Here is a 135991-nt window from a genome sequence, read left to right on the forward strand (position 1 = left end):
AAAAAAGTTTATTTTAAAAGGAGATTCTGTTTTTGTGTCATTAATATCTGAAGTTGAAGTAAGTTTTAAATGCATCAGAAATAAGAAACAAACAGTAAAGTCTAAATTTTACAATGTAAATAAATGTTTTTGTACAAAAGTTTAATTTGTGATAAACATAATAAAGTTGTATTTGTACAATATTTAGTCCTGTTATTTGTATTTAAATCTGTTCATTTTATTTAAATATTTATGTGAAAATGTTTATGCCAAATTTATTTTTCAAAGTAAAATTACTAAATTTCGATGAGTAATGGAAATGTTATGGGGTTTTTTTTTTCCCCTTTTTAACACATCTTCAGTATGTAGTTATAAAATTGGTCAGTTTCCATATTGAAATTTACATTTTAATTACATGCATATGCAGGAAAAGTTTGATGCATCTGTGTAAAGCATAAAGTCCTTATAAGAATGACATGGACAAGAAAAATACTTTTGTAACAATGATATTCACTTGCAAAAGCTGCATGGAGGAAAATATCCTTAAGGCCGGTGTCACGTTTGCGATTGCCTCGCGTGTATCTCGAGCGAGTCTCGCAGTGCATCACCCTTCACGGGCTCGCACTTTCCTCACAGGAGTGTCTGAGCTGAATAGAGATACATGCAACCGATCCGCTCCTGTGAGGAGAGTGCGAGTCCGTGACGGGTGATGCACCGCGAGATACACGCGAGGCAATCGCAAGTGACACCGAGCTAAGGACTGTTTCACACGTCTGTGAAAAACAGACGTTTTTCACCGACGTGTAAAATAATGCATATGTCCCTCCGTGTGCCATGATTCACGGCACACATGGGTTGTTCATGTGAAATCCGTCATGCGTGCTTTGTTATACATGATTGTACATGGACATAAACTCACCTCTCCTGTTCCTGCTGTCCGTGGTGCTGAAGAGTCCTGCGATGCAGCATCCGGCCGCTGTCTCACCTCTATAGCCACTTTCACAGCATATTAAAAATGTTGTTCTTTAAAATTTTTTAAAGCAGATTAATTATATAGTACATTTTAAAATCTACATGGTCAAAATTGTTAGTACCCCTCATTTAAAGTAAAACCCACAATGGTCACAGAAATAACTTGAACCTAACAAAAATAATAATCTATGAAAGTGAGCAAATGACAGTCAGACATTGCTACTTTTCTGCTTCCACAGAATTATTTTAAAAAATGAAACTCTTGATACATGCCTGGACAGAAATGATGATCCCGTAACTTAATATTTTGTTGCACAACCTTTCGAGGCATCAAACGATTCCTGTAACTGTTAATGAGACTTCTGCGCCTCTCGACAGGTATTTTGGCCGCTCCTCAAGAGACCTCATAACAACCACCAGGTCACCAGCCTATGGAAATCCTCTCGGACCATGACAAGCATGGATTGAGAGGCTTTTCATTGAAGAACTCAGATATAATAATTTTCAAATCAGAAGCATTGCTATTAGGGATGATCGAATACCTAAAATATTTGGCTTCGCGAATATTTTCCGAATACCTCGCCACTATTCGATGCGCAATGTAAGTCTATGGGAAGCCCGAATAGTACTGAATAGTTGTTGTTCGGGTTTCCCATAGACTTACATTGTGCATCGAATATTCGCAAATGCTCGAATAGTGGCAAAGTATTTGGAAAATATTTGCAAAGCCGAGTAATCGAAGTATTCGATCATCCCTAATTGCTATACATTATATCAGCAATGAGCGTAATAAAAGTTAAAGTCCCACTTAGTTAAAAAAAAAGTGAAATCGTTTTATAAATAGTCACTAAATAGGTACATTTATGTAAATAAAATAAAGTAGATATATTTGTCCAGCAAACATCAGGAACAAGCAGACTATAGAACTGGAAAAATATTTAACCCCTTCTGCATTAAAAGGTATCCTAGAAATTGAATTGTCCTGCAAACATAAAGATGCCAAACAACTCTATCATGAGAAAAATATTAAATATACAGCTCATAGAATATAACAAAATAATTATTTTTATATTAGTATATTTTATTGTGCAAAATCACCAAAAACAATACAAATCCGGTATCCCTTTAATCATGAGAATAAAGCCATCTTCTCACTTGTAACACACGCGGAACGGTGTGAACGTCCTGAATTAATGTTTTGGGTTTTCTTTTTTTTGTTCATTCTGCCTACTAAAAAATCTTAATATAAAGCAATTAAAAATGGTATGTGCATGTAAATGTTAACAATAAAAATGTAAACTAGTGCTTCAGAATACAGCACTTGGATGACTCTTTTAATAGACAAAGAAAAATGAAAGCTCTCAAAATAGTTTGATGCAAAATGTTTTTTTTTCTTTTTTTCTTTAAGAAAAGGGGTTCTCACCCAAATCTAAAGACACACATTATAAATCTGAAACTGGTGTAATTGCAACGTCTAATCATGTATACCACACAGTGAACTGTGTAAAAACTAAAGAAATTATTGACCTACTGTGGATTTGTTCATTGTTCCTCCCGAAGATTGCAAAAGGGCTCGGCACACATTTATCCTGAACTCAGAGCTGAGCTCTTAAGCAGGAGAATCCGTGAAAATCTCTGAAACACGGGCTTCAGACAGAACCCCTGACTGAAAATTCACTATAATGAGGCAGATGGAGACTGAGCCGCCCCCACGTCAGCAGCCGGGCTGCTCGGATCCGCGGTGGCACGAGGGCGTCCGGACCTGGGGGTCGCGCGGCCGCTCGAATAAAGGGGGTGGTGTATTTAAAGTTCGTGACGCCACCTGTGGTGTGTGGTAAGGTGGAGTACCACCACTGCAGCTGGGAGTACCCGGTGGCAATGGAGTGGGCAGCCAGGTGTTTACACCCTCCACGGGTAGGGGGAATGCCCGGGACTCTGTGGTGGTGGGACGTGCCGTTGGGGAGGTAGGGGGCACTTGCGTACTCACTCAGGCCATAAAGCTGACACCGACAACTTAGTAGACTAAAGTTCTGGATGCCGCTGAGGGGGAGCACATTTGGGTCCTGTTTCTGCTGGTGTTGCCTGATAATCTGTGACCTTTCCCTTGGCACCTTGTTCTCTTCTAGTTGGCCCCTATAGCTTGAAACTAATCGGGTCCCGCTCCCCAGTGTGACTAACTGAGGGAGCTTGCTCTCAGGGTTCACGCTTGGGATTTCCTGCACCGTTTTAGTGGAAAGTCCTATCCCCCTCGTTGCGCTAGTACCCCAATTTTGGAGCGGATGGAGAGCGGATCTTGAAGGCTCCGTTCTCGTCGGGTGAATTGTCAGGTTGCCTGAAGTTACTCCCTGACCCAGGGTCCACGTACCCCGTTGTGCAGGGGTCCCAGCCCAGGAATGGTAAAAGACCGCCGACTGTCCTCCACGACAATACTGTGCCTCTTGTCATGCTGTCCACTGGTGGGTGTGGTGCAGAGTGTTCCTAGGATTTTGATTAGCTGGTTTTGGCAACACCATTGGTTAGGGACCCATAACCAAGGAGGAGGTGGATATTGCACAGAAGGGCAGATTGCACAATACCCTGTGACGACCTGATTGGCCAGGGCGTCACATTCCCCCTTGGTTAAACGTAGCTCGTCCCTGAGCTACAGTACATCAGAGATTTATTATTTATTTTTTTTAAACTGAAGTAGAAAAAAGAAACATTTTTATTTACACAATACATCCCTCATTAGGGAGGCTGGTTACTTAAACGTTACGGGAAACTGTGAGTTAATCTCTCCAACGGTGGAACGCTACCGGTTTCAGTAGTAGAGGAGGCTCAACCTGCCCTGTTGCAGCCTCTTCCTGCAACAGTCCAGGCCCAATGTCCAGAATCCCATTAACTCGCCAACCAAACAACCTGACCCCCTGCAAACCTATTGTGGGTCCGTGACCAGGTTAAGGTCACGGGCGTTGTAATAGACGACTCTGCTGGGCACAGGAGGTGCAACTATTTACAAATAAACACAAGTTCGTGTTGGTCACAACCAGTCCTGTGACCATGGTCCATTTTTACTATATATAATTAACGAAGTCCATGTACCGGTTGTACACATTATAGCCAATCTTCTCGCAAATCAGGTAACTTTCACTCTCTTCATTTAGACCCTGTTGATTAGACACACTCATTTTCTAAAAATCTCTACATGAAAAATAAAAAACTTAGTAAAATAACAAAACACCGATACCTAGCAATTTCTGTTACAACATTTAAACATTACTGGTACTTCTAGCATTCTTCACGATGCCTCCATGGGGGCTGACCAAAGTTAGCACGGGTTGACCTCCTCAATTCTAGACCCTCATCCCCCCCACCTGGTGGCACGACAATACTCCTCTACAGGTTCCTCGCCCTCAGTGTTGGGTGTAGCTAGTAGGACCCTACGTGTGCGTGGCAAGGGTACAGGCGCTACTCTAGGTGCTGGAGTGGGTGCAGTGTCAGTAAGCCTTTCCTGTTCTAGTTCTTCCACGGGTTGTGGGAATGTTAACACAGGGACTACTACTGCTCCATTCTGCATAGGCCAATCTTCCGGAAAGTCACCTAGGATGGTACGTATCATCCTCTTCTTTCCTTCCACCACTTGAGGCTGAGTTTCATCTGCCACCCTTAAGGGATCTGGGCACTTCTTCAGATGGTCTTGGGATACCGTAGATGTGGTCCTTCCTTGATCCTTGCTGATTAGGTAGGTCTTCTGGTTATCAAAGTTGGATGGCTCTACCACATATGGCTCCTTTTCCCACTGATCATCTAGTTTGTGCAGCTTTCTGTTCCTTTTTAATACAATCTCGCTACGGGCGAAGGTGGCTGCTTTTGCTTGCTTGTTAAAGTTTCTTTCTTGCCGTTCCCGGGTTTGATTCAAACTCTTGTCAACAGACTTCTGAATCTGTTTGTACTGGATCTGGCGACGCAAGTCCCAATCCGCTCCGGGCACGTGGGTTTCGGGCAATTCGACCTCCATCTCCAAGTCCACGGGAAGTCTTCCAGGTCTAGCTCTCATGAGATAAGCTGGGGTACTTTTGGTGGATCCCACCGGGATGTTGTTATAGATGTCCACAAGGTCTGGTAGTTTTTCAGGCCACTGGTTCTGCTGCTCAAGAGGAAGGGTTTTCAACAGATTGATCACTAGGTGGTTCTTCTTCTCACACATCCAGTTCGTCTGCGCATGATAGGGTGTGGTGCGTATCTTTTTGCACCCGTACAGACTGCAGAACTCCTGGAAGATTTCCGCCTTGAATGCAAGGCCTTGATCCTTAAGGACTCGATCGGGGTACCCATGCGGCCTACAGAAGTGTGCCTGGAACGCGGTGCTGGCAGTCAAATCTTTAACGGGTACCACCACCAAGAACCCCGTGAGCAATGGTCGACTATCGTGAGTGCATACGTTTATCCACTCCTGCTGGGGGTCAATTTGACATGGTCCAGAGCCACAATCTCCAGGGGCTGCTTGTTGACAATCGGCTAAAGTGGTGCTCGCTCCCAGTAGGGGGCGTCAGCGTCCGGCCTCTGCTCCCTAGCTGGCTCTGGCTTCAGGTGCACTCTTGCGGCCCCAACAGCCGTAGAGATGTCACGCGGCGGTGGAACCGGTAGCTCTCCAGGCTCCACTTCCGCCTTGTTAAACAGAAGAACCCACTGCTCTGCAGCCGGGGTTGCAGAGTCCGGGTGCTCCACCTCTGAACACGGTCCCGGTAATGCGGCCGGGTCTGGTCTGGCCGGTGTCAGGGTGACCGCTGTCGTGACTTGGTCAAGGGACAGAACCGTGTTTCCCGCAGCAGGAGTTTCGTATATAGGAGCTGATGATTCCGCTGCCGTGGTGGAAGTAAGTAGCTCAGCGTCCACAGAGGACGGGGATTGGGGGCAGTCCGGATACCACAGCTGCATTGGCCGGATTAGGGTAATCAACAGGGACTGGGTAACTGCTTACCCTCTCTTCACGTGGCATCTCAATCGCACGGGCTCGCACCGCCATCGCCAAGCTCCTCATCTCTTCCCTCAAGTGGTCCAGTATAAACAGGAACTGCATCCGCATTCTCCTGCACAGCTGCTCCATCTCTTCTTCGATCCAAGTCGCGGTCCCGGGAACAACACGTTCTGGTGACCAACTCTGCTCCGCCATCTTGCCTCAGCGCTGTCCAGGAACGTTATGGCAGAGTACTGGAGTCCCTGCTTCTCTTCCGCTGCTGCTACATGCCGTCACGCCCCCTTGGTTTTCACTCAGCACTCATCTCGATGTTGTGGCCCTCTGGAAACTTCCGGTTCCGGCCTCTCACTCAGGACGAAGGGCAGGGCTTCTGCTTTGCGCTCTTTCGAGGGGAAGATGGCGTTTTGGGGCAAAAAGATGGCGGAATTGGCAGGAAACGCGCGGTTTTCGGTTGTCAAGGCGCATATCACCCAGGTAAGTGGGTCCTGCTCATATCCTGTTTGTGACGCCAGGAATTTTGAGGTGTGCCACCCCTGCAAAGTCCCACTGTTAAAAAAAAAAAGACATATACTGAAGTGGATACAATTTGCCAAAGAGCACCTCAACTGGCATAAAGGGAAATGGAGAAACATCTTGTGGACTGATGAAAGTAAAATTGTTCTTTTTTGCTCCAAGGGCCACAGATAGTTTGTCAGACGACACCCAAACTCTAAAGGCCACTTTACACACAGAGATAAATCTGCGGCAGATCTGTGGTTGCAGTGAAATTGTGGACAATCAGTGCCAGGTTTGTGGCTGTGTACAAATGGAACAATATGTCCATGATTTCACTGCAACCACAGATCTGACAAAGCTTTATCTCTGCGTATAAAGGTCACGCTGAAGACAGTGAAGCATGGTGGTGCAAGCATCATGATATGGGCATGTTCCTCTTACTATGATACTGGCCTATTTACCGCATACCAGGGGTCATGGACCAGTTTACATATATCACAATACTTGAAGAGGTCATGTTGCCTTACACTGAAGAGCAAATTCCCTTGAAATGGGTGTTTCAACAAGACAACAACCCTAACCAAAATTTTGTATCCAGTCCAACAAAATGGAGGTTGTGGAGCAGCAAGTCCAATACCCGGACCTTAGGGTACTGTACATTCACACGACCGTCCCGTTTTTGCAGTCTGCAAACAACGGTCCTGTGTTTCAACGGATGCATCCATTGGAAAATCCATGTGACAAGCGCATTCCTTCCGTTCCATTCCATATACGGTCTGTGTGCCTTTTTTTTGCGGACCACAAAAACACGTAAGGGTTACATACAGTCTAAAACTAGAAAGATAGATAGAAGTTGGGCCTACCTGTCTCCACTGTTGGGAGCATCATCCGGAAGTGGAAGGCTTATGGAACTACTGTTAGCCTTCCACGGCCTGGACAGCCTTTGAAAGTTTCATCCCGTGCCGAGGCCAGGCTTGTCCGAAGAGTCAAGGCTAACCCAAGGACAACAAGGAAGGAGCTCCGGGAAGATCTCATGGCAGTGGGGACATTGGTTTCAGTCAATACCATAAGTAACGTACTCCACCGCAATGGTCTCTGTTCCAGACGAGCCCGTAAGGTACCTTTACTTTCAAAGCGTCATGTCAAGGCTCGTCTACAGTTTGCTCATGATCACTTGGAGGACTCTGAGACAGACTGATTCAAGGTTCTCTGGTCTGATGAGACCAAGATCGAGATCTTTGGTGCCAACCACACACGTGACGTTTGGAGACTGGATGGCACTGCATACGACTCCAAGAATACCATCCCTACAGTCAAGCATGGTTGTGGCAGCATCATGCTGTGGGGCTGTTTCTCAGCCAAGGGGCCTGGCCATCTGGTCCGCATCCATGGGAAGATGGATAGCACTGCCTACCTGGAGATTTTGGCCAAGAACCTCCGCTCCTCCATCAAGGATCTTAAGATGGGTTGTCATTTCATCTTCCAACAAGACAACGACCCAAAGCACACAGCCAAGAAAACCAAGGCCTGGTTCAAGAGGGAAAAAATCAAGGTGTTGCAGTGGCCTAGTCAGTCTCCTGACCTTAACCCAATTGAAAACTTGTGGAAGGAGCTCAAGATTAAAGTCCACATGAGACACCCAAAGAACCTAGATAACTTGGACAAGATCTGCATGGAGGAGTGGGCCAAGATAACTCCAGAGACCTGTGCCGGCCTGATCAGGTCTTATAAAAGACGATTATTAGCTGTAATTGCAAACAAGGGTTAATCCACAAAATATTAAACCTAGGGGTTGAATAATAATTGACCGCACTTTTATGTTGAAAATTTATTAAAATTTAACTGAGCAACATAACTTGTTGGTTTGTAAGATTTATGCATCTGTTAATAAATCCTGCTCTTGTTTGAAGTTTGAAGGCTCTAACTTATTTGCATCTTATCAAACCTGCTAAATCTGCAGGGGGTTGAATACTACTTGTAGGCACTGTATACATTCTAGTGTATTCAGTAGTGAATTAGCTGGAATGTACAGGAGGCTGCAGTCAGGACCTGGAAGGAGCCTATATATCTGAAATCCTCAGTAATATACACCTGGAAGAAGCCCGTACATTCTAGTGTCTTCAATAGTGAAACAGCTAGAATGTACAGGCTGCAGTCAGGCCCAGGAAGGAGCCCATATATCTGAAATTCTCAGTAATTAGACTGTGAACCCTCACAGGCAGGGTGCTCTCTCCTCCTGTACCAGTCTGTGTCTTGTAATGTTCATGATTATTGTTCTTGTTTTTATGTATACCCTTTCCACATGTAAATGGCCATGGAATAAATGGTGCTATAATAATAAATAATAATAATATACACCTGGAAGGAGCCTGTACACTTTAGTTTTTTCAGTAAAGAGTGTATTGCAATGTACGGGCTGCAGTAAGGTCAGGGAAGGAGCCTGTATATCTGAAATCCTCAGTAATATACACCTGGAAGGAGCCTGTACATTCTAGCGTCTTCAGTAGTGAAACAGCTAGAATGTACAGGCTGTAGTCAGGCCCAGGAAGAAGTCCGTACATTCTAGCTTCTTCAGTACTGAGTCAGCTAGAATGTACGGGCTGCAGTCAGGCCCTGGAAGGAGCCCATATATCTGAAATCCTCAGTAATTAGACTGTGAACCCTCGCAGGCAGGGTGCTCTCTCCTCCTGTACCAGTCTGTGTTTTGTAATGTTCATGATTATAGTGCTTGTTTTTATGTATACCCTTTCCACATGTAAATGGCCATGGAATAAATGGTGCTATAATAATAAATAATAATAATATACACCTGGAAGGAGCCTGTACATTTTAGTTTCTTCAGTAAAGATCGTATTATAATGTACGGGCTGCAGTAAGGTCCGGGAAGGAGCCTGTATATCTGAAATCCTCAGTAATATACACCTGGAAGGAGTCTGTACATTCTAGCGTCTTCAGTAGTGAAACAGCTAGAATTTACGGGCTGCAGTCAGGACCTGGAAGGAGTCCGTGCATTCTAGCTTCTTCAGTAGTGAGTCAGCTAGAATGTACGGGCTGCAGTCAGGCCCTGGAAGGAGCCCATATATCTGAAATTCTCAGTAATTAGACTGTGAACCCTCGCAGGCAGGGTGCTCTCTCCTCCTGTACCAGTCTGTGTCTTGTAATGTTCATGATTATAGTGCTTGTTTTTATGTATACCCTTTCCACGTGTAAATGGCCATGGAATAAATGGTGCTATAATAATAAATAATAATAATATACACCTGGAAGGAGCCTGTACACTTTAGTTTTTTCAGTAAAGAGTGTATTGCAATGTACGGGCTGCAGTAAGGTCAGGGAAGGAGCCTGTATATCTGAAATCCTCAGTAATATACACCTGGAAGGAGCCTGTACATTCTAGCGTCTTCAGTAGTGAAACAGCTAGAATGTACAGGCTGCAGTCAGGCCCAGGAAGGAGTCCGTACATTCTAGCTTCTTCAGTACTGAGTCAGCTAGAATGTACGGGCTGCAGTCAGGACCTGGAAGGAGCCCATATATCTGAAATCCTCAGTAATTAGACTGTGAACCCTCGCAGGCAGGGTGCTCTCTCCTCCTGTACCAGTCTGTGTCTTGTAATGTTCATGATTATAGTGCTTGTTTTTATGTATACCCTTTCCACATGTAAATGGCCATGGAATAAATGGTGCTATAATAATAAATAATAATAATATACACCTGGACGGAGCCTGTACATTTTAGTTTCTTCAGTAAAGATCGTATTATAATGTACGGGCTGCAGTAAGGTCCGGGAAGGAGCCTGTATATCTGAAATCCTCAGTAATATACACCTGAAAGGAGTCCGTGCATTCTAGCTTCTTCAGTAGTGAGTCAGCTAGAATGTACGGGCTGCAGTCAGGCCCTGGAAGGAGCCCATATATCTGAAATTCTCAGTAATTAGACTGTGAACCCTCGCAGGCAGGGTGCTCTCTCCTCCTGTACCAGTCTGTGTCTTGTAATGTTCATGATTATAGTGCTTGTTTTTATGTATACCCTTTCCACGTGTAAATGGCCATGGAATAAATGGTGCTATAATAATAAATAATAATAATATACACCTGGAAGGAGCCTGTACATTTTAGTTTCTTCAGTAAAGATCGTATTATAATGTACGGGCTGCAGTAAGGTCCGGGAAGGAGCCTGTATATCTGAAATCTCCAGTAATATACACCTGGAAGGAGCCTGTACATTCTAGCGTCTTCAGTAGTGAAACAGCTAGAATGTACAGGCTGCAGTCAGGCCCAGGAAGGAGTCCGTACATTCTAGCTTCTTCAGTAGTGAGTCAGCTAGAATGTACGGGCTGCAGTCAGGACCTGGAAGGAGTCCGTACATTCTAGCTTCTTCAGTAGTGAGTCAGCTAGAATGTACGGGCTGCAGTCAGGACCTGGAAGGAGCCCATATATCTGAAATTCTCAGTAATTAGACTGTGAGCCCTCGCAGGCAGGGTGCTCTCTCCTCCTGTACCAGTCTGTGTCTTGTAATGTTCATGATTATAGTGCTTGTTTTATGTATACCCTTTCCACGTGTAAATGGCCATGGAATAAATGGTGCTATAATAATAAATAATAATAATATACACCTGAAAGGAGCCTGTACATTCTAGTTTCTTCAGTAAAGAGTGTATTACAATGTACGGGATGCAGTAAGGTCCGGGAAGGAGCTGTATATCTGAAATCCTCAGTAATATACACCTGGAAGGAGCCCATATATTCTAGTTTCTTCAGTAAAGGGTGTATTACAATGTACGGGTTGCAGTCAGGTCCGGGAAGGAGCCTGTATATCTGAAATCCTCAGTAATATACACCTGGAAGGAGCCCGTACGTTCTAGTGTCTTCAGTAGTGAAACAGCTAGAATATACAGGCTACAGTCAGGCCCAGGAAGGAGCCCGTACATTCTAGCTTCTTCAGTAGTGAGCCAGCTAGAATGTACGGGCTCCTTCCAGATCATGACTGCAGCCTGTACATTCTAGCTGCTTCACTACTGAAGAAGCTAGAATGTACGGGCTCCTTCCTGGGCATGACTACAGCCTGTACATTCTAGGCTCAACCCACACTAGATATATGGCTGCTCTGTGCTTCCAGGACCTGTGATGATGTCACATGGAGGGGAGGAGTCAGGGGTCACATGATCAGCTCCTCAGTGTATGCAGGGCCCTTCTGTGCTGGGTGTCATGGTGCTGGATGAGGGGAAGTTTATGTGTGGGGTCAGGAGGGGTTTACAGTGTGGATGTAGCAGAGCCGTGTGTGTACGAGGTGTACGGAGCAGAGCCGTGTGTGTACGAGGTGTACAGAGCGGAGCCGTGCGTGTACGAGGCGTAAGGAGCGGAGCCGTGTGTGTACGAGGCGTAAGGAGCGGAGCCGTGCGTGTACGAGGTGTACGGAGCGGAGCCGCGTGTGTACGAGGTGTACGGAGCGGAGCTGTGTGTGTACGAGGCGTACGGAGCGGAGCCGTGTGTGTACGAGGTGTACGGAGCGGAGCTGTGTGTGTACGAGATGTACGGAGCGGAGCCATCTGTGTACGAGGCGTACGGAGCGGAGCCGTGTGTGTACGAGGCGTACGGAGCGGAGCTGTGTGTGGTAGGCTTTATATAGGCCTCGGAAGCTCCACACATGGAGCACGCTGGATACTAGCAAAACCCAGTGTGGAGCACAAGAAAGTTTAGCAGCCCGGGGTGTAGGGAGAAGAGGCCAGACCCAGGACAGGGGGGTGACAGGACGTCCTCAAAGGGACTCCCCCAAAAGACTTTGTAACTGCCCCATTGGGAGCCATGGTCTTGGATTCTGTCAGGGGTCACAGTGAGGTAATGGAGGCTGTAGGGAGACAGGAGACTGAAAGCTGTGGACGGACATGGAGCAGATATCCTGGAAAACCTGGGGCGAGTAGCAGAGGCACTGCCAGTCACAGGCATACAGCAGAAGTCCTGGAGACTGCAGACAGGCTGCAGAGGTACTGACACCCACAGGCAGACAGGTAACTGAGGTATTGGAAGCCGCAGACGTCCTGGAGACCTCAGACAGGGGCAGACATACTGGAAGCCACAGGCAGATTGGTAGCTGAGGTGCTGGAGGCCACAGATAGTCTGGAGATGTTCTGGAGACTGCAGACAGGTCGCTGTGCACAGACTAATAGTCCTAATACCAGGACACAGGGGTGTATCTTGGTAGCCTTATATAGGCCAGTTAAGCTCAGCACATGGAGCGTGTCCGGCTACTTACAAAGCCCAACATGGAGCACAGGAAAGTTCAGCAGAGCGGGGGAAGGAGCAGATCCCAGACACGGGACAGGCGTGTAACAAGTGGATGTGGTCAGCCAAATATCCAACAATGTTGGATAAAATTGTGACAACTCTGAATTTTCTTCCCCTTACATCTATTGATTAGTTCTCTATTGATCTCTTCTCCCCTTTATCAGTGAATACCATTTATTTTTATCCAGTAAAATAATAATTGCAGATAGTGAAAGTCATTCTTCTGTTACCCAAATCTCTGCTGAACATTACACAATGCACATATCACATTCCTCTAAATAATGGGGACAATCTAGTTATACCTTTATCAATCCATTCTGTGACATTCCCAAAGTGCTCACAATTCCTGTTCTTCCAGATGAGTTTAATGTGAGTTGTGTTCCTTTTTTGGACATTTATTTTTCTTCAGATGCTTCCACCAATAAAGTTGACTGCAGAATCTTCCAGAAAACAATCGCGGGTAACTCCCCTCTTCATGCGGGTAGTCGCCATCCCAGGCATGTCAACAACAACATTCCCACTGGGGAGTTCGTCAGGGCCAATAGATGCTTTACCACTGAAACGGCATATCCCTATGAATGCAGGATCATTGAGAACAGGTTTCCCAATAGAGGCTATTCAAGAAAGGTGGCTCTGGAGGCTAAAGATAAAATGTCAGATATTACCAGGGACCAACTGTTACTGAATAACCCTCCAGAACAGATGGATGTAATCATGCAGTTGTATTTTCTACGAAATAAAGCATTGATTATTATTCCATTGTCAATATTGTTAAAAAAACATCTACCTATTCTCAATACGGATGAAATCTCCAAAAACATTTTGCAAGAAGGAGTTAAATTTGTTTAAAAAAAAAAAATTGCACCATTGGATGTATTGTGTCTCCGAGTGACCATACCAGCCGGTGCATTGCTGTGGGGGCTGGAAGTCACGATAATTTGCTTCTACAGTAGGGTCATACAGGTGCGGCAAAAAGCTGCGCGGTTTATGTAAATTCATGAGTAATGGAAACCAATGTAGCTCCTGCGCTACTCATAAGGTTTATAATATTGATTCCTTTCTTAATTGTGGGTCGTGTGGTGTAATTTATGCTATTACCTGCACTTCTTGCCGACTTCGGTATGTGGGGAGCACGAATCGTGCCCTTAGGAGAAGAATCTCTGAACACGCGTACGATACTAATAATGTTAGTAGCAGGAGCCGCTCGGGGGCTTCTCAGCATTTCACCAATGTGCACGACGGCAAACTAGATGCCTTAGCGGTAAATGCTATTGAGAAGGTGTCTGTTTCCAAGAGAGGTGGGGTTTAAATAAAACACCCCACATTAGAGAAGCAAAATGGACTTTTATTCTTAATACTAGAGTTCCATTTGGACTGAACCTTAAGAATGAATTAAACAACATTTATTAAACCCTTTTTTTCCCTTCAGGCCACTGCCAGGTGTGAAATATGCCAATTTAATTATGTTAAACAACTGATCCACATGTAATTGTCTTATGTCAGTTCCGGTTCTTGTCTTTGTTAATCGTGTGCACTCAGTGGTGCTATGTGATCAAGGACGCTGCGACGTCTGAAACGCGTCTTGTGTATGGTACGCACCAAGCCATACTAATGGCTATTTAATGGAAATTCAATAAAGAGTGAAGTTTTATTCTACCTACTGGACTGGGGGCTGGATCTGTTTTTGTGATTGGATCTAGGAGTGGCTTTCCTTCCGTGCATCGTCCTCGATAATCTCCGCTGGGTGAGCTGGAATTCCCCTTGTCTTGGAAAGCATCCTAGTGCCGGTATGGCACTGCCTTTACTTCATACAGCAAAGTCCTGCTGGTTGGTTCTCTTTAAGATTCCTTTCTCAGAAGCTTTTATTATGAGGAGAGTATATTTAGTTTTACAATGGAAAGTATTCAGACCCATTTAAATTTTTCACTCTTCGTTTCATTGCAGCCATTTGGTAAATTCAAGAAAGCTGATTTTTTTTCTCATTAATGTACACTCTGCTCCCCATCCCCCATCTTAACAGAAAAAAAACCCAGAAATGTAAACATTTTTGCAAATTAAAAAAAAAACAAACAAAAAACAAAACTGAAATACCACATAGTCATAAGTATTCAGAACCCTTTGCTCAGTATTGCGTAAAAGCGCTCTCCCTTTTAAGGTAGTAAAGCCATGAGTCTTCTTGGGATCCTGGATTTGTTTATCCTCTGCCATTCTTCCTTGCTGATCCTCTCCAGTTCCGTCAGGTTGGATGGTGAACGTTGGTGGATGCCATTTTCAGGTCTCTCCAGAGATGCTCAATTGGGTTTAGGTCAGGGCTCTGTCTGGGCCGGTCAAGAATGGTCACAGAAAAAAACAAAAAGCCAGCACTAAATGTGCACTTCAGCACTAAAAATTCCAAACTGTACTTATTATAAAAATTTTGACATTTTTGGCAAAAAATTGCAATTTCTTGAGCTACCCCGCCACGTCACGGGAAATCTCATCTGGGGCAGTCCTACACTAAAATATTTTTATAAAATGTGCCATACGGCCTCACATATGAATAGTAGAACTGCTCTTAGCAGTACTCACCTGGACTATTTCAATCCTGTACCCATGACTGAGTCATGGCTGTGGGCGGGACAGGTCCAAGCAAATGCTGCATGAAGTAAATAGCCTGTGGACAGGGCCTGATGACTGAATGTGAACAGTCACCAACCACCAAAATCTAGACAGGTGGAATACATCCCAAATTGGGGTGCATAGCAAGGTGGGGGTCAGCCACCGACCAATTCAATGAAGAAAAAACAAAAAGCCAGCACTAAATGTGCACTTCAGCACTAAAAATTCCAAACTGTACTTATTATAAAAATTTTGAGATTTTTGGCAAAAAATGAGATTTGCCGTGACGTGGTAGGGTAGCTCAAGAAATTGCAATTTTTTGCCAAAAATCTCAAAATTTTTATAATAAGTACAGTTTGGAATTTTTGGTGCTGAAGTGCACATTTAGTGCTGGCTTTTTGTTTTTTTCTTCAAGAATGGTCACAGAGTTGTTCTGAAGCCACTCCTTTGTTATTTTAGCTGTGTGTTTAGGGTCATTGTCTTGTTGGAAGGTGAACCTTCGGCCAAGTCTGAGGTCCAGAGCACTCTGGAAGAGGTTTTCTTCCAGAATATCTCTATACTTGGCCACGTTCATTTTTCCTTCAATTTCAACACCACCATGTTTCACTGTTGGGATTGTATTGGGCAGGTGAGGAGCAGTACCTGGTTTTCTCCACACATACTGTTTAGCATTATCACCAATATGTTCTCTTCATTTCATCAGACCAGAGAATCTTATTTATCATAGTCTGGGAGACCTTCATGTGTTTTTTTGTAGAACCATCTCAAGGAGGATCACAAGGAAATCGACAGCATGTGACTTAAATATATGAGTGTCTGAACAAAGGGTCTGAATACTTATGACCATGTGATATTTGTTTTTCTTGTTTAAAAAATCTCCAAAAATGTTTATATTTCTGGTTTTTTTCTGTCAAGAAAAAAAGTCCATTTTTTGTCATTAATGTACACTCTGCATGAGTGTACATTTATGAGAAAAAATGAACTTTTTTGAATTTACCAAATGGCTGCAATGAAACAAAGAATGAAAAATTTAAAGGAGTCTGAATGCTTTCCGTACCCACTTTAAATGTAGAAAAAGGATCCATAGTTGTAATTCCTTAGTGTATGGGGTTGGAGAGAATATTCTGAGCTTCCTTATATAGTCACTGTAGTGCCCAGTCCTGGGCCCAGAGCAGCACCCACATAACCCCACTCCCAGGCCCCAGCAGAATCACTGCTCTCCTCACCTGTGCAGCGACTCCATGCGCTTCTTTCCTGGCCCGAGGTCTGCCGCAGCCTCTTCCTGGTTCCAGGCCATGCGCAGCCCTTCTGTGAGTGCCCATAGGGAGCGCGCGCGGTAACGCACCCTTTCTTAAAGGGCCGGCATCTCATTACCTAAAAGTGATACCTGAGGTCACCCATTACCCTAAAGGAATTTAAATCTGCCTCTCCTTTGGGGAGGCGCCTGAGCAACATTGCCTATTTGTTAGTATGTTGCTAGTTTTCAGGTCCCAATATGCTACTGTGTCTAGTTCAGCTTGCTGTGTCCTAGTTCCAGTTCTGTTTCTAACCCGTGTCTCTTCCTAGAGCCTGCTTACTACTGCCATCTCCTTGCTGCCACATCTGTGCTACCACTTCCGTGCCTGCCACGTCTGAGCTACCACCTCCATGCCTGCCACGTCTGAGCTACCACCTCCGTGCTACCACGTCTGAGCTATGACCTCTGTGCCAACAAGTCAGAGTTACAACCTTTGTGCTGCCATATCTGTACACATCAGCACCAGATATTGAGAGACTTATCCAGCCCGTAAGAGCCCACCTCCACTGGTCCTGTCAGTCATTCATTTAGGCCCTCTGGGGCTGCGCCTGACAGTCCCCGTATAGGGGTTCCTTACAGGTTAGCTCCTCTAGGGGAGTCCGGTGTACGGCCCAGTGGGTCCACTCCCAGACGCCTACTGTCCTTCGGGGACTGTAACAGTCATTCCTGTTTTGGATGACTATTCCATGCCCCTTGTCGGCTGATTAGAGTTAGTATATCTGAATCATTGCATAATGATTTTAGGGCAACATTTTCTTTTTTATTTAGATTATTTTCTGTAGATGGGAGTGTAAAATGTCTGATTTTATTGCACTCTTCAAGCAGCAAGTAGAGGAACGTATTCAAACAATGACCTTGGCATGTAAGGGGATAAAAGCTTCATTTTGGAAACAATGTCAATATGTAGTCCTGTGTCATATAAAAATTATAAAATCCATAAAGACTCAACAAGACCCCTATGAAGCTGACCCCCTCCTTTGGAAACAGGTAATTAAAGAGAATTCTCTAGCATATGTGACGCCAATCTCAGTGTTACGGTTGCTGCGAGCACTGGAGACTATGTCCAGATTTCTTGCTACTGCACATGTGCGAGCGCTGGAGACTAAGTCCAGATTTCTTGCTACTGCACATGTGCGAGCGCTGGAGACTAAGTCCAGATTTCTTGCTACTGCACATGTGCGAGCGCTGGAGACTAAGTCCTATCTTGGAGCCATTGCACATGTGCGGGTGACATCATCGCTGACACGAGGTCACATGTCTCTGACACCTTCTATGCCGATTGGTCGCTGGTCATGTGCTTGTGACGCCTTGCTCGGTGATAGGCCAGCATGATGTCACTCTTGTCGTTCTGGCAGCGGATTGGCTCTGGTGTCCTCCATCTTGGATGAGGCACAGAGTCTATATAAGACCCTGACACACGCCGCATGGCGCTCAGTCCTCTTGGTTCATGCATGAGGGTAGACGCCCTGTGCACGTTCCTCTAGGCATTCCTCTGTCTATGCTAGGTGAGCGCTACCGGCAGGGTAGCGTTCTTATACCTTACAGCTTCGGCTGCTGTCCGTATCCTTACCTCTTAGGGGAGCGGACATAGGCAGGTGCCTGAGGCACATGGTCTGGCTGGGCCTTGTGATTCGACTCGTAGGTGGACGTTGCCGCTAGGGTAACGTTCCTTATACTGCGTCTGGCAGTTGTTCGTATCCTCGCACACTAGGGGAGCGAACAGAGGTAGGAGCTTTGTGCGGCTTACGCTGCTGTTCGTCTCTTTTGCACCACTAGAAGAGCGGACCTAGGCAGGTGCCATATCTAGTGGTTCGTGTCCTCGCACACTAGTGGAGCGAACGCAGGTAGGAGCTTTGTGCGGCTTACGCTGCTGTTCGTCTCTTTTGCACCACTAGAAGAGCGGACCTAGGTAGGTGCCATTTCGCACACATCGCCTTTATCTCTGTGATTATTAACAGAGATCATTCCACACACCCTCCAAGTAAGGGAGGAATTGCTTTACTTATTATATCCTTCTGTGAGTTAACAGAGGTATTGCACTCTGCCATAGTCTGCAGCAGAGTCTTTGCACGGTGGACCCTGACTGTCTGATACTCCTTTAAGTTATTATCAGACAGCCCCCCGTAACATTAGGACTGAGCCAAGGGTCTGGCAGTTATGGCAGAATATCAGCAGTTACACCGTTACATACAAGTACTTGAGTCACGGCTCAAGAGTATAGAGGATAAACCTCAGACCATGGTGACATCTGCACATGATCCTCGACTTGCTCTGCCAAACAGATATTCTGGCGATGCCAGATCATGTCGTGGTTTCATTAGTCAGTGTCAGATACACCTAGAGGTCAACTCTTCTCGCTTCTCTACGGAGAGGTCCAGAGTAGGCTTTATCATCTCCTTACTTCAGGACAAAGCCTTAGAATGGGCGACTCCCCTATGGGAGCGCTCTGATGTGGTTACTCTGAGACATCAAGACTTTCTTGATGCTCTTAAGGCGGTATTCATGGGTCCACAGGTTACCCATGATGCGGCCCTGAGACTGTTAGATCTATCTCAGGGTTCGTTATCCACTAGTTCTTATGCCATTGCTTTTAGAACTCTGGTGGCAGAACTAGATTGGCCAGAGAAGGTGTTGATTCCTATCTTCTGGAGAGGGTTGGCAGGCTATGTCAAGGATGCTCTTGCTACTCGTGAGGTCCCTGCTTCTCTGGAGGACTTGATCACAGTAGCAACGAGGATCGATGTACGCCATAAGGAACGTAGACTCGAGGTCTCTTCCTCACGCCCTAAGCCTCGGGCTATTCCAGTTGTTGAGGGTCCACTACCATCTTCCTCAGCATCTGAAACATCTCCCACTTCTATGGAGTTAGGTCATACGTCCTCCAGACTACGCAAGTCTGGTCCTCCTATATGTTACGTATGTCGTCAGGCTGGGCACTATGCCAACAAGTGTCCTAGTCGTCAGGGAAACTTCCTGGCCTAGTAACCATTAGAGGGGGGTTACTAGAGACATCTTCTGCACCCTCTAAGTGTTGTATCCCAGGTCAGCTCTCGTTATCTGAGAATACATGGCCTATTATGGCTTTTGTGGATTCCGGAGCTGACGGGACTTTTGTGTCCTCAGGATTTGTAAAGGGACACAATATTCCCTCTATCATGTTAGAGGCGCCTATTCCTGTCCGTGTTGTTAATGGAACTATGTTGTCTGACTCCATTACATTGAGGACAGTTCCCTTGCGCCTTTCCCTGTCTCAGGGTCACATAGAGGAGATTTCTTTTCTTGTTTTGCCTGAGGGTATAGACGACGTCCTTCTGGGTCTTCCATGGCTTCGGACTCATGCTCCTCACATTGACTGGGAGTCTGACAGCATTATTAGTTGGGGTTCGAAATGTCAGTCCCGATGTCTTCCCTTACCACCTAAGGTCATTGCGGTTGCATCTACTGATCTCTCTCCCATACCTACACCCTATCTGGATTTCGCTGACGTGTAAACAGGGTGCTGAGGTTCTTCCACCCCATAGGCCGTATGACTGTGCCATAGACCTTATCCCAGGTTCGGTTCCACCTAAAGGCAGGGTTTACCCCCTGTCGATACCTGAGTCGGAGGCCATGTCGACCTATATAAGAGAGAGTTTAGAGAAGGGGTTCATTCGTAAGTCTGTCTCTCCCGCGGGAGCTGGGTTTTTCTTTGTTCGGAAGAAAGAGGGTGATTTGCGTCCCTGCATAGATTACAGGGGTCTCAACGCAATCACAATAAAGAACAAATACCCATTACCTTTAATTTCGGAGCTCTTTGACAGACTGAGAGGAGCTCAAGTTTTTACGAAGTTGGATCTGCGGGGTGCGTATAACTTGGTACGAATTCGAAAGGGTGACGAATGGAAGACCGCTTTTAACACCCGAGACGGTCACTATGAATACCTCGTCATGCCTTTTGGGTTATGTAATGCACCCGCAGTATTTCAGGACTTCGTAAACGATGTGTTCAGGGATTTACTGTTATCCTCAGTAGTGGTGTATCTGGACGACATCCTGATTTTTTCTCCTGATCTGGAGACTCATCGTCAGGATGTCGTTCGTGTCCTTTCCCGTTTAAGGGAGCACTCATTGTTTGCTAAACTCGAGAAATGTGTATTCGAGCAGTCCTCATTGCCTTTTTTGGGTTACATTATCTCACAAGAGGGCCTGGCTATGGATCCTGCAAAGCTCTCTGCTGTCCTGCAATGGTCCGAACCTCATTCCTTGAAGGCGGTGCAACGCTTCTTAGGATTCATAAATTATTACAGGCAGTTCATACCCCATTTTTCTACTTTGGTGGCCCCTTTGGTGGCCTTGACTAAGAAAGGTGCTAATCCCAAAGCCTGGTCTACTGAGACATCTCAGGCTTTTGAGGCAGTAAAAAGACACTTTTCAACTGCCCCCGTTCTTCAAAGACCCGATGAGAGTAAGCCCTTCCTCTTAGAGGTTGATGCCTCTTCAGTGGGTGCTGGTGCGGTCTTGTATCAAAAGAACAGTGCAGGTAGAAAAAGGCCGTGTTTCTTCTTTGCTAAAACCTTTTCACCGGCAGAGAGAAACTATACCATTGGGGATAGGGAACTGCTCGCCTTGAGATTAGCCTTGGAGGAGTGGCGTCACTTGCTGGAAGGAGCGAAACATCCTTTCCAGGTCTATACAGACCATAAGAATCTGACGTACTTACAAACCGCTCAGCGTCTGAATCCTCGCCAAGCCCGCTGGTCCTTGTTTTTCTCCCGCTTTCACTTCTCCATCAACTATCTGTCTGGGAGTAAGAATAACAAGGCAGACGCCCTGTCTCGCTCTATGCTTTCTACCCAGGAAGAGATTGACGAACCTCGTCTTATCCTTCCCTCCAGGGTTTTTCATACGCTCTCCCCTGTGACGTTAGACCAAATCCCACCGGGCAAGACCTTTGTTCCGCCTGATCGACAGAATGATATACTGTCATGGGCCCACACCTCAAAGGTGGGTGGGCATTTTGGTATTAGGCGGACACGAGAGTTACTGGAGAGGTGGTATTGGTGGCCACACTTAGCCAGCCACGTCAAGAAATATGTCGGTTCTTGCTACTCGTGTGCTCGCAACCGTCCATTACGGCAGAGACCGGCTGGGCTCTTGCATCCTTTACCAGTGCCAGATAGACCATGGGAGGTGGTAGGCATGGACTTTGTGGGTGATCTTCCATGTTCACAGGGACATAGATTTGTGTGGGTCATTACGGACCATTTCTCCCGGATGGTTCATCTCGTACCGTTATCGAGAATCCCATCTTCCAGGGTACTAGCCAAACTATTCCTCAAGCATGTCTTTAGGCTTCACGGGATGCCAGATCGTATCATTTGTGATAGAGGCCCGCAATTTGCTTCCCGTTTCTGGCGAGATCTTTGTAGCCTTCTGCAAATTGAGTTGAATCTATCTTCGGCATACCATCCGGAGACCAATGGTTTGGTTGAGCGTACCAATCAATCCATGATTATATACCTTCGACACTTTGTTGCTGAGAACCACGATAACTGGTCCTCCCTCCTACCCTGGGCAGAATTTGCCCTTAACAATTCGCTGGCTGAGGCCACTGGGCAGACACCGTTCGTACTCAATAATGGGCAACACCCTAGGGTACCGGTACCGTTTCCCGCTGCTGCACCTCCTCCTCTTGTGGCCGACTGGGCAACTAATGCCAGAGAGGTTTGGGATCGGACTCAAGAGTCAATCCAAGCAGCTAAGGACCGTATGAAGACGGTGTCCGATCGGTTTCGTCGCCCGGCTCCTGTCTTTTCTCCAGGGGACTTTGTGTGGCTCTCTGCAAAAAACGTGAAACTTAGAGTGAGCTCTGTCAAATTTGCTCCTCGCTTCCTGGGTCCTTATGAGGTTCTTCGACAGGTAAATCCTGTAGTCTACCAATTGAACTTACCCGTCCATCTTAGGATCCATGACAAATTCCATGTTTCACTGCTAAAGCCGGCAATTTTACCTCACGCTCGTGAAGTGCACTCTCCTGCTTCTGATTCTTCTCGCTCTAGCTATGAGGTACGAGCCATAGTTGGTTCTAAGATGGTTAGAGGGCGCAGGTTCTTCTTGATAGATTGGGAGGGCTACGGCCCGGAACATCGCTCTTGGGAGCCTGAGGAGGCTGTCCATGCTCCCGACTTAGTTGCCGATTACCTGCGTCGCCGGGAGGGGGGCCCTTGAGGGGGAGGTACTGTTACGGTTGCTGCGAGCACTGGAGACTATGTCCAGATTTCTTGCTACTGCACATGTGCGAGCGCTGGAGACTAAGTCCAGATTTCTTGCTACTGCACATGTGCGAGCGCTGGAGACTAAGTCCAGATTTCTTGCTACTGCACATGTGCGAGCGCTGGAGACTAAGTCCTATCTTGGAGCCATTGCACATGTGCGGGTGACATCATCGCTGACACGAGGTCACATGTCTCTGACACCTTCTATGCCGATTGGTCGCTGGTCATGTGCTTGTGACGCCTTGCTCGGTGATAGGCCAGCATGATGTCACTCTTGTCGTTCTGGCAGCGGATTGGCTCTGGTGTCCTCCATCTTGGATGAGGCACAGAGTCTATATAAGACCCTGACACACGCCGCATGGCGCTCAGTCCTCTTGGTTCATGCATGAGGGTAGACGCCCTGTGCACGTTCCTCTAGGCATTCCTCTGTCTATGCTAGGTGAGCGCTACCGGCAGGGTAGCGTTCTTATACCTTACAGCTTCGGCTGCTGTCCGTATCCTTACCTCTTAGGGGAGCGGACATAGGCAGGTGCCTGAGGCACATGGTCTGGCTGGGCCTTGTGATTCGACTCGTAGGTGGACGTTGCCGCTAGGGTAACGTTCCTTATACTGCGTCTGGCAGTTGTTCGTATCCTCGCACACTAGGGGAGCGAACAGAGGTAGGAGCTTTGTGCGGCTTACGCTGCTGTTCGTCTCTTTTGCACCACTAGAAGAGCGGACCTAGGCAGGTGCCATATCTAGTGGTTCGTGTCCTCGCACACTAGTGGAGCGAACGCAGGTAGGAGCTTTGTGCGGCTTACGCTGCTGTTCGTCTCTTTTGCACCACTAGAAGAGCGGACCTAGGTAGGTGCCATTTCGCACACATCGCCTTTATCTCTGTGATTATTAACAGAGATCATTCCACACACCCTCCAAGTAAGGGAGGAATTGCTTTACTTATTATATCCTTCTGTGAGTTAACAGAGGTATTGCACTCTGCCATAGTCTGCAGCAGAGTCTTTGCACGGTGGACCCTGACTGTCTGATACTCCTTTAAGTTATTATCAGACAGCCCCCCCGTAACACTCAGCTTGAATGCACAAGAATACAGAAAAGGACAGATTTATGACCGGTAGAGATAAGAGCAGCAATTCAACAGAAAAATAGCAGAGAAATTCAAATCCCTTGTTTCCCCTTAAAGAAAATATGAATTGAGGTTTTATGAACTGCATCAATATAATAGATAGGAAAGTCATATTTTCGAATTTGTGATAAAGTGGAGAATGCATATCATATATCCGAATCATTGAGTGACAGCCTGGGTCCCGCCCAATGGATATTGGTCAGATAGGTGAAAATATCTATGCAATGTCTCCTATCTATGAACAGATAAAATTGTGATAGGAAAGATGATGAGATTATCTCCCGCCTGGGACTTCCAGGGGCGAAGATATCGTAAGTCCAGCCCTGTTATGAGTCACCAGAGAGGAAGTATGTGGGTGTAACTTGTGCTAATAGAATGGTAATGCTAATTATAATCCTTGTTCAATGAAAGGAACATTGCTGTGTAGGATTGTTCTATGTTCCATTGGAGTCCTTCCCTCCAGAAGTCTGAAGCTATATCTGTGACCCAGATTCAATAATTTTCTTTTGTTATTCCCTTTTATTTTATGTAATTGTATATGCTCTATTGTTTTTTTTCTCCTTTGTAATATCTGTTGTACATTTTTATGAACACTGCCTACTTTTCAGAATAAATATATAACATTTAATAGCATATAGCTTTGGGATGTGGTTTATAGATTAAGAGGAACAAACCTACCTGTAACGTATGTCCAGTCGAGCTATTGGTGGTGGTAGCTAGTAGTAGTTCTATTCATTATTGTGGAGTTGGCAGTGACTGTTCTGATGTATAGATATATTCCAGAGATAGAAACGATTGTATATATACTATACCTTCACTGTGAGCTTTTCAATAATTGGCCTACTAGTGGAAACAGACATGGCCTCATCCATTAATTTTTGGTCAATTAATTGCGTAAATGTCCTGACAATTGGGGGCAGCAGAGCACTGTTCCTGACATCCTGTATCAAATGTTTTTGTGTCGTGGGATTATCCTTATTTATTGTGAAATTTAAGGGTTAATTTACATATGAGTGTGTGAAGGTCCATGAATAAGGAAAATGTATCCATTGTATTTGTGGGACAAAGTGAGAGTATTTTAGCACAATCGACTCCATTTCCAGTGATGTGGCACTTACTTGGCTGCTTGTTGAAGTGTTTTATAATAATTAGTTTTACCTGCTGAAGATCTATCAGTTCTTGAAATACTGCTATGTATAACCCCGCCCACATCACTGATTGGCAGCAAGCTGTGTACAATGAGCATAGACAGGAAGCTGCCAATCAGGGGTGAAGGCGGGGTTATACAGAGCTTATGGAGATGGAGGGTACATGGCAGCAGGTTTACTAGTTCTTTAGTGATAATCCCCTAGTGGTAATACAGTGATTTTATCAAAACTACAGCAAGCAGCCCAGTAAATAACACACATCATTGGAATCAGAGTCCCTTTATATTATTCTGATTTTTAATTAAGTGGTAAACATTTAGTGACAAATTCCCAATAAATTTACCAAACTCAACATAGGTATCATAAATGTTACTTGTTCTTCATCAAGGGATAGACCCTTTTTAGTTCTTGACTCTTCTACACTATAATAAAGGTTTATGGGCAGAGATGAGTGAACCCGAACGGGTAAAGTTTGTACTGAACACAGACTTTATAAAAAAAAAATCAGTGTTTGAGTTCGGAGTTGGGGTGCTTTTTGTATCCTAACCACTCGATCTAACATCTGTGTGTTTGGGTATGCCCGGTGCTCAGTAAAGTACAGTGTTTGAATGGCTTTCACGGGGGGTAAAAAACATCGTTATAGGATATTCTGAGTCAAAATCAACACATCTAAACAATAGAGAAAGACAGGCATGAAGAATATACATTTTACAAGCATTTATTAACAAAACAACAAGTTTTGAAATGCAATTATATACAATGTGATATACTTCAGAGTTCCTATCTCCAATCTGGGGCTGCGCTTTTTAGTAAATAAAGCAGTGGGCAAACTGAGATTAGTGAATTATCTATATTGTGATATAGTGGGGCCATTCATATGTGACGGACGGTACGTATCTCCCAGAATGCGTACAGAAACATATTAGAGCCCTACATAGTGGTCAGTCCACTAACCTCCAGGCCGGGTTATGTAGGTGGCTCATGGCCACAGTTCTCATTTAAAAGCTCTTTGTAAAGGCCTGGGTGGGGCAGAGTTGCTTTGTAAGCTGCAGAGCAGGAAGCTGAGGAGAGTTCAGGCCTGGGTGGAAGTATAACACAGGTCTGTGGACCCCCGGGAATAGCAAAACGGGGTATAGTAAGACCGTCTCCTACGCCAAGCAGTGCCTGTGTGACGGGGAATCGTATGGACTGTGAGTAACCCGGCTGTGTTCCGGATGACTTTACCTGTACAGCGAGGACAATAAAGCTGTTTGGATCGGACTGTTTTGGGTCACTGCCTCTTTGTCGTCCTGGGGGACCCCCACCCCGCTACATTATGGTGGAAAATGCGGGCATACAGAATTGAGACATACCCCACCGCTGCATGTCAATAATCAAGCCTGCTACGCTACAGTATAAACCCGCTGACAACATGGGGGAGCTTTTGCGGCAGTTGGTGCTAACTCAGCAGAAGCAATAGGAGCAATTGGGTCTGTTCCAGCAGCAGCACCAGGAATCCCAGCGGCAGCATCAGGAATCCCAGCGGCAGCATCAGGAGACCCAGCGACAACAAGAGGCGAATGCATTGCTACAGCAGCAGATTGCGGCCCTGCGGGAGACACCGGCAGCAACTGCCTCAGACCGACGGGTACCCCAGGACAGGGTTCGCTCTGCCCTGCGGAAACTAAGACCGGAGGTTTTCCTTACGGTTTTTGAGCGCACAGCGGAGCAGGAAATACTGCCGGCAGACCAGTGGGCGGAAGTGGTGGCTCCGTTCCTGATAGGGGACGCCCAGAAAGCCTACTTTGACCTCAGCCGGGAGGATGCCATGGACTACAAGAAACTAAAAGGTGAGATCCTTGCACGTCTGGGGGTCAATACCTATGTGAGGGCTCAGCGAGTGTTTTCATCGGCCTATGTGGAGACCTGTCCAGCCAGGTCTCAGGCATATGACTTACTACAACTGGTTAAAAAGTGGTTACAGCCGGAGGTGTTGTCTCCAGCCCAGATGGTGGAAAGGGTGGTGGTTGACCGGTTGGTGCGGACTCTGCCAGTCGCTATACAACGTTGGGTGGGGCAAGGAGACCCGGGTAACCTGGATCAGGTGGTGAGTCTAGTTGAGCGATATACCGCCACACAGGACTTTATACGAGACTCTGCCCCACTGCGTCAGGCTCGGCGGCCACAGGACCCTGGCCGAGAGACACGTACGGCGCTGGCGAACAACAAAAACCAAGCCCATACCGAGGGGGCAACCCGCACTGAGAGTGGCAAAAGACTAGTCCCCCCAAGAATGGTAACAAAAACTGGTGGGGCCACCGCTATGAAGTGCTGGAGGATTGGTTGTACACACACCGAATGTCTATGTATGCTAATACGGTGTATGCTGCACGCCCTATTCTTGAACCTCCTCTCTGTCATGTGTATGTAAATGGACATTGGGCAGAGGCCCTTTTGGACTCGGGCAGTATCGTGACCCTCGTTCATGGGTCGCTGATTTCGTGGTCGGAGTCCATGGAGAGGGAGGTTGGGATTGTGTGTATACATGGTGAGCTCCGCAAATATCCAACAGCAGAGGTATGCCTCTCCACTCCGTGCGGAGATGTGACGCATGTGGTAGGAGTGGTGAAAACCCTACCATACGGGGTAGTGATGGGAAGGGATTTTCTGTTGTTTTGGTACCTGTGGGAGAGAAATAGTACTTTTTCCCAGGCAAAAATGGGTCTGGGGGCAGAACCCGATGATCCTGAGTCGGGGACACCTGCTGTAGGGATCGCCGACCTTGGGACAGGGGGTGGACCTGACAGGGGTCCCCTAGAGGTGTTGGCAGGAGAAAGTGAAGAGACCGTAGCGACCCCGGAGCTGGAAATGTTCCGGGAGGTCTTCGGGATGGCATAGCTAAGGGATCCTACCCTCTCCCAGGCATGGGGGAATGTAAAAGAGGTGAATGGGGTGGCTCAACAACCAGGGGCAGAAGTTGTCTTTCCCCGCATGGCGGTTTATAATGATTTACTCTACCGAATAGACAAAATCAGGGAAGAGATAGTAGAACAACTGGTAGTGCCCCAATCCCACCGTTAGGCAGTGCTTAACATAGCTCACACAAACCCCCTGGGGGGGCACTTAGGGGTTACCAAGACACAAGAGCGTATTTTACAGAGGTTCTTTTGGCCGGGAGTGTACGCAGATGTACGGAAATTCTGTGAATCCTGCCCGGACTGCCAGCTGACCTCGCCCATTGCGAGTTTCCGGAGTCCATTGGTGCCTCTTCCAATTATAGAGGAACTTTTTGAACAGATTGCAATAGATCTGGTAGGGCCCCTGGTAAAATCCGCACAAGGTCACCAACACATTTTGGTGGTTGTGGATTACGCCACACGCTATCCAGAGGCCATTCCGCTGCGCCATACCTCCGCTAAGCTTATTGCTCGGGAATTATTTGCCATGTTTTGTCGTCTTGGGCTACCAAAGGAGATCCTTACTGACCACGGGACTCCGTTTATGTCCAACGTGACAAAAGAATGATGTAAACTGTTGAAAATAAAGCACCTGCGCACATCGGTGTATCATCGGCAAACCGATGGGCTGGTCGAGCGGTGCAACAAAACCCTTAAGTCCATGCTTAAAAAAGTGGTTGCCAAGGACGGGAGGGACTGGGACATGCTGTTGCCCTATCTTATGTTTGCGCTCCGAGAGGTGCCGCAGGCATCCACGGGTTTTTCACCATTCGAGTTGCTTTATGGCAGACACCCTAGGGGCTTGCTGGACGTAGCCAAGGAAACATGGGAACAGGAGCCCACCCCATATAAAAATGTGATTGAACATGTGGCTCTAATGCAGGACCACATCGCAGCGGTTTTGCCTATTGTAAAAGAACATTTAACAAGGGCACAAGGGGCACAAAGGCGCACTTATAACACACGAGCCACCGTCAGATCTTTTAATGTAGTGGATCGGGTCTTGGTTTTGGTGCCCACTGCCGAGAGTAAACTGTTGGCCAAATGGCAGGGGCCGTATGAGGTTCGGGAAAAGGTGGGGGAGGTGAACTACCGAATATACCAGCCGGGGAGGAGGAAGCCGGAACAATTGTATCATGTTAACTTGCTTAAAGCCTGGAAAGACCGTGACTGTATAGTTACGGGAGTAAGACCCGTGGGGCCCTGTGGGGATCCTGTAGTGCCGCCCATCCTGGGAACCGAAGGGGGGTACACCTAGGCGCCACGCTCAGTAAACCGCAGCGTTGTGAAGTTCGGAAGTTAGTACAGCAGAATTCGGATGTGTTTTCCGAGTTACCTGGCCGTACTTCGGTTATCCAACATGACATTGTCACCGAGCCTCGGGTAAAGGTGCGTATGAAACCATACCGGGTGCCCGAGGCCCGGAGACAAGCCATTGCAGCAGAGGTGAAACAGATGCTTACCCTAGGGGTGATCGAGGAATCAAAGAGTGACTGGGCTAGTCCCATTGTGCTGATTCTAAAACCCGACGGGTCGCTACGTTTCTGCAATGATTTCAGGAGATTAAATGAGGTTTCCAAGTTCAACCTTTACCCTATGCCCCGGGTGGACGAACTTATTGAACGGTTGGGAAAGGCTCAATATTTCACGACGCTTCACCTTACCAAAGGCTATTGGCAGGTGCCGCTGACAGAGTCAGCCAAGGAAAAAATGGCCTTTATTACACCAGAGGGGCTCTACCACTATGTTGTTTTGCCTTTCGGTTTACATGGAGCCCCGGCTACTTTCCAAAGACTGATGGACATAGTGTTGGAACCCCATCAGAAGTACGCATCCACCTATCTAGATGACATCATCATCTTCAGTACCGATTTGCAGACCCACTTGTCCCAGGTCCAGGCCGTCGTTAACTCCCTGCGGGCGGCAGGGTTGACAGCAAACCCAAGGAAATGTGCAATCGGTCAGGAGGAAGCCCGGTATTTGGGGTACGTGATTGGCCGTGGGGTGATCAAACCACAAGTAAATAACATTGAGGCCATCCAAAAGTGGCCCAGACCAGTGTCCACTAAACAGGTGAGAGCGTTCCTCCGCATTGTCGGGTATTACCGGCGGTTTATACCGGACTTTGCCGGGAGAACGGCGGCTTTGACCGATCTGTTGAAGGGTAAGAAGGCGACCATGGTACGCTGGACCCCTCAGGCTGAGGAAGCATTTCAGTCAATGAAGACTGCCTTGTGTGGACAACCGGTCCTCATTAGCCCCGATTTCGGTAACACCTTTCTTGTACAAACGGATGCCTCCGAGGTGGGTCTGGGTGCCGTACTCTCGCAAGAGGTGAACGGAACCGAGCATCCGGTTACCTATTTGAGCCGGAAACTTACCCCGGCGGAGAAGAATTATAGCGTAGTGTAGGAGTGCTTGGCTATTAAATGGGCCTTGGAGTCCCTGCGCTATTATTTGCTCGGGCAACAGTTTCGGTTGGTGACAAACCACGCGCCCCTCGTCTGGATGAAAAATGTGAAGGAACGGAATGCCCGGGTCACCCGCTGGTTCCTGTCCCTTTCAGAATTTCAGTTTTATGGTGGAACATCGGGCCGGTTCGTCCCAGGGCAATGCCGATGCCCTGTCTCGGGCGGCCTGTTTAGGAGCGTCCGTTCATCCCCTCGGGTTTGAACGGAGGGGGGGGTATGTGAGATAGTGGGGCCATTCTTATGTGACGGACGGTACGTATCTCCCAGAATGCGTACAGAAACATATTAGAGCTCTACATAGTGGTCAGTCCACTAACCTCCAGGTCGGGTTATGCAGGTGGCTCATGGCCAAGGTTCTCATTTAAAAGCTCTTTGTAAAGGCCTGGGTGGGGCAGAGTTGCTTTGTAAGCTGCAGAGAAGGAAGCTGAGGAGAGTTCAGGCCTGTGTGGAACTATAACACAGGTCTGTGGACCCCCGGGAATAGCAAAACGGTGTATAGTAAGACCGTCTCCTACGCCAAGCAGTGCCTGTGTGACGGGGAATCGTATGGACTGTGAGTAACCTGGCTGTGTTCCGGATGACTTTACCTGTACAGCGAGGACAATAAAGCTGTTTGGATCGGACTGTTTTGGGTCACTGCCTCTTTGTCGTCCTGGGGGACCCCCACCCCGCTACATTATATAATTCAGTATAAAAACATTTAACAAATATTTCTAAAGGCTCTCAAAATACCAAACTTACTAGCAAAGTCAAGCCTGAATTTACATTTTGTGGGATCGCAGTGTGTAGAGCGAAGTCTCACAAATATTTGCAGCTGCTCTAAGCACGAGACATTCCTCTCTCAACTAATCCAGCACTGTTACATACTTTTTTTAAGGTTTTACTGAACTGCTTAAGAAGGATGCCGCAGAGCTGGGGTCATAGAGCTCACTCTTCCACTGTCAGAGTGATCGCTGAGGGTTGTGGGATCTCACAATCTGGACGTTCCTTTCGGGAAACATTAGGGACACCTCCAAAAGTTTTGGTACCGGATTGTATTTAGAAAATTCACTAATCTGTGGCTCTCCACTGCTTTAGTAAATAAAAAAAGACAGCCTCAGATTTATGATAAGCACTATTTAAAGAAAAAGTCATCAAACACATTCCGCTAGAGATTCGTGGATATTACCCATGTAACCGTGTCAGCAGCAGATCTCCCCATAGCAGTGCCTCATGGCCATATTTCATGCTTCAATCTTTTTCCCTATTTTCTTCCTTCAAATCCTAGGTCCGAAAAATACGATAAGTTTAAAAAGAAAGAAAATGGTTCTTTCCCTCACCAATTCTTACTTGAGCAATTGTAGATGATTTTTGGGAAAAAAACCCTTTGAATTACGGTACATCATGATTGTTTCTCCCATGTGAGTCATCTGACAACAGGACCTGATTAATGATAAAAAACATTTGGCAAATTCTGAAATCAAGAATGTCTGCTCCGCTCTGTTGGTTTTCTGATGGTCGGCAAGACTTGATTTACCAGTTAAACATTTCAAATATTCACAACATGAAAAAGTTTCCTTCCCTGTGTGGCTTCTTCAGCTGTTTAACAAGATCTGATTTCTGAGAATAACATTTTCCATATTCAGAACAGAAAAATGGTTTATCCCCTGTGTGAAGTTTTCCCATGATCAACAAAAGTTGATTTCCTAGTAAAACATTTGCCACATTCCAGGCATGAAAATGGCTTCTCCCCTCTATGAGATCTTTCATGCCTAACAAGAGCCGATTTCTGAATAAAACATTTCCCACATTCTGAACATGGAAATGGTTTCTCCCCTGTGTGAGATCTTTGATGCACAACAAATTCTGATTTCCAGTTCAAACATTTCCCACACTCTGAACATGAAAATGGCTTCTTCCCTGTGCGATTTTTCTGATGCGAAACAAGATGTGATTTCTGAATAAAACATTTCACACATTCTGAAAATGAAAATGGTTTCTCCCCTGTGTGAATTCTTTGATGCTCAACAAGATCTGATTTCCAAAAAAACCATTTCCCACACTCTGAACATGAAAATGGCTTCTTCCCTGTGTTTTTTATGATGTCTAACAAGATATGATCTCTGAATAAAACATTTCCCACATTCTGAACATGAAAATGGCTTCTCCCCTGTGTGAATTATTTGATGCTCAACAAGATCTGATTTCTGAATAAAACGTTTCCCACACTCTAAACATGAAAATGGCTTCTCCCCTGTGTGATATTTCTGATGTCTAACAAGATGTGATCTCTGAATAAAACATTTCCCACATTCTGAACATGAAAATGGTTTCTCCCCTGTGTGATTTTTCTGATGTTTAACAAGATGTGATCTCTGAATAAAACATTTCCCACATTCTTGACATGAAAATGGCTTCTCCCCTGTGTGACATTTTTGATGGTCAACAAGACTTGATTTTCGAGCAAAACATTTTTCACATTCGGGGCAAGAAAACGGCTTTTCGTGTGTGTGAACTTTTTGATGTTCTGCAAGATTTGATTTCCTGGTAAAATATTTCTTACATTTTGAACATGAAAATGGTTTCTCCCTTGTAGGAGCCGTTTCATGTTCCATATCCCTTCTGTAACTTTTATTTGCTTACAATTCTGTGATAAATCGGAATTTTGGAATTGTTTGAAAATATCAGATGATAAAGCTTTCTGAGGAAGGACTGGAGGTTTATCTATATCAACAGCATGCTCTTTATCTGTATCATGTGTGATAATTTCATCATCTGTTAAAAATTCTGAAGATATTAGATTTCCATCTGAACTCCCAATACAGTAATCTGCTAAAAATAAACACAATGTTATTATTTTTTAATGAAAGTGAAAGTTAATTTATTTTTTTAAACCATAACATCAGAAATTAAATTAGGAAAAAATGTATTTTTAATCTGTTGGCCAATTTTGACATCTGTCACATATTCGTTAATTCGGATCTCCCAATCCTAGCACCAGTTCTCTGGAATGTACTACAGTAAATAATCTGTACTGTTGTCGCAATATGACTGCAGGATAATGAGGGACAAAGTGCTCCTATACTGTCCCTCACGCTAGGTGACCTTAAGCTATTCCTAACCTCTGGATTACCCCTGAAGATGGAGATGCTGGAGTCTCGTGCCTTACTATTCTGCTGATGAGATCTAATCTATAATCCCCCAGGGAAGAAAGGGGCAGGAATATGATGGAAACACAGAATAAGACAGACGGGAAACACATTGAAAACTTCACGTTGGCAACCAAATCTTCAGGACGGGAGGATTCCATGTCTTCCTGACCATTACACACATAGCTTGAAGAATAGTGATAAATAGGGTTTGTGGTCTAGATCCAGTCGGACTCCACAGCGAGGATCCGTCTCACCTGCGACAGAGCTGGGACACTTAAACAACCAAGGGGGTCCGCAAGGTGCTTCATGCTACAGGAACTGACACAGCGCACACGGAGGAAGGGCCCACAGACTGCCATACGGGACCTTTCTGTAACCTGCCCGAGATTGACCGGAGCTTCACGGCAGAGCCCACTACCCAGGGTGCGGCTTTGAACCAGTAAATAAAGACCTGGAACTCGCACCTATTGAATCTGACTCTGATTTACGTCGCCCTGCGCTCCAGCGCTCCTGGGAACTACCGTGCCCCTGCCATCCTCCCAGGGACCACTCTGCCTGTGGGGAGTGATACCATCCCGGCTGCACCCAACATCTGCCTCGGTGAGAGACCCTGAAGCAGCGGCCGCCTACCTGGCCGCGTACCACAGGTGGCGTCACGATCTGAAGACTTTCCTCACAGTCACCCCCATCATCCACTGCCGACTACCCGTCCCGTTCTGCCTTCCCTCCTCCTCCACCCTCCTTCCTGTATGCCTCGGGGTCACGGAACCGGGCCAGGCCACTCCGTGACGACGCAGAGGATGTGCATCACCGACGAAGAGACAGGTTAACTCCTCGACCCCAGGCTCCTACATCTATACATATCACACGGCATAATGAATATTGGTGTATATAAATATCACACTGCATAATGAGTATTGGGGTATATACATATAACCAATGGTGATATATAATAAAAGCATATTTTACTGTATATAATATAAATCCTACAAATAGAGCCACTATGGGATATATTGTTATCCCTCAGGTATTAGAGCTTAATCACACAGCTGTATATGTAAGATTCACCAGCTGCTAATAATAATAGAAGAAATCAGATTTATCATATAAACCTGAGGGAAATCTACTTTCCATATGAGAAATCCAGTGGATCTCATGTGCACTTAATTGTGTTACCCAATCACCCCCACGATTCAGTCCATTAATTTTATCAATACCATAAACTTGCATATTTTTTGTATCACGACCATGTATTTCTAAAAAATGTCTGGAAACACCGGATAAAGAACATTTGTGTCATGCAATGTTTGGGTCTGCACACACCTGTGTGCACAGTGTTGTCGGATTCTGTTCACACCACAGAGCCTGACAAACAGCTGAGGCTTCTGTATTGTTCAGTCAGTCAGGCGTCGCCTTGTTCAGGTTCACTGATATTCAGCTCTGCAGGGGTTAATCCCTGCAGACTGGTGAGCAGGAACTAGGAGCTCTGGTTGCTAATTGCCATGTGCAGCTGCCTCCTCCCTATTTATAGCATGGCTTTCTTACTGTATGTGCAGATGATAGCTTCAGCATAAGCTCCATCTATCCGAGTTCTGGTGGTTATCCTGGTAATGGTGATCCATGCTGCTCTTCTGAGTGGTGTGAGCGTTTCCCTGTTCTGCGTTACTTCCTCCCCGTTTTCATTGTTCCTCGATACACATATTGTGTCTCCTATGTGTTTTGAGTGCAGTGGGTATGAGTTTACGTTCTCCCTTGTCCATGTCATTTTGTGGGGTTTTGTCTTTGTGTTTTCTGGGACGCCCCAATGGTATGGGAGAGGGGGGAGTAAGATCAGGGCCTGGACAGGAGTCAGGGTCACGCTGGGGGCTTGGACCTGGCTACCATCAAGCCTACCTCCAAGATAATGGACAACACAGGGTCTCGAGTGTGAGGGCCGGCCTAACGGGCCCCTGTCCTGTCATAACATACCCCGTGAAAATTTGTTTCGAGGTCGCATTTTGCACCATTCACATACTCTGATGTATGGATTTTAAGTTTGCGAATAGTGAATCCAATATATTGGAGCTGGCACACAATCCAGGTCGCCAAATACACTACAAGCGGAGTGCTGCAGTTTATATAATCATGAATGGTAAATGACCTACCTGTGGAAATGGATCGAAAGGAATCAGCTTTGGACATACAGCACAGACAAAAATTAAGAGACCACTGCAAAATTGTCAGTTTTTCTGATTTTTCTCTTTATAGGTTTATTTTTTGAGTAAAATGTAAATTGTTTTTTATTCTATAAACTACTAACAACGTCTACGAATTTCTAAGCAAAACATTTTGTATTTATTTTCTGAAAATGAGAAATGGTCAAAATAACAAAAAATGCATTACTTTCAGACCTCAAATAATGCAAAGAAAATAAGTTCATAATCATTTAGAAACAACAATACTAATAATGTTTTACCACAGGAAAAGTTCAGAAATCAATATTTTGTGGAATAAACATGATTTATAAATCACAGCTTTCCTACATCTTGGAATGCTTTTCACCACTACTTTTGGGTGACCTTATGACACTCCTGGTGCAAAAAATTAAGCAGTTCTTATTTGTTTCATGGCTTGTGACTATCCATCTTCCTCTTGATTACATTCTAAAGGTTTTCAATGGGGTTCAGGTCTGGAGATTGAGCTGGCCATTACAGGGTTTTCATGTGATGGTCCTTCATCCACACATTGATTGACCTAGCTGTGTGGCATTGTCGCGCCCAGGGATATGGGGTACTCGGTTCCTGGCAGTGTATATCAGGGGAATGTCACGGTGGTGGCCATTGCCCGGTTCCGTGCCCTGGGCCCATTTTGTAATAGGTATAGAGCTGCTGCTGCAGAATGTCATTACTTGGGCTGATGTTATTTGCAGCCTTGATGGTAGGCCCTCCGCAAGCAGGGCCGGGCCCCAGAGGGTAAGTGATGTGACGGGTGCTAGAAGAAGGGAGTCCACACCAAAGTTCAGTGCAACTGGTTTTACTCACTGCTGGCTGGTAATAACTGGTTGCCCGAGGCTGGCTGGTTTCACCTCCACGTCCCCTTCATTCCAGTGCCAGTTTGGTTCTCTGGTATCTTCGTCCCCTGCACTTGTCTCTGGTAAATGGGTCCCTGTGGCGTAGAGCAACTCGGGGTCCCCGTTCGATGGTCTGTCCACTTCTGTCCGCCTGACGGTAGCGTCAACCCTGTGGGGATGGAGTCATTGGTCCAGTCCCTGGTTCTCCCTTTGTTACTGAGTCTTTGGATTCTTAGGGTCAGCAAGGTCCTTGATGGTCCCCTTGCTGTGCAGGTGTTAACAGGTCGGCTTGGAGCTCTTTCCTGTCCTAGGGTCCTGTACCCCATCGGTGAGTAGTTCTGGGAGTACTCCACTGTACTCCACCAGCAACCACTCTCCTGGGTACCAGGTCACAGTTAACCCGAGTCAGGACATCTCCTCTCACTCTGTCACTTGTCTGCTCCCTTTCACTGCAGACTCTGTCTGACTACTGTCTCCCTTCAGACTCTCTCCAGACTCTCATCTTTCTGTGTTCTGACTTCTCTGTCCTCAGTCCGCCCCTCCCACCTGGTCAACTAGTGGACTGCACTGGCTCCACCTCTAGGCGGCCATCCATTGGTCCGACCCTAGCTAGTACCATTATATGGGGGATTGTTGGTGAAAACTGAGATTACCTGGGTTTTTTGTGTTACCGCCACTGGATCTCCGGGTACCTAAGGGGGTAGGCCCCACATCCTTGTGGGGATGCAGAACCTTGTAGCACACTGAGGGCTTCAGGGGTGCTATATTCCCCCTTGGTTAATTCCAGCACATCCTTGGGCTGCAAGTGAAACTGTTTACACTTTTTATTTTCAACAAGTAAACATAAACAGGTCTTCCCACGCAGGGGAGGTTCAATCTTTAACTGTTGCAACAACTGGAGCACCCCTATCTTCACCCACCACCCCAAGGTCCTGTCCCAGAACCCTGTCAGGAGGCAGGTCACCGGTTGCACTGGTGACCAGGTCTCGACCACCTCTGCCACAGACCTTTCCTGCACCCGGCCTCTCCTGGTGGCGGTGTCCATTAGGGTCCACTGGTAGGGCATACTCTGGTGGTGCACTACTGGTGCAACTATTTGCAATCACAAGAGTTTGTGTTGGCTGCGGCCAGTCCTGCAGCCTGGGTCCATTTTTATCAAACACATAAAAACTAGTAAACTTTCTCTAGTGTCCAGGTTTCAAAAATATTCAAAAATTAAAAACGTCAGTTTTAAATCACATTTATATTTTTAACCTTTTGATTCCACACCATTAACTGGAACAGTCAACAATAAGAAACTGGTAGCATAGCAGGTCATGGCTACCAGGGGGTTGGAAAGGGGCCATCAGGTTCACTTGGCCTCCTGGGATCAGCACTTAGGGTCTGTGTGCACTGGTCCCGTGCTCCTGCATTGCCTCCTGGTGGCAGCTGAGGGACTGGTGCTGCAGTGGAAACTGAAGTGGGTGCTATAGTGGGAGCGGGGGCTGGCTTTTCTGCAAGAACCTCCACATTAAGGGCACTCTCCCCAGTCTCACAAGCTCGTTGCCTTGGAGTGACCCTCGACTCTGCTCTATCCTTCAAGCCACACATCCAAGCCCTCTTCACCTCATGCCGATTACAACTCAAAAATATCTCCCGGATCCGTGCTTTTCTTAACCAAGAATCTGCAAAAACATTAGTGCATGCCCTCATCATCTCCCGCCTCGACTACTGCAACCTCCTGCTCTCTGGCCTCCCTTCCAACACTCTTGCACCCCTCCAATCTATCCTAAACTCTGCAGCCCGCTTAATCCACCTCTCCCCTCGCTACTCCCCAGCCTCGCCACTCTGCCAATCCCTTCACTGGCTTCCCATCACCCAACGACTCCAGTTCAAAACATTAACCATGACATACAAAGCCATGCACAACCTGTCTCCTCCCTACATCTGTGACCTAGTCTCCCGGTACCTACCTGCACGCAACCTTAGATCCTCACAAGATCTCCTTCTCTGCTCCTCTCTTATCTCCTCTTCCCACAATCGTGTACAAGATTTCTCCCGTGCATCCCCCATACTCTGGAACGCTCTACCTCAGCACATCAGACTCTCCACGACCGTGGAAAGCTTCAAGAGGAACCTCAAGACCCACCTCTTCCAACAAGCCTACAACCTACAATAGCCTTCAGCCCAGTAGACCACTGCGCAACCAGCTCTGTCCTCACCTATTGTACCATCACCCATTCCCTGTAGACTGTGAGCCCTCGCGGGCAGGGTCCTCTCTCCTCCTATACCAGTCTGTCTTGTACTGTTAATGATTGTTGTACGTATACCCTCTTTCACTTGTAAAGCGCCATGGAATAAATGGCGCTATAATAATAAATAATAATAATAATAATAATAATACCAGCCCCGCTCGCCATAATGCCGGGTGTAGGCAACCTTGTCACCAACATGTAGATCCCGGTCAGGGTGTCCTTTGGGGAGATGGGGTTTCACATCCCGGCGGGAAATGAACACTCCCTCCTTCAGGCCGGGCTCTGCAATTAAACCCTATCCCTTTTTGATGCTAAAACGTTCCACAACACCCTGGTACATCAGGCCCCGGGCGCGATAGGTAGCGAGCTGCAGGTCTCTGGCCTCTGCCTGCATTCCCCGCCCCTCCCGCTGTTCCCGCACACAGGCCAACTGGGTGATAATAGCCTGGCAGCCTCCGTGGATGTCCTTTTCGACACGGGCCCACTCCCGGGTGATGACCGCTGCTTTTTTTGCTTGGTCTGAGGAGTCCAAATTTGAGATCTTTGGATCCAACCACCGTGTCTTTGTGCGACGCAGAAAAGGTGAACCGATGGACTCTACATGCCTGGTTCCCACCGTGAAGCATGGAGGAGGAGATGTGATGGTGTGGGGGTGCTTTGCTGCTGACACTGTTGGGGATTTATTCAAATTTGAAGGCATACTGAACCAGCATGGCTACCACAGCATCTTGCAGCGGCATGCTATTCCATCCGGTTTGCGTTTAGTTGGACCATCATTTATTTTTCAATAGGACAATGAGCCCAAACACACCTACAGGCTGTGTAAGGGCCATTTGACTAAGAAGGCGAGTGATGGGGTGCTACGCGAGATGACCTGGCCTCCACAGTCACCAGACCTGAACCCAATCGAGATGGTTTGGGGTGAGCTGGACTGCAGAGTGAAGGTAAAAGGGCCAACAAGTGCTAAGCATCTTTGGGAACTCCTTCAAAACTGTTGGAAAACCATTTCTGGTGACTACCTCTTGAAACTCATCAAGAGAATGCCAAGAGTGTGCAGAGCAATATTCAAAGCAAAAGGTGGCTACTCTGTAGACCCTAGAATATAAGACATATTTTCAGTTGTTTCACACTTTTTTTGGTATTTCATTCCACATGTGTTAATTCATAGTTGTGATGCCTTTAATGTAAATCTACAATTTTCAAAGTTATGAGAATAAAAAAACTCTTTGAATGAGAAGGTGTGTCCAAACTTTTGGTCAGTACTGTATACAGTATATACCAATACTCATTAATGCAGTGTGATATGTATATATACCAATACTCGTTATGCAGTGTGATATATATATATATATATATACCAATACTCGTTATGCAGTGTGATATGCAAATACACTAATACTCGTTATGTAGTGTGATATGTATATACACCAATACTCGTTATGCTGTGTGATATGTATAAATGTAGCGCCCCTGAACACCTCAGGGTGCTACAAGGTTCTGCATCCCCACAAGGATGCAGGGCCTACCCCCTTAGAGAACCAGAACCCTAGTGCCGGTAACACCAAGAACCCAGGTAATCCCAGTTTTCTCCAACAAATCCCCCATATAATGGTACCCAGCTAGGGTGGGACCAATGGATGGCCACCTAGAGGTGTAGCCAATCCAGTCCACAAGTTGACCAGGTAGGAGGGGCAGACTGTGGAGGGTAGTCAGTGAGAGTGGAGACAGTGAAGGTGAAAAGTGTGACTGAGCAACGTCCTGATTTGGGTTATCGGTGACCTGGTACCCAGGAGAGGTGGTTGCTGGTGTAGTACGGTGGAGTACTCCCGGAACTACGCACCTATGGGGTACAGGACCCTAGGACAGGAAAGAGCTTCAAGCCGACCTGTTAACACCTGCACAGCAAGGGGACCATCAGAGACCTCTCTGACTCTAAAGAATCCAAAAGAGTCAGTAGCAAAGGGAGAACCGGGGACAGGACCAGAGACTCCAACCCCACAGGGTTCACGGTACTGTAAGGTGGACAGAGGTGGACACACCACAGACCGGTGATCCATAGTGTTCCATACCACGGGGACCCACTTACCAGAGACAGGTGCAGGGGAAGAAGGTACCAGAGAACCAGACTGACACTGGGACGAAAGGGACCTGGAGGCGAAACCAGCCGACTTCGGACAACCAGTTAACATCCAAGTGAGTAAATCAGTTGCATTGAATACCTGACGGACTACTTCTTTCGACACTCACCGCACCATACACCTGCTGAGGCAATACCCTACTTGCAGAGGGACTACCATACTAGCTGCTCATACCATCAGCCCCAGTAAGGACATTCTGCAGCGGCGGCTCCCTACACTTAGCCGCAACACTGCAAGTGGTGTCACAAATATTTTTATTCACAAATCCCCTGTAAATATCCCCATTACAAAAAGGGCCCAGTGCACGGAACCAGGTAACGGCCACCATCATCACCATTCCCAGGATGAACACTACCCGGAACCAAGTACCCCATATCCCTGTGTGCTACATATACACCAATACTTGTTATGTAGTGTGATATGTATTTAAACCAATACTTGTTATGCAGTGTGATATGTACAGTATATACACCAATACTCGTTATGCAGTGTGATATGTATATACACCAATACTCGTTATGCAGTGTAATATGTATATACACCAATTCTCGTTATGCAGTGTGATATGTATGCGTTGTATCTGTCGCATGTGTTAGATATGCTTAGAAGGATTTTGCCATGTATAATGAGTCTGCTGATATGACTGTCTGTTACAGCCGATATGTTATACGTCAATATACACTGTGTGCAGACTTATTTGTCAAATGAGTATTTTGATCACATGATAATTTTTATACATGTTGTCCTACTCCAAGCTGAGAGCCAAATACCAATTAAGTAAATAAGGTGATGTGCGTCTCTGTAATGAGAAGGGGTGTGGTGTAATGACATCAACACCCTATATAAAGGGGTGCATAATTATTAGGCAACTTCCTTTCCTTTGGCAAAATGGGTCTGAAGAGAGATTTGACGGGCTCTGAAAAGTCCAAAATTGTGAGATGTCTTGCAGAGGGCTGCAGCAGTCTTGAAATTGCAAAACCTTTGAAGCGTGATCACCGAACAATCAAGCATTTCATGGCAAATAGCCTACAGGGTCGCAAGAAGCGTGTTGGGCAAAAAAGGCGCAAAATAACTGCCCATGAATTGAGGAAAATCAAGCGTGAAGCTGCCAAGATGCCATTTGCCACCAGTTTGGCCATATTTCAGAGCTGCAACGTTACTGGGTTATCAAAAAGCACAAGGTGTGCCATACTCAGGGACATGGTCAAGGTAAGGAAGGCTGAAAAACGACCACCTTTGAACAAGAAACATAAGAGAAAATGTCAAGACTGGGCCAAGACATATCTTAAGACTGATTTTTCAAAGGTTTTATGGACTGATGAAATGAGACTGACTCTTGATGGGCCAGATGGATGGTCCAGAGGCTAGATCAGTAAAGGGCAGAGAGCTCCACTCCGACTCAGACACCAGCAAGGTGGAGGTGGGGTACTGGTATGGGCTGTTATTGTCAAAGATGAACTTGTGAGACCTTTTCAGGTTGAGGATGGAGTGAAGCTCAACTCCCAGACTTCTTCAAGCAGTGGTACAGGAAGAAGTCGGTATCGTTCAAGAAAAACATGATTTTCATGCAGAACAATGCTCCATCACATGCATCCAATTACTCCACAGCGTGGCTGGCCAATAAACGTCTAAAGGATGAAAAAATGATGCCATGGCCCTCTTGTTCATCTGATCTGAACCCATATAGAACCTGTGGTCCCTCAGATGAACTTGTGCGACCTTTTCGGGTTGAGGATGGAGTGAAGCACAACTCCTAGACCTACTGCCAGTTTCTGGGAAGACGTCTTCAAGCAGTGGTACAGGAAGAAGTCGGTATCGTTTAAGAAAAACATAATTTTCATGCAGGACAATGCTCCATCACATGCATCCAACTACTCCACACCGTGGCTGGCCAGTAAAGGTCTAAAAGATGAAAAAATAATGACATGGCCCCCTTGTTCACCTGATCTGAACCCCATAGAAAACCTGTGGTCCCTCATAAAATATAAGATCTACAGGGAGGGAAAACAGTACACCTCTCGGAACAGTGTCTGGGAGGCTGTGGTGGCTGCTGCACACAATGTTATCTTAAACAGATCAAGAAACTGACAGAATCTATGGATGGTCGGCTGTTGAGTGTCATCATAAAGAAAGGTGGCTATATTGGTCACTACTTTTTGGGGTTTTGTTTTTGCATGTCAGAAATGTTTATTTCTAAATTTTGTGCAGTTATATTGGTTTACCTGGTGAAAATAAACAAGTGAGATGGGAATATATTTGTTTTTTATTAAGTTGCCTAAAAATTCTGCACAGCAATAGTTACCTGCACAAACAAATATCCTCCTAAGATAGCCAAATCTTAAAAAAAAAAACCACTCCAACTTCCGAAAATATTAAGCTTTGATATTTAAAAGTTTTTTGGGTCGATTGAGAACATAGTTGTTAATCAATAATAACAAAAATCCTTTAAAATACAACTTGCCTAATAATTCTGCACTCAGTGTATTCACAACCTGAAAATAACATTTTCCACATTCAGAACATAAAAATGGTTTATTTTGTGTGATTTTTTTGATGGTAAACAAGCTGTGATTTCCTAGTAAAACATTCACCACATTCTGGGCATGAAAACGGCTTCTCCCCTGTGTGAGTTTTTTGATGTCTAACAAGGTTTGATTTGCAGATAAAACATTTCCCACACTCTGAACATGAAAATGGCTTCTCCCCTATGTGAATTTTCTGATGTTTAACAAGGTCTGATTTCCGAATAAAACATTTCTCACACTCTGAACATGAAAATGGCTTCTCCCCTGTGTGAGATCTTTGATGGTAAACAAGATCTGATTTCTGAATAAAACTTTTCACACACTCTGAACAAGAAAATGGCTTCTCCCCTGTGTGAATTTTCTGATGTTTAACAAGGTCTGATTTCTGAATAAAACATTTCCCACACTCTGAACATGAAAATGGCTTCTCCCCTGTGTGAGATATTTGATGGCAAACAAGATGTGTTTTTTGAATAAAACATTTCCCACATTCTGAACATGAAAATGGCTTCTCCCCTGTGTGAATTTTCTGATGTTTAACAAGACCTGATTTCTGAATAAAACATTTCCCACACTCTGAACATGAAAATGGCTTCTCCCCTGTGTGAATTCTCTGATGTGTAACAAGGTCCAATTTCCAAATAAAACATTTCTCACACTCTGAACATGAAAATGGTTTCTCCCTTGTAGGAGCCGTTTCATGTCTTACATCCCTTCTGTAACGTTTATTTTGCTGACAATGCTGTGATAAATCAGAATTTTGGACTTGTTTGAAAAGATCAGATGATAAAGCTTTCCGAGGAAGTACTGGAGGTATATTTGGAACAACAGCATGCTCTTCATATGTATCATGTGTAATAGTTTGATCATCTATTTTAAATTCTGAAGATATTAGAGGTCCATTTGAACTCCTGATACAGTCATCAGCTAAAAATAAACACAATGTTATTATTTATTAATGATATAATTTGGAAAGTAGATTAATATTTTTAAACCATAACATCAGCAAGATGGGCTGCAGTGTGTACATCGCCCAGGCTAAAAACTAGTACTCTACCAGGATACAGCTAAACCCCTGCTAAAGTGGAAGCATCACAGGTGCAGGAGGAGCAAATCACACACACACCTCCATGGAATGGAGGGGGGAGACTGCTAGATGATAAAACTGCACCTGTGATGCTTCCACTTTAGTGGGGGTTTAGCTGTATCCTGGTAGAGTACTAGTTTTTGGCTTGGGCGATGTACACACTGCAGCTTATCTTGCTGTAAGTATTACTTAATTTTTGGAGGATATGTTCCTCTTTTTGTTGCTATTTTTATATTTAGTGTAGGAACCTACAAGCATGAGGTCCCGTGACGAGTGTTGTAGGCTTACGTTTTATGGCCATAAATACCAACAAAAACCTCATATTTTTTTGTACAGGATACAGCCAGGCCCCTTTCTGTTGGGCATTGCATTGTAGAGTGTCTGTCCGTGCATGATACACAGTGGGGTAGAGCTTGGCAGCCCGCCTGATCTAATAGTATGGGCGTCACCTAATAGGCTGCGGGTTTGTGACTGTGTTATCTGCATATGTGAACAGCCCTCTATGCAAGCCACTAGTGTGCAGTTTTATCATCTAGCAGTCTCCCCCCTCCATTCCATGGAGGTGTGTGTGTGATTTGCTCCTCCTGCACCTGTGATGCTTCCACTTTAGTGGGGGTTTAGCTGTATCCTGGTAGAGTACCAGTTTTTGGCCTGGGGATGTACACACTGCAGCCCATCTTGCTGTAAGTATTACTTAATTTTTGTAGGATATGTTCCTCTTTTTGTTGCTATTTTTATAAACCATAACATCAGAAATAAAATTAGGAAACAAATTATTCTGAATCTGTTTTACAATTTCGAGATCTAAGAGTTGAGCGTCTCCCTGCGCTGCTCACAGACATCAAAGAAGTTAGCAAGTGTCGCGGGCGGAGGGGGCGCGCTCGCCACGCTCGGGTCCGGGGCTTCTGCTGCTGCTGCTCGGTGGCTCGAGCGGTGGGCCGGACCCGGGGACTCGAGCAGCGCTCCTCACCCGTGAGTGAAAAGGGATGGTTTGTTTAGGGGGAGAGTTCATGACGCCACCCACGGGACGTGGTGATGATGGCACCACCGCTGCTGGTGACGGGGATCCCGGGAGAGATGGTAGGGAGTAGCTAGGATGTTGTCCCCTCCGTGGGTAGGGGTTGGTGTTCCCGGGGCCCGGTGATGTAACGGGGAGGCTGGATGGCTGGGGTGCAGGGTTGCAGGGACAGCGCGGCGCGGTGCCAGGCGGCACTGGCGTACTCACTCAGACAGAAAGTCACAAAGTCTCCGGTAAATTAAACGGCCAGATGGACGGGTCCCGCAGCCGGCTGCAATGTTGTTGTGCTCTCCCCGGACGGCTGATGGTGGCTGTCTTTCCCTGCACCTGTGTAAACTGTGTTGACTCCGATGGTTTCCCAACGGTAGTCTGCTCCCTGGCGTATAGGTACTGTAGGAGCCCTTTTGCCCGCAGGCGCTGGCCCTTGGATCTCTAGCCTGTGGCAGTGGCTATATATCCTCACGGTGTGGACTGTTGCCTTCTGTCGGGACTTGGTTGTTAGGAAACCCCTGGGGTTCCGGTCACTCTCAGATTTGACCGTTGTCGGCGTCTCCAAGCCTGGTCGGGGTCCGATGGCCCTGCCTGTGTGCTTAACTTCACTCCGCTCCCCGGTTCGGTACCGGTGGGCCACCGCCCAACCCCGGTCTTACGGTTCCGCAGAGATCCGTCAACTCCTGCAGACGGCCACCACCATCTGCCAATCTTGCTGTCAGTGCCTGGGCTCAACCCAGACACTTGCAGTTTGTGTCCTCTCACTTTTACCTCTCAAACTCATCTACTGCTTTTCCCGCCTCCAAGCCTGTGAACTCTTCGGTGGGTGGGGCCAACCGCCTGGCTCCGCACCACCTGGTGTGGACATCAGACCCTGTAGGGAGGCAACAAGGGTTTTTGTCTGACTGTTGTAACTGCCTAGGGTGGGGGGGTGTGTATGTTGTTAAGTGTGTGACTACCTGGCTAGTCCAGGGCGTCACACAGGCAGAGTGCCAGAATGTGTAATTTCCACAGATCCTGATGCCGCCATGACAGTTGGCGATGCCTGCAAGCATCTCATTGTGACATTGATCCACAACATAGACAATTTCAAAAAGGGTTTTTTTTCGAAGATGAAAATAAAATAGAGAAAGACGCCAAATATTAAATGGGTTTGTCCGGGACTGTAACATTGATGGCTTAACCAAAGTAGGTAACAGGGTCTTGCTGTCTGTGCAGATAAACATTAGGGTTCTAAATCATGAAGACCGGCGATGTATAATGAAAATTGATGTCAGGGACTAGAGTGGGATTTCTGGCATAGGGAACATCGCAGTTTGTTATGAATTAGAGAAGTGGTGACATCACACCCTTCTTCTGGCCAAGCTCTGCCCATTTTGGCAAAGCTGGTTAAAATTGGCGTGAAACCTCCAAAAGTTGCACAATTTCTTTTTTGTACATTCATTTATTATTGACTGTATAATGGCTATGACGTATCTGTCACGCTCTCCGGTCCCCGTGGCCCGCTCCACGGTTCCCGTGCCCCGCTCTCCGGTTCCCGGCGGCGTTCCCTGCTCACCGCTCCGGTCCCGGCTTCCTCTTCTGCACCCTCCATGTGTCCTGCTCCCCGCTCCCGGCGCCCCTCTGCGACACGGGACTCACAGCCGGGCTCTCCTGCTTCCTCTGTACCGCTCCCTGTACTGGCTTCTGGCACACAGGCCTCGCGCATGCGCATTAGGGCGCGCGCGCGGTCATTGACCCTCTCTTAAAGGGCCAGCACCTAGAAACAGGAAATTGCATAGACAGGTACAGGGTATATTAGGATTCTCTTTCCTGGTGGGCGGGGCCTGTTCTACGTGTTTAGTAAGCTAGGAGTTCAGGTCCCCATATTGCTGTGTCCAGTATTAACCCCTGTCTGTCTCGCAGAGCCTGTCCTGCCACACCAGCCGGTCCTGACCACGTCCGCTCCAGTACTCCTGACGGTGACTTTGGCAGATGTTCCACCACCTCTTCAGCTCCGCCAGTCTCAAGTCCCTGGCTCCGTTTGGTGACCAGTCCTCTCGCTCAGCAGGTTCCGGATTCCGCCTGATCCTACAACCCGGCCTCGGACCCTGAGCCTCGTCACCCGGACTACCGTCTAGAACTCTGTGTTCCCAGCGACATCTACTTTCCAGCTCTCATACGGACTGTCTTGCTACCAATAGTGCTTCGGCTGCCGTGCATCAAGGCCCTCTGGCGGGGTGACCGGTCTAGCTGCCTCATCAGGGGAACCCGGTGTACGGTCCAGTGTTTCCACAACCCGGACGTAACAGCTAGAACAGGCCATGGATCCCGCCGATGCACTAGCAACCCAGCTGGCTGGATTACAGCAGGAACTCGGACGACAACGTGAGACCCAATCCCGTATGTTGGCCTTCATGACATCCGTGGACACCCACCTGAATACGCTGCAAGCGACTGCCACGTCTCTGGCGACTCAATTCACGTCCGCAGCTCCCGTGGCAGCCTCCTCGGATACTTCCAAACTCCGTTTGGCCTCACCACCCCGGTACGCCGGAGATCCCAAGACCTGCAGGGGAGTCATAAATCAGTGCTCCCTCCATTTCAAGCTGCTGCCGCACCTTTTTGCCTCCGACCAAGCCAAGGTCGCGTTCGTGATGTCCCATCTAGAGGGAGAGGCACTGGCCTGGATGAACCCCTTGTGGGAGAAGGAGGATCCGGTAACCACCAACATCCAGGAGTTCCTGCAGGCTTTTCGTATTACCTTTGACGAGCCCGGACGCGCCTCTGCGTCCGCCTCATCGCTCCTCAGGCTACGTCAGGGGACTTTGACGGTGGGCCAATATGCTATCAGTTTCCGCACCTTGGCCTCAGAGTGGAACAATGAGGCCCTAACCGCCGCCTTCTGGGAGGGACTCTCGGGCCGTATTAAGGATGAGCTGGCTGGTCGTGACGTGCCTTCCACCCTGGATGCCCTGATCGCTCTAGCGACCCGAGTGGATCTTCGCTTTCAGGAACGATCGAAAGAGGTGTCCCGCGAGAGGCGTCCGATACGGCACTCCTCCCCACCACTGAAGTCCATCGCTCCCCAGTCGGCGTCATCCGGCGCTTCAGCCCACGAACCCATGCAGATCGACCACCTGAGGCAGTCTGAGCAACGCAGAGCAGAACGACTAGCAAAGGGTCTCTGCTTCTACTGCGGAGATGGCACACACCTGCTACGCTCCTGTCCCGAGAAGCCGGGAAACTCCAAAGCCTAGGCTTGGTAGGAGAGGCCACCCTAGGTGCTGGGACTCTCTCAGACTCCGTTACATGGATTGTTCAAGTGACTACAGAAGAGAACCGGTTCACGGCAGAGGCGTATCTTGATTCCGGAGCAGCAGGCAACTTCATCCAGCAGGCTACGGTGGATAAGTGCCAGGTGCCTGTTCTCCCACTAGAAAAAACGCTGGTGATCGCCTCTGTAGATGGGAGACCCCTCTCTGACACCGTCTCGTTGATCACCAGGCCCATGGAATTACGGATCGGTGCCCTGCACACCGAGAAGATCACCTTCTACGTCCTCCCACGCATGTCTCATCAGATCCTGCTGGGACTTCCATGGTTACGGGCACACGAACCGTCGGTCAGCTGGAGTACAGGTGAAATTACCCGATGGGGCTCCTCCTGTCACGAGAGATGCCTGAAATCCATACAGCCCATCCGACGACCTCCGGTTCCAGAGTCTCTACCAGGACTGCCTTCCGCCTACTGGTCCTTCACGGACGTGTTTGATAAAAAGGAGTCAGAGATACTACCGCCTCACCGTCCCTACGACTGTGCCATAGACTTACTGCCGGGAACTACGCCTCCTAGAGGAAGGATATACCCCTTGTCCCCTGCTGAAACACGGGCCATGTCCGCCTATATCACCGAGAGCCTGGCAAAGGGGTTTATTCGGAGGTCTTCGTCCCCTGCCGGAGCAGGGTTTTTCTTCGTCAAGAAGAAGGAAGGTGATCTGCGCCCCTGCATTGACTACCGGGGATTAAACCAGATCACCGTGAAAAATAAATATCCTTTGCCACTCATCCCCGAACTATTCGATCGGCTCCGAGGAGCTCGTGTATTCACCAAGTTGGATCTCCGTGGGGCTTATAACCTGGTTCGCATTCGCTCTGGAGACGAATGGAAGACCGCATTCAACACTTGGGATGGGCACTACGAGTATTGTGTCATGCCCTTTGGTCTGTGTAATGCTCTGGCAGTCTTTCAAGAACTGGTGAACGACGTGTTCAGAGACCTCCTCTATGTCTGTGTCGTGGTATATCTGGACGACATCCTGGTCTTCTCTCCGGACCTACAGACCCACAGAGAGAACGTGCAGCTAGTACTCCAAAGGCTTAGAGAGAACCGCCTGTACGCCAAGTACGAGAAGTGCGTTTTTGAAAAGTCGTCTCTTCCTTTCCTGGGTTATGTAATCTCTGACACTGGCCTGCAGATGGACCCACAGAAAGTGTCTTCCATCCTCAACTGGCCTCCTCCTTCCGGGCTGAAGGCCATCCAACGCTTCCTCGGCTTTGCAAACTATTATCGTCAATTCATCCCGCACTTCTCTGCCCTGACTGCGCCTCTCTCTGCCTTGACTAAGAAGGGAGCTAATCCTAAGGACTGGCCACCTGCGGCCGATGCCGCATTCTGCTCTTTAAAACAGGTGTTTGCTTCTTCCCCGGTTCTCCATCGCCCTGAATTGAACCGACAGTTGACCTTAGAGATGGATGCCTCCTCCTCAGGGGCCGGGGCAGTGTTAATGCAGAAATCCTCTACCGGGAAGATGGTCACTTGCGGATTCTTCTCCAAGAGCTTCTCGGCACCCGAACGCAACTACACCATCGGTGATCGAGAGCTACTGGCCATCAAGCTGGCCTTGGAGGAATGGCGCTACCTCCTGGAGGGAGCAGTATATCCTGTGATCATCTACACGGACCACAAGAATCTGGAGTACCTACGGTCAGCCCAAAGACTGAACCCGCGACAAGCCCGCTGGTCCTTGTTTTTTGCTCGATTTGATTTCCAACTCCATTTTCGGCCCGCGGATAAGAACGTGCGGGCAGACGCCTTGTCTAGGTCCTTCGTGCTCGTTGAGCAGGAGGAGGAGACGTTCCAGCCCATCATCAGCCCCAGTAAAGTTATTCCGCTGGCTCCTGTCACTCTGGCTCAGATTCCCCCTGGGAAAACCTATGTCTCAGATTCTGACAAACAAAGAGTCCTACACTGGGGTCATGCCTCAAAAATCGCCGGCCATGCTGGTCAGAACAAGACTTGGAGTAAGATTGTCCGTCACTATTGGTGGCCGTCCCTCCGTAAAGACGTCGCAACCTTCGTCTCAGCCTGTCCATCTTGTGCCCGGAACAAGACACCCAAGCACCTGCCATATGGACGTCTTCTGCCTTTGCCCATTCCTTCCGTTCCGTGGCAACACATTGCAATGGACTTCATTACGGACTTACCCTTGTCCTCCGGACACACGGTCATATGGGTTGTGGTGGACCGTTTCTCAAAGATGGCTCACTTCGTTCCCATGGCCGGGCTGCCCTCTGCCCAGGAGCTCGCTGACTCCTTCATACAACACATATTCCGATTGCATGGCTTTCCTACACACATTGTGTCTGACATAGGAACTCAGTTTACCTCGCGCTTTTGGAGAGCTCTCTGCAAACATCTGGGAGTAACTTGGACTTTTCTTCGGCCTACCACCCTCAGTCGAATGGCCAAGTGGAACGGGTCAATCAGATCCTGACCTCCTTCCTGCGCCACTACGTCAACATCCATCACGACGATTGGTCCACGCTCCTTCCTTGGGCTGAATTCTTCCATAATCAGCAAATCAGCGAGTCCACCTCCAGCTCTCCCTTCCAGGTCGTTTACGGATTTCAGCCTTCTGTCCCGTTGCCAGTATCCTCGGCTTCAGATGTCCCCGCTGCAGATGCCCTAGCCCGGGACTTCTCTGCTATATGGAACTCAGTCAAGACTTCCCTAGAGCGTGCTTCCTTGCAGATGAAGAGACATGCGGACAAGAGGCGCCTGGATCCCCCGTGTTTCTCCCCAGGTGATCTGGTCTGGCTTGCATCCAAATATGTCCGACTGAAGTTACCATCGTACAAGTTGGGTCCTCGTTACATCGGGCCGTTTAAGATCATCAGCAAGATCAATGCAGTCTCCTACAAGCTGCAACTCCCGACCACGATGCGGATACCCAACTCCTTCCATGTCTCCTTACTCAAGCCTGTTGTCCTTGGTCCCTGCTCCGCTGGTCTCGGTACTTCTCCTCCTCCCATCGCTGACGATGACATCTATGCGGTAAGGGATATCGTGGCCATGAAGACTGCGCGAGGTCGCCAATTCTTCCTGGTGGACTGGGTGGGTTATGGTCCCGAGGATCGGTCCTGGGAGCCCCGGGAGAATGTTGGTACTCCTCTGATACGTGCCTTCCTGTCCCGGTTGCGGGGAGGGGGGCGTGGGGGAGGGGGTACTGTCACGCTCTCCGGTCCCCGTGGCCCGCGCCCCGCTCTCCGGTTCCCGGTGGCATTCCCTGCTCACCGCTCCGGTCCCAGCTTCCTCTTCCTCACCTGCACCCTCCATGTGTCCTGCTCCCCGCTCCCGGCGCCCCTCTGCGACACGGGACTCACAGCCGGGCTCTCCTGCTTCCTCTGCACCGCTCCCTGTACTGGCTTCTGGCACACGGGCCTCGCGCATGCGCATTAGGGCGCGCGCGCGGTCATTGACCCTCTCTTAAAGGGCCAGCACCTAGAAACAGGAAATTGCATAGACAGGTACAGGGTATATTAGGATTCTCTTTCCTGGTGGGCGGGGCCTGTTCTACGTGTTTAGTAAGCTAGGAGTTCAGGTCCCCATATTGCTGTGTCCAGTATTAACCCCTGTCTGTCTCGCAGAGCCTGTCCTGCCACGCCAGCCGGTCCTGACCACGTCCGCTCCAGTACTCCTGACGGTGACTTTGGCGGATGTTCCACCACCTCTTCAGCTCCGCCAGTCTCAAGTCCCTGGCTCCGTTTGGTGACCCGTCCTCTCGCTCAGCAGGTTCCGGATTCCGCCTGATCCTACAACCCGGCCTCGGACCCTGAGCCTCGTCACCCGGACTACCGTCTAGAGCTCTGTGTTCCCAGCGACATCTACTTTCCAGCTCTCATACGGACTGTCTTGCTACCAATAGTGCTTCGGCTGCCGTGCATCAAGGCCCTCTGGCGGGGTGACCGGTCTGGCTGCCTCATCAGGGGAACCCGGTGTACGGTCCAGTGTTTCCACCACCCGGACGTAACAGTATCAATGTTTGGAATCAACGGTACAAAAGGATGTTGATCAAATAGAGAGTCATGACTGTAAGGCACTAGAGTGTTAATAAGTGCTGAGAAAACCGTGCAATGTAAAAGCAACAACGGTCATCGTAATCAAACCAAACAAGAGACTGTAACAATATAGCTCTGCAGTGCAGCCAGGCAACCATCTGCCTTTATAAAATCCTTCTCCGGTCTTCTTTCCAAGCTTATTGTGCAATTCACTGGAGGCAAAAATGGGGTTTTCAGGTTCCATCTGGTACCAACCATCAGTGGTGTATTTACTAGTGTCAAGACCAACATAATCCAAAAGCTCAAAAGGACCCATTGGGTAACAGGCTTCCAATTTCATTGCAACATCCATGTCTTCCTTAGATGCATGACCTCTTTCATGAAGATGCACGAATTCCATTAGGTATGGTACCAGAAGACGGCTAACAATGAACCCTGGGGTGTCCTTACATGACACAGGCATCTTTCCATGTGTTTTACTGAAGTCCATGAGAGAGTCAGAAGTCGTTTGGCTAGTCATTGGTGTTTTAATGACCTCCACCAGCGTCATCATTGGTACTGGATTAAAGAAATGCAGCCCTCCAAACTGATCCTGCCTAGTTGTGGAGTTGGCTATGTCAGTTATTGCCAATAAGAATGTGTTGCTGGCAAATATGGTGTGTTCTGGTGCAAATTTGTCCAGTGTCTTGATTAGTGCGTTTTTCACTTCCAAGTTTTCTATTATGGCTTCCACCACCAGATCATTGCTGTGCACCACGGCCGCTGGGTCTGTGCTTGGGATGAAGTTGCTGATGAACTGTGAAGCAGCCTCAGGCTTGTCCCCAAACATCTTCTCAGTGACCCTTTTCAAGCTGTCTTCAATACTTTTTGCAGACTTTTTCAAGATGTCATCAGTCTGGTCCACTAAAACAAAAGTGTGTCCGGTTGCTGCAGCTACCTGCGCTATCCTGACACCCATCAGACCTCCTCCGATCACAATCACATGCTTGATGTCATCTTGATAGTCAGCTTCTTCTCGGTGGTGCTGGAGGTCATACATTTCACTATGAGCTACCAGCAAGAGGAGACCCTGTCTGCTTGTACTGCTGGGAGCTGAAGGACATACAAGTGATGTCAGCACAGTGCACTGTGATGATTTAGTTGCACAATCTTTTTTCACAACTCTGTGTTGCACAAAAAAATTGATTGAAAAGTGATTTCTGACAGAATTCTGGCATAATTGCTTTGAAGAATCAGGGTCTAGGCGTCAAATCTCCTTCTGTAGGTGTCTCTAATCCTTCCAGGGTAGTTTGCCAGTAGTTCACATTCTCTACAGCAATAATTTTATTAGATATTTTTTGGTAGTTTAAAAATTTGGTATCTCAGTGTGCGGCTGTAACTTTTTTTTTCCTATTATACACACACACACACACACACACACCTGTCTCCACTTCAGCTTTATACTCCTGCAATTAAGAGACCTTTGGTCACATGACGTGATGTCAAAAAGGTTCTTAAGCAGTCCTATAATCGATATATAAACACTGGGGCCGCTAGGAGAATGGGGGCCCTGTGAAATTGCCCAATTTGCTCTCCCTTACACCTAATACCAGTCCTGTATGCCAGCCTGTGTCCTGTTCAGTTTTTTTAGATTCATGCAATTAAGAGACCTTTGGTTACATCATGTCACATGACTTCATCAAAGGTCCTTAAACAATCAACTTCCGAATGCAACTGATGAGGTCCTTAAGAAAGTGGGGTTCCTGAGAAATTGCACAGTTTGATTCCTCCTAACACTAGCCCTGACTGTAACTAGGGCTTATTTTAAGGGAAACAGGGTATTCATGAACCCTCTGCAGGTCTTTGAGTTGCCTTCACAACAACATAGAGAAGGGACTAGAAACAAACAGCAGAAGAAGCAGAAGCAAAGAAAATACAGCTGAAAAAACCAGAGCAGAAAGTCTAAAAATGTAAACACAAAATTAGTTCAGAAAGTACATGAGTAGATATCTCTTACTGGATAGAGCTGGAGGAAACACATCCTGAGGAACATCGGGATCTTCTTGTTTACAGTCCTGTGGGAGAAGAGGACGGGGACATCTCTCTGGTGTTGTCCTCTTACTGGATAGAACTGGAGGAGACACATACAGGGACTGAATTCATTCCTTACATACAGATAATTATAGGCAGTGGCGTAACTAGAGTGCGATGGGCCCCGGTGCGAAATTTAGACCTGGGCCTACCTCCGGACGTTGGTCAGTACAGTTCTAAGTCATATATACACATTATTGTCTCCCAGACTGGGCCCTATTGTGACCCAAGGTGTGGGCCTATCCTGGTGTGTATATATACTATATACATACTTATATTTATCCCAGTCTAGTGTGTGTGTATGCACTGGATGTATATATATACACATATATATAATATATATATATATATATATATATATATATATATATATATATATATATATATACACATCCAGTGCATACACACACACTAGGCTGGGAGATTATGTATATATATATATATTTATTTATTTATCCCAGCCTAGTGTGTGTATGCACTGGATGTATATTATATTATATTATATTATATTATATATATATATATATATATATATATATATATATATACACACACACACACACACACTAGGCTGGGATTTATATATGTATTTTTTATGTAGGTATGTATGATATCGCGCGCGCAAGATATCAAAGTCCCGGCGCTTTGTTTGTGACGTCACCACGCTGGGACTCTGATGTCCTGCACGTTCACTCATGCAGCAGTGCAGGGAAATCATATTTCCCAGTATTACCGCAGAGGTTAACTATATCGGCGCGCTGTATGCGCCGATATAGTTAACAGTAGCGCAGCTCCGGTTGGGCGTCCTCTGAGCACGGGGCCCCCCTCCCCCGGTAGCTGCGCTACTGTTTGAAAGTAAAGTAACAGCTGAGAGGAGCCGGCTGTTTCACTGAACGGCGTGCGCCAGCCGCGGGCCCCAAACCTGCCCGGTCCCGGTCGCTACGCTCCTGATTATAGGCCGTGTGTATTTAGTCCTGTCTATTACCTGGTGATGTGAGGGGCTGGGGATCCTTCATCATGACGTCCTTGTACAGATCTTTGTGTCCTTCTAAATACTCCCACTCCTCCATGGAGAAATAGACGGCGACGTCCTGACACCTTATAGGAACCTGACACATACAATGATACCGTCACCCCCGATCCCTTCATAGCGTTACTGTATAATGTCCCAGCATTCCCAGCAGTGTCACCTCTCCAGTCAGCAGCTCAATCATCTTGTAGGTGAGTTCTAGGATCTTCTGCTCATTGATGTCCTCATGTATCGGGAGGTGATGTGGAGGCCCCGTGATTGGGCTCAGGGGTCTTCCCCATCCCTCAGACACAGGGGCCTGACAGCGCTCACTAGAGGTCTTCTTCACTACTGTGTAATCCTGGTTATGGAGAGACACAGTAATAAATCTCACTCCAGACATTTCCAGAGTCCTCACCTCTCCAGTTCTGTCCATCTGTTATTCCCATAGATAAGAATGATGTAATGTGACGTCATCAGAATCTCTCACCTCTCCAGTAAGCCGGAAGAGGATCTCTAGGGTGAGGTGTAATATCCTCTCCGCCATCTTGTCCCTGTCCATATCCATCCTTCACGGGGCAATCAGGAGAATTCTCTTCTATAGAAGATCTCCACTGAGAGGATCCGATATTGTAGGGACCTGAATGGGGAGAAGATGACGATGTAACATCATAAAGAATCCTGTACCGTAATATAATTACTGGAGACTTTATATGGCATGAAGGAGAAGACAATTCATGGGTTTGGGGCTGCAGGAACCGAAATGAAGATTCTTGATCCAATAATATTAAGAAGCGGCTTTTACTTGACATGTATGGAACGTGACTATTTTATAATATTCATCGGTTTGCTTGTTTTGTTTTTTTGTTGTTTTTTTGTATGCTTGCAGGTTTTTAGCTTTGCAGACTTTTTTGGCTGATTTTTAAACTGCAATTTTTTAAAAAATATTTGCAAAATTACTGCATAATAATGACACTGAAAAAGACGTGGGTGTGCGGGAGGACGAGAAAACCAACCAGTGCCAGGAAGCTGCTGCCGAGGCAGATAACATAATAGGATGCAGTGAACGAGGCACAGATGTTCCGGACAAGAACAGTTTTGCCTCTATACAAGTCACTAGTGCGGCCACACTTACAATATTCTGCACAATTTCGGGCTCCAGTGAATGAGGAGGACATAACTGAACTAGAGCGGGGGCAGAGAAGAGCGACCATTAAAGGAATGGAAGGTCTGCAATAGGAGGACAGGTTAGCAAGCTTGGGGTTATTTATTTGGAAACACAAAGTCTATGGGGCGATTTTATTACAATGTACAAGTATATCAGGGGCATTACTGAGATATTTCTAATGAGCTTTTTACAACTGAGGCCTGCAATGATGACAAGGAGGTTCAATCATAATCACAGATGGGGATTCTCTACTGTAAGAGCAGTGAGAATATGGAACTCTCTGACACATGATGTGAGAAATGTTGATAGACTACAAAAATTCAAGGCGGGCTTGGATGCCTTCCGTAAAATGTATATTATGGCAGGTTATCAGGACTAGATTTTGTGATGGGACATTGATCCAGGGAACTAGTCTAATATTTTTAGTCATGAATGAATTTTTCCCCTTGTAAAGGTATTCGCACCCCCGAAGCGTTTCCACTTATTTTAGCGTCATACCCACAAATGTAAATGCATTTTGTGATTTTATGTGATATACCAGCAATAAGTAACAAGTATTTGTGAAGAGTAAAGGAAATGATAGATAGTTTTTTAAATATTTAAACCTATAACTCTGAATATTATGATGTGGATTTGTATTAAGCCCCTTGTAGTATGATGCCCCTGAGTGACCAATTGCCTTCAGAAGTCACATAATTAGTAAATTGAGTCACCTGTATCATTTATTCTCAGTATAACTACAGCTGTTTTGTGAAGGTTTCATACGTTTTGTTTGAGAACATTAGGGATCAAATAGCATCTTGAAAACCAAGGAACCGGGGGCATGTCCTGGCTATGGAAAAGTGAGGACGTGTTTGTCTCAGCTCCTGCCACCGGACTACATTACTGACAATTAAACCAGCCCAAGAGTCTGGAAGAAAAGAATATGCAGCGGAGGAGAAGGGAGAGCACCCAGGGGCCCAGCAGAAAAGCGTCACGGACAGAGGAGAAGGGAATTAGAGGCTTCCTTACCGGGCCGAAGCAGAGGACAGCACTGCAGACATCTCCCAAGATGGAGAGGCAGGGGAAGCCCAAGCAGCAGCAGAGACAGAGGGAGGAAAGCACCCGGGCAGCGGAGGAGAGGCAGCTGATAACCCCAGACAGCCAGTATACAAGGTCTCAGGTACAGGGGATCCCTGGAGCAGGGAGCATGGGTACAACAGAAGAAAGAAAAATCCAGCTTCCGGAGTAGTAGTAAAACTGATGCAAAATTTTATTAAAGGACGTAAAAATTAATGTGATGACAAAAATAGGGAGCCCATATGTGGCGTAAGGCTATGCGTTTCGAACGCTGCCTGCGTTCTTTGTCAAGCCTACTCCGGAAGCTGGATTTTTCTTTCTTCTATTGGACCCTTGCACTGCCAGAGTGTTATCCTTGCATGCCGGACTTTGCCCCAGTTGAGCTGGATCACCTTTTTTCCTTCAGCATGGGTACAACCCCCACCATTGCTGATTGCAGACCTGCAGTGGGGAGGCCTCAGGAGGGGGGAGAGGTGCCCTTACCCCGTCACAGAAGGAGGACAATAATAAATCTCAAGCAGAGGCTGTTAATGCTGCAAATGGGGAACAGGGCCCTGCTAGTGGAAATCTCCTATCTTCAGTGAGACACAGCCTGAGTCAAAGTGTGTATGATATGGAAATGCAAGCAGAGTTAGAGCCTGCCACAAGTACAATAAGATCACATGAACCAGGAGTGCTGACAGAACTTAATGAAATCCGGGCACACATCTCTTCTATGCCCACCAGAGAAGATATGGAGACATATATAGCAAGGCTGGAACAGGCATACCGCACAGAGCTGTCGGCCCTGAGGGGGGAGGTGGAAAGAGTGGACAATCAGAACCAAATACAGGCAGCTAAAATACAGAATATAGAAGATACCACTCAGGCACAAGGGGCCATTTTGGATCAACACTCCCGCCAAATACAATATATGGTGGAAGCAATGGACGATGCTGAAAACAGGGCCGGAGAAACAATTTAAGGGTCCGGGGTTTACCAGAGTCTGTTGAACCTAAGGATCTCCAGAGAGCCCTCCAAGTGATGTTTAATGAGATTCTGGGTGAACCATCAAGCCAACCCCTGGAGCTAGACAGAGTGCATAGAGCGCTTGGCCCTAGACCTACACAGAATGACAGACCTCGAGATGTGATTTGCAGGGTCCACCGTTATGTCCTTAAAGAGGCCATCCTGTTTAAGTTGCGCAGTGGAGTTTCACCAGCATACGAGGGGAGCCAAGTCCAGATTCTGCAGGACTTATCCCGTTTCACTTTACAAAGAAGGAGAGCACTGAAACCTCTCCTGGACATGCTCCGTTCGTATGAGTTTCAATACAGCTGGGGATTTCCTTTCAGCCTGCAGGTCAGACACGCGGGAAGAATGCATGTTCTTAGGAACCCGACTGATATGCCATCGTTTGCTGCACCCCTGGACATTCCATTGGTGCCTATAGAGGAATGGCCGGTGTTTCCAATGGGGGTATGGGGTGCTGCCCCAGATGGTGATCGGATGCGTGGCCCTCGAAGAGGAAGACCAGTCTGATGTTTAAGGAGTTATTGGTTTATAAACAAAAATTCATTGGTTTCTCAATAGAATGTACCTCCCAGTTTTGCTATAAATTTTTTTGCCAGGGGGATTAAGTCTTTCTGATTATGAGGGGGGGTTCCCTCCCGCCTTCCTGGAAAAGGGGGCACCCCCTGACGGTGTATAGCACAATATTCTCTCTAGACCTTGTGTCCTCACATTATATAGGGCTCTGGATGACAAACTAAGTTGAATAATTGCTTATTGTTAGTCCGGGGCAGGGGGCTCCTTTGTAGAAAGTTCCCTCCCTGATTGGGATAACACGCCATAAAGGAGTGGCGTAGTCTCACCATCCCTAGGTTAGACAGTTTGGTATTCTCTTATACCTATACAGTTACTTTTAGTCTTTTTAGACCCGACGTTAGGGTCTTGTTGTAACCTTGCAGGCGGGAGGCACTCTGACCTCCTTGCCTTTGGTTTCTACTGCTTTGTTGGTAGTTTCTTTTGTATTCTCGACCTTCTTACCTCTTCTCTTTTATTTCCTCTTCTCTTTCCCTGCTCTTCCTATCCTACTTGCCTGCACATCTCTCTCTCTCCCTAATCCCCGAACCTATCCCTAGAGTCCCCACCGTTCCTCCGCATTGGAATGACGCAGATTAATTGGGGTTCACTAAATGTGAGGGGACTTAATGTCCCGCAAAAACGCTCCCAGATATTTTTAGACATGCACAAAAAAAAAAAAGAGTCCATATACTATTGATCCAAGAAACACATTTTAAAACGGGCCACCTCCCCATCTTTAGAAACATATATTACACTAACTGGGTCCACAGTTCCAACCCAGAGTCAAAATCCAAGGGAGTGTCCATAGGCATTCATAAGTCCCTAGTGCACACAGTTCTAGATACATGGGTGGACACGGAGGGAAGATTTATATTCCTGAAAATTAATGTTAACTCATCCATCTTTACCATTGTCAATTGGTATCTACCGAATAGAGATCCGGCGACGACCTGCTCCTCTCTCCTGTCATCACTGGATGAATTCGCAGAAGGGACCGTGATCGTGGGCGGTGATTTACACTTCACTTTGGACCCTAAGGTAGACACAACGTCGGGACATAACTTTCTCTCAATAAGGAAACTAACGAAGGTTAAACGTTGTATACAGGAACTCAGATTAGTGGATGCATGGAGAACACTACACCCAGTAGACCGTGACTACACATATTTTTCCCCGGCTCACTCTTCGTACAGCCGCATAGACCTATTCCTTGTAAGTCAGAAGGCCCTGACATGGCAGATACAGGCCTCTATAGGCAGTATCCCTTGGTAAGATCATGCCCCCATATTTTTGAGCCTCACTATGCCGGATGGGCCTGGGAGGCCGTGGTCTTGGCGGTTGAATGATAGTCTGCTGAGGGACCAGGGATGCTTGAAAGACCTGCAGAACACAATAGATGAATTCTTGGAGATGCACTCAGGAGACACTACTACCCTACCTGTTCAATGGGAGACACTAAAGTGTGTGTTGAGAGGGATTCTGATCAAACATGGGGCTAGGATTAAGAGGGAGAGAGCCCAAACTATTCTGTCTCTACTTCAGAATATTTCAGACCTAGAGAAGATCCATAAGCAGACATTATCCCCGGTGACACTGACAGAGCTAGTTAAAAACAGAGAGGAACTTAAATCCATTCTGGACCGACAATACGAGCGCCACAGGAATAGACTAAAAAGATTTATGTATGAATATGCGGACAAATGTGGCAGACCACTAGCTAGGTTATTACATCCGAGGGGGGACCCCAGTCACATCCCTACGATCAAAAAATCGGACGGCCTTTTGACTCAGAACCCAATCCACATAGCGGAGCAGTTTCAAAAATATTATAGTGACCTTTACAACATAAGGGGCAAATTTGGGGATATGCCACAAGAAGCTTTGGAGACTAAAATAAATGATTACATACTTAAAACAGCCGACTATACCCAATACTGAGGTTGAAAACCTAGAAGCAGACTTTACAGAGACAGAAGTGGCATCTATTATCAGGGATTCTCCCTCAGGCAAAAGCCCAGGTCCGGACGGGTTTACCCCCAAGTTCTATAAAATTTTTCAGACTCAGTTATCCCCGTTCATGACCAAAGTATTTAACTCCATATCTGAAAACTCCCAGTGGGTAGCGCAGTCTCTTGAATCACACATATGTGTTATCCCCAAACCGGGAAAGGACCACTTGCTGGTTACAAATTACAGACCCATCTCACTGATTAATTTAGATTTGAAAATTTTCTCTAAAGCACTTGCCAACAGACTTGCCCTGTCCCTGCCTGGGATAATACATACGGACCAGGTGGGATTTGTAAAAGGCCGGGAGGCACGGGACAACACCAACAAATTGTTCCTCCTGATGGCTCGGTCGAGGGCTCAGTCTCTCCCCATGTGTTTACTTTCAGTGGACGCGGAGAAGGCCTTCGACCGGGTCAGTTGGAGCTTTATGATGGCAGCCTTGAGACAGGTGGGTTTGGGTCAGAAATTTTTGGGTAGAATTGCGTCCCTGTATACGAGACCCTCAGCAAAAGTCAGGACAAATGGGTTTCTATCATCATCCTTTCTGGTCCACAATGGAACGAGACAGGGATGTCCACTGTCGCCCCTCTTATACGTCATAGTCATGGAGCACCTTGCGGTCGCCCTGAGAAGCAACACAAGCATCCACGGGATAGAGGCGGGGGGGAGAACCGTAAGCTGGCTCTATTCGCGGATGACCTTCTCATGTTCATTTCCCGTCCTTGCTCAAGGAGTTCGAAGAGTTTGGCAACTTAAGCAACTTCAAAGTAAATTTTTCCAAATCAGAGGCCATGAACGTGACTTTATCGGCAGAATACCTTGCGAGAGTATCACAAAACTTCCCTTTTAAGTGGCAACCGTCAGTTTTAAAATATCTAGGAGTTATGGTACCTAGGGATCCAGCAAAAATTGTATATCACAATTTTTTCCCCTTATTAGAAAGAACAATCAGGGACTTAAAGAAATATGACAAAAAGAGATTGACGTGGTTTGGGCGTATAAACGCGATAAAAATGGATGTGTTACCGAGGTTCCTGTTCCTGTTTCAGACAATACCCATACAGCTACCGCTAAGTTACTTCTCCAAGATCCGGACAGCCTTGTCTGGGTTTGTCTGGGGGAACAGGAGACCCCGAACAGGAATTAAAACTCTGACCAGACACAAAAGTGACAGGGGAACGGGGCTCCCAAATTTTCAGTTATATTACAAGGCAGCTATCCTAACGAGATTACTGGACTGGCATTTTCATGGTAATTCGAAACAATGGGTGGTGATTGAACAGGATGTGCTGGGAACTCCCTTACATTTACTTCCATGATTAGAGAAAGAAAATAGGATCTAGATAGCGAAAGGAATGGAGTTCACGTGGACAGCGATGGGGATGTGGGAAGGAGAGATAAAAAAGGGATCTCTCTCTCAGGAGCAGGGCCCACTTTCCCCCGTATTTGGTAATAAGAAGTTCCCCCCAGGACTCCACTCCCATAGATTCGGGGGATTTACTCGGGCGGATGATACTCGTTTTTGTCACGTGCTCCAGGGACACACCCTACCAACTTATACTTCCATGCAGGCCACAGGGAGAGAGATTTCCTGGATGGAATATATGCAGATGAAATCTTTCCTCTCGTACCAGGACAGGGAGAGAAGGATGAGGACACCCCCTACTCCATATGAGAAAATATTTTTACAGGGGTCATCACCTGGACATGGCATCTCACTCATTTATAAAATGCTGAACCAGAGAAATAGGGTGGATAAACCTCACTTTGTCTGTAGGTGGGGAGAGGAACTGGGAGAGGATATTCCAGAGGACGATTGGAGCAGAGCGTACCTGTGGACCCACAAGCTTTCCTTGGCGTGCGCCGCTCAAGAGAAAAGTTATAAAATTCTCACAAGGTGGTACCATTACCCGACTAAATTACATGCTATATTTCCCTCTGTGTCTGATGTGTGCTGGAGGTGTGGCACAGACACAGGTACAATGCTACACATATGGTGGAGCTGTACTAAGCTGCAACCCTTTTGGGACTCAGTGTTCTACCTGTACAAAAAGATGAGCGGAGGTGAAATAGAAAAATCCCCCCAGGTTGCTCTTCTTTCTATGCTCCCAGGAGCTATTAAAACACAAAAAAGGGACATGTTGCGATTTTGCCTGGCGGCTGCCCGTATGATTATCCCACGATTTTGGAAACAGACTAGATGCCCTATGGTGCTGGATTGGTTGGAGGTAATGACAAACCTCCAGAGAATGGAGGAGCTGACAGCAGAACTAAATGGGAACACAGAAAAATGTACTACAGTTTGGAGACCATGGATTATGTTCATGGAGTCCCCAGAGTTTGTGGAGAGTTTGGCGAGCTTTTTGAACTGAGAAACGGTGGGGAGTCTCATTCCTCCCCCCCCTTTTTTTCTTTTCTTTTCTTGCTTTCCCCCCTCTCCCTCCTTCTCTCTAATTTCCTCTTCTTTATGCTTGTATCTTTCCTCTTCTTTCTTTCTTTTCTGAACATTAGTCTGCATTTTTCTAGTTTCATTTTTTATATGAAAAGATTTATCAATAATTCATAAGACAATAGACATACAAGGAGAATGAGTATATTAGGATACGGGAAGTCAAAAGAAGTGGGAATTCTGACCTATAATTTATAAGTGGTTGTATGGTAATAGCACAAAGATAATTTGAAGAATTCCAAGAAATTTAGTAATGTAACAATTTCTGGATGTTATCCTGGCATTGAGAAAATGATGTTTGTGTATTGTAATTGCACAAATGATATGTTTGTATGTTGACAACAGTTTCATCAATAAAACAGATTTGAAATAAAACCAAGGAACCCACCAGACAGGTCAGAGATAAAGATGTAGAGAAAAGTAAAGCAGGGTTCAGTTATAAAAAAAAAAATAGCCAAACCTCTGAACATTTCACTAAGCACTTTTCAATTAATCATCCAAAAATAGCAGGAGTACAGTGTGGAGACATGAGGGTCAATGGGTACAGTCGACCACTGGCCTGGCGGTCTTCAGAAACACTGCTTGGACCAGGGCTCATCCCACTGAACGTTCACACTCATTTTTTGTGGGCAGAACACTTCTCAGACAACACAGGGTGAGGGAACCACAACTTGGTAGGACGTTACTGGTTCTCCAACAGGCAAACACGTATCGTACATTCCCAGAAACAACATAAGGTGGTACAAACGACAGAGTCTCTCTCATCCGTTGGCTGTCAAGTGATTAGAATATTTGTGACTTTGCGACTTCCTGGGCTAACTATCCTAGTCAGCAGCACCTCGCTTTTAATGAGCACCCACTGAGAGGAGATAGCGGCAAGCTTAGAAAGCTGACTGAGCACAGCAAGATATGTAGCCAGGCAACTGAATTGTCCTCACCTGGGTTAACCAGGCACAATTGTGGACTCAGCATTGAGCAGTGAAGCAGATCTCTGATCTTCCAGCTAAAAATGTGGATTTTAGGCTGAAGTCCTGCAAAATGAATGTGGAAAGAGGAGCAAAGTCCTCTGCGTAATATTCCTCTAATTGACGTAGTCAAAGAGGCTGAGGCAATCCATATTGAACAGGCAAAAGGGCTCCAATCAGTCTGACATGAAACAATGGCTAACTTCTCTTGATTTGGCAATCAAAGAAACAAAAGATCTGGCCTAATTAAGAACAGTTCATCACTCACACAAATCTCCAGTTGCCGAGTTGTCACATATAGCACAACTGCAAAACTGCAAAACGACAAAGACATGGCCGTCCACCTAAACTGACATCCCGACAAAGGAGAGCACTAATTATACAGAAGCTGCCAAGAGGCCTATGGTCAGTGGAAAAGCAGGAGCGATCCAGAGCTCAGGGGGAAAATCTGTCCACAGGACAACTATAAGTCATAAACTCCACAAATTTGGTCTTTATAAAAGAATGAATTTTTTTAAAAGCAAAAGAATAAGAATTGAAAATTTCTTCACAGACGCCTTCATCCAATTTACCTGAGATAGAGCTGTTTTATAAAGTAGCAGGGGCAAAAATGTCATCTCTAGATGTGCAAAGCTGGTAGACGCATGCCCCAAGAGACTGGCAGCAGTAACTGCAGTGAAAGGAGGTCGTGCAAAGTATTCACTCAGGGGGCTGAATACTAATGCACATCACAATTTTTAGAGTTACATTTCTTAACATATTTAGAAATTCATGTATAATTTCCTTTATACTTAACAAATGTTTGCTACTTTGTGTTGTTATCACATTAAAGGGGTGGTTCACCCATTTTTTTTATTTTCTGTATGAGCTCTACTTACCTTTCTAGGCGTCTTCTCCATTGGCTTCTGTTTCCAGTTCTGGCACTGAGCGGCGCTATGCTGCACGCTCAGTGCCAGTCACATGACCCCCTGGAGCTGTGGCCGCCGGCATCCTCTGACGTCCCGGCATTTCCGGGCTCTCAAACAAGACGGGTACGTCACAGGATGCCGGCGCCACTCAGATTGAGTGACAGGGCTGTGGGCGGTGACTACCGCACGTCACAGCCCAGCATCGAGGGGAGGAGCCGGAGGACGTCTGTGTGGAGCCGGCGTCCTGCAGAAAGGCTGAGACACGGGGCGCCAGTGTGCAGTACAGGGGGGGTCTTTAGCTGAATCCCCCCCTGCACGTAAGTATGTGCTCACACTGTCCACCCGCCCGCTCTGCTGCGATGTCAGGAGAGCGGCCGGTGTCGGGCAGTGTGATCATCTGCTCCTCCCAGCAGCAAGACACTGGCAGGCATGTCACCGCTGTGCTCTGCCATCTGTCCTGCTGCATGGGACCAACTGTCTGCACTCTGTCACCTGCACCACAAGTCACAGAGTGGAGACAGTTGGTGACAGAGCACCTCTGCCCCCCCCTCTTCTTTCCCCACTCTCTTCTCTCCCCCCACTCTTCTCCCCCTCCCCTCTTCCCCCTCTTCTCTGCCCCCCTCTTATCCCTCTCTCCCCTCTCTCCCCTCCCCTCTCTTTTCCCTCGCTCTCTTCCCCCCTCGCTCTCTTTTCCTCCCCCCTGCGCTCTCTTTTCCCCCCCTCGCTCTCTTTTCCCCCCCTCGCTCTCTTTTCCCCCCCTCGCTCTCTTTCCCCCCCCTCGCTCTCTTTCCCCCCCCTCGCTCTCTTTTCCCCCCCTCGCTCTCTTTTCCCCCCCTCGCTCTCTTTTCCCCCCCTCGCTCTCTTTTCCCCCCCTCGCTCTCTTTTCCCCCCTCGCTCTCTTTCCCCCCCCTCGCTCTCTTTTCCCCCCTCGCTCTCTTTTCCCCCCCTCGCTCTCTTTTCCCCCCCTCGCTCTCTTTTCCCCCCCTCGCTCTCTTTTCCTCCCCCCTCGCTCTCTTTTCCTCCCCCCTCGCTCTCTTTTCCTCCCCCCTCGCTCTCTTTTCCTCCCCCCTCGCTCTCTTTTCCTCCCCCCTCGCTCTCTTTTCCTCCCCCCTCGCTCTCTTTTCCTCCCCCCTCGCTCTCTTTTCCCCCCTTGCTCTCTTTTCCCCCCCTCGCTCTCTTTTCCCCCCCTCGCTCTCTTTTCCCCCCCTCGCTCTCTTTTCCCCCCCTCGCTCTCTTTTCCCCCCCTCGCTCTCTTTTCCCCCCCTCGCTCTCTTTTTCCCCCCCTCGCTCTCTTTTTCCCCCCCTCGCTCTCTTTTTCTCCCCCCTCGCTCTCTCTTCCTCCCCCCTCGCTCTCTTTTCCTCCCCCCTCGCTCTCTTTTCCTCCCCCCTCGCTCTCTTTTCCTCCCCCCTCGCTCTCTTCTCCCCCCGCTCGCTCTCTTTCCCCCCCCGCCCGCTCGCTCTCTTCCCCCCCCCCGCTCGCTCTCTTTCCCCCCCCCGCTCGCTCTCTTCCCCCCCCCCCCGCTCGCTTTCTTTTCCTCCCCCCCCTCGCTCGCTCTCTTTTCCCTCGCTCTCTCCTGGCATGGTCAGTACAGAAATCTCTCCATCGTGGAGGGGTGAGAGGGAGTAATAAACATGGAGTCCCTACTGTGTCTGTGTATTTATTTCTAATAAAGTATTTTTCTCTGTGTGGTCTTTTTTTTTTAACCCTTTATTGGAGATTCTTAATGGCCAGGTCAACCTTGGCCTGACATTTAGAATCTCGGGCTTTATACCAGCGGGTAAAACATAGCTGGTATTAACCCCTTATTACCCAGCGTGCCACCTGCCACCAGGGCCACTGGAAGAGTTGGATACAGCGCCAGAAGATGGCGCTTCTATAAAAGCGCCATTTTCTGGGGCGGCTGTGGACTGCAATTCGCAGCGGGGGGCCCAGAAAGTTTGGGCACCCTTCACTGCGGATTCCAATCCCCAGCTGCCTAGTTGTACCTGGCTGGACTCAAAAATTCGGCGAAGCCCATGTCATTTTTTTTTTAATTATTTCATGAAATTCATGAAATAAAAAAAAAAAAAAGGGCTTCTCTATATTTTTGGTTCCCAGCCGGGTACAACTAGGCAGCTGGGGGTTGGGGGCAGCCCGTAGCTGCCTGCTGTACCTGGCTAGCATACAAAAATATGGCGAAGCCCACGTCATTTTCTTAAAAACGTTTTCAGGGAAAAACCTTTATAAAAAAAAAAAAATGCTTCCCTGCATTTCTATTGCCAGTGAAAGTAACACCAAGCAGCGGGGGCTAGCAGCCAGTAGCTGCTTTGGTTACCCTTAGCAACAGAAAATGCAGCGGGAGCCCACAAACAATGTGATTTTTTTTTTTTTTTTTTTTTTTAATTTATTTTTTTTTTAAAAAAAAACGGCATGGGCTTCGCCCATCGAGCACCAGAGCATTTTACTGCTCAATTCATCCCAAGTAATCAGATGACTCCAGTGTCGGCCGATTACTTGTTCTGTGTCCCCCTGCATCCATCGCAGCGTGTACGGGCTGTGAGGTCAGCGGAGTGGAGACAGTGACATGCTCTGCTCTGACACATAGTGTGCTGCATGTCACTATCTTTCTCCACTCTGGCACTTGTAGTGCAGGTGACCGGATGCTGCATTTCACGTTTTTGCCGCGATTTGGTGCCTTTTTTGCTGCGTTTTTGCTCACTGCGTTTTTAATCAGTGCACAATGCCATTAAAGATTGTTGATGAAAAAAATAAAAAAGGTCTGATGTCATTTCCTTATTCAAAATGTTCATTGTATGCAGGAGAGCAGACAGCAGCTGCAGAACTACAAGGCTCAGCATCCTCCATCCAGGACTGTATGCAGTTTTTTACCCAAAAAGAAAAAAAAAATGACGTGGGCTTCGCCATATTTTTGTATGCTAGCCAGGTACAGCAGGCAGGTACGGGCTGCCCCCAACCCCCAGCTGCCTAGTTGTACTCGGCTGGGAACCAAAAATATAGAGAAGCCCTTTTTTTTTTTTAATTATTTCATGAATTTCATGAAATAATTTAAAAAAAAAATGACGTGAGCTTCACCTAATTTTGGTGTCCAGCCGGGTACAATTAGGCAGCTGGGGATTGGAATCCACAGTGCAGGGTGCCCATGCTTTCTGGGCACCCCCACTGCGAATTGCAGTCCGCAGCCACCCCAGAAAATGGCGCTTTCATAGAAGCGCCATCTTCTGGCGCTGTATCCAACTCTTCCAGCTGCCCTGAAGCCGGGTGGCTAGCCGGGTAATAATGGAGTTAGGACTAGCTGTATATTATCAGCTAGCCCTAAGCCCGAAATTCATGGTGTCACGCCAATATTAGACATGGCCACCATGAATTTCTAGTAATGATAAGAAAAAAAAAAAAAAACACAACACACAGAAAAATATTTTTATTAGAAATAAAACACAACACAATTAGTGACTCCATCTTTATTGAAATAAACCCCCCTCCGCAGTAATCCTGGGTCAGGGTCCCGCGCCGTCCAATCCGGATCCAATATCATCTGATCGGTTTGCTGGAAGGAAGGCAAAGCGATCAGATGATGTGTCAGGATAAAGGATGTGAATCACATCATACATCAGCTGATTGTATAAAAGCCGATTATACAATCAGATGATGCATCAGTGCAAAAAAAAATAAAAATAAATAAATACTCACGTCTGTGCTGATTACCGGCAGCTCCTACAGGGGAGTCTGATCCTGGCCCATCACTGCAGGAGCTGCCGGTAATCAGCTGATGAAGTCCCCTGACGGCAGGATCAGCTGATAGCCGGGCAAGAAAAAGCCGGCGAGAATTGATCATCTGATGCGTCAGGTGACTGCATCAGGTGATCCACGGCCAGGTCCTGCAAGCTTCGTACGTGCCCCGGGGAGACTGCACACAGCCAGAGCGGCGGGACCGAGACAGGGGCTGGAAGCAAGCATGGCACCCGGACCCTGCAGACAGGTGAGTATGACATACACACTCACATACACACTCACTCACACACTGTATATACACACACACACTGTATATACGCACACACACACTGTATATACGCACACACACACTGTATATACACGCGCACACACTTTCTTCTCCTGGCTGTGCAGACAGAGCTGCTGTATATCTGTGATTTCTCTGAGTGCACATCCACTGGGAAGAGGCAGGGAGGAGGGTTTGGGTGGGAGCAGAGTGGGTGTATTAGACACAATGGGTGTGTTAGATAAGCCAGACACCGCCCTAAAGCCACAAAGAATTCTGGGACTTGTAGGAACTGAACACAGGAAGTCAGAGGAGAGATTAACCCCATACCTCCCAACCGTCCCGGATACAGCGGGACAGTCCCTCTTCTGAGCCTTTGATCCCGGGTCCCGCCCGTGAGGCTGTTTGTCACGGCTCCACCCACCCACTGTAGCCCCGCCTCGCTGTTTCTCCCTTCTATTCATTACAGAGCCGAGCGCGCACCTACTCCTGTGACTGCTGCTGAGGTATGAATCACCCCCTGCAGCAGAGCGACCCCCCCCCTGCAGCAGAGCGATCCCCCCTCCCCCAGAGCCGACCCCCCCAGTCCTGGAGCCTGCGTTTCTCTGCAGCTGTTCTCTGATTCCCCGTGTGCGGCTTCTCACTGCTGCAGACACGCGGGGAATCAGGAGGCTGAGGAGACCGTGCAATCAGCACTTCTCTCTCCTGCAGATAGCAGTGACAATAACCTATGCAGAGTGACATCTGCAGGCTTCTATTACCGATCAGTGGTCTCCTGCCTGTGGAGCAGAGCTGCTGGGTCCTAGCTTCCCAACAGGTTCAGCTCTGCTTTATCCTGGCTCCTCTACCAGTTAAAGGGAACATGTCAGCAGAAATTTCACAATAAAAATAAAAGATTCCCCTCTGCAGCTCCTGGGCTGCTTCTAGAAAGGTTCCTGTTGTTATTGTGCCCCCTTTGAGACCTACAAAAATACTTTATGAAGTCTTACCTTTTTGTATGCAAATGTGTTTTTATGGTCACGGGGGCGTCCGTTATTCCCCCTCCTGCGTGTCCGTGCTGGAGGCCCGCCGGCTGCCTGCGTGTCCGTGCTGGAGGCCCGCCGGCTGCCTGCGTGTCCGTGCTGGAGGCCCGCCGACTGCCTGCGTGTCCGTGCTGGAGGCCCGCTGGCTGCCTGCGTGTCCGTGCTGGAGGCCCGCCGGCTGCCTGCGTGTTTGTGCTGAATGGGTGTGGATGGGGAGTGGATATGGGCGTGACTGTGAAATGGGTGTGGTTAGGGGGCGTGGCCTAAAAATTTGCCGCGGCGCGCGTAGCGCGCCGCAAACTTTGTCCCTCTTTTCCTTCTTTAAAAGTTGGGAGGTATGTAACCCCATCAGAGCTGGAGCCAGCAATGAGCATGTGCTGCTAGTGCACAATGAAAGGTAATTTTGCTGAAAAAACATAATAGATGTGTTGAGGGGCACATATTAGCAAGATTTATCAGAAAAAAAAAAATCAGTTTTGGTAACTGGACAACTTCTTTAAACCCGTTATACCGGCAGACGGGATGTGACCAGAGGCAGAAATATTCAGGGAAGGGAAAGATTTTACACTCTCTAGATAAATCCTCTCTTCCCGGGATGTAACGGCCTCTAATGCCGGGATCACACGGCCGGATAAAGAATCATCACAGCTTCATCCAGAAAACTAGGACAAGTCTTTTCTTATTTGTCATCCATATACAATCCGGTATTTACAGCCGCTATTAATAATTTACAAGACCATTTACAGCTTCCTCCATTACAGAACTGCAATGTACCCGTAACACAATGTCTGCTGTATGGCGGAGCTGGTGGGAATCTGATGGTTTGTGCAGACACAGACCTGAATGGACGAGTCTCCTCCGATTCACGGAAGACACTAGAGGATGCTGGGATTATTCTCACACGCAGATTCTGTCAGTGAGAAAGAAAATCCCCATCTGCACCGCCATATCCAATAACAATGGTCTGAGGGCGAGACGTTGTGTTATTTTATGGACAGCACTGATAATACAGTAGTGTGAACGAGAACTAAAAGGAATCATCAAAGCTCTTATCTCTCCTAATCCTGCCATCTCCACCGCTCTCATTACACAAGTATAACACATATAATACTGGAGGATAAAACAACACTGAGCACAAGACCTTCACAGACGTCTACACATCATAGGGAGATTTCATGGCACCTTCTCTCCATCTACCTGATGGTCCTGAGGAACATCGGGATCTTCTTGTTTACAGTTCTGTGGGAGAAGAGGACGGGGACATCTCTCTGGTGTTGTCCTCTTACTGGATAGAACTGGAGGAGACACATACAGGGACTGAATTCATTCCTTACATACAGATAATTATAGGCCGTGTGTATTTAGTCCTATTACCTGGTGATGTGAGGGGCTGGGGAACCTCCATCATGACGTCCTTGTACAGATCTTTATGTCCTTCTAAATACTCCCACTCCTCCATGGAGAAATAGACGGTGACGTCCTGACACCTTATAGGAACCTGACACATACAATGATACCGTCACCCCCGATCCCTTCATAGCGTTACTGTATAATGTCCCAGCATTCCCAGCAGTGTCACCTCTCCAGTCAGCAGCTCAATCATCTTGTAGGTGACTTCTAGGATCTTCTGGTCATTGATGTCCTCATGTATTGGGGGGTGAGGTGGAGGCCCCGTGATTGGGCTCAGGGGTCTTCCCCATCCCTCAGACACAGGGGCCTGACAGCGCTCACTAGAGGTCTTCTTCACTACTGTGTAATCCTGGTTATGGAGAGACACAGTAATAAATCTCACTCCAGACATTTCCAGAGTCCTCACCTCTCCAGTTCTGTCCATCTGTTATTCCCATAGATAAGAATGATGTAATGTGACGTCATCAGAATCTCTCACCTCTCCAGTAAGCCGGAAGAGGATCTCTAGGGTGAGGTGGAATATCCTCTCCGCCATCTTGTCCCTGTCTCTATCCATCCTGCATAGGAGATTCTCTTAAACAGAATAAAATCACTGAGAGGATCCGATATTATAAGGCCCTGAATGAGAAGGAGATGAGCTGATATGTAAAATTAATGGAGATAATGGAGGTGAGATATCATTTGAGTAGGAAAAAAAAAATCAACGTGAAATGTGCTATGTAAGTAGTAAAACCGACCGATAAAAGTAGCACATTATCTGTATAATAATACACAATCCTTCATACGACAATGTGAATGGAAAAATAAAAGAGTAATTTCTCCCGGAATAAAAGTAGGAAAATACGAAAGAGCAAAAATAAAACATTTCCCAGTTTTTCGGTTAAGAACAGTGCAATGGAATTAGGATTCAATGTTTTCTTGTTTATAATGGAAGAAGAGGGGCCACACATGGCGTACGGATCTGTGCACTCGCTGACGCGCACAATTTACCACCTATTTCTTGTATGAATGCAGCAAAATAGTGAAAATTAACCCAATTCTAAAATATGCTCCCATTATATTTCAGTCCTAAACTAGAAAAAGTATGTAAATAACAAAGTTTAGATATTCTAAACTGGTTTTGGAGCTTGTAGACTTTAACCCCTTCAAGACCGCGGGCAGTAAAATTATGTCCTAGCTGTCATAGTGTTTATTCCCTCACGCTGCTGCAGGCAGCCGGCGGAGATAGGCGCACACCTCAGCTGATTTGTACAGCTAAGATGTGTGCCTAGCAGGTACCAGCAGATCCGCGATCTGCTCGTGCCTATTAACCACCTAAATGGCGCTGTCAAAATGTGACAGCCTCAGTATAATCGCAATCGCCATAAAACCTCTACTCACAGGCCTCCACCAGAAGTCAGGTAATGTGATCATGTGGATCTGATGGTTGTCAGGGTAGACCAAAATTATGTTTTTTGGTCATCGCAAACTTTGCGCAAAATGCAATAACAGGCGATCAAACTGTATGTGCGCAAAAACGGTACCATTAAAAAGTTCAGCTTCAGACAGAAAAAATAAGCCGTCACTGAGCCATAGATCATGGGAACACTACGAGTTGCAGAAAATGGCGCAAAATGAGCGCCACTTTTGTAGGACGAACTTATGAACACCTATTCATGTTTGATGTCTACGAACTTGTACCGACCTCAGGCATCACAACAACACATCAGTTTTACTATATAGTCAATACAGAGAATAAACTATCTCAAAAACAATCGTGCAATCACACTTTTTTGCAATTATTCTGCATTTGGAATTTTTTTGCCGTTTCCCAGGACACTATATGGTAAAACTTATGGTTTCATTTAAAAGTACAACTTGTTCCGCAAAAAACAAGCACCACATAGCAAAATTGACTGAAAAATAAAAAAGTTACAGCTCTCAGAAGAATTGGAGCGAAAAAAACAAAAACATCTACCGAAAAATCGGCCGGGGGTGAAGGGGTTAAACATTAGGCCATCTGACTCCTACTCTGCAGTGATGTTCTACAATGGTTATAGCAAATTTCAAATGGCAACTCTCTCAGTGCAAAAAAAAATTTTTTAACATTTAAAAATTAACCTTTAATATTTCCACTAAAATGGTCAGATGACCATAGACAAACAACACTAAAAGATAGGTTTAACCCCTCCTGTCTCTTAGGGGATATATGTAAACCAAGTTGAGTTTCAACCTCAGTAATAGATTGGACCCATCTCACCAATTCATGGGTACCTTTAAAGTCTACTGGTAATGATAAATTTAATAAATTGGATTCATCTCACCAAATTTATACAGGTGCCGCTCATCACAAAGAATAGGGTCCAATTTATTCCATAATGGAGCCCTTAGGAAATTGGATTTATCTCACCAAATTTTGAAAAGGTGCCACTCTTCATAAGGATATTGGGGTCCAATTCATTCCACAATGGAACCCTTAAGAATGTTTTCTCCCGACGCGTTTCATTCAATATTCACTCTTCAGGGGAGTCAGAAATCCATCTCAGGTCTCATTCAATATGTACCTGTGAGCTGCACAATATGCCAGAATATACAAAATGACAAAAAGATAACGGCAAGTCTGCAAGCCCAATTTGAATTCAGAAAAAGCACTCACCAGTCAGTCTAGACCCATCAAGGAGTCATAGATGCAGCGGACCCAATCTTAGTCCCAAGATACATGGACCAGATACCTAAATGACACGCCGAAAAATGCACAGTACAACAAAAATCAGCAATTCAGCGGTCCTCAAAGATCCCACACACAGATATAGGTAAACGGGGAACTTACCACGTGGCAGGAGCGGCCGTAACTCTCGCTCTCTCAAGGAGCCGCCGCATAATGCCAGGTTTTAAGCGTTCCCCCTCATCCGGCCATGTGACGCTATTTCCGCCCATTCAGTCACATGACAACGGCCGGATATGCCGCGTCATGTTGTTTACGATCACTAAGGCAACCAAGTGCCGTCCCCTCACTGCCCGGTCACGTGAGCACCACGTCACACAGGCTGAGTATAGGATTACATCAGTCTCAGAACAGAGACAGCGCTCTCATTTAATTCATTAGGGCGAACAGCACAATGTGGTCATTCTTCCAATAGACGGATGTGACCATCATACTAAACAGGAGGAGATTTCATAAGAAGTAGCTAAAATAGCGCAAAGTATTATTATTGTTAGATTGTTTGTAGCATGGAATGTTCACACCGCTATAAAAGACGGTTCAACCAACGATTGCTACAAACAATTTTAAGGTGACTGCATATTGTGTTTCTAATTATAGCCATGTCACCAAGCTATTAGGACACACCTCTTAAACAAACATCAGAAGTGTATCACCCATATATATGGCAGTGTCATTATCATCCCAAAGATCAATACTTAAACTCAAAAAGTCCCAATAAGGCAAAGACATCTTCAGAAAATTTTTTATATTTTATCATTAATCGTTAGAAAGAGGATTAGATGTCAAAGGTCCCATATGTGATGACAATATATGGGGCTATCCCAAAAACTGACAATGATCTATAAAGGTGAAAAGGTGAAAAGGAGGGTAAAGAAGGAATGGAAAAAACCAGTGGAATGAAAGGGACTACCCTTGCCCTAAATAAACTAGCTGTAAACTCTGACCCTACCTATCATGTGGGGGTTGGCGCCCTAAGATAGAACGGTGTGTGGGCGCCCCCACTCGGCCGACGTGTATCCCTCCTCTCTACCACTGGCCCTGCACCACCACTAGATAAAGGCTGCAAAAGAAATTTCCTCATTTAGTCCATTAGGATGTAGAGTCTTTAACCAATAAATCCATCTGGACTCTTGTTGCAACAACCTCCTGTCCCAGTTTCCTCCTCTGGGTAGTGGCTTAACATGATCAATACCCTGAAATACAATAACAGTGAGGTCCCCATTATGCATGCGATTTACATGTCTTGCCAGTGGTGTATCGTTGTTCAATCTGATATCCCTGAGGTGTTCACCTATCCGCCGTCTGAACTCCCTGCGGGTCTTACCCACATATTCCATTCCACAGACGCAGGTCGCCTTATAGATTACCCCCTGTGTCTTACAATTGATGAAAGATCGGATATCATATTCCTTCTTCGTCACCTGACTTGTAAACCTTTTGCCAACAAGAATCGAATTGCAGGCTATGCAACCGCTACATTTGTAGCAGCCCTTCAGGGTTGGAAAATTGACAAAAGGATTTTTCGGATTGAGATGACTATGGACTAGTCGATCTTTAAGTGACCTCGCTCGTTTATATGTAATGGATGGCCCATCGGTAAGCAAACTTCCCACGTCGCCATCCATCTTCAAAATAGGCCAATATTTCTCAAAGATTTTCCTCACCTCATACGCCCCGTTATCAAAAGTCGTTATAAATCTAATCGTATCCTTACCATCATCCTTTGCCATGTTCTTAGGGGGATAAAGAAGGTCTGTTCTTCTGACCTTCCTGATGTCAGCAGCCGCCTCTTTTATTATTTTCCTTGGATATCCTCTTTCTAAAAATCTCCTTTCCAGATCACCTGACTGATCAATAAAGTGCCTCTCATTAGAACAGTTCCTCCGAATTCTTGCGAACTGTCCCTTTGGGATGCCTTTTTTTAGACTGAGTGGATGACTACTCTCCCACCTCAAGAGTGAGTTTGTTGAGGTGGGCTTACGGTAGGTGCTTGTTATCAGATTACCCCTCTCGTCTTTTTCAATCAATAGATCCAGAAAGGATAATTTAGACCTGTCCATTTCAAATGTAAAAAACAGACCCAGGTTATTCGTGTTCAGATCGTTCATGAACAACTTTAATTCATTTTCACTGCCTTTCCACACTAAAAAAATATCATCAATGAATCTGTACCAGATTCCGATGTTCTCATTGGCAGATTCACGATCCTCCCTGAAGACGACCGTTTCCTCCCACCAGCCCAAGAGCAGGTTAGCGTACGACGGGGCACATGGGCTCCCCATCGCTGTACCCCTGAGCTGGTGGAAGGTGTGGCCATCAAAAGAGAAGATATTGTGTGTCAAGCAGAAATTGAGGATATCCAAGACAAAGTTGGTGTGTTCCTCACACTGTATCCCCCTGCCTTTCAAAAAATATTTTGTTGCTGTCAGGCCCAGATCATGGCGTATGGATGAATACAAGGATTCAACATCAATTCCAACCAAAATTGTCTCTTCATCAAAAGAAAGTCCCTCCAGTTTTTTCAACAGATCAGTCGTATCAGCTATATAGGAACCCAAACCTAATACAAATGGTTTCAAGATGTCATCCAAATAGACCCCCAAATTCTGCGTTAGATTGTTAACACCAGAAATTATGGGCCTGCCCTTCAAAGGATCAACACCCTTATGCAACTTAGGTAGACTATAAAAAGTTGCCATAGTCGGATGTTTAGAGAAGAGAAAATCAAATTCAGATTTACCTATCAGATTTTTATCCAATGCGGCAAGGAGGATGGATTTTAGCTCCTTCGAATACTGCCGTGACGGATCAGACCTCAATTTAGCATAACTATTCTGGTCTCCAAGTATGTTATAACACATAGTTAAGTATTTGTCACGATCCATCACAACAGTATTCCCCCCCTTATCTGATTGCTTGATAATAATATATGTAACTCTCCCCAAAGTGTCAAGGCTCTCCATCTCCTCCCTAGTCAAATTAAATTTCGTCCTATGTTTAGGTTTCAACTCCTCCAGTTCATGAGACACAAGATTACAAAAAACATCAATTGCACTGAGGTCACTCTGGATTGGTGGCATCTTCGTGCTTTTCAACCTGAGATCTGTAAAGGGACCTTGACCAGTTAGGTCAGGCCCCATAACATCCAGATTATATAAGAGTCTGACATCTTCAAGGATGTCATCTGGGATCCCCATATCAGTACATATTTTCTTATTGTCTCTAATGAAGAATTTCTTCCATTTTAACTTTCTGATGAAGAGATTGAGATCCTTGACACTTTCAAAATCATTATAATCCGTTGTGGGCACAAAAGAGAGACCCTTGCTTAATACACTCATCTCTGACATAGACAGAACCCTACTTGAGAGGTTCACTACTTGTTGGTATCCTGAGGATTTTGAAAGCCCCCCCTGTTCATTCGATTTCTGAGGAAGTGTTCCCTTGGTTCTAAAAAATGATTACTCTGATAGGGTTGGTTAAACCTACCTCTACCATTCCCAAAGTTCTTCTTCTTCCTACCTCTCACTCCTGTATTTCTTCCCTCAGAATCAGACACATCTGTGTCTGTTGTGGAGCACTCAGTTTCGCTAGGTCTCACAAAGCGTGGGGGGACAAAATTATAGATCTTATTCTCTCTGAAATCTTGCATATCCCTATTATAAAATTTATGTTTTTTGTCTTTCAGATGGTACTGATATTTTTCAATCGTGTTTTGCAGAGTTTTTTCTTTCCCCTGAAAGTCTGGATCTTTCGAGAAAGTATTGGTCATGTCTATGTGCTCTTTAAGTGATTTTTCTAGGTCTGCAAGGTTCTTTTTTTCTTCCTCCAGGAGCAACGTCATGAGTCGAAGGGAACTCTCCGTTGCTTCCTTCTCCCATTTAGCAGCTAATTCCTGACTTCTATAACGATAGCCAGGCTGTAGGGAGATTCTCAAGTGCCTCGGTACTATCCTGTCACGCAAGTAAACCTCTAAGGACTGCACCTCCCACCAGGAGGCTGTCCTATTTTTATAAATTTTAGTTAATTCTCGAAAAGCACCATTCAAAGTAGGGGTGTACTTTTTTTGAATAAATGTTTTCTCTGAAAATACGTCCCTCGCCTCATTAGCCCAAGAGCCCTTATCAAAACTTGTGCTCAAAAAACCTGCCATATTCATCAATTAGAACGTAAATAGCCAATGGGTAATTTTCAATATTCAACAGTTATAGCAAATTTCAAATGGCAACTCTCTCAGTGCAAAAAAAATTTTTTTAAAATTTAAAAATTAACCTTTAATATTTCCACTAAAATGGTCAGATGACCATAGACAAACAACACTAAAAGATAGGTTTAACCCCTCCTGTCTCTTAGGGGATATATGTAAACCAAGTTGAGTTTCAACCTCAGTAATAGATTGGACCCATCTCACCAATTCATGGGTACCTTTAAAGTCTACTGGTAATGATAAATTTAATAAATTGGATTCATCTCACCAAATTTATACAGGTGCCGCTCATCACAAAAAATAGGGTCCAATTTATTCCATAATGGAGCCCTTAGGAAATTGGATTTATCTCACCAAATTTTGAAAAGGTGCCACTCTTCATAAGGATATTGGGGTCCAATTCATTCCACAATGGAACCCTTAAGAATGTTTTCTCCCGACGCGTTTCATTCAATATTCACTCTTCAGGGGAGTCAGAAATCCATCTCAGGTCTCATTCAATATGTACCTGTGAGCTGCACAATATGCCAGAATATACAAAATGACAAAAAGATAACGGCAAGTCTGCAAGCCCAATTTGAATTCAGAAAAAGCACTCACCAGTCAGTCTAGACCCATCAAGGAGTCATAGATGCAGCGGACCCAATCTTAGTCCCAAGATACATGGACCAGATACCTAAATGACACGCCGAAAAATGCACAGTACAACAAAAATCAGCAATTCAGCGGTCCTCAAAGATCCCACATACAGATATAGGTAAACGGGGAACTTACCACGTGGCAGGAGTGGCCGTAACTCTCGCTCTCTCAAGGAGCCGCCGCATAATGCCAGGTTTTAAGCGTTCCCCCTCATCCGGCCATGTGACGCTATTTCCGCCCATTCAGTCACATGACAACGGCCGGATATGCCGCGTCATGTTGTTTACGATCACTAAGGCAACCAAGTGCCGTCCCCTCACTGCCCGGTCACGTGAGCACCACATCACACAGGCTGAGTATAGGATTGCATCAGTCTCAGAACAGAGACAGCACTCTCATTTAATTCATTAGGGCGAACAGCACAATGTGGTCATTCTTCCAATAGACGGATGTGACCATCATACTAAACAGGAGGAGATTTCATAAGAAGTAGCTAAAATACTTTAGACACAGATGTGTCTGATTCTGAGGGAAGAAATACAGGAGTGAGAGGTAGGAAGAAGAAGAACTTTGGGAATGGTAGAGGTAGGTTTAACCAACCCTATCAGAGTAATCATTTTTTAGAACCAAGGGAACACTTCCTCAGAAATCGAATGAACAGGGGGGGGCTTTCAAAATCCTCAGGATACCAACAAGTAGTGAACCTCTCAAGTAGGGTTCTGTCTATGTCAGAGATGAGTGTATTAAGCAAGGGTCTCTCTTTTGTGCCCACAACGGATTATAATGATTTTGAAAGTGTCAAGGATCTCAATCTCTTCATCAGAAAGTTAAAATGGAAGAAATTCTTCATTAGAGACAATAAGAAAATATGTACTGATATGGGGATCCCAGATGACATCCTTGAAGATGTCAGACTCTTATATAATCTGGATGTTATGGGGCCTGACCTAACTGGTCAAGGTCCCTTTACAGATCTCAGGTTGAAAAGCACGAAGATGCCACCAATCCAGAGTGACCTCAGTGCAATTGATGTTTTTTGTAATCTTGTGTCTCATGAACTGGAGGAGTTGAAACCTAAACATAGGACGAAATTTAATTTGACTAGGGAGGAGATGGAGAGCCTTGACACTTTGGGGAGAGCTACATATATTATTATCAAGCAATCAGATAAGGGGGGGAATACTGTTGTGATGGATCGTGACAAATACTTAACTATGTGTTATAACATACTTGGAGACCAGAATAGTTATGCTAAATTGAGGTCTGATCCGTCACGGCAGTATTCGAAGGAGCTAAAATCCATCCTCCTTGCCGCATTGGATAAAAATCTGATAGGTAAATCTGAATTTGATTTTCTCTTCCCTAAACATCCGACTATGGCAACTTTTTATAGTCTACCTAAGTTGCATAAGGGTGTTGATCCTTTGAAGGGCAGGCCCATAATTTCTGGTGTTAACAATCTAACGCAGAATTTGGGGGTCTATTTGGATGACATCTTGAAACCATTTGTATTAGGTTTGGGTTCCTATATAGCTGATACGACTGATCTGTTGAAAAAACTGGAGGGACTTTCTTTTGATGAAGAGACAATTTTGGTTGGAATTGATGTTGAATCCTTGTATTCATCCATACGCCATGATCTGGGCCTGACAGCAACAAAATATTTTTTGAAAGGCAGGGGGATACAGTGTGAGGAACACACCAACTTTGTCTTGGATATCCTCAATTTCTGCTTGACACACAATATCTTCTCTTTTGATGGCCACACCTTCCACCAGCTCAGGGGTACAGCGATGGGGAGCCCATGTGCCCCGTCGTACGCTAACCTGCTCCTGGGCTGGTGGGAGGAAACGGTCGTCTTCAGGGAGGATCGTGAATCTGCCAATGAGAACATCGGAATCTGGTACAGATTCATTGATGATATTTTTTTAGTGTGGAAAGGCAGTGAAAATGAATTAAAGTTGTTCATGAACGATCTGAACACGAATAACCTGGGTCTGTTTTTTACATTTGAAATGGACAGGTCTAAATTATCCTTTCTGGATCTATTGATTGAAAAAGACGAGAGGGGTAATCTGATAACAAGCACCTACCGTAAGCCCACCTCAACAAACTCACTCTTGAGGTGGGAGAGTAGTCATCCACTCAGTCTAAAAAAAGGCATCCCAAAGGGACAGTTCGCAAGAATTCGGAGGAACTGTTCTAATGAGAGGCACTTTATTGATCAGTCAGGTGATCTGGAAAGGAGATTTTTAGAAAGAGGATATCCAAGGAAAATAATAAAAGAGGCGGCTGCTGACATCAGGAAGGTCAGAAGAACAGACCTTCTTTATCCCCCTAAGAACATGGCAAAGGATGATGGTAAGGATACGATTAGATTTATAACGACTTTTGATAACGGGGCGTATGAGGTGAGGAAAATCTTTGAGAAATATTGGCCTATTTTGAAGATGGATGGCGACGTGGGAAGTTTGCTTACCGATGGGCCATCCATTACATATAAACGAGCGAGGTCACTTAAAGATCGACTAGTCCATAGTCATCTCAATCCGAAAAATCCTTTTGTCAATTTTCCAACCCTGAAGGGCTGCTACAAATGTAGCGGTTGCATAGCCTGCAATTCGATTCTTGTTGGCAAAAGGTTTACAAGTCAGGTGACGAAGAAGGAATATGATATCCGATCTTTCATCAATTGTAAGACACAGGGGGTAATCTATAAGGCGACCTGCGTCTGTGGAATGGAATATGTGGGTAAGACCCGCAGGGAGTTCAGACGGCGGATAGGTGAACACCTCAGGGATATCAGATTGAACAACGATACACCACTGGCAAGACATGTAAATCGCATGCATAATGGGGACCTCACTGTTATTGTATTTCAGGGTATTGATCATGTTAAGCCACTACCCAGAGGAGGAAACTGGGACAGGAGGTTGTTGCAACAAGAGTCCAGATGGATTTATTGGTTAAAGACTCTACATCCTAATGGACTAAATGAGGAAATTTCTTTTGCAGCCTTTATCTAGTGGTGGTGCAGGGCCAGTGGTAGAGAGGAGGGATACACGTCGGCCGAGTGGGGGCGCCCACACACCGTTCTATCTTAGGGCGCCAACCCCCACATGATAGGTAGGGTCAGAGTTTACAGCTAGTTTATTTAGGGCAAGGGTAGTCCCTTTCATTCCACTGGTTTTTTCCATTCCTTCTTTACCCTCCTTTTCACCTTTTCACCTTTATAGATCATTGTCAGTTTTTGGGATAGCCCCATATATTGTCATCACATATGGGACCTTTGACATCTAATCCTCTTTCTAACGATTAATGATAAAATATAAAAAAATTTCTGAAGATGTCTTTGCCTTATTGGGACTTTTTGAGTTTAAGTATTGATCTTTGGGATGATAATGACACTGCCATATATATGGGTGATACACTTCTGATGTTTGTTTAAGAGGTGTGTCCTAATAGCTTGGTGACATGGCTATAATTAGAAACACAATATGCAGTCACCTTAAAATTGTTTGTAGCAATCGTTGGTTGAACCGTCTTTTATAGCGGTGTGAACATTCCATGCTACAAACAATCTAACAATAATAATACTTTGCGCTATTTTAGCTACTTCTTATGAAATCTCCTCCTGTTTAGTATGATGGTCACATCCGTCTATTGGAAGAATGACCACATTGTGCTGTTCGCCCTAATGAATTAAATGAGAGCGCTGTCTCTGTTCTGAGACTGATGTAATCCTATACTCAGCCTGTGTGACGTGGTGCTCACGTGACCGGGCAGTGAGGGGACGGCACTTGGTTGCCTTAGTGATCGTAAACAACATGACGCGGCATATCCGGCCGTTGTCATGTGACTGAATGGGCGGAAATAGCGTCACATGGCCGGATGAGGGGGAACGCTTAAAACCTGGCATTATGCGGCGGCTCCTTGAGAGAGCGAGAGTTACGGCCGCTCCTGCCACGTGGTAAGTTCCCCGTTTACCTATATCTGTGTGTGGGATCTTTGAGGACCGCTGAATTGCTGATTTTTGTTGTACTGTGCATTTTTCGGCGTGTCATTTAGGTATCTGGTCCATGTATCTTGGGACTAAGATTGGGTCCGCTGCATCTATGACTCCTTGATGGGTCTAGACTGACTGGTGAGTGCTTTTTCTGAATTCAAATTGGGCTTGCAGACTTGCCGTTATCTTTTTGTCATTTTGTATATTCTGGCATATTGTGCAGCTCACAGGTACATATTGAATGAGACCTGAGATGGATTTCTGACTCCCCTGAAGAGTGAATATTGAATGAAACGCGTCGGGAGAAAACATTCTTAAGGGTTCCATTGTGGAATGAATTGGACCCCAATATCCTTATGAAGAGTGGCACCTTTTCAAAATTTGGTGAGATAAATCCAATTTCCTAAGGGCTCCATTATGGAATAAATTGGACCCTATTTTTTGTGATGAGCGGCACCTGTATAAATTTGGTGAGATGAATCCAATTTATTAAATTTATCATTACCAGTAGACTTTAAAGGTACCCATGAATTGGTGAGATGGGTCCAATCTATTACTGAGGTTGAAACTCAACTTGGTTTACATATATCCCCTAAGAGACAGGAGGGGTTAAACCTATCTTTTAGTGTTGTTTGTCTATGGTCATCTGACCATTTTAGTGGAAATATTAAAGGTTAATTTTTAAATTTTAAAAAATTTTTTTTTGCACTGAGAGAGTTGCCATTTGAAATTTGCTATAACTGTTGAATATTGAAAATTACCCATTGGCTATTTACGATGTTCTACAATGTCATTACATAGCAGTGCATCTATACACAAACATGTAGCAACGGAGATGAAATCCGTCCATCTCTACATAAGGCACCGACGGTTTATTACTGCCTCTGCCTTCTCTGTCACTATATACACAGCTCTGCAGTGCAATGCAGCTGGAACGGCAAGGGACCTGACAGCGACACAGATCTCTGTGTGAGAGCACATCCACCATCGGTACTTGCCAACTGTAATTGTTTGGGGTCTGGTAAGTTTGATTTTTGTTTTGGGGGGGACGTCTGCTTTCGTTTGGGGGTGTCTGCTTTCTTTGATGAAGGGTCCTGCTGTATTCTTTAACTTTTTTAGATGCTTGGACACTTCCCTATGGAAACGCAACTAAGGCTTATTTTTAGAGTAGGGCTTATATTTTAATTACAGTATAGTCAAAAAAAGCCCCAAAAATCCTACTAGGGCTTATTTTCCGGGTAGGTCTTATTTTCAAGGTGGAAAGAGCTGACTGTGCTTCCTCCCCCATACACAGAGGCCATGTGGTCACTGCTAAGAAGTAAATTAAAAATACTTAAATACGGAACTGACCTTGGAATATGTGAATTATAGGAAAATACCATTGTGAATCTATTTCTCTGTTATTAGCCCCGACCAGGTAAAAATCAGCCATATATACAAAATAATAAGTGTTACAAAATAGCTAAGAAATAGTTACATGTGATCATAAACATAATATGACAGTGTCCGGTTTTCAGTCATAGGGATGGCCCCGATGAGGTTTTAGTCATTGCTCAGTATACAGTGATCAGTGGTTGTATACGCGCTCTCAGCACTGACTGACAGCAGGTTCTAATGCTGAGCGGCTGTCAGTCACTGCGGGGTGCAGGGTATATATGTGGTAATAACAGACATTTCCCTTATTTTCCCACCAGTTTCGCTCGACATCAGCAATAAAAACTCGATGCTGAAGTCGGTTTCTTATTGGTCAGTTTCTTATTCGGGGCTGAAGTTGGTTTCTTATTTAGATTTTTTTACTGTTTTTTCTCTTTACAGGTTTAACAACAAACGTAAAATAATCCCAATAATAAAGTACAATACAGCGAGGAGCCCGGATGTGAATACACTTAAAAGCAGCTACAAAAATTATAAAACTGGCACAAAAATTGCATCAAAGTGGCACCGAAGGATGTTTTTTAATGGGTTAAATGGCCTTTGGTCACTAATCTGACACCACCATTATATAGTGATGTCTCGCATCAGATTCAGGTCACTCCAGCCCGGCCCAAATGGGTTCTGGGCATCAGAACTGGCACCAAAGTGAGTAAATAGCCAATTCATCCAGATGTGAATAAGTAACTGGTGTTCTGTAAAGTTCACTTCCGGCTGATGTAAATGGGTTTCTGGCAATAATTAGAAATCACAAAGGGAAAGCCGCCATTGTTCTCTGATTTCAGTCTATTCTCACATTATTATGGTTTTACCTGTACAGATCAGTGGCACAAGGCCATTTAACCCTTTCCATAACACCCTTCGGCGCAACTTTGATCCCTATTTTTGCGCCAGTTTTATCATTTTTGTTGCTGCTTTTCAGTGTATTCACATCCAGGCTCCGCACTGCAGTGGATTATATTGTAATCATTTTTTATTTTTGTTGCTAAAAACCGTTAACAAAAATAAAAAATTGCCAAAGAAACCGACTTCAGCCTCGTCAAAAAAGCAAAAACAATAAAGACGACGACAGAAACATGAAAATGAAGCCAAGCAAATCACGAGAAAAATGCAAAATTTAATTGAATGTCCGAACAAGGAAAAAGATTTTCACAGATCTTTAACCCCTTTATGACTGCCTTACGTATTAAAACGGTGGCAGAAAAAGGTACTTATTCTGATTCTGATTCGCCGTTTTAAAACAGCGGCAAGAAATAAAGTGTATACCGCCCCCCAGCATTGGAAAATCTCCATGGTTTCAGCTACCGGGGATAGCTCACACCCTAGAGATCACGATTCAGGTGTAAAAAAATGATTTATCTCCAACTTGGTATAATTAATCATGTCAGATGGGAGATAAGTTGCCTCCCTGGTCCCCCGATGTGGCCTAAGTTCCCCCCTAGTCCCACACTCAACCCCATGATCTAAAATGGCCGCCGAGCACGCTGCGCTCATCCTCCTCCTCTAAGTTCTGTCGCACCTGACATGTCAGATGTGACATCAAAGTTCTCCCCAGGTCCAGCCAGGTCACCCCCTGTCAATCCCCGGTCTCTCGTTACCTCCTGCAGTAACGATCCCTTCTCCTCCTTCTAAAAAGATGCTGGCCGCATGTGCAGAATGGCTCTCAGCCGGCTCCCTGCTAATAGTGACACTGAGCTTACTGCAGCTCACACTGTCGTGCTGCGGACCCAGGGAGTGTGAGTGCAGCATCACTGCACCCACACTCCTCACATGGGGGATCTGCACTTGCAGAAAAAGGAAGAGAAGTTCTACGAGCATGCCCCCCATATTCTGGATTTTCGTTATGGGATTTCCAAAATGGATTATGGACCGGATTTTTTTTTCTTTTCAATAAATTGGTGAAAGAGGGAATGTACTGGGGAGAGTTTTTTCAAATAATTTTTTTTTTGTCTTTTTTTATAACTGACTAGGTTAGTGATGGCGGGTATCTGATAGACGCCATGATATCATTAACCCCAACCCCATCAACACCATTTATTACCCCATTTGCCACCGCATCAGGGCAACGAGAAGAGTCAGGGCGAAGCACCAGGATTAGTGCATCTAATGGTTGCACCACTTCTGGGGTGACTGTGGCCTGCTATTTTTAGGTTGGGAAGGGCTAAATAACCATGGTCTTGCCCACCCTGAGAATACCAAGACCACAGCTGTCCACTTTAGCTTGGCTGGAAATCTATTTGGGGGGGACCCCACTTTTTTTTTTTAATTATAGATAAATAATTTAAGAAAAACAGCATGGGGAGACCTCCAATTTGGATTACCAGCCAAGGTGAAGTTACCAGCTGTGGTCTGCAGCTGTCTGCTTTATCCTAGCTGTTTTTTTTAATTATTTATTTTTTGGGGCTAAATATAAGGCAAAACACCCTTTAGTGCCACATGAATGTTACTAAAGGGTGTCAGCTTAGAATATGCAGGGGATAGGACATTATATATGCGTTTGACGTCTATTTAGCTAGCCATCTATCCATCCATCCAATCCTAGCTTCTTAAGCTCGCTACACACGCTTCAATATATCTCACAATCCGTCGTTGGGGTCAAGTTGTAAGTGACGCACATCCGGCATCATTTGTGAGGTATCTGCGTGTGACATCTACTTGCGATCATGATTGAACGCAAAACCGTTGATCGCAAACACATCGTATCATTCTCTAGAATTGAGCGTTTTGTTGCACGAACCTAGTCAATTGTAACGTGTGACATCCCTCATACGATTTTGGTGTCTGATGCTATGTGCGCAGGTGTGCGCTCTGCACCGCAGCTTAAAAAAGGTCCGCTTCAGAGCGCAGCTGAAAAGCTGCGTTCTGAAGCGCCTCACAATGTCTGTCATGCACTAATCTCTGTCAGTCGGTCACTATCTCTGTCCCTCACTCTCTGTCCATGTCAGTCTATCCCCCTCTCTCATATACTCACCGATCCCCGATCCCCGGCGCTGCACGGCGTTCACACTGCTCCGGCGGCTTTTACTGTTTTGAAAAAGCCGGCCGCCCATTAAACAATCTCGTATTCCCTGCTTTCCCCGCCCACCGGCGCCTATGATTGGTTACAGTGAGACACGCCCCCACGCTGAGTGACAGGTGTCACACTGCACCCAATCACAGCAGCCGGTGGGCGTGTCTATACTGTGTAGTGAAATAAATAATTAAATAATTAAAAAAAACGGCGTGCGGTTCCCCCCAATTTTAAAACCAGCCAGATAAAGCCATATGGCTGAAGGCTGGTATTCTCAGGATGGGGAGCTCCACGTTATGGGGAGCCCCCCAGCCTAACAATATCAGCCAACAGCCGCCCAGAATTGCCGCATACATTATATGCGACAGTTCTGGGACTGTACCCGGCTCTTCCCGATTTGCCCTGGTGCGTTGGCAAATCGGGGTAATAAGGAGTTATTGGCAGCCCATAGCTGCCAATAAGTCCTAGATTAATCATGTCAGGCGTCTATGAGACACCCTCCATGATTAATCTGTAAATTACAGTAAATAAACACACACACCCGAAAAAATCCTTTATTAGAAATAAAAAACACAAACATATACCCTGGTTCACCACTTTAATCAGCCCCAAAAAGCCCTCCATGTCCGGCGTAATCCAGGATGCTCCAGCGTCGCTTCCAGCGCTGCTGCATGGAGGTGACCGGAGCTGCAGAAGACACCGCCGCTCCGGTCACCTCCACGCAGGTAATGAAGACAGCCGCGCGATCAGCTGCTGTCACTGAGGTTACCCGCTGTCACCGGATCCAGCGGTGGATGCAGCGGTGGCCGCGGGTAACCTCAGTGACTGCTCAGCTGATCGCGCTACTCACCTCAGTTGCTGTGTGAAGCTGACCGGAGCGGCGGTGTCTTCTGCAGCTCCGGTCACCTCCATGCAGCAGCGCTGGAAGCGACGCTGGAGCATCCTGGATTACGCCGGACATGGAGGGCTTTTTGGGGCTGATTAAAGTGGTGAACCAGGGTATATGTTTGTGTTTTTTTTTTATAATAAAGGATTTTTCGGGTGTGTGTGTTTATTTACTGTAATTTACAGATTAATCATGGAGGGTGTCTCATAGACGCCTGACATGATTAATCTAGGACTTATTGGCAGCTATGGGCTGCCAATAACTCCTTATTACCCCGATTTGCCAACGCACCAGGGCAAATCGGGAAGAGCCGGGTACAGTCCCAGAACTGTCGCATATAATGTATGCGGCAATTCTGGGCGGCTGTTGGCTGATATTGTTAGGCTGGGGGGCTCCCCATAACGTGGAGCTCCCCATCCTGAGAATACCAGCCTTCAGCCGTATGGCTTTATCTGGCTGGTTTTAAAATTGGGGGGAACCGCACGCCGTTTTTTTTAATTATTTAATTATTTATTTCACTGCACAGTATAGACACGCCCACCGGCTGCTGTGATTGGGTGCAGTGTGACACCTGTCACTCAGAGTGGGAGCGTGTCTCACTGTAACCAATCATAGGCGCCGGTGGGCGGGGAAAGCAGGGAATACGAAATTGTTTAATGGGCGGCCGGCTTTTTCAAAACAGTAAAAGCCGCCGGAGCAGTGTGAATGCCGTGCAGTGCCGGTGATCGGGGATTGGTGAGTATATGAGAGAGGGCTGCTCACTTCAGTCACTTAGGAGATTAGCGGTCACCGGTGAGTCCTTCACTGGTGACCGCTAATCAGGACGCGACACAGACAGAGCCGCAGCATGACCGTGAAGTCGGGTGAAGTTCACCCGAGTTCATTCTGATCGTGCGGCTCTGTCTGTGTCTGCTGTCATCTGCCATTCAGCTCTGCTACATGGCTGTCTGTGTCTGCTGTTAGCGGCCATGTAGCAGAGCTGAATGGCAGATGACATAGTAAAAACGCATCCCTACACATTACACACGCTTGGCAAGTCAATAAATAAAAAAAATAAAAAAAAAGGTGCCCAATGCATACGTCACAGAACACATGATCTAAAGCAGGGGTGGGGAACCTTTTTACTGCCGGGGGCCATCTGGAAATTTCTACGAACCATCGGGGGCCGCACAAAATTATCAATGTGAAAATTACCCCGCTACATTTGGTCAAGCAATTAATTAACTCACCCCTATTGTGGTGGCCAGAGATGCTTCTCTTTGGCGCAGCGGTTAATTTTAGGTGATATTGATCATGTTGCTTCTCACAGCTGCTTTTCCAGGATTGTCTCTGTCTGGAGCAGTCAACTCTTTGTGATTAATAAGATTGGTAAATCATATACATCACAACTGACACTGGGACTGCTGTATATATATATATATACATCACAGGAGGGGCTGGGGGCATATACATCACATAGGAGACGCTGGAACTACTGTATATAAATCACATAGGAGACGCTGGGACAGCTGTATATATATTAAAGGAGATGCCCCAGGCCCTCCTGTGATGTATATGCCTCAGCATCTCCAATGTGATGTATATGCCCCCAGTGTCTCCTGTGATGTGTATGCTCCAGCCCCACCTGTAATATATACATTACAGAAGACAATGGGGCATATACATCACAGGAGGGGCTGGGGGCATATACATCACAGGATATATGCCCCCAGCCCCTCCTGTGATGTATATTTCCCCAGTGTCTCCTGTGATGTGTATGCTCCAGCCCCACCTGTAATATATACATTACAGGAGACAATGGGGTATATACATCACAGGAGGGGCTGGGAGCATATACATTACAGGTGGGGCTGGGAGAATATATACGTCACAAAATAGGCTGAGGACATATACATCACTGGGAGGCATAGATATGGCTTTGGAGCGCAGACAGCACGGGGGGGCACGGACAGCACTGGGGGGCACGGGGGAAACTGACAACACATGCAGAGCCCAGACATTGCAACGGGGGCGCAGACAGCATGGGGGAGCATGGACATCACTGGGGGCACAGCACTGGGGGGTGGGGGGGGAAGTCACACAGCTCTGGGGGAGTGGGGGGCACACAGCTCTGGGGGAGTGGGGGGCACACAGCTCTGGGGGAGTGGGGGGCACACAGCTCTGGGGGAGTGGGGGGCACACAGCTCTGGGGGAGTGGGGGGCACACAGACCTAGTAGAGGGGGGCACACAGACCTAGTGGAGGGGGGGACACACAGACCTTGTGGAGGGGGGGGACACACAGACCTTGTGGAGGGGGGGGACACACAGACCTAGTGGAGAGGGGGGACACACAGACCTAGTGGAGAGGGGGGACACACAGACCTAGGGGCCACACAAACCTGGAGGCCACACAAACCTGGCAGACACACAAACCTGGCAGACACACAAACCTGGCAGACACACAACCCTGGGGAAGAAACACACAACCCTGGTGGAGCGGACACAAGGGAGCAGGCACACAGCAGCTGGGAAATGAGCACATAGCAGCACAGTGGGAACGGGCACACAGCACAGTGGGAGCGCACACGGGGAAGCGGGTGCAGAGGAGTGAGCACGGGGGAGCTGTAACGGAGAAGCGGGCAAGGGTGAGCGCGCACGGAGAAGCGGGCACGGGGGAGCGGGTGCAGAGGAGTGAGCACGAGGGAGCTGTAACGGAGAAGCGGGCAAGGGTGAGCGCGCACGTGTTAGCTGGCACACAGCACGGGGGAGCGCGCACAGAAGAGCTGGCACGCAGCAGGGGGGGGGAGCGCGCACTTACTAGTTGACTTGAAGCCGTCAAACTGCTGCTGGGCTTCTGTGGGACGGGGCGAAAGTGTTAACCCCGCCCACAAAATAAGTCCTCCTGAGCACACACGCACTGACCAGCGTTCAGTAGTGCATGCTGAATGCGCGTCCTCGTAGCGCGCAAGGGGATTTAAAGGGCCGGCAACCGGCAAGACACGGCTGCTGGCAGAGTCCCGGGGGCCGTACAAAAGGTCTTCGCGGGCCGTATGCGGCCCGCGGGCCGGAGGTTCCCCACCCCTGATCTAAAGGATCGCACACAAAATTGACCAATTTAACATAGACTACTAACGCACGTGTGACAGCAAATGAACGACCAACGTGAAATCTCATAAGATCCCGTATGCAACCTGGGCGTGTCACATCGCAAATGCGATTGTACAACTAATTGCAACGTGTAAAGTGGGCTTTAGGCTGTGTGCCCACGATCAGGATTTGCTGCGGTTTGGTCGCAGAGTGTTTTGACTGCAATGATGTGCAGTACAAACGCAGTGGAGGGATATTTAGAAATCTCCTGCCCACTTTGCTTCTTTTGTCTGCAGCATAAACTGACCAGCGGCGTGGCTTCCTGAGACGCAGAATGTCAGTTTATGCTGTGAAGATGAGAGTGTTATTCGCAGGGTTAGAATAAAGTCCGCAGCAGCCTGAACCCAGATCGTGAGCACAGGCAGCTGCATTCTCCTGTGGACAACACTGGCACCTGCGCAGTAGGGCTGACACTGCATCCTCACAGGATCGTGGGCACATAGCCTAAAAGTGAGAAATTTGGCACTACAGAAACATTTTTGTGAAGTACCTGTGGGTTCAAAATGCTCACTATATCCCTGAATAAAATCCTTGAGGGGTCTAGTGTCCAAAATAGGGTCACTTGTGGTGGTTTCTGCTGTATAGGTACCTTAGGGCCCTACAAATGAGACATGGTGCCCGGAATTTATATCAACTTTTCCAAAATTGAAATGGTGCTCCTTCTGTTCCAGCTCCTCCCATTTGAACAAACAGAGGTTTCTGACCACATGTGGGAAATCACCGCGTTCAAAAAGTGGGTAATAAACTGTGGGGTCCACTTTTTGGCGTTACGTCTCGAAACCTGTCAAAGTGACACTGGTCAGAATGGCAAAAAATAAAGTCATAAAGTACAAAACTGGCTCCATCCTTAAGGGGTTAAACTGATTGTAAATGAGTCGGTCAGGAATAGCAGGAAACTAGTCTTGAACTGGTTAAAGTTGAAAATAGTTGAGAAACGAAGGGGTTAATGATAAAGCTGACCCCGAAAATAATAGAGACCCTGCACCTACCTCCACCTGCAGAGCCGCACACTAGATATATGGCGGCTCTGTGCTTACAGGACCTGTGATGATGTCACATGGAGGGGAGGAGTCAGGGGTCACATGATCAGCTCCTCAGTGTATGCAGGACTCTGCACCTACCTCCACCTGCAGAGCCGCACACTAGATTCGATTCCATCATTGCCCCAATCCTCCTGTACGGCAGCGTAGTCTGGGGCCCTCACACTTACCCAGATTGGTCAAGGTCGGATTCCAGCCCAACAGCAATATTTCACCTGGAATTCTGTAAGCACCTTCTCCAGGTCCATCGAAACACCTCCAACAGCGCCTGTCGAGCTGAGCTGGGCAGATTCCCTCTACACCTAGCAGCTCTGAAGAGGTCACTATCATTTCAGGCTCACCTACAGAGTAGCAATCCAAGCTCCCATCACCACAAAGCTCTGATATACAGTATATACGTGGTCCAGATGAACCAGGACCCCTGGCACAGCTCTCGCAAACCCGACTGGATAAAATAACCAATCACAGCAGTCTTACAAAAACCACAATCAGGAAGATGGTAGACGAGGGCCAGGAGAGGTATGTCAGTGACTGGAGGACCGACATCAACACCTCACATAAACTGACCACGTACCAGAGTCTACAGAGAGACTACAGACTGGCCCCATATCTGGAAAAACTCCCAGACCCCAGAGACCGCAGGACCCTGAGCCGATATAGACTCAGTGCCCACAGTCTAGCCATCAAATCCGACCGACACAAGCAGAGCTACAAGCCCAGGGAGGACAGACTGTGCCAACACTGTGACCTGGAGGCCCTGGAGGATGAAACCCTCCTTCTGCTACACTGCACCAAGTACTCAGCAGTGAGGGACACTCACTTCAGGAGACTTTACGATCTCTTCCCGGATTTCAGCTCCATGAAGGAGGACGAGGAAACATATATCCTGCTGGGGGAAGAAGAGAGCGCAGTGGAGATAGCAGCGCACTATGTGAGCGAATGTCATAGACTTTGAGAAAGAGAACTATAATAAGCCATGGACTTCCATAGCCCCCACCCTAGATGTGCCCCCACAGTCCCCACCCTGGATGTGCCCCATCCATCTTTACTACAGTCCCCACCCTGGATATGCCCCATCATAAGTCATGGACTTCCATAGCCCCCACCCTAGATGTGCCCCCACAGTAGTCCCCACCCTGGATATGCGATATGCCCCATCCATCCTTGCTACAGTCCCCACCCTGGATATGCCCCATCATAAGCCATGAACTTCCATAGCCTCCACCATAGATGTTCCCCCACAGTCCCCACCCTGGATGTGCCCCATCCATCCTTACTACAGTACCCACCCATCATGGCCGGCTTTACCTATGTGCGAGTGGTGCAGTCGCACAGGGCACCGGCTGGCAGACAGCAGAGGAGGCGCCTGAGAAGCAGCAATTCACTTTCACTTTGCTGCTCCTTCTCTGCACAGGCTCCAGCAGGGGGCGCCCTCCCCTCCTCTCTACGGTCTACTCCCGCTCTGCACAGCCTCCAGCAGTCAGCACTCTCCTCTGTTCCCTGTGTCTAGTCTCCTCCCACTCTGCACAATCTACAGCAGGGGGTGCCCTCCCCTTTCCTGGGCTCGGTTTCCTCTCTTCTCCCGTCTTTACCAGAGAGAGGGGGGAGGGGCGCCTGCAGTACTAGAGATGCTGCTAAAGCCCCACTAAAATCCTGGAGCCCAGGAAGTAACTTGTATGTGAGTATAATGGGCTGTGTGTCATATCTGTAATGTATTATGTGCTGTCTAAATGTGTGATGTATAACTTGTGTGTCCTGTATACTGTGCAATATCTAGCTGTCTGTCTGTCTATACAGCCATTCTGGCTGTCTGTCTATGTCAGGGGTGGGGAACGTCCGGCCCGCGGGCCGTATGCGGCCCGCGACGACTTTTTCTGCGGCCCCCGGGCTGATTCCCGGGAACTGCAGTGCTGGAGCAGCAGCCGCATCTTACTGGCTGCTGGCCCTTTAAAACCCCACACAGCGCGTTCAATGCTGAACGCTGCATTTCCCATACCTGAAAGACTACGTCCCCACGCTGGCACTGCCTACGTGAGGACGTACTTTGTAGGTGGGGTTGGCGTGAGGGGCGCTAAAATCAAAAGGAGAGGATTGACTGCCAATCATCCCCCAGGTCTTACTGTGCCGGCAGCGCTCTGTGCCCAGCGGCGGTGGCTCCCTGTTCCCAGCGACGGCGGCTCCCTGTGCCCGGCGGTTGCGGCGGCGGCTCCCTGTGCCCGGCGGTTGCGGCGGCGGCTCCCTGTGCCCGGCGGCTCCATGCCCAGCGGCTACCTGTGCCCGGCGGCTGCTCCTCTCTGTGCCCGGTGGCTCCCTGTTCCTGGCGGTTGCGGCGGCGGCTCCCTGTGCCCGGCGGCTCTATGCCCGGCGGCTACCTGTGGCCGGCGGCTGCTCCTCTCTGTGCCCGGTGGCTCCCTGTTCCCGGCGGTTGCGGCGGCGGCTCCCTGTGCCCGGCGGCGGCTGCTCCTCTCTGTGCCCGGCGGCTCCCTGTGCCCAGCGGTTGCGGCGGCTCCCTGTGCCCGGCGGCGAAGGCGGCTGCTCCTCTCTGTGCCCGGCGGCAGAGCCCTCCATGCCCGCAACCACCTCCAGCTCTCTGTGATCCCAGCCTCCCCCAGTTCTCTAACTACCTCCAAGCTCATCCGGGTCTGTCTGTGCCCCCAGCGCTCTGTACCTCCAGTGCTCTGTGCCCCTCTTTCTCCCCAGTGTTCTGTGCCCCTCCAGTCTCCCCAGTGATCTGTGCCCCCCCAGTGTTCTGTGCCTCCCTCCAGTCTCCCCAGTGATCTGTGCCTCCCTCCAGTCTCCCCAGTGATCTGTGCCCCCCAATGTGTTCTGTGCCCCCGTCTCCCCAGTGATCTGTGCCCCCCCCCAGTCTCCCCAGTGATCTGTGCCCCCCCAGTGATCTCTGTGCCCCGAGCCTCTCCTAGTTCTGTCTGTGCCTTTAGCCTCTCCCATTCTTCTCTGTGCCATCTGTGTCCCCAGCGTCCCCCTGATTTGTCTGTGCCTCCAGCCTCTCCCATCATTCTCTGTTCCCCCAGGGCTCTCTTGTGTCCCTCCGGCATCCCCCAGGGCTGTTTGCCCCCGGCTATTTATATAACCCCAGCAATGTTTGTGCCCCCCAGCTATGTCTGTGTAACCCAGTGATGTGTATATACCCCAGTGAAGTCTGTGCCGCCCAGTGATGTATGTACCCCCAGTGACGTCTATGCCCTGCTGCTTCCCTAGTGATGTATATTCCTCCCAGCCCTCCCCAGCAATGTTTATGCCCCCCCAGCTATGTTTGTGCTCCCCATCAATGATGTATGTATCCCCCGGTGATGTATGTACCCCCCAATGATGTCTATGCCCCCAGCCTCCCTAGTGATCTATATTCCTCCCAACCCTCTCCTGTGATGTATATACAGCAGTCCCAGCCAACTCAAACCTGGAAAAGCAGTTGTGAAAAGCAAAAAGATCAATATCGCCTAATATTACAGCTGCACCAAAGAGTAGAAGCTCCAGCCGCCACAGTGAGTTAATTGTTTGACCAAATATATTAGGGTAATTTTCAAGTTGATAATTTTGTGCGGCCCCCGAAGGTTGGTAAAAATTTCCAAATGGCCCCCGGCAGAAAAAAGGTTCCCCACCCCTGGTCTATGTCTATCTATCTATCTATCTATCCCTCTATCTGTCTGTCTAGCTATCTATTATATATCTGTCTATATCTGTCTGTATCTCTTTATTATCTATCTAATCTGTCTTTTCTATCTATTTCTCAATTATATATTTGTCTATCCATCTATGTCTCTATTACGGTATATATATGTCTTTCTATCTGTCTGTCTATCTCGCTATTATCTATCTATCTATCTCTCCATTATTTATCAGTCTGTATATCTCTCTACTATATATCTATCTATCCATCTATTTTTCTGTCTATCCATTTATTTATTTGCCTGTCTATTATCTATCTATCTATCAATCATATATCTATCTATCCCTCTATCTATCTATTATCTACAGTATCTCTCTATATATTATCTGTCTATTGATCTGTCTGTCTGATATGTATTTGTCTATCATCTATCCAGCGTTGGTCTGGCACACTGAGACACTGGAGAATGCCCCGGTGGGCTCTCCAACTGGATATAGAGGGGACCCGCCGGCAAGGGCACCACTGGCATCAAAGATGCGTGGCTCCAGCCAAGAACTTCTTGCCCAAAGCACGGAATCTTCTGCAACCACCGTACTGAACTGTGTCGGTGTCGCATTGCCCTGATACAGTTCAATCCTGTGTCAGAGAACGGAGGAAGAGTTTCATGCTCTATCACTGCCTGTTTCCTAAGCCTCAGATTGCTACAGGCCTGTGGCTTAGAAGACCATATGCCCACGAACGCAGTGCAGTGACATCATTGCATCGCGCTGCCTCTGGAGGCCACCATAGAAGAGGAGATGAAAGCTGTGGTGCTGGGATTCAGGATTAGGTGAGTATATTTTTTTTAATGTCTATATGGGATCTGTGGGGGCTCCTGTTATATATAAGAGGCTATGTGGGGGCCCCTGCTGTATATAGAAAGCACTGAGGAGGTCACTGCCTTTATGTCTATATGGGATCTGTGGGGGCTTCTGTTGTACATAAGAGGCTATGTAGGGGCCCCTGCTCTATATAAGAGGCTATGTGGGGCCCCCTGCTGTATATAGGAGGCTATGTGGAGGTCACTTCTATGTATAGGAGCCTGTGTGGAGGCTCATGCTGTGTATAGGAAGCTGTGTGAGGGCTCCTGCTGTGTATAGAAGGCTTTGTGGGGTCTCCTGCTGTGTATAGAAGGCTGTGTATAGGCTTCTGCTTTGCATAGGAGGCTGTGTGGGGTTACCTTCTGTACAAAGGAGGCTGTGTGGGTGCTCCTGTTGTGTATAAGAGGCTGTGTGGGGGCTCCTGCTGTGTATAGGGGCTCCTGCTGTGTGTAGAAGACTGTGTAGGGGTTCCTGCTGTGTATAGGAGGCAATGTGGGGGCTCCTGCTGTGTATAGGAGGCTGTGTGTGGGCTCCTGCTGTGTATAGGAGGCTGTGTGGGGGCTCCTGCTGTGCATAGGAGGCTGTGTAGGGGCTCCTGCTGTGCGTGGGGGCTCCTGCTGTGCATAGGAGCCTGTGTGGAGGCTCCTGCTGTGTATAGGAGGCTGTGTGAGGGCTCCTGCTGTGTATAGAAGGCTTTGTGGGGGCTCCTGCTGTGTATAGAAGGCTTTGTGGGGGCTCCTGCTGTGTATAGAAGGCTGTGTGTAGGCTTCTGCTTTGCATAGGAGGCTGTGTGGGGTTGCCTACTGTACAAAGGAGGCTGTATGGGTGCTCCTGCTGTGTATAAGAGGCTATGTGGGGGCTCCTGCTGTGTATAGGGGCTCCTGCTGTGTGTAGAAGACTGTGTTGGGGCTCCTGATGTGTATAGGAGGCAATGTGGGGGCTCCTGCTGTGTATAGGAGGCTGTGTGGGGGCTCCTGCTGTGTATAGGAGGCTGTGTGGGGGCTCCTGCTGTGCATAGGAGACTGTGTTGGGGCTCCTGCTGTGCATAGGAGGCTGTGTGGGGGCTCCTGCCCTGCATAGGAGGCTGTGTGGGGGCTCCTGCTGTGCATAGGAGGCTGTGTGGGGGCTGCTGCAGGTATTTGCATATAGTTGTGGTGTGGCCTCTAGATTTAACTCCTGTGGACCCCAGACACCCCAGTCCGACCCTGCATCGATAGTATCTAAAACGACTGGGCCTGTGGGTGATGGGGGCCATTGCTGTTTCCTCGGATACATGGTTGAACACCATTGAGGAGCTGATGGCCACTGGCTCCGTTTCGCCCTTGCTCTGCAGCTGTGGGTCTGAGATAGTGTAATGACATCACGGGGAGCCTGTGACGTGATGCCAGTGTGCCCTGCAGCTGCGGTCAGAGTGGGTGCAGAGCATGTGTAGGGGGTAATAGATACATGTATATTTATTATAGACCCTACATATGCCCTGTACCTGTCACGTATAGTGTGTAATGTAATTCTGAATATTTACCTGCCATATCCTAAAGGTGTGTAATATGCGCTCTGCTAGGATTTCACTTGCCGATTCGAGTTGTTGTCATCTGATCGATCACGTGATTTGCAATGTGTGGTCATCTGCCGAATGATGTCTGTTTCTCTCAAATTGAAAAGTATAACAATGAGAAAATTATAACAATGAGAGAAGCAGGAGGAGATGTCATTCTGCAGATGACCCCCAGTCTGCAAATCACTGGTGAGCGATCACATGACCACTCAGATTGGCAAATTAAATCCTGACAGCGTATATAACCCACTTTGGAGATTCGGCCGGTCAATGTGCAGAATGTCAAACCTAGGGGAGACACTGGTCAGTCTAGGGCAGCAGAGCAGGGAGAAGCAGAATATTCTGCAGAATATCACATGATTCGGCATGGATTTATCTTACAAATTTTCCAACAAAATTATTTGCAGCATTGCCAGCTGGTGTGAGCCCAGACTGATTAATAAACGGATTACAGTATATATGCCATAGTTATTCCATACACAGTGCCCCTCACTCATGGTGTGTATTTGGTACTGCAGCTTAGTCTGCTCAGGTCATTCGAGCTGAAAAGCCGCGACACATACACAGCGCCCCCCGTCCTAATGGTGTGTATGTGGTACTTCATCTCAGTGTCTTCAGGTCAGTGGAGCTGAGAGGCAGTGACGCATACATAGCACCCCCCGTCCTTATGGTGTGTATGTGGTACTGCACCTCAGTCTGTTCAGGACAGTAGAGCTGAAAACCCGTGACACATACACAGCGCCCCCAGTCCTTATGGTGTGTATGTGGTACTGCACCTCATTGTGTTCAGGTAAGTGGAGCTGAGAGGCAGAGACACATACACAGCACCTTCTGTCCTTATGGTGTGTATGTGGTACTGCACCTCAATGTGTTCAGGTCAATGGAGCTGAGAGGCAGCGACACATATAACCTGAGAACACTTTATTATGTAGAAAGCAGAGATTTGTTTTCTAATTTCTTACATTCCCCTTTAACATCTGTATTTTGGACTTTTTGGTCCGGAGTACACGCATCATCGTCCGACGGCTCCATGGTGCCTTGCCTGGAATCATCTGGTACATTTATTCACAGGATTTGTATAGTAGATGCTGATCCCACCAATGTGGCCACGACATGCGCCGTTCTCAGTCCAGAGACGCAGAACTCCCATCCAAGTGTACAGGGATTTATACCATCTCTCCACGAAGAGCGGCAGCGCCTCATTTTCCAGATACAAGTGCGCCCCATTGGTGAGATCCGCATGTACCATCCATGATGTAACATCCAGGGATACAGCATAAATGGATGAAATCAGAAGACCCCCTATAAGAACGAGATCAGACATGGTGACATTAATGTAGATTTGAGGTGCAGATTCTCCAGCACAAATCTGGAGGAGTTTATTGTACGTTAGAAGAGATTAATTTTCTTAGCATGTAGAAAAAAAATGGCCTCCTGTCCTCGTTTGTTTCCTGGGAAACTAGGTAAAAAAAATTAGTAGGGTGGGGGCACCAAATGCATGTTTTGCACAGGGCACCATTCAGGCTAAGGCCGGCCCTGACTGTAAATCACCCTTCCAAATCAAAAACACATTGTCTATAAAACGCCTCCAAATAACCGCACACTGTGTCTAAACAGGGAATGTTGATATACAAAATGATCTTTAAAGGCAGGCATAAAAATGTTGGCATACGGTGGGGCCACATTAGACCCCTTCGCTGTACTTTTCTTCTGTAAATGAAATTGATCACTTTAAAGATTTTTTTTTTGTCAAAACCATAGCAATAGATTAATACAAGTCAAACTGCCCGTAAGGAGGAATTATTATTATTATAATTATTATTATTTATTTATAGAGCACCATTGATTCCATGGGGCTGTACATGAAAAGGGGGTTACATACAGAATACATATACAGTCATGGCCAAAAGTTTTGAGAATGCTACAAATATTAATTTTTACAAAGTCTACTGCTTAAGTGTTTCTAATGGCAATTTGTATATACTCCAGAATGTCATAAAGAGTGATCATCTTAACAGCAATTACTTGCAAAGTAAATATTGGCTAAGAAAATGAACTTTAACCCCCAAAACACATTTCAACATCATTGCATTCCTGCCTTAAAAGGAGCAGCTAACATTGTTTTAGTGATTGTTCCATTAACACAGGTGTAAGTGTTGATGAGGACAGGGCTGGCGATCAGTCATGATTAAGTAAGAATGACACAACTGGACACTTTAAAAGGAGGCTGGTGCTTGGTATCATTGTTTCTCTTCAGTTAACCATGGTTATCTCTAAAGAAACACGTGCAGCCATCATTGCTCTGCACAAAAATGGCCTAACAGGGAAGAGTATCGCAGCTACAAAGATTGCACCTCAGTCAACAATCTATCGCATCATCAAGAACTTCAAGGAGAGAGCTTCCATTGTTGCCAAAAAGGCTCCAGGGCGCCCAAGAAGGACTAGCAAACGCCAGGACCGTATCTTAAAACTGTTTCAGCTGCGGGATCAGACTACCAGCAGTGCGGAGCTAGCTCAGCAATGGCAGCAGGCTGGTGTGAGTGCTTCTGCACGCACTGTGAGGCGGAGACTGCTTGAGCAAGGCCTGCTTTCAAGGAGGGCAGCAAAAAAGCCACTTCTCTCCAGAAAAAACATCAGGGACCGACTGATATTCTGCAAAAGGTACAGGGAGTGAACTGATGAGGACTGGGGTAAAGTCATTTTCTCAGATGAATCCCCTTTTCGATTGTTTGGGACATCTGGAAAACAGCTTATTAGGAGAAGAAGAGGTGAGCGCTACCACCAGTCTTGTCTCATGCCAACTGTTAAGCATCCTGAAACCATTCATGTGTGGGTTTGCTTCTCAGCCAAGGGAATCGGCTCACTCAGTCTTGCCTAAAAACACAGCCATGAATAAAGAATGGTACCAGAATGTCCTCCAAGAGCAACTTCTCCCAACTGTCCAAGAGCAGTTTGGCGCCCAACAATGCCTTTTCCAGCATGATGGAGCACCTTGCCATAAGGCAAAGGTGATCACTAAATGGCTCATGGAACAAAACAGAGATTTTGGGTCCATGGCCTGGAAACTCCCCAGATCTTAATCCCATTGAGAACTTGTGGACAATCATCAAGAGACGGGTGGACAAAAACCAACAAATTCTGGCAAAATGCAAGCAAGGTCCTGAAGAAGAAGGGTCAACACTACAAAAATTGACTTGCTGCATTAGCTCATTCTGTCAATATAACCTTTTGGTACTCATAATATGATTGCAATTATATTTCTGTATGTGATGTAAACATCAGACAAACACAATTAAAAACCAGAGGGCAACAGATCATGTGAAAATATAATTTTGGTGTCATTTCCAAAACTTTTGGCCATGACTGTACAAGTTACAATAGTAGTACAGAAGGAAGAGGACCCTGCTCTTGCGGGCTTACATTCTAAAGGATTTTGGGGAGGAGACAGTAGGTGGGGTGTAAGTCTGGCGGCAGCTCCGCACGGTGGTGGGGCGGCAGCTCCACACGGTGGTGGGGCGTCAGCTCCGCACAGTGATGGGGCAGTGGGGTCATAATTACAGTGGAGTCACAGAATAATACTCATCTTTCTGACTTTGGCCACTGTTAAAAATATGGGCGATATCTTGCCTTGTCAGTATACAGTATCTGGTTGAGCAGCTATAGACTCCTATTCAAAGACTGAATCTGAGACAGGATATCAGGGTCAGCAAGTGGTTCAGTGTAACCAGCTTCAAAGGGAAAACCTCACCTCTCCAGCAGCTGATAGCTGGGACAAGTGTTATGATTCACGGACCGAGGAGGATTAAAAAATGCGGAAACCCAAAAGGTAACAGAGTGGCTGGAATCTTAACGGACTGCAGACCTAATCCTGACACACAACTAGAAGTAGCCGTGGGACGAGCCTACGATGACACAGCCGGAGAACTAGATATTCTTATAGATAGAGATATTAGAAAGGTAATCTGCCTCGGAGCAATCCCCAACGATATAGATAGCCCCCCACATGTATAGACTACGGTGATATAGGAAAACACAATACAAAGCTAAAAAACAGATTCAGCAAAGGCGAGGCCAAAACTACATGTATAGGAAAGGATAGGAAGGAGCACTGTCTGCAGCCGTAAAAACCCTAATAAATACCAGCACGCCTGATATGGAAAAACCCTGAGGTAGCACAACCTCTCCTCCACTATATCAGCACACTGTTACTGGAATCCAAAAACACTAATATAGATGAGGGACTGAATTAATACCAAGCATGACAAAACACATTGCAGAATCATGAGTTAAGTATACAGACACTTCCAGCAGGGAATGATTCAATTCCACCAAGAACTCCACACAGACAAAATAGGAATCAAGCATTAGTATCAAAACTGAAAAAACAACATGAGAGTGAAAACAATAAGCAGAGGTACAAAGACCACTTATCTGAGAGAGGAGTTCTGGTAGTGAGCAGGGCTGGTTTCAGAATGTCCTTAACACACAGGATATCCATTGAGCATCGGCAAGCAACAGGAGAGAACTGCTCAGCTATATAGTCTAATCAGAAATACCTGATTGACAGTCCTCCACAGGTGTGTGGCTTTCATTCCACACATCAACTGCACTGACCACAAGAGGGAGCCCCAAACTGGAAAATGTATTCACAACAGACAAGTTATTGGCACAATGAACCCCCTGCTGTGAGTTCAGGATTCACATTCTTCAGACAAACAGGAAACATAATGCCATAAGGAGTTATGAAATTATTGCATGTCCTAGCCGTACATTGATTATATTTCCAGGACCGTGGGGACAGGCCGTACACGCACATGGGTCTCAACTCTCTCCAGCACCCTGGGGTGGGGAGATATGGAAAATGGCTAGTAAAAGCCAGGCAGTGAAGCTGTATTTGGTCTCCAAGCATAATTAGGGCCTGTCCAGATGCAATGGCACCAGAATAGCCTCTCTACGATCTCCCAGCGAGAAGTTCTGACCTATTATAGGTTTTTGGGAGTTTTCATCCATCAGACCCAGGGGAGGGAGAAGGACAATTCAGTGGGCGGGAAAGGGAGTGACTGACCAAGAGCTTATTTCCAGGGTCAGGCATTCGTCAAGTGTTGTTTTCTAGGGAGGGTACGCTGTGTATCGTGGTGGAAATAATCGGAAACCCCTGGCACCACACACTTCCCATGTTTCTGCCTGCACCAAGGCCTAAACATCTACCTGGTAAATGACTTATGTAAGTCTACTTATACCTCTTGTATTACCTCCTGTGTCTGCCTATCTGACCATTGTATCTGTATATCCATTGTGCATATAGTGTTTTGTCTAGTGTGCCCTGAAGGCGATTAATTATGTAACTTAATCCTGGGTTGCTCTGTTATTTCGATCCATTCGAGTAACATCACCCCATACATCACCACACAGACCCACGCTAAGAATATAACCCCCTCCTCCACGCAGCCCCCAAGCACATAGTCCCACACACGTAACATCAGCCACTTGCCAATGCAGCCCCATGCGAGTAAAATCACCCATTTCCCTATGCAACCCCCCACCATGCAGCTCCCTTAGCACAGAGCCCCCTGCACATAACATCACCCTTCCACACACATGTAACATCAGCCCTCCTGCACGAAACCCCACGCAAACATCAGCACCTAGAATGCAACCCAATGCAAGTAATATCACTCACTTTCCCACGCAGCCCCTCCTAGCACACAGCCTGATGCGATTAAAATCACCCCCTTTCCAATGCAGCCCCAAGTGTTAACATCACCCCCTTCCCTATACAGCCCACCAACAGTCAAAAAAATCACCCCTTCCTTTCCCACGTAGCTCCATGTGAGAAACATCACCTCCTTCCCCCACAACAAGGAACATCAATCTCTCAGTACCCATGCAAAATCCCAGCACACACTCCACACGAGTAACATCACCCCCAGCATGCAGCCGCAAGAAATTAACACCAGCAACACATGGAAGAAATGTGAACCACTGCTCTATCCTTCAAGCCACACATCCAAGCCCTCTTCACCTCATGCAGACTACAACTCAAAAATATCTCCCGGATCCGTGCTTTCCTTCAGCAAAAACATTAGTGCATGCCCTCATCATTTCCCACCTCGACTACTGCAACCTCCTGCTCTCTGGCCTCCCTTTGAACACTTTTGCACCCCTCCAATTTATCTGAAACTCTGCGGCCTGCTTAATCCACCTTTCCCCTCGCTATTCCCCAGCCTCGCCACTCTGTCAATCCCTCCACTGGCTTCCCATCGCCCAACGACTCCAGTTCAAAACATTAACCATGACATACAAAGCCATCCACAACCTGTCTGCTCTCTACATCTGTGACCTAGTCTCCCGGTACCTACCTGCACACAACCTCAGATCCTCACAAGATCTCCTTCTCTAATCCTCTCTTATCTCCTCTTCCCACAATCGCGTACAAGATTTCTCCCGTGCCTCCCCCATACTCTGGAACGCTCTACCTCAGCACATCAGACTCTCCTCTACCGTGGAAAGCTTCAAGAGGAACCTCAAGACCCACCTCTTCCAACAAGCTTACAACCTACAATAGCCCTCAGTCCAGTACACCACTGCGCAACCAGCTCTGTCCTCACCTATTGTACCATCACCCATTCCCTGTAGACTGTGAGCCCTCACTGGCAGGGTCCTCTCTCCTCCTATACCAGTCTGTTTTGAACTGTTAATGATTGTTGTACGTATACCCTCTTTCACTTGTAAAGCACCATGGAATAAATGGCGCTATATAATAATAAATAATAATAATAATAACCCCTTTCCCCAAGCAACGCTCCCAGCAAGTAACCCTAAACAGTGCCTAGGTCCTCACACTTCTGCAGCCCCTCGGTCCTCTCAGTGTAACGTACGAAGCCCCTCAGTCTAATAGCTCAGTCTGCACTGAACTGAAGAAGACTTCGCCCCTTCTCCTGTCCCATTTATATTGACAACGGACAGGATAAAGATTCCCAGATCACATCAGGACAACAAGATCCCAGGTACCTTCAGCTGCACCACAACCAATGTGGTGTACTTAATTATATGTACAAAATGTCCAACTGGGGGTCTGTATGTAGGGGAGACAGGACAACAGCTCAGGACAAGGATGAATTCTCACCGCCACACAATTAAGGAAAAAGAATAGATCTACCTGTGGCCAAACATTTTTGTAACTCAGACCACAGCATCATGGACATGAAATTGCTGGTATTGAAAGGAAATTTCATGTCCCAGAGAGACAGGAGACTATGGAAGTACAAACTTATGATGACCGTTGACACATTCAGAGCAGGAATGAATGTGTCTCATGGATTCATGTATTTTTACATCAGTTAAGAGATGTGCTCCTCTGACCATCCGAGCGTGTCACATCCCTGGACCATTTGAAAAAAAAATACATTTTGAGGGCACTAAGGCAATATAAATGGGATCCTCCAAATGCACACCTGAAAGCAGCAACAATGAAAAGGAGAAAAGGGTGGTGTGCTGAGGAGATCACCAAAACAATAATGGCAATAAATATTCAAAAGTTTATTGTAGGAAAAACACGAACATAGTTAAAAACATCTAAAAACATGAAGTACAATAAACATCAGAGGTTTGCTATAATAAAGCATAAGCCTACTGCAATCAATAACATCAATGAAGCATAATCATATAGCATGCAAAAAAAACCCCCAAAAAAACCAAAGATATAAGTGTCAGTCCTAAAGACAAATGGCTAATACATTAATAAGTAAAAATCAATATGCAAAAATGCCCAAATACATATATCAATCCAATCAACCATAGGATAGGGCATGGAAAAGCTTGTAAGATGGAATAAAGCAGTTTTACATATAAGTAAATATATACAACACCATAATCTTTACCAGAATCACAATGATGGAAAAAGAGGCATGGAAAATAATTCCCATTAAGGCAAACAGAGCAATGGTGAAAAAGCAGTCATGGAGGAGGTGGAGACCTAAAGCAAAACCCCCCCAACGCGTATCGCCATATCCAGATGGCTTCCTCAGGGAAAAACGGGGTCCAGACACTAATGAGAGGACAATAAAACTTTCACACTGAACTGCAGCAATATTTATGGCCACAACAGTTTGCCCCCTGCCATAGAGATAGTTCTGTTTCATATAACTTGGGTTTGTTTTTTGTTTTTTTTTACTGCACTATTCTATGTCATGTTGTGTATAAATATGTGACTCTTCAGATTTTGTTATACCATGCCTGATGAAGAGACCTGAGTAGTCGCGAAAGCTTGCTATTATTACCATCTTTTCAGTTAGCCATTAAAAGGTATCAACCACTGAGGACTTCAGTTCTTTTAAACAACTTTTTATGCCCTTCTAAAATCATGTAAAACACAGCAAACGGACTCCAACCACAGTCTCCCTCTTTTCCAAAAATTGGGCCACACACATCACTTCACTGGCATCAATTGTCCCACAGTTGCAAACTTAAAAAGTTGATTTGCATGAAGCACTATCAAAAATCCACCAGCCTTTCATCTCCCTTGGATGACACAGGGTAGAAAAGTCCTTGCGGATTCATGACTTGTTCATCTTGATGAACGTTAGTCTGTCCACATTTTCACTGAACAGATGCGTGCGCTTATCTGTCAGCACACACCCAACAGCACTGAAGACACGTTCCGAGAGAACGCTGGCTGCGGGACACGACAAGATCCCCAAGGTGTAAGTGGCAAGTTCAGGCAGTTTATCCAGATTGGAAGCCCAAAATGAGCAAGGCTCAGGTTGCACAGTAATGGCATCGATGTTCACTTGCTGATACTCTGATATCTGTCTCCTCCTCTTTTTACTCGTCCAGCTTTTTTGTTTTCGCATGAGTATATATCCTTGTCACTTTTCCATGTGTTTGTGGTGTCTTGTGAGTTGATTGTCACCTTTTGGACACCTTAGAAGGTGTTTTCCATGTGTTTTTATGTGTTTCTGTTTGCCTGCCATTGTTTTCAATGGGGTTCGAATTGGTTCGTCGAACATGTTCTCCATTCTCCGTTCGACGAACCGAACTCGAACTCTAGGGGAGTGGCTCATCTCTAGTTGCTAATCCTTTTGTGTCACCTGCTGATAATTCGTGGGATCAGATAAGATTCTAAAAGCCTGTGCTATATAGTCTGATTTATTCTGTAGGACAACCCCCCTTTATCCGCTGGTCTGATAATATCATTATTCCCTTTTAGTGAGTTTAATGCCCTCTTTTCAGATCTGGATAAGTTCCAAGGAATATTTCCACATCGGCTTTTTAACAGGTTGAAATCCTGAAGCACCATTTTACAGAATGTGTGTAAATTGTGTCCTTTACTTTCCGTTGGATAAAAATTAGAGGTCCTTTTAAAGTCAGTGTGTAAGAATTGATCGGTGACCGAATAACCTAACAGTGTACTATTGGATGTCGCCCTACCCGCCATAATGGTATAGTGTCTCTGCAGAGTCAATTTTCTAATAAATGTCTGTAGATCGGTAAATAAATAAAAATCTTTTATATTAAAAGTGGTACAAAAAGAAAGGCCCTTATTAAGTAAAGAAATTTCAGCAGTAGTAGGTGTATAATCTGAAAGATGAAATATATTATTTGTCTTATTTAAGCATCCAGCAGATAAACTTTTTTCCCTTTTCTGCTTTGTTTTGGCTCCAGTTCTGGTCCCTCTGTAACGTTTTTTCTTTTTACTGACTTGGGAGTTAGATAATTGGTTATCACATTGTTCTGACCGGGGGTGGCCTTGGGTAAAAAAAGGCACCAATGTTGCAGCATTAGTGGAATTATCAATAGTGATAAGTTTATTATGATCAGGTAGTGTAGAGGATGAACCAGGGGTTGCAGTAAAATCGTCTATATTATAATGAATGGAGAGATGAAGCAAATCAAATGAAGTTTTGTTACATGTGTTAGATACTAGAGGGTTGATATATGTATCAGATGCCAGAGGGTTAGATACAGAGTCAACTATTCCAATCTCCTTAAAGTTTCTGGAATTAGCTACCATCAAAGAAACCACAGATTTCTCTTTCCTCAATTTATCAATTTGCGTCTGAATGATAGCCAAATCCTGTTGTGTATCAGTGTTGGATTTGTCTGTATTGGTATCAAAAACCTTATTAACATCCGAGGACAGAGTATTTGCCCACATAAGCGTTGTATTAGTAGTGATAGGAGCAATAGAAGAAGAAATGTGTACTTTAATAACCTCAATAGAAGGAGGAAGAGATGAGTATTCCTCAAGGACTGTAGGGGGTAGTGGTCCGTACAGGAGGGGTCGCTTGGTCAATGTTTTGTGACCTATTGTCTCCACCACTGGCTAGTAGTGGCGATGACACACAAGGCTCAGCAGAATGTGATCTAATTCTACTGAGTTGCTGAAACCTAGTCTTGTTATATCTACTGTTGGTGAAACCCCTTGTGTGGTTAGAACCACTCACGGTGGAGCCTTTTCACACAGGCTTCTCCCCTGTGTGAATTTTGTGATGTCTAACAAGGTCTGATTTCTGAATAAAACATTTTCCACACTCTGAACATGAAAATGGCTTGTCCCCGGTGTGAAATCTTTGATGCCCAACAAGTTCTGATTTCCGAATAAAACATTTGCCACACTCTGAACATGAAAATGGCTTCTCCCCTGTGTGAATTTTCTGATGCGAAACAAGGTTTGATTTCTGACTAAAACCTTTCCCACACTCTGAACATGAAAATGGCTTCTCCCCTTTATGAATTTTCTGATGTCTAACAAGGTCTGATTTCTGACTAAAACCTTTGCCACACTCTGAACATGAAAATGGCTTCTCCCCGGTGTGAAATCTTTGATGTCCAACAAGTTCTGATTTCTGAATAAAACATTTCCCACACTCTGAACATGAAAATGGCTTCTCCCCTGTGTGAATTTTCTGATGCCTAACAAGTTCTGATCTCTGAATAAAACATTTCCCACACTCTGAACATGAAAATGGCTTCTCTCCTGTGTGAGATCTTTGATGCTCAACAAGATCTGATTTCCAAATAAAATATTTTCCACACTCTGAACATGAAAATGCCTTCTCCCCTGTGTGAAGTCTTTGATGCCGGACAAGTTCTGATTTCCAATTAAAACATTTCCCACATTCTGAACATGAAAATGGCTTCTCTCCTGTGTGAATTTTCTGATGTGTAACAAGGAGTGATTTCCAATTAAAACATTTCCCACACTCTGAACATGAAAATGGTTTCTCCCCTGTGTGAGATCTTTGATGCATAACAAGATCTGATTTCCGAATAAAACATTTCCCACACTCTGAACATAAAAATGGTTTCTCTCCTGTGTGAGATCTTTGATGCATAACAAGATCTGATTTCTGGTGGAAACATTTCCCACATTCTGAACATGAAAATGGCTTCTCCCCTGTGTGAAATCTTTGATGCCGGACAAGTTCTGATTTCCATTTAAAACAATTCCCACACTCTGAACATGAAAATAGCTTCTTCCCAGTCTGATATTTTTGATAATCAATAAGGTTTGATTTTCGAGCAAAACATTTCTCACATTGAGGAGATGAAAACGGATTTTCATGTGTCTGAACTTTTTGAAGGTTAACAAGATATGATTTCTTGGTAAAACATTTCCCACATTTTGAACATGAAAATGGTTTCTCCTTTGTATGAGCCATTTCATGTTCCACATCCCTTCCGTAAGTTTTATTTTGCTGACAATTCTGTGATAAATCGGAATTTTGGACTTCTTTGAAAAGATCAGATGATAAAGCTTTCCGAGGAAGGACTGGAGGTAAATCTGGGACAGCAGCATGCCCTTCATATGTATCATGTGTGATACTTTCAGCATCTGTTCTAAATTCTGAAGATATAAGATTTCCATCTGAACTCCCAATACAGTCATCTGCTAAAAATAAACACAATGTTATTATTTTTTAATGATATTATCTTGAAAGTACTTTTACTTTTTTAAACCCGAACATGATAAATTAAATTAGGAAAAAATGTATTCTGAATCTGTTGTCCAATTTCGACATCTAAAGGCCCCGTTACATGCAACGACATCGCTAACGAGATATCGCTGGGGTCATGGAATTCGTGACGCACATCCGGCCTCGTTAGCGACGTCATTGCGTGTGACACTTACAAGCAACCGCTAACGATCCCAAATACTCCCCAAATCGTTGATTGCTGACAAATCGTTGATTGCTGACACATCGTTGATTTTCAAAATATCGTTGCTTGTTATGGACGCAGGTTGTTTGTCGTTCCTGACGCAGCACACATCGCTACGTGTGAAACCCCGGGAACGACGAACAACATTGTTCCTGCGTCCTCCGGCAACGAGGTGGGAGTGTTGTTCTTGCGGCTGCTCTCCGCCCCTCCGCTTCTATTGGTGGCCTGCTGTGTGACGTCACTGTGACTCCGCATGAACCGCCCCCTTAACAAAGAGGTTGTTTGCCGGCCACAGTGACGTCGTTAGGAAGGTAAGTTCGTGTGACGCTTACCTGTGATATTGTTCGCCACGGGCAGCGATTTGCCCATGACGCACAAACGACGGGGGCAGGTGCTATCACTAGCGATATCGCTAGCAATGTCGCAGCGTGTAAAGCGGACTTAAGAGTTACATCTTTGTTAATGCGGATCTCTCATTACTAGCACCAGTTCTATGGAATGTGCTACAGTAAATAATCTGATTGATTGTCACAATGTGACTGCATGATAATGAGGGACAGGGGGCTCCTATACTGTCCCTCACACTGGGGGACCCTAAGCTATTGCTAACCTCTGGATTATCCTTGAAGATGGAGACGCCAGAGTCCCATACCTTACTATTCTCCTGACCAGATCTAATCTGTTATTTCCCCCGGAAAGGAAGGGGCAGTAGTATGATGTAAACACAGATTAAGAAAGATGGGAAACACAGATTAAGACAGACAGGACATATTGCAAACTCACAGAAATAAACAGTGAGAGACTAAAGAGAAAAGCAAGAGCAGGAAGGCAGCGATAAAAAGAGAACAACAACAGCTCACAGCAATAATGCACAACAACTACCTGTAAGTCTGGATCACAACTCCTCACCATACCAGTATAGGTAAATTATAGCTGGCATTAAAGAAATAGCCCAGCCAGCATATACAGAAAGGGAGAGAATGATACTGGCTCCGCTACAGCATGTGATCAAATAAATTAACCAGCAGCCTAGCAGAGAATAACTCTTGCTAGACTGCCCAAGCCTGTGGTTCGATGCCTACGTCTCCCTGCGCTGCTCACAGACATCAGAGCAGTTAACATGTAGAGTACTAGAATCTATAATTTCCACAGATCCTGAAACCGCCATGACAGTTGTGAAAACCTGCAAAAATCTCCTTGTAACATTGACCAACAGCATAGACAATTTAAAGAGATTTTTTTCGAAGACTAATATAATAGTTACAGACAGATGCCGGATATTTAATAGGGTTGTCCGGGATTGTAAAGTTGATGGCCTATCCTTATGCGGGCGTCACACGAGACGATCTATCGTACGATATGTCGTCGGGGTCACGGTTTTCGTGACGCACATCCGGCATTGTTTGCGACGTTGTCCCGTGTGACACCTACGAGCGACTCTGAACGTTCGCAAATCGGTTACAAATCGTGTATCGTTGACACGTCATTAATTTTTAAAAAATCGTTTTTTCTTCTTTGCGCTGGTTGTTCATCGTACCCGGGGTAGCACACATCGCTCCGTGTGACACCCCGGGAACGATTAACACAGCTTACCTGCGTCCCGCCGGCTATGTGGAAGGAAGGAGGTGGGCGGGATGTTTACGTCCCGCTCATCTCCGCCCCTCCGCTTCTATTGGCCGGCCGCTGTGTGACGTCGCTGTGACGCCGAACGTCCCTCCCCCTTCAGGAAGTGGTTGTTCGCCGCCCACAGCGACATCGCTCAGCAGGTAAGTGCGTGTGACGCGGGTTTACCAACTTTGTGTGCCACGGGCAGCGATTTGCCTTTGACGCACAAACGACGGGGGCGGGTAAGATCGCACGATAGATCGTACCGTGTGACGCCTGCATTAAGGCTACGTCTCACTAAGCGACATCTCTAGCAACATCGCTGCTGAGTCACGGTTTCTGTGACGCAACAGCGATCTTGCTAGTGATTAGTGAAGGAATGAAGACCTCGCATCACCTCTTGTAGGTGCTCGGGAGAAAATAAACAGTCATGAGAGGCTAACTCCGGCACACTACCGATTTCCCATAAACCAAAAAAGAATGCAGTAGTTGGATGTCAAAATCCTTTTCTTTTATTTCATTTTGTAAGTGCGGACAATTGTACAGCACCGTTTTTTTCACATTTCTGCACTTACAAAATGAAATAAAAGAAAAGGATTTTGACATCCAACTACTGCATTCTTTTTTGGTTTATGGGAAATCGGTAGTGTGCCGGATCTTGCTAGTGATGTCACTGTGTGTGACATCCAGCAACGACCTGGCCCCTGCTGTGAGGTCGCCGGTCGTCGCTGAATGTCCTGGACCATTTTTTGGTCATTGCTCTCCCGCTGTGAAGCACACATTGCTGTGTTTGACAGCGAGAGAGCAACGATCTGAATGTGCAGGGAGCAGGGAGCCGGCTTCTGCGGACGCTGGTAAACAAGGTACACATCAGGTAACCAAGCAAATCGCTTTGCTTGGTTACCCGATATTTACCTTGGTTACCAGCGTCCGCAGCTTCTAGAAGTCGGCTCCTTGCTCCCTGCACACGTAGCCAAGGTACACATCGGGTAACTGTAAGCAAAGCGCTTTGCTTAGTAACCCGATGTGTACTATGGTTACCAAGCACAGCGTGGTTACACAGGTCGCTGGTGGCCAGTGTCTAATCTCTGATCGCTGTGGAGCTCTGCCTGATTCACAGCTCACCAGCGACCATGTAGCGACGCTCCAACGATCCCTGCCAGGTCAGATCGCTGGTGGGATCGCTGGAGCGTCGCTAAGTGTGACGGTACCTTTAGGCTTTCTAACCAAAGCAGGTAGCAGGGTCTTGCGGTCTGTGCAGATAAACATTACGGCTCTAATTCATGAATACCAGTGATGGACACTGAAAAATTACATCAGGGACTGGAGTGAAATCTCGGTCATAGGGAATGCCGAAGTTTGTTATGAATTAGAGAAGCGTTAGCTTCACACCCTTCTTCTGGCCAACCTACAAAAGTCGCACAATTCTAATTTGCTCTCCCTTTCCCCTAATGCCAGCCTGTGTCCTGTTCAGTTTAGACTCCTGCAATTAAGAGACCTTTGGTTACATCATGTCACATGACTTTGAAGTCATCAAAGGTCCTTAAACAATCAACCTTAGAATACAACTGATGGGGTCACTAAGAGAGTGGGGTTCCTGAGAAATTGCTCAATTTGACTCCTTCCAATGCTGGCCCTGACTGTAACTAGGGGTTTTTTTTTTTAGTAGGGCTTATATTTCAAGCATTACCTAAAAATCCCATAAAATCATGCTAGTTCTTATTTTCGGTGTATGTCGTCTTTTCGGGGAAACAGGATATTCATGAACCCTCTGCAGGTCTTTGAGTTGCCCTCATAACAACATAGAGAAGGCACTAGAAACAAACAGCAGAAGAAGCAGAAGCAAAGAAAATACAGCTGAAAAAAAACAGAGCAGAAAGTCTAAAAATGTAAACACAAAATTAGTGCAGAAAGTACATGAGTAGATATCTCTTACTGGATAGAGCTGGAGGAAACACATCCTGAGGAACATCGGGGTCTTCTTGTTTACAGTCCTGTGGGAGAAGAGGACGGGGACATCTCTCTGGTGTTGTCTTCTTACTGGATAGAACTAGAGGAGACACATACAGGGACTGAAGTCATTCCTTACATACAGATAATTATAGGCCGTGTGTATTTAGTCCTGTCTATTACCTGGTGATGTGAGGGGCTGGGGAACCTCCATCATGACATCCTTGTACAGATCTTTGTGTCCTTCTAAATACTCCCACTCCTCCATGGAGAAATAGACGGTGACGTCCTGACACCTTATAGGAACCTGACACATACAATGATACCGTCACCCCCGATCCCTTCATAGCGTTACTGTATAATGTCCCAGCATTCCCAGCAGTGTCACCTCTCCAGTCAGCAGCTCAATCATCTTGTAGGTGAGTTCTAGGATCTTCTGGTCATTGATGTCCTCATGTATCGGGGGGTGAGGTGGAGGCCCCGTGATTGGGCTCAGGGGTCTTCCCCATCCCTCAGACACAGGGGCCTGACAGCGCTCACTAGAGGTCTTCTTCACTACTGTGTAATCCTGGTTATGGAGAGACACAGTAATAAATCTCACTCCAGACATTTCCAGAGTCCTCACCTCTCCAGTTCTGTCCATCTGTTATTCCCATAGATAAGAATGATGTAATGTGACGTCATCAGAATCTCTCACCTCTCCAGTAAGCCGGAAGAGGATCTCTAGGGTGAGGTGTAATATCCTCTCCGCCATCTTGTCTCTGTCCATATCCATCCTTCACGGGGCAATCAGGAGAATTCTCTTCTATAGAAGATCTCCACTGAGAGGATCCGATATTATAAGGACCTGAATGGGGAGAAGATGACGATGTAACATCATAAATCCGCTGTAATAATACAATTACTGGAGAGAATAAGGGGAAACATATAATGAGAACATTCTGGGGGAACATTATACTGTGTGGGGGGCAGAAAGGGGCCGAGGACTGAGGGCAGAAAGGGGCCGAGGACTGAGGGCAGAAAGGGGCCGAGGACTGAGGGCAGAAAGGGGCCAAGGACTGAGGGCAGAAAGGGGCCAAGGACTGAGGGCAGAAAGGGGCCGAGGACTGAGGGTAGAAAGGGGTCGAGGACCGAGGGCAGAAAGGGGCCGAGGACTGAGGGTAGAAAGGGGTCGAGGACCGAGGGCAGAAAGGGGCCGAGGACTGAGGGCAGAAAGGGGCCGAGGACTGAGGGCAGAAGGGGCCGAGGACTGAGGGCAGAAGGGGCCGAGGACTGAGGGCAGAAAGGGGCCGAGGACTGAGGGCAGACGGGTTTCCTCACTTCCGGCCTCTCATAGTTGGGGTGTTTGTATCTATCAGAGGAAAAGGAACAAAAACCTCACAATTCATATAAATCAGGAAGAGAAAAACACCAAGAAAGTCTCAGAGCTGAAGGGGTTAATGCCGCCTGCCCCAGTAATGGGGAATCTCCACACACCTCCACCTGCAGAGCCGCACACTAGATATATGGCTGCTCTGTGCTTACAGGACCTGTGATGATGTCACATGGAGGGGAGGAGTCAGGGTCACATGATCAGCTCCTCGGTGTATGCAGGACTCTGGTTGAGGGGACGGTTATGTGTGGGGTCAGGGGTAGACATGACCGGTCCTGAACATTATTGTTCGGTGTTTGTAGTGAACCCGGACTTCACAAAAAAAAATTAGTTTTTGGAGTTTGGGTGCCTTATCAATGTGACCACTGGGGGGAGCAGCGCTGTGCTCTGTGCTCGGATATACTCGGTGCTCGGTGTTCTGTGCTCGGATATACTCGGTGCTCGGTGTTCTGTGCTCGGATATACTCGCTGCTCGGCGCTCGGTGCTCAGTGCTCGGCCCACTGGGAGTCGCTTGCAGTGTTTGAATGTCTCACATTATATAAAGTGGATATCAAAAAGCAAATAAGAGGATAAGCCATAACTTTTAATAAAAGTATGTAAAAGACCTAATACTTCGGCCAATGTAACAATAAGCATCCCCGACTACTATCAGGATATAAGGCGTAGACCCCGCCACACAAGAGACAGCCCCTCAGGGATGCCACAAATATAACAAACTAAACAAACAAAAAACAAAAAAATATATAGATTGTGTTTCCACGTGTTATCCACGCCTTATATCCTGATAGCAGTCTGCTTATGGTTACATTGGCCTATGTATTAGGTCTTTCACATACTTTGATTAAAAGTTATGTTTTTGCCTCTTATTTTCTTTTTGATATTTATTCATCAGTGGCATTGAACACATTTGCTGTATTCTATTATATAAAGTGGAGATTAAAATTAGAGAACAACAAACAATTTCCTAAACGTTGCGGTCACTGTGTCGTCCTATGTGATTATATACCGTTTCCCCGAAAATAAGACATTGTCTTATATTCATTTTTGCTCCCAAAAATGCACTAGGTCTTATATTCAGGGGATGTCTTATTTTTCCATGAAGAAATATTCACAATTATTGATGAACAAAAAACCTGAAACTTTATTGTCTGCTGTACAGTAGTTATCACAAACCAGCAGAACCAGACAAACCGTGAACCCTATCAATAATGTTTTACTGCCATTACTTCCATGTACCACAATCTATGGCACATTTATTGATCACAATATTTAACAACACAATGCAAGATTTATTCAGTGACAGTCATGTCATCATCTTCTGGAACATCATCATAACTATCCAAACTTTCAATTGTTTGGTGAATTTCTTGTGACTCCATTTCTTTCAGAATCATTGGCCCAAATCTCTCATGTTTGGCAATAGCATTGTCCTTAAATGAGCTCCTCTTGTCCAGGTCGCTGCTCGTAGTGCATTTGCAATGCAACTGTCAGTGATTTTGTCCCATGAATTTTTCACCCAAGTCACAACCTCTTGCAGTTTAGGCTTCACAAAGTTTCCACGCTGATTTCTCTCCATTCTGTTATCAATGTAGTCATTGATTTCCATGCGCAAATTGTCCTTGAATGTCTTGTTTACCGCAATATCCAGAGTCTGGAGATAGGCCGTCATTCCTGCGGGAATCATTATCTGATCTACGTTTCTGTCATGAAGAAATGTCTTCATATCTTTCGCGCGGTGTGTGCTGGCTTCATCCCAGACTAGCAGACCTCTATGGCTCCCTCGCATAACATGTGTCAGCATTAAGTCGACCCACTTCCTTATAATTGCTTGCGTGGCCCAGGCTTTTTCAGTTTCAAGAACAAATATGCCTGAAACACGTTCAATCTTATCCTTCTTGCCCTTAGAAATTAATAAAGGTGGGGCTTTAGTGCCATCCAGATGAATTGCCAATATGCAGGTAACACGTGCACTTTCGTAAGCAGTGGAGGGAATGTACACTGAGGAGGCACCCGCTGTTCAATTGTTGGTTGAGATACTTGGCCCATAAACACTGCCGTTTCATCCATAGCAATCATGTTGGAAAGATTGTATTTAGAGAAGTCAGTGTCATCAATAAAGGACTTGAATGCAAATGCACGTTTAATAATTTCAGCATCTTCCAGCCTAAACAGTGTTGTGGATCTTCTTAAAGACAGTTCACTTCGCTGAAGGAAGCTATCCAGCCAGTGTTGTGATGCTTTGAATTCTTCGGGGGCTATTTCGAAATGTGGTGCCATTGCAAGGACAAATTCTTTAATCTGAGCCCTATTCACAACCAAAGTCTTTGCTCTCCTGTCAATAACCCATTCACAGATCAGGTCTTCCAGCTCGGAAAATAATGTTTGCCGACCTGACCCACACTTGCGCTTTTTAGCATTTCCGCTGTCCACTTGTTGACTGAGGTTACCGTAATCTGCTCGCCATTTTCGGACCAATCGGATATTCACCATCTTCTCTTTGCAGAAAGCAGTAAGATTTTTGCCCTGAGAGTTCTCCACGATTTTTTTCTTGTACTCGACGGAATAGCTCTTTCTTTTTGCGCTCATGTCTAGGGCTAAAAATATACCAACAATGTTTATTTCTTTCAGCAGAAAAGCAGACACCCCCTAAGGCCTCTTTCACATGTCAGTCAAAAAACAACAAAGAAATGGAATACAAGGCACTTCTGTAGCTGGTGCACAAGTACCGTAGGATCCAATCCCATAAGCAATGACAAAAAGAACATGGCTCTCAAATCTGGATGCAAAGAAGGTGAATTTTTATTCCCTAACACTGAATACCATAGCACAAACGTTTCGGTCATTAACAGACGGTTCACTTCAGCGGTGGACACCGCAAGGTTAAGATAAGCACCACCCTCTTCTAGGATACTTCTCACTGAATCCTCTCTGCACACTGAGGAAGGTCTGTTAATGACCAAAACTTTTGTGCTATTCAGTGTTTGGGAATATAAATTCACCTTGTTTGCATCCAGAGTTGAGTGCCAATTCTTTTTGTCAGTCAATAACAGACGTTTTTCACTGACGTGTTAAAGACGCATATGGCCCTCCGTGTGCCGTGATTTTGCTACACGTGATCTTCGTCTGCTACCGTATCCGTGATACTGTAACACTTGGAGATCAAGCTCTCCTGTCCACGCTCCTGCTATCCGTGGTGCTGATGTCTCACACTCTGCGGTCTCCGGCCCTGCTGTCTATTACTTATGGGTCGCGGTGCAGTTAATATTCATGAGAATTATTACCGTAGCCGGGCTGAAAGTATCAGACAGCAGAGGCAGAAACAGCAGCTCTGGAGTCAGGTGACTATAGAAAATCATTTTATTTCACAGGCACGTGTTTTCTCCAGTACGTGTCACACAGATCACATCAATGGGTGGTTCGTGTGACATCAGTGCTGCCGGAGAAAACCAGACATGTCTCTGTGCGGAAAACACGGACATGCGGGTGTGCCGCACGGACACACAGTCCGTGAGAAATCACTGATGTGTGCGCAGACACATTGATTATAATGGATCTGCATATATGTCCGTGATTCTGGTACGTACGGTATAAAAACTGTAACATAATATACGTACAGTACCAGACTCACTGTGTGTGAGGGAGGCCTAAAGAATCAAAGAATCAAATTGACACACTGAGTGCCTGACTCACACACAGAACCACTAAAAATAAGGGCTGTAAAGTACCTGGCTCCCACACACGGTATAGAAACTGTAATGGCCGAATTGTAAAGATCTCCCACACACGGTCTGGAGATTCTAACGATTTCTCACAGCAGCTCTGGGACCACTTGTGAAGCAGGGACGGTATTGCAGCTTCCGGCCACCAGGGGAGCTCATCACATCAGCTCACCAGGGACAGAGCATGAGATATGGCTGCTATCGGCCACCAGGGGGCGCTCACCACAGGACATCGAAGGAGGGACAGCGTGCTGTTCGCTATGGCGGCAAGCAACAGGTTAATAGCAGAGTGTGTACGGGGATGGCGGCAGGTGACGAGCCTCTTGCCTGCACATTTACAAGTGATGGCCGCGGTGTGAGATATGACGGCTCCCGCCACCAGGGAAGGTCACCACAGGACAGCGCAGGAGGGACAGCATACCGTTCGCTATGGCGGTAAGTGACGAGATAATAGCAGACTGTGTGGGGGATGGCGGCAGATGACAGGCCTCTTCCCTGCAGATTTACAAGTGACGGCTGCAGAAATTTATATCAGGGTTGGGTGATGGTCATGTCATGAATGCAGCTGCTCTGCAACATTGAAGGTAGGGAACAACGTCAGCGGGCTACAAATAATCATATATCTTGGCAGCAGGGTGGCTCAGTGGTTAGCACTGCAGCCTTGCAGCGCTGGGGTCCTGGGTTCTAGTCCAACTAAGGACAACATCTGCAAGGAGTTTGCATTTTCTCCCCGTGCTTGCCTGGGTTTCCTTCGGGTACTCCGGTTTCCTCCCACACTCCAAAGACATACTGATAGGGAATTTAGATTGTGAGCCCCAATGGGGACAGTGTTGCAATTGTATGTGAAGTGCTGTGGAATTAATAGCGCTATATAAGTGAATAAATATTATATTATTAATATATTATCTGCATGCCCTGCATGTTGTTCTGTTCGGCGGGCATGTTTACAAATGGACACTTTCCTAGGTCTTTTTCTGGGGATGTCTTATATTTGGCAAATCAGCAAAACTTCCACTAGGTCTTACTTTCAGGGGATGTCTTATTTTCGGGCAAATATAATACTAACATGAGGAAAGGATTTTCCACTTATTTCATAATTGAATTTATTGTAAAGCACATAATGAAAATGTAAATGAGATAAATGTAAAAGAACACTGATTAATATTAGAGAATATTAGAGAACACTTTCAGCTCCTGCAAGTTATTGGTGTTAATCTGTACCTGGTGCTAATTTCCTTAATTATCTGACAAACCCTATGTAACTGGCAGCCTAACTTTCCAGTTTGCACTGACCTTGTAAAAATGGTGTGCCGTTCCAAAGTTACTGAAACCCTCCAGCAGCAGGTTGTCCAGATGAAAGCCAAAGGAGTGACTTTATCAGCCATAGAAAGAGAAGTTCGTCCTTCTATGTCTGTGATTTCGAGAATATTGCATCTTTACAACATCACAAACTCTTTCAAGTCCCCCAAGAAGGCTGGTCGCCCTCGAAAGACAAATGCAAGAGAGGACAGGATAATGTGGAGACTCTCCATGGGTAATTGTTTCAACACTGGAGCTGGAATTGCTCGCCAGTTCAGCACTGAACAGAGTAAAGATCTGTCGTCTACAGTGTCACAGCATTTAAGAGCATTTAGACTGAAATCCCACTCTGCAGTGACCAAACCTCTCATTAGCAGAAAGAATTACAAGGCTAGACTCACCTTTGGTGAGGAGCATGCTGTGTGGACAGAGGAGAAGTGGTCCACAGTTCATTTTAGTGATGAAAGCAAATTTAATTTCATTTGGGTCTGATGGGAAACATTATGTTCATCGACAAACTGGGGAAAGACTGAACCCAAAGTGTGTGAAGAAGTCAGTGAAAGGCGGTGGAGGAAGGGGCATGGTTTGTGAAATGTTTTCTGCAGCAGCAGTTGGACCTCTCATACAGCTACATGGCAGAGTGAATGCAAGTGTGGATCAGAAACTTCTTCACAACACGTGGCCCCTTAATTGCGCTCATCACTCAATCAGCCAGCAATTTTCATGCAGGACAATGCCACCTGTCACACAGCAAAATGGGTAAAGCAGTTCCTTGAAACAGAAAACATTGACACACTGAAATGGCCGCCCTGAGTCCTGATCTAAACCCAAAAGAAAACCTCTGGAAAATCCTTGGAGGCAAAGTTATGGCCAAGAAACCCACAACAGTCAAAGAACTGTGGAAGAGACTGGAAGAAGAGTGGACCAAAATCACACCAGAGCAATGTGAGAGACTAGTGATGTCCTGTGGTCGTAGATGTGCTGAAGTCATTCACAGCGACGGCCTGTACACGTCCTACTGATTGGTGACTGTTATCTTCTGAAAATGCAGTTATAATCTTTCTCTGTGTTACAGTTGTGACGCCCTGGCCTATCAGGTCGTCACAGGGTATTGTGCAATCTGCCCTTCTGCAAAGTATCCGCATCCTACTTGGTTACGGGTCCCTGGCCCTTGGTGTTGCTAAGAACATGCTAATCAAAATCCTAGAAACACTCTGCACCACACCCACCAGACACACCAATGGGTAGCCTGAAGGGAATAGGGCCGCCCACTTGGGGGGTTGGTAGGGAGGGTCTGGAGTGTCAGGAGCAGACAGTTGTGGAGTGACTCTCAAGAGGAGAGGTCACGAGACAGTTGAGAGAGGAGTACTGTTGGAGGAGGTTGGGAGCAGGGCTCCTTGAGAATACTAGGTGGCAGACATTTGTCTGGGCCTGGTAGGAGCTGGAACCCCAGTCGCAGGGGATCATGACAAGGGGCACAGACCTGCCGAGGAGGGCAGCCGGCGGCCTTGTGCCATCTCCGGGCAGGGGCCAGGGCACGACGGGGTAAGTGGACCCTAGGCCGGGAAGTAGCTTGAAGTGTCCTAGTAATTCACCCGACGAGGATGGAGCCTTCAATATTCGTTATCCACCTGCTACAAAATCGGTGTACTAGCGCAATGAGGGGAATAGGACTTTCCCAATGCACAGTCCAGAAAATCCCAAGCTTGAACCCTCAGAGCAAGCTCACTCTGTTAGCCATATGGGTGAGCGGGACCCGACTAGTTCTACATTACAGAGACCAATCAGTAGAAAGGTGCCAAGGAAAAGGCCATAGTCTAACAAGCAACACCATCGGGCACGGGATCCAGGCATGCTCCCTCCCTGCTGCAGCGGTGCTCAGAACTTGGTTTACAAGTTGTCGGTGTCAGCATCATTGGACTGAGTGAGTACGCAGTGACCCTTACCTCCCCAACGGCATCCCTTTGTCAGCATCACCAAACCCCGGGGTATTCCCCCCTACCCACGGAGGGGTTAAACACCTGGCTGCCATCCCATCGCCACTGGGTGCTCCCAATGGCAGCGGTGGTACTCCAAATTAACACACACTGTGGGTGGCGTCACGAACTTTAAACACACAACCCCCTGTAAATACCCCCCTTTTATTTCGAGTGGCCGCACGACCACTCCCGGGTCCGGAGACCCCTCGAGCCACCGCGGATCCGGATCCGAGCAGTTCTGGCTGCTGACACGGGGGCGGTACACAGTCATTGCTGTTCTCTGATCATCACATTTTGGGCAAAATAAAGGTTTTATGTTGATAAACTTTGGATCTTTTGTAAAACCCTGCGCTAGTGGCATGGTGCACCTGTGGCGCCCCTGACCTGGTCAGGCACCACTGAGTACTGCACCCATGCTGGGGACAGTACAATACAGGTAATCCAGATGGCTGACAGGGGTGTGGAACACAGGCGCATAGTGATCAGGTCTCACACATGTACCCATGAGAGGACCCCTGGGGATCCCAGGAGGGGGCAAGCCTTCACCTTCACTGGAATAGTGGAGGGGGTAGAGCCTCCATCTCCTCTCAAGGGGTGTGGTAAGAGAGTCTGGTTGCTAGGTGGCGTAGGCAAGAACAGGAGAGGAGGAGCAGTGAGCCAGTTCAGTGTAGAGTCCAGGGAGCTCGAGTGAGGAGCAGATCCCTGGAGCTGTGCAATCTGACAGCGTCCGCGCAGTGGCTACAGACGGGGGAGAACGGTCAACTAGGAGTGCTGCCTGAAAGCCAGCTTCAGCTAGAGAGTGCACGGAGTGGGAAGTAAGGAGACTTCTAGAGAGCACCAGGCCCAACCGGGCGGCAGATCCCGAAGCGAGGATAGATTCACCTTTCCCTGCTAAACCTGCCGGTGTGGGGCTCTTAAAGCCCACACCACAACACTACAAAAGCCGCAGCCACGTAACCGCAAGATTGGGCCCATAGGTCACAGGAGGCAAGAGGCTGGAGTGGCCTGGTCCGGGGAACAAGCACACGGCAAACAAGAAGGGGAGAGAGGCTTGGAGCATCTTCCCTGGGTGACCCCCATAGGGACTCAAAGTCGGGGTCACCCCAAACCACCAAGGGCTAAGGAAGGCGAGTTTGCAGTCACCCTCATACAGTCAGCCGGAAGGATACCTGGTTCCCACCTGGTTCATCCCAGTTACGCCCGGGTTACTCACCCTGCCACCTGAAGTGAGTAAAAACCCTGAAAGACACTCTGCCTGTGTGTGGTCATTCTGCGACTTGTGGTACTACAGCTTTACAAAGGGCCCTGGGGCTTGCCTCACTCTCAGGAGGCTACTACACCCGACTGCACCCACCATCAGCCCCAGGCGTCCTCTAACCTGCAGTGGCGGTCCCCTCTGACCGCAAATACTGAGAGTGGCGTCACGATCAAAAACCGAAGATTTCCTACCAGTGACGGAGATCCAGCAACGTGGAGTCCCTGAAGGTAACGCACCGACACCGACACAACACCTGCGGGGCTTCACATCTGGCGTCACGAACAGGATAAGGACTAGACCTGTTCAGACAGGTGACCATGTGCCTAGGCGGTCCGCTTGAAAAATTGGAAGCGCCGCCATATTGCCACCATGAAAAGCGCGCTGAAAAACAACAGCAGCCCGCGCTGGAAGAAGTTACCGCCCACGAAGAGGTGTGGCTACCCAGAGATCCCCTGCAGAGTTCTGACCTTGCCAGCTATGAGAGTGGAAGCGTCGAGAAACGGCGGAACAGAAAGGGAGCCACAAGCCTGCTGCTGGGAGAGGAGCTGCTGAAAGAGGCAGAGCAGAAACTGGACAGCTTGTTACAGGAGGCAGCGAAGAGTCCACTGCTGGGAGATCGTGCAGAAGACGGCGCAGAAGAAATGGCGTCTGACCGCAGGAACCCAGAACCAGGCTCCGCTGCCTGGTGGTATCGGGAGCTGGCCCAGTTCTGTGACCGACTGGAGACCCGGGTCATAGAGCAGATCAGAGAAGAACGCACGGAGCTCCTGGAGATGGCTGCGGCGGTGCGGACCTACGAGGAGGGAGCCGCGCGACGCATGTCAGACCGAGCGGCGACGACGCAGACCCCGATGCAGCCACAGATGGGTGAGTCGAGTGATGCCCCGGCCAGCACAAGTGCCCCGACCCCTGCTGCCACGCTCGCGGTCCCGGAAGAGGCGCCCGGCGCGGCGCCACCGGACAAGGCCGCAGCCACGCTAGAAGCGGCCCGCCAAATCCAGGCTGCTGCAGCCATGCCCCGCCTGTCCCGCAGGGCTCCGACCACCACGGCAGTGCTCATCCGTGCTGCAGGTGTGACGCTGACCCAGGCTGCCACCCTGCTGAACCCGGTCCGCCAAGACCCCAACGCAGCAGCGACGCTCGTCCGCGCCGCAAGTGATATGCTGAACCAGGCCGCAGCCCCGCCGGGTGCGGCCCGCCAAGCTACGGTCACTGCAGCGACGCCCGGCTCAGCCTGCACGGACCCCATCGAGGCTGCGACGCTAAGTGAGACCGCGGCTGCAATGCCCAGTCCGGCCCGCCAAGAACCGGCCGCAGTAGTGATGCCCACTGAAACGCAAGCTGCAACCGTGATGCAAGACCAGGCCGCCGCCATACAGGGCGCGGCCCGCCAAGACCAGGCCGCCGCCATACAGGGCGCGGCCCGCCAAGACCAGGCCGCCGCCATACAGGGCGCGGCCCGCCAAGAAAAGACTACCTCATCATTTACCCCGGCCTGTAAGGCCAGAGCAGACACCGCTCCCCGGTCCACAGAGGTCCCTGATAGGCAGCCCACGGTGGGTGAAGACCCTGCATATTGGCAGATGAGGGCTGACCTGGAGGCCAAATTTCCACAATGGTTGGTGAGCCAGTACATACCCCCTCCGCATACCCCAAAGAGTCTCCTGATAACTCCTGCAGCAGCTACACCAAGGAGTCCCCCACCTGGGCCGGCTGAAGAGCATCCATCCCCGGCACTGCCACAGCTGGAGTGCCAGGAAGAACTAAGGGGGAGAGGAGGCCAGGAAGCAGAAGGGTTGACTCCGACTCCAGTGCCACCCGCAGCAGATGTGTATTCAGAGCCAGAAATGCTGCCATACTCCCGCTGGGATGAGGAAGACCCGACACCGTCTGCTGACGAAGATCAGCCCCAAGACCTCACCTGGGAATTTGTGAGCTGCCCTCTACAGGACCCAGCCCGCAAGACACGGCGACACCGAACACAGTGTGCTCCAGCCCCACAGTCTCCAGAGCAGAAGGAAGTCACCGCCAGAGACCTACAGGAGAAACGGTCCCTGAGAAGGGCCAAAAGCCAGGCTAGAGGACCCCTGTGTTATGGCGTAGTGGAAGACTTTAATCTGAGAAGCGGCTATGGATTTATTGTAGCACCTGGCATCAAAAAGGGAATATTTGTTAACAGGAGAGATGTCAGCGCACACCTGCCTAGAGGACACCCTGGCAGAAATCTGAAAATGGGAGATTCGGTACAGTTTACCATGCACCAAGGTGAAAGGGGATTGTACGCACTTGATGTAGCCTTACGTACCAGCAAACCCTACAGCCATCCCATGCCACAAGAAAGACAAGAAAGACAAGAAAGACAAGAAAGACAAGAAAGACAAGAAAGACAAGAAAGACAAGAAAGACAAGACAGAGATAAAGAAACAGATACAGAAAAGGAATCAGATGCAGACCAAGAAAGGAAAGACACAGAACCTATAGATGAGGCAACCACAGATGAAGAAAGAGACAAAGAGCAAGAAAGTCACAGGTGCCAGTGCCCAACGTGCCCTCGCCCTAGTGAAAAAGAGGAGTAAAGTAAAGGAAAGTAAGAAGTTACTGTTTTGACCAGTTTTGACAAGTTTTGGTTGCAACGTTTAAGAGATGCGCCCACAAAAACTATTGTGAGAAATAAACTTAAGGCTATGAACTTGCTATAGCCACAAACTCTCGCAGTGTAAATAGTTACACCAGTGGCACCACCACCAGGGCCAGCCTGTTTAGGGGCTTGGCTCGTCTGCAACCAGGGGGGCCCGTCCGTAGAAAAGGGCCTTGGCTCACCTGCGACCAGAGAGCACGCCTGTTTATGGGGCCTTGGCTCACCACCACAAAGAGGGTACCTGGTCAGCACCAACTGTGGAGGCCGCCTCTGCATCCTGCCAGAAGAGGCTGACGGCGCGGATCCACCAGGCCAGGTATACCCTGAAACCACCAGCCCATGAAAGCCGCCTCTACATCCTGCCAGAAGTGGCTGAAGTCGCGGCCAACGGGAGAGGAAGATTGGAGGAAAGGTCTGGGGAAGTAGATGGCCCAGACCTGGTTGCCAACAGGACCGGTGACCTGCCTCCTGAGAGGGTTTTGGGTGGGTTAACGGACTTGTGGGTGGAGGGTGGTGATGTATGGTACCTGGTGCTTTTAAAAATGTTTTACATGTTTTAATGTTTTATGCATTTTTAAAATGTTGTCTTGCAGCCCGAGGACGTGCTGGTGATAACTAAGGGGGAATGTGGCGCCCCTGACCTGGTCAGGCACCACTGAGTACTGCACCCATGCTGGGGACAGTACAATACAGGTAATCCAGATGGCTGACAGGGGTGTGGAACACAGGCGCATAGTGATCAGGTCTCACACATGTACCCATGAGAGGACCCCTGGGGATCCCAGGAGGGGGCAAGCCTTCACCTTCACTGGAATAGTGGAGGGGGTAGAGCCTCCATCTCCTCTCAAGGGGTGTGGTAAGAGAGTCTGGTTGCTAGGTGGCGTAGGCAAGAACAGGAGAGGAGGAGCAGTGAGCCAGTTCAGTGTAGAGTCCAGGGAGCTCGAGTGAGGAGCAGATCCCTGGAGCTGTGCAATCTGACAGCGTCCGCGCAGTGGCTACAGACGGGGGAGAACGGTCAACTAGGAGTGCTGCCTGAAAGCCAGCTTCAGCTAGAGAGTGCACGGAGTGGGAAGTAAGGAGACTTCTAGAGAGCACCAGGCCCAACCGGGCGGCAGATCCCGAAGCGAGGATAGATTCACCTTTCCCTGCTAAACCTGCCGGTGTGGGGCTCTTAAAGCCCACACCACAACACTACAAAAGCCGCAGCCACGTAACCGCAAGATTGGGCCCATAGGTCACAGGAGGCAAGAGGCTGGAGTGGCCTGGTCCGGGGAACAAGCACACGGCAAACAAGAAGGGGAGAGAGGCTTGGAGCATCTTCCCTGGGTGACCCCCATAGGGACTCAAAGTCGGGGTCACCCCAAACCACCAAGGGCTAAGGAAGGCGAGTTTGCAGTCACCCTCATACAGTCAGCCGGAAGGATACCTGGTTCCCACCTGGTTCATCCCAGTTACGCCCGGGTTACTCACCCTGCCACCTGAAGTGAGTAAAAACCCTGAAAGACACTCTGCCTGTGTGTGGTCATTCTGCGACTTGTGGTACTACAGCTTTACAAAGGGCCCTGGGGCTTGCCTCACTCTCAGGAGGCTACTACACCCGACTGCACCCACCATCAGCCCCAGGCGTCCTCTAACCTGCAGTGGCGGTCCCCTCTGACCGCAAATACTGAGAGTGGCGTCACGATCAAAAACCGAAGATTTCCTACCAGTGACGGAGATCCAGCAACGTGGAGTCCCTGAAGGTAACGCACCGACACCGACACAACACCTGCGGGGCTTCACACACCCCTAACATAAAACCTGCAAATGTTCAACAATATAGATTACATTATTTCTGAAAAAAGCAAGTGATCATTCATTGTGCTCTAATTTTGATCTCCAGTGTACAACAGTAATAGGATGCAAATTATGCAAAGATATATGTGTATAAGTATCCACTAAGTATTAGAGTATGTATAGAGTATCCAGGAGAAATAGAGTGGAGCGTACAATATACTAATGTAAAGAGTCCATAGAAGTAGATAACTTCCCACTCTTCCCAGTTTGATCGTAGTGTGCGCTATCATCTGCGGACCTACTTCTGGAGTAGGTACATTGTACCAAAGAACATGGAAAGATCACTGAACTTTATGGGGTCATAGTAGTAATCCCTATAGTAACACTCACATGTAAAGCAGAGTAATAGATGTTGTCAGGGAAGCAGCCCTCTGGCGCCCCCATATTGTCAGGACAATTACGGAATTGACAGACAATAAGTAAATCAGGCCGTGGCTGTTCTGCTTTAGCGGTTATAGAGGTGCTGACAGTGAGGGTAATCTATATATGTCACCAATTCCAGCTCATGGAATATATATATACCTCGGTACAGTCACTGGTAACCCCACAATAATGCCAAGTAAGATACTCACTGCCACCACTAATCGTTTATAGGTAGACTGGACACCCGTTACAGATAGCATAAGGCAAATTTGGGTTCTTTGTTTATATATGGCAAAAGAAACAAATCTATTACATTTTATATATTTAATCCAAAAGAATAGGCAGTGTTTATAGAAATATACAAGATTTTACAGAAGGGAACAATACAATACTATATAGACAATCACATAAAATAAAAGAGAAAAATGAAAGAAAATTACACCTGGTTACGGATATAGCTCAAATATAGGGGGAGAGGCACTCCAGAAGAAATCAGACAATCCCATACAGAGCTATATATTCCTTTAGGCATTCACCAAGATTATAATGGGGCACTTGATTTTATTCACTACGTAAGGCCCACAGAACCTCCCCTCTGGTGACCTATGTCAGGGCCAGAAAGGGCATGTGCTCCTGTGTCCAGATAATTATGGAATTGTCACTTTTCTTATATCTCCGCCTCTGAGCGTCCCACGCGGAAGATATTGCCATCATATTTCCTATGATGGTTTTAGCAGATCATGGATAGTAAACATGACGTGGCTGGTATGTTCTAGTTGGCAGATATTAATTTGAGGCTCATACGTATGTCCAATAAGTAAAATAAAATATGTCTTATGGGTGTCCCTAAACCCTGAGGCTGAAGGTGTGCCCACCATATTTGTGTGACTTATGTACCGCTCAATATTAGTAACTTTATATAGGTGCCAAATTTACTGGGAGAACAGTTTTCATCCCAGCATCTGTATTTGTGAAGGAAGCCACTACTCCGCCTTCATATACACAATCTCCAGCCTGACCATCTTTCTTGGCAGTTTTAATTACTGATGGACACCAACGGTCCTGAGGTTCAATGAGACTTGCTTCCTTAATTATGTTGGTCACATAGCTGCAAGGTGAACATTTGCTGGTGCCTACCGTTCATGAGAGGGAGGGGGTCGACTTCTAGGTTTGGAGCAGTGAAAACATCTTTGCTTATTACATCTTCATGACAATGTGCATCTCCACACCCTAATGGGTGATTCATTCTTTCTTTGTTAGGGAGGTGTCTAAAGAGGGAAAAGGTTCGGTATATATAGACCTGCTGGTGGCTGGGAGCCTATTATCAGTGGAGGGGTCATAAGAGTAAGCCACATGACCAGTCACATGGCTGGCAGCTAATTAGCAATGGAGATGTCATGAGGGTAAGTCACATGACCAGTCACATGGTCAGCAGTCAATTTTCAATGGAAGTGTCGTAGGTAGGGATGAGCGAATCCGAACTGTAAAATTCAAGGTTCTTACGAAACACCAGGTGTCCGGGTCTCGCACCCGAGCACGGACTTTTAATTTACTTCCATTTGTCATCTGAATAAAACTTGTTGAAATTCTGCAGCGCAGCCAACCAGCAAGCTTTTAGGTTGCGGGCACGTCCAAAGCCATCGCAGCCATGCCAAGTATTAGCATGGCTGTGACTGGCCGGTGTACCTTGTGGACAAAGCTCGTACGAAGGCCGGATCACAGGCTGTGCAGCCATTTTGCTGTGAATAACACAGGGGTAGGACGCTGTTATAGTCAGGGATGGTGTTAGGTTCCAGTGTGGCATACTGTTACAAAAGACTCTGTATTGTGACTGGTGCACCAGTTTTTGTGGGCTCAATCTCTGAACATATTGTAGTGCATCGCAGTAGGTCCTGTGTAGGAAATATTAACCCCTTAACGACCGCGGGCAGTAAATTTACGTCCTAAATGACATAATGTTACTGCCCGCGGTCCTCCGGCGGCAGCATGCCACGATCGGCACACATCTCAGCTGATTTTTACAGCTGAGATGTGTGCCTGCTAGGCACGAGCAGAATTGTTATCTGCTCGTGCCGATTAACCCCTTAACCCCTTCAGCCCCCAGCCTGTTTTCACCTTAAAGACCCGGCCATTTTTTGCAATTTTGACCAGTGTCACTTTGACAGGTTATAACTCTGGAACACTTCAACGGATCCTGGCGATTCTGACATTGTTTTTTCGTGACATATTATACTTTATGTCAGTGGTAAATTTAGGCCGATATGTTTTGCGTTTATTTGTGAAAATTTCGAAAATTTGGCGAAAATTTTGAAAATTTTGCAATTTTCAAAAAATTTTATGCCCATAAATGTGAGAGATATGTCACACAAAATAGTTACTAAATAACATTTCCAACATGTCTGCTTTACATCAGCGCAATTTTCGGAAAAAAAAAAAATTTCGTTAGGAAGTTAGAAGGGTTCAAAGTTCATCAGCAATTTTTCATTTTTCCAACAAAATTTACAAAAAAAAATTTTATAGGTACCACATCACATTTGGAGTGACTTTGAGAGGCCTAGGTGACAGAAAATACCCAAAAGTGACCCCATTCTAAAATCTGCACCCCTCACTCTGCTCAAAACCACATCCAAGAAGTTTATTAACCCTTTAGGAGCTTCACAGCAACCAAATCAATGTAGAAAGAAAAAATGAAAATTTAACTTTTTTACACAAAAATGTTACTTTAGCCATAAAATTTAGCATTTTCACAAGGGTATCAGGAAAAAATGCTTCATAAAATTAATTGTGCGTGTTCTCCTGAGTACACCGATATCTTTTATGTGGTGGAAATCAATTGTTTGGGCGCACGGCAGGGCTCAGAAGGCAAGAAGCGTCATTTGACTTTTCAAACGCAAAATTGTCTGGAATAGTTAGTGGATGCCATGTTGTGTTTGGAGACCCCCTGAGGTGCCTAAACAATGGAGCTCCCCCACAAGGGACCCCATTTTGGAAACTAGACCCCTCAGGGAATTTATCTAGATGTTTAGTGAGCACTTTGAACCTCTGGGAGCTTCACAAAAGTTAATAACGTTGAGCCGTGAAAATAAAAAAAAAAAAATTACCACAAAATTGTTACTTCTACCAGATAGCTTTTTTTTTTACAAGGCTATCAGGAAAAATTGCACCATAAAATGTATGGTGCAATTTCTCCTGAGTACACAGATATCTCATATGTGGTGGTAATCAATTGTTTGGGCGCACAGCGGGGCTCAGAAGGCAAGGAGCGTCATTTGACTTTTCAAACGCAAAATTGTCTGGAATAGTTAGTGGATGCCATGTTGTGTTTGGAGACCCCCTGAGGTGCCTAAACAATGGAGCTCCCCCACAAGTGACCCCATTTTGGAAACTAGACCCCTCAGGGAATTTATCTAGATGTTTAGTGAGCACTTTGAACCTCTGGGGGCTTCACAAAAGTTAATAACGTTGAGCCGTGAAAATAAAAAAAAAAAAAATTAACACAAAATTGTTAATTCTACCAGATAGCTTTTTTTTTTACAAGGCTATCAGGAAAAATTGCACCATAAAATGTATGGTGCAATTTCTCCTGAGTACACAGATATCTCATATGTGGTAGTAATCAATTGTTTGGGCGCACAGCGGGGCTCAGAAGGCAAGGAGCGTCATTTGACTTTTCAAACGCAAAATTGTCTGGAATAGTTAGTGGATGCCATGTTGTGTTTGGAGACCCCCTGAGGTGCCTAAACAATGGAGCTCCCCCACAAGTGACCCCATTTTGGAAACTAGACCCCTCAGGGAATTTATCTATATGTTTAGTGAGCACTTTGAACCTCTGGGGGCTTCACAAAAGTTAATAACGTTGAGCCGTGAAAATAAAAAAAAAAAAAATTAACACAAAATTGTTACTTCTACCAGATAGCTTTTTTTTTTACAAGGCTATCAGGAAAAATTGCACCATAAAATGTATGGTGCAATTTCTCCTGAGTACACAGATATCTCATATGTGGTGGTAATCAATTGTTTGGGCGCACAGCGGGGCTCAGAAGGCAAGGAGCGTCATTTGACTTTTCAAACGCAAAATTGTCTGGAATAGTTAGTGGATGCCATGTTGTGTTTGGAGACCCCCTGAGGTGCCTAAACAATGGAGCTCCCCCACAAGTGACCCCATTTTGGAAACTAGACCCCTCAGGGAATTTATCTAGATGTTTAGTGAGCACTTTGAACCTCTGGGGGCTTCACAAAAGTTAATAACGTTGAGCCGTGAAAATAAAAAAAAAAAAAATTAACACAAAATTGTTACTTCTACCAGATAGCTTTTTTTTTTACAAGGCTATCAGGAAAAATTGCACCATAAAATGTATGGTGCAATTTCTCCTGAGTACACAGATATCTCATATGTGGTGGTAATCAATTGTTTGGGCGCACAGCGGGGCTCAGAAGGCAAGGAGCGTCATTTGACTTTTCAAACGCAAAATTGTCTGGAATAGTTAGTGGATGCCATGTTGTGTTTGGAGACCCCCTGAGGTGCCTAAACAATGGAGCTCCCCCACAAGTGGCCTCATTTTGGAAACTATACCCCCATGGCATAAATCTAGATGGGTAATGAGCACTTTGAACCCTCACGTGCTTCATACATTGAGCCGTAAAAACAAAAAAATACTGTTTTTCCACAAAAAATGTTATTTTTGGCTCAATTTTTTAAATTTTACAGGGGTAACAGGATAAAATAGACTGCAAAATTTGTTGGGCAATTTGTCCTGAGTATGCTGATACCTCATATGTGGCAGCAGACCACTGTTTGGGCGCACGGCAGGGCTCCTAAGGGAAGGAGTGCTGTACATTAGCAGGGACCTGGTATGTCAATTTCATAGTGTGGTATATTTGTGTACGGTACATCAGGCCGTCATGTGTGTGCTGAGTAGTGTACGTCAGGTCCTCCCCCCGTCTGTGTTGTGTGGTGTATACATCAGGTCCCCCCCCCCCCCCCCGTCTATGTGGCTTATGGAAGATCCCCCCCTCCCCCCTCTATGTGGCTTATGGAAGATCCCCCCCCCGTTATGTGGCGTATATCAGGTTCCCCCCCGTTTATGTGGCTTATGGAAGATCCCCCTCCCCCCGTCTATGTGGCGTTCATTGGGTCCTCCCCCCCCCCCCCGTCTATGTGGCTTATGGAAGATCCCCCCTCCCCCCGTCTATGTGGCGTTCATCAGGTCCCCCCCGCCCGTCTATGTGGCTTATGGAAGATCCTCCCCCGTTATGTGGCGTACATCATGTTCCCCCCCGTCTATGTGACGTACGGAATGTCCCCCCCGATTATGTGGCTTATGGAAGATCCCCCCTCCCCCCTCTATGTGGCTTATGGAAGATCCCCCTCCCCCCTCTATGTGGCTTATGGAAGACCCCCCCCCCCCCCCCCCCGTTATGCGGCGTATATCCGGTTCCCCCCCGTTTATGTGGCTTATGGAAGGTCCCCCTCCCCCCGTCTATGTGGCGTTCATTGGGTCCTCCCCCCCCCCGTCTATGTGGCGTTCATTGGGTCCCCCCCCCCCCCGTCTATGTGGCTTATGGAAGATCCCCCCTCCCCCCTCTATGTGGCTTATGGAAGATCCCCCTCCCCCCTCTATGTGGCTTATGGAAGATCCCCCCTCCCCCCTCTATGTGGCTTATGGAAGACCCCCCCCCATTATGCGGCGTATATCCGGTTCCCCCCCGTTTATGTGGCTTATGGAAGGTCCCCCTCCCCCCGTCTATGTGGCGTTCATTGGGTCCTCCCCCCCCCCCGTCTATGTGGCGTTCATTGGGTTCCCCCCCCCCCCGTCTATGTGGCTTATGGAAGATCCCCCCTCCCCCCTCTATGTGGCTTATGGAAGACCCCCCCCCCGTTATGTGGCGTACATCATGTTCCCCCCCGTCTATGTGACGTACGGAATGTCCCCCCCGATTATGTGGCTTATGGAAGATCCCCCCCCCCCCCGTCCCCCCCCCCCCGTTATGTAGCGTACAGAAGGTCCCCCCGTCTATGTGTTGTACGTCGTTTTGTGTGTTATGGAGGAATGTTGGGATGGCACATGTTAATTTAGTACCC

General features: G+C 46.9%; 2 protein-coding genes and 1 pseudogene across 2 annotated transcripts; all 3 read right to left on the bottom strand.

The window, feature by feature from the left end:
* Nucleotides 1–43576: 43576 nt before the first annotated feature.
* Nucleotides 43577–119403, bottom strand: LOC142266566 (uncharacterized). Its single transcript, XM_075332310.1, has 6 exons — nt 118828–119403; nt 118334–118717; nt 115628–115751; nt 115431–115544; nt 110191–111620; nt 43577–44267 (listed from the first exon to the last, which is right to left on the bottom strand). Exons 1-6 carry the CDS (start codon nt 119401–119403, stop codon nt 43596–43598), a joined length of 3300 nt encoding a protein of 1099 aa, XP_075188425.1. The 3' UTR covers nt 43577–43595.
* LOC142266568 (hydroxyacyl-coenzyme A dehydrogenase, mitochondrial pseudogene) lies at nt 53041–54099 on the bottom strand (annotated as a pseudogene).
* LOC142266569 (gastrula zinc finger protein XlCGF66.1-like) lies at nt 56637–73185 on the bottom strand. The gene is made up of 5 exons (XM_075332311.1): nt 73113–73185; nt 72804–72983; nt 72599–72722; nt 72422–72519; nt 56637–56722 (listed from the first exon to the last, which is right to left on the bottom strand). The coding sequence occupies exons 1-5, from the start codon at nt 73167–73169 to the stop codon at nt 56681–56683; spliced, it is 501 nt and encodes a 166-aa protein (XP_075188426.1). The 5' UTR covers nt 73170–73185; the 3' UTR covers nt 56637–56680.
* Nucleotides 119404–135991: the final 16588 nt, after the last annotated feature.

This window comes from Anomaloglossus baeobatrachus, unplaced genomic scaffold, assembly GCF_048569485.1.
Source record: "Anomaloglossus baeobatrachus isolate aAnoBae1 unplaced genomic scaffold, aAnoBae1.hap1 Scaffold_2869, whole genome shotgun sequence".
Classification (NCBI taxonomy): Eukaryota; Metazoa; Chordata; class Amphibia; order Anura; family Aromobatidae; genus Anomaloglossus; species Anomaloglossus baeobatrachus.

Coding starts and splice junctions, on each gene's coding strand:
- LOC142266569 (XM_075332311.1), bottom strand. CDS start 73,169: ATGGCGGAGAGGATATTCCACCTCACCCTAGAGATCCTCTTCCGGCTT. Junction 72,984..73,112: donor TCTTCCGGCTTACTGGAGAG/GTGAGAGATTCT, acceptor CTCCATAACCAG/GATTACACAGTAGTGAAGAA. Junction 56,723..72,421: donor ATGTTCCTCAGGACCATCAG/GTAGATGGAGAG, acceptor CTCCCCATTCAG/GTCCCTACAATATCGGATCC.
- LOC142266566 (XM_075332310.1), bottom strand. CDS start 119,403: ATGAGCGCAAAAAGAAAGAGCTATTCCGTCGAGTACAAGAAAAAAATC. Junction 115,545..115,627: donor CCAGCCCCTCACATCACCAG/GTAATAGACAGG, acceptor TGTCTCCTCTAG/TTCTATCCAGTAAGAAGACA. Junction 111,621..115,430: donor GTTTCCTCCAGCTCTATCCA/GTAAGAGATATC, acceptor GTTTATTTTTAG/CAGATGACTGTATTGGGAGT.